This window comes from Peromyscus eremicus, chromosome 2 (assembly GCF_949786415.1).
Source record: "Peromyscus eremicus chromosome 2, PerEre_H2_v1, whole genome shotgun sequence".
Lineage (NCBI taxonomy): Eukaryota > Metazoa > Chordata > Mammalia > Rodentia > Cricetidae > Peromyscus > Peromyscus eremicus.
Window position 1 is genome coordinate 152854324 of NC_081417.1, and position 114581 is coordinate 152968904.

The 114581-nt window shown below is 51.3% G+C and overlaps 4 protein-coding genes and 2 long non-coding RNA genes across 11 annotated transcripts; 2 read left to right on the plus strand and 4 right to left on the minus strand.

Annotated features, from left to right (window-relative positions):
- The first annotated feature begins 960 nt into the window (after positions 1-960).
- LOC131905279 (uncharacterized) lies at positions 961-2760 on the plus strand. Its single transcript, XR_009377873.1, has 2 exons — positions 961-1106; positions 1701-2760. It is a non-coding gene; the product is annotated as an uncharacterized LOC131905279 (long non-coding RNA).
- A 5921-nt stretch (positions 2761-8681) lies between these two features.
- Fblim1 (filamin binding LIM protein 1) lies at positions 8682-34627 on the minus strand. Its single transcript, XM_059255325.1, has 9 exons — positions 34567-34627; positions 30410-30461; positions 29739-30000; positions 20605-20789; positions 19601-19718; positions 15643-15812; positions 14543-14721; positions 12976-13093; positions 8682-10600 (listed from the first exon to the last, which is right to left on the minus strand). Exons 3-9 carry the CDS (start codon positions 29980-29982, stop codon positions 10487-10489), a joined length of 1128 nt encoding a protein of 375 aa, XP_059111308.1. The 5' UTR covers positions 29983-30000; positions 30410-30461; positions 34567-34627; the 3' UTR covers positions 8682-10486.
- Positions 34628-46730: 12103 nt separating this feature from the next.
- Positions 46731-50643, minus strand: Tmem82 (transmembrane protein 82). Its single transcript, XM_059255327.1, has 6 exons — positions 50485-50643; positions 50211-50283; positions 49870-50044; positions 48757-49174; positions 47445-47635; positions 46731-47196 (listed from the first exon to the last, which is right to left on the minus strand). Exons 1-6 carry the CDS (start codon positions 50570-50572, stop codon positions 47071-47073), a joined length of 1071 nt encoding a protein of 356 aa, XP_059111310.1. The 5' UTR covers positions 50573-50643; the 3' UTR covers positions 46731-47070.
- On the plus strand, positions 46793-52355 carry LOC131904263 (uncharacterized). Of its 4 annotated transcripts, none has more exons than XR_009377714.1 (6): positions 46793-47173; positions 47458-49196; positions 49756-49991; positions 50143-50304; positions 50848-50936; positions 51558-52355. It is a non-coding gene; the product is annotated as an uncharacterized LOC131904263 (long non-coding RNA). The 4 variants fall into 4 exon arrangements; XR_009377713.1 differs by having other exon boundaries at positions 49756-49977; XR_009377715.1 differs by having other exon boundaries at positions 49756-49963.
- Slc25a34 (solute carrier family 25 member 34) lies at positions 51295-56615 on the minus strand. Its single transcript, XM_059255326.1, has 5 exons — positions 56066-56615; positions 54754-54819; positions 54514-54666; positions 53672-53806; positions 51295-53175 (listed from the first exon to the last, which is right to left on the minus strand). Exons 1-5 carry the CDS (start codon positions 56495-56497, stop codon positions 52993-52995), a joined length of 969 nt encoding a protein of 322 aa, XP_059111309.1. The 5' UTR covers positions 56498-56615; the 3' UTR covers positions 51295-52992.
- A 2251-nt stretch (positions 56616-58866) lies between these two features.
- Positions 58867-102245, minus strand: Plekhm2 (pleckstrin homology and RUN domain containing M2). Of its 3 annotated transcripts, none has more exons than XM_059255328.1 (20): positions 102141-102245; positions 77432-77538; positions 77095-77204; positions 76561-76660; positions 75924-76011; positions 73510-73696; positions 71884-71943; positions 68348-68576; positions 64621-65472; positions 64436-64505; positions 64215-64305; positions 63876-63940; positions 63458-63546; positions 62748-62880; positions 62318-62508; positions 61931-61996; positions 61105-61264; positions 60675-60854; positions 60480-60596; positions 58867-59821 (listed from the first exon to the last, which is right to left on the minus strand). In XM_059255328.1, exons 1-20 carry the CDS (start codon positions 102198-102200, stop codon positions 59684-59686), a joined length of 3093 nt encoding a protein of 1030 aa, XP_059111311.1. In that variant the 5' UTR covers positions 102201-102245; the 3' UTR covers positions 58867-59683. The 3 variants fall into 3 exon arrangements, with proteins under 3 accessions (XP_059111311.1, XP_059111312.1, XP_059111313.1); XM_059255329.1 differs by lacking the exon at positions 102141-102245 and adding an exon at positions 95962-96035; XM_059255330.1 differs by lacking the exon at positions 71884-71943.
- Positions 102246-114581: the final 12336 nt, after the last annotated feature.

Sequence of the window (114581 nt, forward strand, 5' to 3'; positions counted from 1 at the left end):
TAAAAAAGAAAATAAGAAGTCGGGAGGGCTGGGAATGTAGCTGTTGCATAGGTCCATCAGGAACGCCTCACGTGACTGAGCATGGTGACACCCACAGTGGCACATGGGAGGTGGCTGACAGAGGCCTGTCAGTTGTACATAGTGAATTCCAGGCCAGCCCAGGGCTGCAAAAGGAGACAGACCACAGTAGGGTTGTCCAGATGACTCATGGGTAAAAGGACTCGCCACACCTGCCTGACACCCTAAATTCTCTCCATGGAACCCACGTAAAGGTTGGAGGAGAGAAGTGACATCACCAAATTGTCCTCTGACCTTCATATGCATGCATATCAACATATATCACACACACAAATATGTATATATGATAGATGTGTGTTTATATACATATCATATAATTTGGGGGTCTGAAGCTGTGGCTCAGTTGTAAACTTGCCTAGCATGCAAGGGGCCCTGGATTTGATCCTCATCAGCACTAAATAAATAAAATAAAATATAGGGTTTTGTTTATTTTTTTTTGTTTGTTTGTTTTTAGTGTTGTTTTTCATTTTTTTGAGACAGGCTTTTTCTGTGTCCTGGAACTTGATCTGTAGAACAGGCTGGCCTTGAACTCAGAGATCTGCCTGTCTCTGCCTCCCAAGTGCTGAGATTAGAGGTGTAAGCTACCACCACTGGTTTTAAGTTTATTATAAAAGTATCGTGTGTCTATTCTAAGGAATTGAGGTAATAAAGAAGTACAGAAAGGGGTACCATAGGACCTAGCAATTCCACTGGTGGTGTATACTCAGGAGGTAGGAAAACATTTATCCACACACAAAACCTGCATGGGAATGTCCACAGTGGCTCTCTTTTTAATCGCTACCTGTGAGAACAGGCCTTGTCTGTCAGCTGAGGGGTGGATAGGCAGAAAGGGTATGTTGTCACAATGGGGTATTACTTCACAATAGAAAGGGGTGACTGTGCTACAGAGCTACTACATAGATAGTTCTCTCTCTCTTTCAAGATGGGGTCTAGACATGTAATCCTGGCTTACCTGAAACCCTGAAACTGACCTTGAACATGGAGTGATCCTCTTGCCTCCTCTGCCTCCTGGAATGCTGTGGTTAAAGGTGTGCATCGCCACATCTGGCTTTTCTGGAACTTTCTTTTTTCAATGTTTATGGGTGTTTTGTCTGCATGTGTGTCTAAGAGAATATCTGATCCCCTTGAACTGGAGTTGCAGACAGGCACGATCTGCCACGTGGGTGCTGGGAATTGAACCCAGGTCCTCTGGAAGAGCAGCCAGTGCTTTTAGCTGCTCAGCCCCCTCTCGCACTCTTACAGACATGAGACCTGGTCTGGAAGAAGATGACAGGAATTTCTAGGAGGTCAATAGGCCGTAACATTTCCACATGACTCTCTTGGTTGAAACTGTTAAGTCACCTCTGTCCAAATTCCCAAGTAGCTCTGCATTCCTTCCCCAAATATTTACTAAGGGCCTGCCCTGTGCAGGCGGCAGCGTGTGCGGACAACTGAGGAAAACAGGTCACATGGTCGGGGCGGTAGCTAAGGTTCAGGACCTGTGACCAGAGACCACCCCTCCCCCAGGCCTTCCACAGTAGACCTCAGCCCAGCACCTTCCCTTCCACCCTTCCCTTCCCTGCAGCAGTCCACTCCTTTCCCCGGCCCCACCCCATTCCTTCTTGGTTGTTTCATACCCTCAGGCTATCTCATCGGAGAAAATCTGGCCTCTGCTCACTTTCCCACCTGGCCTCAGAAGAGCTCACCTGTCTGTCTATCTTCACATGAAGCCTGATGGCCCTTCGTGGACAGCATGCTCATGTGCACTCCGTATTCGTCTCTAACACAAGGACATAACTCACTTTCCTAGGACTGTCTGCCATCTTCCTGCCTGGTACCTGCTAGGTCTTTTATCCGTGATCGCCACCTGGTTGCTGATTCCTAGGCTCCTTGGTCCGGGAGTTCCCTGGTCAGTTTGGTCTCTGGGGAGCCCTGCCCTACAGCAATTTTTTGTTACAGTGTTTGATGAACCATGTTCTCTGCCATTTCTGATCAGCCCCTGGGGAGAGAAGCATCCAGTCAGAGCAGGGAGGCTGGCATTGCTCAGGCCCGGGAGAAGGAAGCTTCACTACTGCCTGCAGCCTGCTCCAGGTGGCCGGTCAAGCCTGACTCAGACTGTGGAGGAGCCACAGTGGAAACTTACCAGCCTCAGATGGAGGGTGTGGGGGTGCTGAGAGGGCAGGCAGACGTGGCCTCCCAGTCGTGCCCAAAGGGCAGAGCAAGGAGAGGAGGCCAGCTGGTGCCCCTCCCGAGCAAGCTCCGCCCTCCCTCTCCCCCAGGAATCCAGGTCGGATCCAGAGCTGGGATCAAACAAAGCACTTAAGGAGGAAGTGTGAACTTTGGACTCGGTGACACACTTCATCTGGGGCAAATCAACTGCCACCCCTGGAGGCCCTTGTCCTTCCCAGGACAGGACTGCCCGGCCCTGGTCGTCTAGTCCTCACACTGACCCCAATTCATCTGCACAGCCACATTCCTCTACCCTCCCTCCTCCAGCCAGATGCTGTCTCTAAGTGGGTGTCGGAAGGCAATAGACTGGGGAGGGGTAGGCAGAGCCCTGTTGTGGAAGTCAGGGGACCTGGGGTGTGGCTACTACCAGCTGGTGAGGGACTCCCACCCACTCTGAACTCTGTCTCCTGGCAGCTGGGCTCCATATCCTTGGGGTTTCTCACCTATAGAGGTTTTTTTTTTTTTTTTTTTTTTAATTTCAAGAAAGGGGTTCCCTTTGTAGTCCAAGGCTAGACTGAAAACACACTGTGTAGACCAGGTTTGCCTCAGCGGTAATCCCTTTGCCCCTGTATCCCGAGTGCTGGGATTATAGGCATATGCCACCATGCCTACCTAGCTTCCGTCTCTAAAACTCTACCAGGCTTGTGGCTGCTCCATCTTTTAGATTTGGGGGATTGTCTGACTGTCCTGTAACTGCCCACTCCCCCAGGACAGTCAGCTGGGTCCTGAATACACTCGCTAGGTACCTTGCCCTGCTGTCCCCCTAGTACTCCATGCACACCCCGTCTCCTGCCTCCCTCTTCTGGATACCAGTGGAACCGATGCCCAGCACGCAGTTCCTCTTGTTTCTACCCCAGGAGACTGAGCTCTCTGCCCAGCACTGCCCTACAGTTTAGAAGGAGTCTGTAGGGGATGGGAAAGCCAGACAAAGTACCCAGACCTGTAATCCCAGCACCTGTGAGGAAGAAGGATCAGGGGTTCAAGGTCATCCTGGCCTACACAGCTGGAGTTGGAGGCCAGCCTGGGCTACATTAGACGGGATGGAGACACGGGAGGACCCAGCGGTGGGAGTCCACAGTGGCCAAGTCCTCCAGTGCTGTCATCCGGAGCCTCCACCTCCGTGTGCAAACGACAGGAACAGATAGTCACCTTCTGGAGGCCAAGATTCAATGCCTTCCAAAATGTGGTTGCTCCTGTTGGCAAGACTTCACGCATCATCAGCTGTCTGTGTCACCTGACTAAGAACCGGACAGACCCTGAGTCTATCTCTAACCCCAGGGGAACATGGCTGCCTTTCTCCTGGCGTCCAGCCTCACCCCAAACTGAAACACAGGGAACGTGACAATTATCCTCCTCCTTTGGTCCTCTCAAAGCTTAAAGGGAGCCTGGCGGTGGTGGTGCACACCACTAATCCCAGCATTCACTCGGGAGGCAGAGGCAGGCGGATCTCAGTGAGTTCGAGGCCAGTTTGGTCTACAAAGCGAGTTCCAGGACAGCCAGAGCTGTTACAGAGAAATCCTGTCTCGAAAAACAAAACAAACAAACAGAAAAGCTTAAAGGGACAGAAAAGGTCAAGGACCACAGCCAACAGGAACTTGACCTAGTCCCTCCCACTGGAGTCCAGCCCTCCCTCACCTTCCGTGCCTCACTCCTCTCTCATCCTTTCCTCTCGGCTCTTTCCCAGGCTGCCCTGCGGCAGCTGCCTCCTGCTGGTAAATTTTAACTGTGTTACCCTACTTTCTGTAAGGGACCCTCTAAAGAAGTCATCCATAAACACCTGGTAAAGGAAGTGTTAAGTGAGGTTTTTCCAGGTTAGCTCGTAGGTAGAACCTAGAATCTTCTAAGATCCTGGTTCCAATCCCAGCACAGGAACAACAAAAATAAGTTAAAGGGTTCCCACTCGTTGTGAGGGAGGGAGCTGGATGGGAGTGGCCACCAACTCAAAGAACAGCCACAGGATACTTTTTAGGTCAGGCTTAGTGAAATTATGTGCAAGCAGGTACCTTCTCCACAAGGGGGAGGTTGTTGGGAGACCGCTACCAGATAGGACAGAATTTTCACCCACCTGCAATTTTCAGAGCTATAAAAGAGCCCACGGACAAGAGGAAAAGGCTCAGGAAGGGTGTGCCGTGCAGACTGCTCATTGCTTCCGACCAAGGCCCAGGCATTTTCCACACAAGGCAGGTCATGAAAGGGTTCAGTCCACAGTCCAGCCTCTGAGAAGTGGTGTGATTCACACACACCGGATGCCAGGCCCCTTCTTGGGGAGCAGAGGACATTACAGAACACTTGCTAAAGTGCATGGTCTGAGCTCAGCTCCCTTAGGAACTGAGCACACCCAAGACTTTTTTTTTTTTTCCAAGTCTGGGAATGTATATAGTTTAGTAATCTCTAGCTGCAGTAGCAGCTACAGCCACCCCACACACACAAACATACACGCACACATACACACATACACACACACACACACACACACATACACACACACACACACACACACACACACACACACACACACACACACACACACCAAGGGATAAGCTGTGGCATGCAGGTGACTCTCCATAGAAATAAATGTAAAAATGTCTTTGTGTATTTATTTTCATGTGTATGTGTGTTGTTAGGGTTTGTGCAGTAGGAGTACTTTGGTGGGTCAGGGCCAAGGTATGCTGCAAAGATCACACCATGCAACAGATCTCACGAGAAAGATTTATTTGTGGGGGAGGTTGCCTCTGAGGGAGGGTGGAGGGGGACAGAGACAGAAAGACCAGGAGAGAGTGGGCTATGATGGTGAGGACCTTTTAAAGGGCAGGAGTGTCACATTGGAGGCTGGTGGTGATGTGGCTGCTGGCACTGAGTCGCTGAAGGCGGGCTAGGACTAACATGTGTGCTTGTGTGTGAGCTCATGCATACCATGTGTGCAGCAGCCCTCAGAGGCCAGAAGAAGGTGTCAGACCCCGTGGCACTGGAGTGGTAGGCAGAGGCTTTGTGGGTGCTAGGAACCGAACCCAGGTCCTCTGCAAGGGTGGCATATATTCTTAACTGCTGAACCATCTCTCCAGCCCTAAAAATTAAAACAAGAAGAACCGAGGTAAGAGCTGCAGGAGAAAAACGAAAGGAGGGGATGGAGGGATGGCTCAGCGGTTAAGAGCAGGCTAAGACCGTTCTTCCGGAGGACCCAGGTACAATCCCCGGCACCCACTTGGTGGCTCACAATGTCTGCAACTCTGGATCCAGAGGATCTGATGCCCTTTTCTGGTCTTTCAAAGCACCAGGTGCACAGACATGCATGCAGGTAAAACACCCATACAGGTAAAATAAAAGAAAAATTAATTTAAAATAGCATAAAGCAACCTTCAGGTTTTTTGTCTGTTTATTTATTTGGTTTGGTGTTTGGAAATATGGTCATATGTGTCCCAGGCTGGCCTCAAAATCTCTACAATGAGCTTGAACTTCTTCCTGCCTGTATCTCCCAAGTGCACCACCACCCCTGGTTTACAGTTTATGTGGTCCTGGGGATCAACCCAAGGCTTAGGTTGATGCATGCTAGGCAAATACACTGATAACTGAGCCACATAACCAGCTAAAGTGACCTTCTAAAAAAAGACTTTTCAGTTGAACTTGGACATCTATGCTGCGTGCATGATGGTTTCTGGAATACTCCATGGCATGGATGTTTCTGAGGTGTGTCTTTCAAGGAGTCCTTGGAGATGTCACTGGACATCTCTGACCCTGACCCCTGTGTAGCCTTGGGGAGTCTTTATTCTACCTCTTAGGGGATGCTTCCTTGTTGATGAACTAGGGGCATTAACAGTAGTACAACTCTGAGGATCTCACACCCTCCCCCAACCCTCATGTTCTCCATTTATTCCCCATCTCCACCTTCTTGTTATGGTGAATAATTAGATGTATTTATGTATGTGGATCCACACATCCCATATCTTGCAAGCAGAGGACAGAGGACAACTTCCAGGAGTCAATTATCTTATCATTAGGGATTTGAACTCTGGTTGTCAGGCATTGTAGCAAGAGCTTTTGCCCACTGAGCCAGCTTGCAGGCCTGAGGAACCTGCCTGACTCCATTTTGAAGGCAGGAGCCATTATGCTGTATTTTTTAAAAACAAGTTTCTATTTATCATGAGAGTTGAGTTGCTGTTTCCTGGAACCTGGCCTTCCCCAAACCTTGATTTGTGTTTGAGAATACCCCCCCACACCCCTCCCTTCAAAAAATGGTGGGTGACCACATTTTTTTAAACTTTTTGTTTGTATTCCCTCATTGCCCCATTGTCTCCCTTCTGTAGAACTACTTGTGATCTTACTCCATAAAAGGGACCCAAGAGAAACTCAAGAGAGGCTGGAGAGATGGCGCAGCAGTTGGCATTGGCAGCTCTTCCAGGGGTCCTGAGTTCAATTCCCAGCAACCACATGGTGACTCACAACCATCTGTAATGAGATCTGGCGCCCTCTTCTGGCCTTCAGGCATGCATGCAGAACACTGTATACATAATAAATTGAAAAGAAAAAAAAAGGGGGGGGGGGCAAGAGATGGATTCGGGGCTGCTCTCTTTCCCCTGACTTAGGAGGCAGTTGCTGGCCCAGCTCATGGGTGCACCCCAATAAAAATCAAACTTGTTACAAATTTTGCTCAAATGTGGTAGTGGTCTTATTCTGGCTGTTGGGATTAACAGGTCCTTGTTTGTTTTGGGAACGTGTTCTTTCTGCATATTTCAGGATGGACTTGTACGCCTTCCCCTTCCCTCTGACTTCTGGAATTTCAGGCATGTACCACAGACACTGCCCCTCTTTACACCCTTTGAAAGTAGCTCTGGCAGACCTGGAATTTACTACGTTCTCAAAGATGACCTTGAACAGGCTGGGGAGATGGCTCAGTGATTAGGAGCACTGCCTGCTGTTCCAGAGGCCTCGGGTTCAATTCTCACCCATGTGGCAGCTCACAGCTGTCTGTAACTCCAGTTCCAGGGAATCCGACACATTCACACACACGTAGGCAAAACACCAATGTACATAAAATAAAGTTAAAAAAAGAAAAGAGAGAAGACCTCGAACTCTAGGTCCTCCTGCCTCCGCTTCCGGGATTTCTGGTATGCAGAGGCTTGCTTCCCCATCAGCTGATCCCTTCTGATGGGGCAGGCACATGCTAGTGAGGTCATACTCCAAGTACCTGGGTGTGGCCTCAGGTGAGAGGGACCCTGGAACAGGACTATGGGAAAGTTCAGGGCGCCAAATCAACTCCTGCTCATGCTTTGCTCCGGGTTCAGGTTCCTAGGTCTCACTCTGGGGTTTACTGGTGCCTCCCGCCCCCAGCAGGTGAGAGTCTGGGCCAGCGAGGGGCTTAATCTCCAGCTGTAGGTCTCCTTTCAAGAGAACGCATTCCTGGGACAGGTGGAAAAGTTTCACGGCTACGTCACTCTTCTGCGATGTTTTCTCTCTCCGCCTTTCTGCGGGCGGATGTGCCTGAGGAGCGTCCTGCCCGCCCCACGCGCAGAGAAGCTGGTGAGACGCCCGAGCACCTTGGCACCCGGGTACCACAGCCAGTTCGTTGGCCCATGCTGCCCCCTCGTGGCTGTGAGCCGCATCTGCCTTGGTAGAGCCCAGGGCCCACAGCGGCAAACTGCAGGCCAGGCTCCCAGGACCCCCAAGCAAGAGAATTCATGTCCTTCGAAGGAGTCCCGGAGCAAGTCACCAGTCTACCAGCTCCTCTCTCTGTTTGTGGGTACCAGCTTTAATTCACATACATTTCGTTTTGGTGCTGGGGCTGGAAGCCAGGGTCTCAAGTACATGCTTAATGTACTCAACCCACTGTGGTACACCTCCAGCCACCTATATTTAAGACAGGGGCTCGTGTAGCTCTGGGTTCGATCCCTGGAAACACAACCCCAGAATACAGGCGGTGGAGACAGGGGGAGTGGAAGTCAAGGTAATCCTGGACTACATAGGTAGTTCACAGCCAGCCTGGGATACACAAGACCGTACTTCACACAAACTAAACCCAAAAGGAAAACACCCCCTCCCCAACAAAAACAAAATGCAAGGAAAGAAAACATTTAATTTGTTCTATGTGATTCTTAGAAGTTACAAAGCACAAAGTGATTTCCCCCCTTTTACATTACTATTACTTGTGGACTGTATGCATGTGTGCGCAAATGTGTATCCGTGGCATGCATGTGTAAACCAGAGGACAACTTATGGGAAATGGTTCTCTCCTTCCCTGTGGGTCCCAGGGATAGAACTCAGGTCATCAGGCTTGGTGGCAAGCACCTTCACCAGCGAGCCATCTCGGCAGCCTTAAAGTGAATTTCCTTAAAAGGAAGAATGCTCTGGGTGTGGCCTCACGGAGGCAGTGGTCATGGGCAGCCGGGCTGCAGGGCCTGACGTCTGAGAGGTACAAATGGGAGGCCAAAGGGAGATGCCTTTCCCTGACCTCATCCAAGAGAGAGAGAGAGAGAGAGAGAGAGAGAGAGAGAGAGAGAGAGAGAGAGAGACTTGTGAAGGCTGTAGGAAGGAGGCTCAGCCCCACTTTTGTTCTCTAGCAAATCAAAGGCACTTAATCCCTGTCTGTGGACCACTCACAAAAGCCCACAGCAGGGCCAGGAAGCAGGTGGAGGCTGCTGGCCACCCTCCTGCTCCTCCTGACCCCATCTCTACTCCAGCATCTGCTCCAGAGGTAGGAAGGCTGGGTGGTCACTACTTCATGTTCCTATGCATCTGTGATTTTTTTCTTGGAGACACAGTCTCTGAATGCAGCCAAGGCTACATTCTATGAATTCTATGAAGACCTGGCAGGCCTCAAGTTTCTGGTAGTTCTCTAAAGCACTAGGATCATTGATGTGGACTGCCAAACCCAAGCTACTTAAAAAAAAAATACAGCATTTCACTGTGTAGCCCTGGCTGCCTTCAAATGCAGAGATCCACCTGCCTCTGCCTCCCAAGTACTGGGATTAAAGGCGTGTGCTGCCACACCTGGCTAAACGTTTTTTTTTTCCATGTGTATGTGTTTGTGCTTGAGTATATGTGCATCTCATGCATGCAGGTGCCTGAAGAGACCAGTAGAGGGCACCAGATCTCCAGGAATTGGAGTTACAGGTCAAGTACTTATGAGCCTCATGTGGGTGCTGGGAAATGAACTCTGGTCCTTCACAAGAGCAGCAAGTACTCTTAACCACCGAGCCATCTCTCCAGCCTCCGAGTTGCATTCTTTTTTGGTTTTTCAAGACAGAGTTTTGTTATGTAGCCCTGGCTGTCCTGGAACTAACCTTGTAGATCAGGCTAGCCTCAAACTCTGAGATCCTCCTGCCTCTGCCTCCCAGGTGCTGGGATTAAAGGCGTGCAACTGCTGCCCGGCTCCGAGTTGCATTCTTAAACATTTATGAACCAAGGGAAGATATTTACTGATTTCACTCCACCAAAAAAGAAAAAAATTGAAGAAAAATTAAAAGATTTCCTTTCTCCAAATCCAAAGAATGTTTTTCATCATTTAAACTGAACTCACTCTGTATATCAGGCTGGCCTGGAAGTCATAGAGATCCACCTGCCTCTGCTTCTGAAGTGCTGGGATTAAAATTGTATGCCATCATGCCCAACATGAATTTCTCTTTTCCCTTCCTTCCTTCCTTCCTTCCTTCCTTCCTTCCTTTCTTTGTTTCTTTCTTTTTTTCAAGACGGGGTGTCTCTGTATATCCCTGGCTGTCTTGGAACTTGCTCTGTAGACCAGGCTGGCATAGAACTTAGAGATCCACCTGCCTCTGTTCCCAGCCCCAGCATAAATTTCTAAATTTTTAAAATACACTTTCTACGGTAACTGGGCAGGCACACTTGGAACAGCTCAGCTCAACACGCTAAGCTGGTCTCAGCACCTTCTGCTAGGCAGCTAAGCATCATGGTCGGAGATATGGGCATCATCCTGAGACCTGTCCCCACAAATAGGTCAGGGCTAGCACTAGAGAGGAACCAGGGTCCCAATCTCCTGGTGAGGGGCCTTCTGGTTGTCGGAGTCGGAGGAGTTGAAAGTCTGGGTGGGGGGAGCTGTGTACCAGGAGGCCAAGCCCCAGGGTCTCAGGCTCTTGTGTCTAGACGCTGTGGGCCGAGCAGTGTGCTGGTGCCCAGTGAGGCTCATAAGGAAAGTATGCAAGGAAGGCTGAGTGAGGAAACCATGTCAGGGAGGGGCCTGGCATCGGGGTTCTTAGCAGCACCCAGCAGCACTCCGCTTCATGTGGCAGGGCTTGCAGAAGAGATGGTTGTTCAGCGGGTAGCAGCCTTGGTCGGTGGGCTCCACAGACAGGAGGACGCTGCAGTCCTGGGGAGACAGAAACATGCGGCTCCATTCCCGCACAGAACCTGCCCAGGTGACATTTGGCTCTTCCTCAATCTCTCTCTCTTTCTCTTTTTTATGGTTTTTCCGAGACAGGGTTTCTCTAGTAGCCCTGGCTGTCCTGGAACTGCCTTTGTAGACAAGGCTGGCCTTGAACTCACAGAGATCCACCTTCCTCTGCCTCCTGAGTCTGGGATTAAGGTGTGCATCACCACCGCCCAGCTCCTCTTCATTTTGAGACAGGATGTTAAAGCTGACGCCAGCATCAAACCATGTAGCCGAGGATGACTTTGAACTCCCAATCCTACACCCAGCTTGGCTTTGTTTGATTGTATCCCAGGCTGTCCTGGAACTCTGTGTACCCCAGGCTGTCCTGGAACTTTGTGTACCCCAGGCTGTCCTGGAACTTTGTGTACCCCAGGCTGGCCCCTTCCCGCCTCAGCCTCCCAGTCCTGGGAAGGACAGGTGTCTGCCACCATGCCCAGCTTCAGTTTTCTCGACTTAAATGGGAACAATAAGCCATCTCCCAAGACTGTCATTAGGATCTAATAAGGTGATGCATATGACAGTCTTTTATAATTAAAAAGCACTTTCCACTCATAAAGATGTTGCCACCCTTCCAATAACGGCAATGAAAGACGTGGTCCAGAGAGTCAGCAGGAATGGTGAAGGATGCCATGGGCAGTACATGTAGACACGTCCCTTCTGCCAGAGTCAGAGCCCAGTTCTGGTCCAGGCTGCTGTGGTTTGAGTTTTCCATATATGGGGTTTTTCATTTGTTTTTAGGGGTCAGTTTAAGATAGGGTTTGATTTAGCTGGGCAGTGGTGGCAGAGGCAGGTGGATCTCTGTGAGTTCAAGGCCACCCTGGTCTACAGAGCAAGATCCAGGACAGTCAGGGCTACAAAGAAAAATGCTGTCTCAAAAAAACAAAACAAAACAAAAAACAAAAAAAACAAAAAAAAAACAAGGAAAAAAACCCAAACATATATATGGGTTAATTCAGCCCAGGCTTGAGCCACCAAGCCTGGCTGGGCCTTACCTATTGACACGTAACTTCCTGGAGTCCAAATCCTGACTCATAGGCAACTTCGGTCAAAGTGCCCGTGGACAGGAAGTAGGGTTATTTGCTCAGCCAAGCTTTTAGAAATGCCTGGTCCTGGGGGACTCTTATCAGGGCTCTGGGACTAATAACAGCACTTCATCTTCCTCATGGGTCTTTCAAGGTACAGTATCAGCTGCACAGACCTTGAACTCTAATTGACAAAGTCAGATTATGTATGAAGCAACCAGCTTCTCTGCCAGTGTCCTCTGGGCTCTCCATTATCTTTTAAAATAAATACAAGTGAATAAAAGCTTGGAATTAGTCATGGGCTGATTGAGAGATCCTGTTCTGGGACTCTCCATGAAGGTGGAGCACATAGAAACCACCACCGTTGTCTTCCTCACCAGAGGACAGAAAGCTCAGCGCTACAGGGACGCAGTGGGAAGACTAGGTCCAATTCCCAGCGCCCGTATGACAGTCAACAACTGTCACTCCAGTTCCCAAATACCCAGTGACGGAAATACCTCTTCTGTCATCCGCCAGTATGTACGCACAGAGTGAACAGACAAAACATCTCATACACATAACATTTTTTTTTCCCCAAAGAGGTCTTTGGCCAAGGTGGTGGCGCACGCCTTTAATTCCAGCACCTAGGAGGCAGAGGCAGATGGATCTCTGAGTCTGAGGCCAGCCTGGTCTACAGAGCAAGTTCCAGGACAGCCAAGGCTACAAAAGGAAACTCTGTCTTGAAAAACCAAAAAAAGAAAGAAAAAAAAAAAAAAAAAAAAAAAAAGATGAGGTCTTGGTTGGAGAGGTGGTTCAGGAGTTTAGGGGACATATTGCTCTTGCAGAGGACCCAGGTTTGATTCCCAGCTCCCACATGGTGGCTCACGAATCTTTTTCTCAAGCAATTAGCTTTCAATTATGGCATTTATCATAGCAACAGACAATGACCCATGCCAGGCCAACCAGGAACCTTCTTGGGACAGTATGCCCCTCCTACAGTGGGGTCCTACTCTCGTTCTCTTGGGGCTTCTAATGATATAAACCTGAACTATCTGTGCCCATATGCTGTGCCAGCCCTCAGAAAAGAAAGTAAAAGAAGGACCAGGAGGTAGAATGGTGGCCTCGGGGTACCATCTGCTGACCCCACCATGAACACAGTCTCTTTCCATAGTCAGTGATGTGAGCTCACACTGAACTCTAACGGAGCCTGGTGTGCCCTTACCTCCACTTTTCCTGGCCCCTGCTGAGGGCAGTGAGCGAGGGAAGGCTGCCCATGGCCACAGCCCTTCAAACCTCCTCAGCTCCACTCACCTCACAACGGTAACAGTTTTCATGGAAGTTCCTTCCCATGCACTCAATCTTGAAGGCATCCTTTCCGTCGCGGGGGATGATGGGATTCTCACAGATGCTGCACATGGGGGCAAATTTCCTAGAGGGAGGGGGAGCACCGGGAATGTCAGCTGCTCACGCTGACAACAAAATCGGCTGGTGGAAACGGGGTGGCCCCAGTTCACCTCCCAGAGTGCCTCCACCCCCCCCTGCCCGGGTTGCTAGGTGACAGAATCTGCAGAGACAGCCACAGATGTCTACCCTTCCTGGCAGAGGCGGGAGGAGGGATCAGTGCAATGAATCTAGCTTCCCAGAGTGCAATTAGCCAAGGCAGTACTTTGTCAGGAATGAGAGGAGTGTTATGTTAGTGGGTCCAGCCACCCACTATCTCGTACTTTGTTTAATTTAAAAATTTTTAGCATATTTATTCAGTTGTATGGGGAGGTTCAAGGACAACATGCAGGAGTCAGTTCTCTCCTTCTACTTTGTGGGTCCCAGGGACTGAACTCAGGTTATCAGGCTTGGCGGCAAGCTCCTTTATCCACTGAGCCATCTTGACAGGCTTATTTGCTTATTTTTTGTTCACTTATTTTCAAGACAGGGTCTTACTGTATAGCCCTGGTTGGCCTGGAGCTTGCTATGTATGTAGACCAGGCTGGCCTGGAGCTTGCTATGTATGTAGACCAGGCTGGCCTGGAGCTTGCTGTGTATGTAGACCAGGCTGGCCTGGAACTTGCTATGTATGTAGACCAGGCTGGCCTTTTGAGATAGGGCCTTATTCTACATTTTCAGGCTGACCTCAGATGGGCAGCACTAATCCTCCTGCCTCCGTCTTCACAGGCATGAACCACCATGCTCCATCTCTTTCTTTTCAAACAAGGGGACAAAGTGTGAGTCTCCCTTACGTCTGTATCCCCAGTCCCTCCCTCCAGTTCCCAGGGGAGGGGACACAGCCTAGGGTCTGAAATCCAGGCCCCAAGTCAAGTCCTTTTTACTTTCTTAGGTTGTCATATAGACCAGGCTGACCTTGAATTTGCTAGGATAGCCAAGGATGACCTTAAGTTTCTGACTCTCTTCACCTCTACAGTGCTGGGATTACAGATGTGTGTCACCATGGTGTGTTTCTGTGGTGCTAGGAATCAAACCCAGGGCTTTGTGCACGCTAGGCAGGTACTCAGTTAACTGAGCTACACCCCCAGCACCCAAATCAAGTCCTAGATGGAAGCTTCATTGACCCTTGGTTACTGTGTGCCTCGGTTTCCACTTCTGGTAAAGTGCACTCTTTCTTTGTCCTCCCTGGCTGTACACTCTGAGGACTGCATGGGGAACGTCAGATGATGAGCCTGACGGAGTGCAGGGACTCAAAGGGAGTCGCCTCCAGCAGATGCCCCATGAGTTACGTGGAGAACCTGAGAGGAAGATGGCTTCTCTGGGCACAGAAGCTGTAGGAAGTATTGGCCTGGGCCCCAGCCCTGATGCGGGGGCCAGCGTCCTGCCCCGAGCCCTGCCCCACCTCTCGCAGTCCCCCAGCCCCAGGCTCCTTTCCCACCTGTAGAAATCAGTCACGCAGTACACCTGGTTCTGGCTGTCCAGTGCAAAGCTCTCATCCCCGATGCACCGGGCGCAGGTCACACACGTGAAGCAGGGTGGGTGGAAGGCCTTGCCCAGGGCCCGGATGACGTGGTCTCGGACCACCTCTCCGCACTTGCCACACTTCTCCAGCGTGTCCTGGGTCAGAGAGCCGCTGTTTGAGCCAACCCACAGACATGCCTACCCTGAGCCATGAGGTGTGTCCAGCCCCTCCGTGTCTTTGTCTCTCCCTCCCTCCCTCCTCTTCCCACCTTCCCTTCCTTGTTTCTTTCCTTCTTCAGTACTAGGGATTGAATTCAGGGCCTTGTGTGTGCCGGGTAAGCACTCTGCCACTGAACTACACTCAGCCTGAGAAACTACCTTCTTAACAGCTTTTCAGAAAGTCCCCCCCCCCCTTTTTTTCTTTTTTGCTAGTTTTGAGACTGGGTGTCATGTCGTTATGTAGCTAAGGATGACCTTGAACTCTTGAACCTCACACCGTCTTGAAACAAACAAACCTAACTCTGAAAAGAACCTGGAAAAGGTAAGGAACTGCCTCCTCCCCCAGAGCCTGCAGAACTAGAGAAGGAGGCACCTCGATTGGATCCAATGACCCCCATAACTAAAAGAGAGAAATGGGCGTAGCTTGAAGCCACCGAACCGTGGTTCAGTTGTATACTGAATGCTCCCCAACAGCCCATCAGGCCCGGGCTCCAGGGGGCGCTGTGAGGAGGGGGCGGAGCCTTTAGGAGGCGGGGCCTAATGCAGGGCTGTGTAACTGGGGTGTGGCGTGGTCCCGTCCTCCTGTTTGCTGGCCGCGAGGGGAGCCAGTTTGTCTTTCCAGAGGCTCCCGCCAGGACGCACGGCCTCACCACAGGCTCACATTGGCAAGGCCATCTTGCTACGAACTGGCACCTCTCAGCCCTATCTTTTTGTCGCTGCGGGGACGCTGACCCACAGAGCAGCTACAGGACCCGAGTCCTGCTCCAGCTTTCTCCTTTCTGACTCTCAGCTGCCTTCGCAGTGCCCCTCCTCCGAGGAGCTCCCAAAGGATCTGGGGACTACAGGCAGGGGTACCACCTCGTAGCAGGGTTCGCACAGGGGGCGCCCATCCTTCTGGTAGAATCTCTGCCCAGCGAGCTGGCGGCGGCAGGTGCGGCAGGTGAAGCACAGGGCATGGTACTGCCTCTTCATGGCCTCCACAGCCAGCTCTCGAGGGGACACGGGCTTGTGACAGAAGCCGCAGACATCTGAGGAAGGGAAGACACAGGCTGTCACCGGCCCAGGACGGCAGTACCCAATCACCACCCAGAATATGATGCCCAGTGTGCCCAGGGCCCGGCCTCAAAGCCTTCCTCAACTGATAAACATAGAGGGTCCTGATAAGTACCAGGAAGGAAGGTGAATAGCACCTGGGGGGCTGTGGTGATACCAACACCCAGATGATCCTGATTCAGGATCTATATGTAAAAACTGACGTCACAAGAGTTCTAAGAGAGGAGCTGTTAAGAATACACACTGCTCTATAGAGGACCTTTCATCCCCCCACACACACATTAGTCAGCGCATAACTATCCATCACTCCAGGGATCCAGTGCCCTCTTCTGGACTCCCAGGGTAATGCATGCATGTATACATATGATAGTACACAGGACACACACTCATACACATAATCAAAAACGGCCGGGCGGTGGTGGCGCACGCCTTTAATCCCAGCACTCGGGAGGCAGAGCCAGGCGGATCTCTGTGAGTTCGAGGCCAGCCTGCTCTACAGAGTGAGTTCCAGGAAAGGCGCAAAGCTACACAGAGAAACCCTGTCTCGAAAAACCAAAAAAACAAAACAAAACAAAACAAAAAAAAAAAACGATAGGAACAGTAGGGCTTTGTGGCGCATACTTCATGGTGCACATCCCAGCTCTTGGGAGGGCAGAGCAGGCAAATCTCTGAGTTCAGAGCCAGCCTGGTCTATAGAGTTCCAGGAAAGCCAAGGCTACACAGAGAAACCCTGTCTTGAAAAGCCAATAACAACATATTGCTCTGGAGACCAGGGTGTTTTGAAACTCAGAGATTCTACCTCTGCTTCTTCTTCTTCTTTTTTTTTTTTTTTTAAAGATTTTTATTTATTATTTATACAATGTTCTGCCTGCATGTATGCTTGCAAGCCCAGATCTCATTACAGATGGTTGTGAGCCACCATGTGGGTGCTGGGAATTGAACTCAGGACCTCTGGAAGAGCAGCCAGTGCTCTTAACCTCTGAGCCATCTCTCCAGCCCTACCTCTGCTTCTTGAGTGCTGAGATTAAAGGCGTGCACCACCATGCCTGGCTGAAATCAATCTTTTTTTTTAATTTATCTTTATTTTATGTGCATTGGTGGTTTTGCCTGCATGTATATCCATATGAAGGTGTTGGATGCCCTGGAACTGGAGTTACAGACAGTTGTGAGCTGCCATGTGGGCACTGGGAATTGAACCTGGATCCTCTGGAAGAGCAGCCAGTGCTCTTAACAACTAAGCCATATCCCCAGCCCCCCTAAAATAAAGCTTAAGAAAAAACAATACTAAGAGATTCCGGTGTCGGGTGTGGTGGCTCACACCTGAACTCCCAGCATTCTGAAGGCTGATGAAGGTGAACAGAGTTCCAGGCTAGCCTGGGTTATACTGTAAGACTGTACCTTTTTGAAAAAAAAAAAATAATTTTTATGTCAAAATCTAGTGTAAGTCAAAAGACAAATGACGAACTTAAAAAAACATTTGCCCTTGTGTCTTGCTGTGTGGCCCAGGAAAGAGGACACTACGTTAGACATAACTGTGTCCTCAGTGACTGGGGCAGGACCTGAGTAAGCACGTCACAGCTCAATTAAACAAGGCACACGGTACTGTAGAGGCTTCTAGAAAACAACTCCGCCCTGCTGGTGGGCGCATGTAGGCTGGGATGACTAAGGAAGGCGATTTGTGACAAAAATACGAAACTCAAGAACACCAACCTTTTTATAGGGCACTTCCTCTTCTAGGAATTTACCCCAGAAAACCCCGCACATGGTGGAATGGCCCAGTAAGGTGAGTCAGCTCAGTGCAGTTACGGCAAGAAACCACCTACAAATCCATCAGGAGGCGGCTGTGTAACCCACCACACCTACGTTCTTAAGGGGGCTGCCACACAGCTTTACAAAAAGGGAGAGGAGCTGCTGCGCATTCTGATGAGAAACCCACTCAGAGATGCCCTGGGAGAGCCAGCAAGGAGGAATATCGCTGTGGCTGCTACAGACAGGACCCCCAGTCCTTTGGGGCAAAATTAGAAATGTGTGTGTGTGTGTGTGTGTGTGTGTGTGTGAGGTGGGATGGGGTATGGAGAAACAAGGTCTCACTATGTAACCCTAGCTACACTTGCTGTGTAGACCAGGCTGGCCTCAAACTCAGACGTCTTTCTATCTTTGCTTCATAAGTGCAGGGAATAAAGGTGTGCATCACCATGCCTGGTTGGCTTTTTTTTTTCCTGTAACCCAGGGTAGCCCCCAACTTACTATGTAGCTAAGATGACCTTAAACTTTTTTTAAAATATATTTTATTATTTTATATGTATATGTATTTGCCTGCATGTATATCCATGCATAACATGAATGTCTGGCCACAGAAGAGGGCACCAGATCCCCTAGAACTGGAGTTATAAACAGTCATGAGCTGCCATGTGGGTACTGGGAATTGAACCACGGTCATTTAGAAGAGCAGCCAGTGTTCTTAACCTCTGAGCCGTCTCTCCAGCCCCAACCTTAACTTCTAATCCTCCTGCACCATACACACAGGCATGAAATAAACAAGTGAAAAAAGGACTGAAAAACCTTAATTTTTACTTATTGATTGGTTGTACATACATGTATACTGCATGCCCACTTTGTGTGGCGATCAGGGAACAACCTGAGAGTCTGATTCACCACGTGGGCCCCAGGATAGAAATGAAGTCATCAGGCTTGGTGACAAGCCATTTTGCTATGCATCTCCCACAACGAAAAAAGAACTAAGAACAGAAAGCTGGGCACGGTAGCTCACATCTGTAATCCCAGCATTGAGGCTGAGGCAGGAGGATTGCCACAACCTTGAAGCCAGCCTGACTTCACAGTGAGATCCAAGCCAACTAGTGCCAGCTACAGAGTGTCATCCCATCTCAAAAAAACAGAGAAAAAGATTTTTTTGTTTTGTTTTGTTTTTTTTTTTGTTTTTTGTTTTTTTCGAGACAGGGTTTCTCTGTGTAGCTTTGTGCCTTTCCTGGAACTCACTTGGTAGCCCAGGCTGGCCTCGAACTCGCAGAGATCCGCCTGCCTCTGCCTCCCGAGTGCTGGGATTAAAGGCATGCGCCACCACAGCCCGGTGAGAAAAAGATTTTTTAAAGTTGCCTGTAATCTTGACACTCAGGAGGCTGAGGCAGGAGGATCTTAATTAAGTCCAAGGCCAGATTTGGCTAGAAAGAGACCTTGTCTCAACACGGACGAAGGTTGGGGATGTCGCGCAGGCATAGAGAGTGTGCTTTTCACGGAGGAAGCATTGGCTTCTCTCTGCAGTGCCACAGAAGCCAGACACAGCAGCACACTGTGATCCTAGCACTCAAAAGACGAGGCAGGCCGGGCGGTGGTGGCGCACGCCTTTAATCCCAGCACTCGGGAGGCAGAGCCAGGCGGATCTCTGTGAGTTCGAGGCCAGCCTGGTCTCCAAAGCGAGTTCCAGGAAAGGCGCAAAACTACACAGAGAAACCCTGTCTTGAAAAACCAAAAAAAAAAAAAAAAAAAAAAAAAAAAGACGAGGCAGGTGGAACACGAGAAGGACATCCTCGGCTACATATCGTATGCAACGCTAGCCTGGACTACGTGAGACCCTATCTAAAAACCATCAACAAACCAGAGGCAAGCACATGGCAGCAATGGACATTCAGTGGCTGCACACTGTACGGGCAGTCCCTGTCACGTGAGCAGGGGTGCCTGCTCCCCACTTCCCGTGAGAAGCCCATTCTGGCCGCAGGAGACCCGGAGACCAGGCCCGTGGCCATACCTGTGGATGCCTCTCTCTCTGGAAACGTGACAGGCTCTTCTGGAGGAGGAGGCAGCTCCTCTTCCGAGGGTCTGAGGTGACTGGGCTGAGGCCGGACGGAGGATCCCTTTGGTAGAGCCTGTGGGGGCACAGATTGAGGAGATAGGAGAGGGGTCAGCTGGTGGGGACCCCACCAGACCCTCCCAGCTTGGCTCTTTGTCTGGGTGGCTCTAAGTACAATTAGTCCCATTGTACAGATGAGGAAACTGAGGCTGGAGAAGCAAGTGTCTTGCCTCTATAGCATAGCAAGAAGGTTACCATGGCAGCAAGAGTCAGGACCTCTCTGCTCCCTGACTAGGGCTCCCTCCACCAAAGTGACTCTCTCATGCTTGCTAAGTAAACACTCTACCACTGAACTAACTATATCTCCAACCTTTTTTCTAACTTTTAGTTCAGACAGGGTCTCACTAAGTTACCCAGGCTGGCCTTGAACTCACTTTGTAGGCCAGGCTAGGCCTTATGATCAATCTGCCTCAGCCTCCTCAGTGTCTGGGATTATGGTCCCACAACCATCAGACCCAGCTTGACTCCTGTTTCTGAGAACATCTGGAGGATGATGTGTCCTTCCCATCAACACTGAGCTGGAGGTGACATAGACCTTGACCCAGGACACCACTCACATTGACAGCCCTCTCTATGAAGGGCAGAGGATTAATTGGCTTCTTACGCAATGTGGAGATTTGGGTCAGAACCAGCACATGTCTTGGAGCAGAGTGGGTAACTAAGGAACAAAGTAGGCGGGGGTGGGGGAGTGGGGGTGAGGGTGGGGGGGGACACGACACGTGTCTCTCTAGGGACTTTGAAAATCCCAAACAGTTCCTACCAGCTTTGGGATTTGGAAGAGCTTTGAAGACCAACTGCCTTGAAGCAGAAGGGACCAAACCACACCCATCTTGATAACGATGGGAATGCCCAGGTCCCCACCCACCCAGGGGGCCTAGGAGGCTGGGGGACACTAGCAGTACCTGTGGTAGGGGCGGAGGTGGGGGCGGGGGCAGGTGTAGTTGTTCCAAGTCAGAAATGAGTGATGTCCCCGTCAGGGCAGGAGGCTCCTCTTCTGGGAGAGGCAGGTAGGCCGAAGGCGGTGGTGGAGGAGGTGGGAGGAGGTCAAGGTCCTCATCATTCAGGGAAGGAGGTGGGGGAGAGCATCCTACAGCGGAAGAGGAGATGGGTTGCCCAGAACCCCCACAGGGCACAAGGTCTACTCACCCAGAAGGCCAAGCAGCAGTGTGTAGAGGCTCAGTCTGGCTCCAGACTTGGTTCCACCCTGGGCTGCTGCCACTGGCTTGCTGGGGGTCCTTAGGCAAGAGCGTCAGCTGTTTGGGTCTTAAATTGTTCCTCTGGAAAGTGCGCAAAGCCAGGTGATGGTGCACACCTTTAATCCCAGCACTCGGGAGGCAGAAGCAGGAGGATCTCTGAGTTCGAGGCCAGCCCGGTCTACAGAGTGAGTTCCAGGACAGCCAGGGCTACACAGAGAAGCCCTGTCAGGGTGGGGGTAGTGCAGGGTAAAGAAAAGAAGAAGAAAGCTGGGCACGGTGGTACTACACTTGGAAACTGAGGCAGGAGAGGTTGGCTTGGGCTCCATGGCCCCTGTCTATAACCCCAGCATTGGGTGGAGAGGCGGAAGGATCAGGAAAAGAAGGAACAGATTAAATCTTGATGACCAGTTGAAACTGGATCTGGAGAGGTAGGCTCTTCCTACTTCCATGTAGGTTCCTTGTGTGTGTGTGTGTGTGTGTGTGTGTGTGTGTGTGTGTGTGTGTGTGTGTAAGCTAAGCAAGCACTCTACCAACCCAGCTACATCTCCATGAGATGTCGGGTCAGACATGGCACAGGACCGTCCCACTACCAGCACAGGTAGCGTGGGCTCCCCTGAGTGAACTCTGTGGTGGAGGCTGGAGCGGGAGAGTTAGGGCCTTGGATCCTAAAGACTGGTTGTTGGGCAATGGCTTCTGTGTCGCTGGGGGATAGAGGAGGGGCAGGCTTGGCCACCACCGCCATAGCCCATCATCTTCCTCTGTTCACGAACCACCATCACCACCAAGATCACAGACTACAACCAGTAGAGTGCCAGCTCCCTTCATGAAGGTGACAAGGTACGGGTGGGGCCAGGGTAAGAGGGGTCTCAGGAAGGAACTGTGAAGGCTACTGTCACTGTGAGGTACAGGACAAGCACTGTTAATAGTGGCCCAGTGAGGCCGGCATGGTGGCACAGGTCTTTAATCCCCAGGGCATGGGAGGCAGAGGCGGATGGATCTCTGTGAGCTCCAGGCCAGCTTGGTCTATATATTAAGAACATATACCACAAGAAAACTCACAGCACCAACTAACCTGGGCTCACAGGGCCTCATAGAGACTGAACCAACAACCAGGAAGTCTGCATGGGTCAGTACCTAGGCCCTCTGAATATGTGCTAAATGATGTAACTTGGTCTCCTTGTAAGACTCTTAAGTAGGAGCAGGGGCTGTCTCTGACTCTGTTGCCTGCTTTGGGGACCCATTCCTCCTACCAGATTGTCTCATTCAGCCTTTTTTTTTTTTTTTTTTTTTTTTTTTTTTTTTTTTTTTTTTTTTTTTTTTTTGGTTTTTCGAGACAGGGTTTCTCTGTGTAGCTTTGCGCCTTTCCTGGAACTCACTTGGTAGCCCAGGCTGGCCTCGAACTCACAGAGATCCGCCTGGCTCTGCCTCCCGAGTGCTGGGATTAAAGGCGTGCGCCACCACCGCCCGGCTCAGCCTTTTTTTAAAAAAATACATTTATTTATTATGTATACAGTGTTCTGTCTGCATGTGTCCCTGTAGGCCAGGCGAGAGCACCAGATCTCATTACAGATGATTATGAGCCACGATGTGGTTGCTGGGAATTGAACTCAGGACCTCTGGAAGAGCAGCCAGTGTTCTTAACCTCTGAGCCATCTCTCCTGCCCCTCATCCAGCCTTAATAGAAGAGGAGGTGCCTAGTCTCGTTGCAGCTTGATATACCATGGCTGGCTGATATCCATGGGAGCCCACCAGTATCTGAAGAGAATCAGTGGAGGAGGGCTGGGGTGGGGAAGGGGAGAAGGAGGTGGAGAGGAGGGAGGGGAAACTTTGGTTGGGATGTAAAAACAAAAAACAAATAAATAAACAAAAACAAAACAAAACAAGAATATGTTTTAAACAAACAAAACCAACTAATAACCAACCAACCAACCAAAGAAAAACAAACAGAAAAGGAAGAGGAGGCAGGGGATGGGCCATCGAGGTGGCTTGCTACAAAGCCTGAGAACCTGACCTGAATTCTTCAGTCCTTAGGACCCAGAGGATGGACGAGAACAGTCCTCCAAGTTGCCCTCTTACCTGTGGCATACACATATACACATACACATATACATAATACATATATATACATACATACACAGATACATACACATACACATACATACATGTGCTGTGGGATGTTCTGTATGGCAAATGTGTTGCTAATTAGTTAATAAATAAAACACTGATTGGCCATTGGCTAGGCAGGAAGTGTAGGCGGGACAAGGAGGAGAATAAAGCTGGGAAGATGGAAGGCTGAGTCAGAGAGACACTGCCAGCTGCCACCATGACAAACAGCATGTGAAGATGCCAGTAAGCCACGAGCCATGTGGCAAGGTATAGATTAACGGAAATGGATTAATTTAAGCTATAAGAACAGTTAGCAAGAAGCCTGCCACGGTCATACAGTTTGTAACCAATATAAGTCTCTGTGTTTACTTGGTTGGGTCTGAGTGGCTGTGGGACTGGCAGGTGATAGAGACTTGTCCTGACTGTGGGCCAGGCAGGAAAACTCAAGCTACAAATGGTGTCCAACGTGGGGCAAGAGTTTCCACCTAAAAACTGAGAAAAAAGATTCTAAAACGGAGCTAAAACCAGCTTCCTAATTGTCTCTCTCAAATGAGCGGCAGCTTCCTAACTGTCTCTCTCAAATGAGCAGCAGCTGCCAGTTTGAGCTACTGGTGGATTTCTAGTGTGCATGCTTGACCTGCAGTATGGTGAGAATGAGGCCTCTGCAAGTGGCACATTAAGCTGCGTGGTGGATTTAGCCTTTGCTAATACAAAACAAAAAAAGAGATTTTTTGGGCTACACGCTGCTTGGATAAAAGCATAGACACACGATAGCTCCCAGAGCTGGTGGTAAACGCAGCCATGTTGGGAAGCTGAGGTGGGCAGAGCCAGCGCCACAGCTGCTGCAGTTTAAAGCAATAGATTCACAATAAGACAGATTCAGATGTAATAGTTTACAATGTGTGTAAAATATATGTAGGCTTGAAAGAGACAAAAAAGGTGATATATACAGTTATAGAAACAAATACATAGTTTTAAAAAATAAAGTCTTTAAGGAGACAGTAAAATTAATATAAAAAATAAGCCACATGAAGATGAATATTACACAGAGAATCTGGATTGTGTTGTCTTTGGGATTCTTTTTTTTTTTTTTTTTTTTTTTTTTCCTTCGGTTTTTCGAGACAGGGTTTCTCTGTGTAGCTTTGCGCCTTTCCTGGGACTCACTTGGTAGCCCAGGCTGGCCTCGAACTCACAGAGATCCGCCTGGCTCTGCCTCCCGAGTGCTGGGATTAAAGGCGTGCGCCACCACCGCCCGGCTTGTCTTTGGATTTGATTGTAAAGGAAGCTGAGTTAAACCAATATGCATATTTTAAAGATATCTTGACTTCAAAATTTGGATATAAGGATATGTTGCTTTGGAAAGGAGACTCTGCTTTTGTTTCCACAGAAAGCCAGAGGCTATGGATTTGTTCCAGATTAAGATACATCAGGTTTGACCAGCCAAGACCACCTGAAAGGTCTCCGATGACACCATGGCCCAGATGATCCAACATCCAGAATGGTTTCAAGGCAACTGGCTCAGACGATACAGCCTCACGGACTACTCCATGATCCTAAAATTTTCTTTGTGCCCCCATAAGATACAGCGCCCCCCTCCAGCAGGAAGTAGTAAGAGAAGCTACACCCAAATTCCCAAATTATATGTAATTTTACTTTGTTAAGGTTAAAACCTTCCTTTTTGAAAAAAAAAAGGGGGGGGAAGTGCTGTGGGATGTTCTGTATGGCAAATGTGTTGCTAATTAGTCAATAAATAAAACACTGATTGGCCATTGGCTAGGCAGGAAATGTAGGCGGGACAAGGAGGAGAATAAAGCTGGGAAGTGGAAGGCTGAGTCAGAGAGACACTGCCAGCCGCCACCATGACAAACAGCATGTGAAGATGCCGGTAAGCCACGAGCCATGTGGCAAGGTATAGATTAATGGAAATGGATTAATTTAAGCTATAAGAACAGTTAGCAAGAAGCCTGCCATGGCCATACAGTTTGTAACCAATATAAGTCTCTGTGTTTACTTGGTTGGGTCTGAGTGGCTGTGGGACTGGCAGGTGATAGAGACTTGTCCTGACTGTGGGCCAGGCAGGAAAACTCTAGCTACATACATGGATACACACATACACATACATACATACACAGATACACATACATACATACACACAGATACACATATATATATACATACACACGTACACATACATACATACAAATGTACACATACATACATACCCATATACACATATACATACATACACATATACACATACATACATACACATACAAACATACACAGATACACAGATACATACATACATACATACATACATACACAAATACACATAAATAAAGGTGGAGGAAGACGATGAGCATGGAGGGACAAAAGCCAAGTGCAGAAAGCTCTAGACTTCCGGAGCCTGAAGCCCTGGGCTCTAGCACCAGGCCCATGCCCAGCTAATTCCCACAGTCACTTCTCTGGGGTCAGGCTTCCTAGCCCACCCCACCCCTCCCCAGGGCTGAAGGGACTGGGGCCCCAAATAAGCAGCAGACTGGCAGCATCATGGGGTGGGGTGTTGGGTGCCTGTTTAAACACAGATGGCTGGGGGCAGCCACCTCCAGCTCCTGGTCTAGGGCCGGACTTAGATCACTGCTGCAGGACGGAAGTCTCACCTCCCGACCACAGCAAGTGTCCTCTACTCATTCAGAGCATTGGCAGGTTCGGGGTGAGGCTGGGTGGAAGGAAAGCTCAGCTCTCCTCCTTTCTCCCCCTTTCCTGTCCCAATCCTCCTTCCTCAGCCCCCCAAGAGCTGGGATTTCAGGCCTGTGCCTCCACACCGGGAGGGAGAAAAGCTCCCACTGCGCTTGGCAACAGTCAATCGTACATTTCAAAATAGCTAACAGGACTCTGAATGTTCCCGCCACAAAAAAATTGAGGCAACGGATATGCTAATTACCTTAACTTGATGATAACATGCTGTCTACAAGCTGTAAAACATGATACAGTACCCCATAAACATGGACAATTACCACAGGTCAGTGAAAGTGTATTTTGTGGGACAGTGCCATTGGTCAGTGGGCAAAGGTGCTTGCTGCCAAGCCTGCAGACCTGAGTTCCATTCCCAGGGCTTACAAGGTGGAGGGAGAGAATGGACTCCTACAAGTTGTTCTCTGAGCTCACATACAAATGCCATGGCACACATACGATAAATAAATGTAATTTAAAATGAATAAAAAAAGGGGACTGGAGAACTGAAGAGATAGCTCAGCAGTTAACCCATGTACTGCTTTTTTTTTTTTTCCAAGACAGGGTTTCTCTGTGTAGCTTTGCGCCTTTCCTGGAACTCGCTTTGGAGACCAGGCTAGCTTTGAACTCACAGAGATCCGCCTGGCTCTGCCTCCAGAGTGCTGGGATTAAAAGCGTGCGTCACCACCGCCCGGCCCATGTACTGCTCTTACAGAGGATTGGAGTTCAAGTCCCAGAACCACATCAGGCAGCTCATAGCCACCTGTAGCTCCAGTTCCAGGGGATCCTACACCCTCTTCTGGACTCTGTTAGTACTGTACTCATGTGCACAACACACACACACACACACACACACACACACACACACACACACACACACACAATGGAACAGATCTGGGGTTGGTGGGCTGGCTTAGAGGTTAAGAGCACTGGCTGCTCTTTCAGCGGACTGGAGTTCAGTTTCCAGCCCCCACATGGTGGCTCACACCGGTCTGTAACTCCAGTCCCAGGGCATTCAGCCTTCTCTTCCAGCACAGGCAAACACACTCATGTACATAAAATAAATAAATTAAAAAATAAACAAATGTTTTTGTTTTTAATGAGGACTGGAGGGGTGGCTCCATGGTTAAGAGGGAGCTCTGCCATTTCAGGGGACCCAAGTTTGGTTTCCCAGCACCCACATCAAGAGGCTCCCAACTGCAGTTCTAGGGATCTGACACCCTTTTCTGGCCTTCACAAAGACTACATGCACATAGTGCACATATAGAAAAGCAGACAGGCGCTCAGGAAACAGATGCAGGTGGACCTCTGTGAGTTGGAGGTCAGCCTGGTCTACAGAGTGAGTTCCAGGACAGCCAGCATTGTTTCACAGAAACACTTTGTTTAAAAAAAAAAAGCAAATGTTTTTTTAAAAAAATTAATTAGCTGGGTATGATGATGTATGCCTTTAATCCCAGCACTTGGGAGGCAGAGACAAGCTGATCTCTGTGAGTTCAAGGCCAGCCTGGTCTACAGAGGGAGTTCCAGGACAGACTGGGCTGCACAGAGAAACCCTGTCTTGAAAAACCAAAAATAAACAAGTAAATAAAAATAAAGATTCACAAAGTGTAATAACCACCCAGAAACGCAGAAAAATGCAAACTAAAGCCTCAGCTCCAGCTTTGCGGTGGGGCCCAGCTGTGTTGGAACAAGCCCAGAGGTGACCAGGTGTGACTGACCCGCTGGAAGTGTGGGAACCTGGGAGCCACGCTCCATGCAAGCTTGTGAGTCAGGATCCAGCTTTCTCAGAGGCACCACAAGGCTGTGTCCTCTCCTAGCTAGGACTCACTTCTGTCTGGGACAGTGAGCTGAGGAAGATCAGTAATCAGGAAGAAGTGTGAGGTGGCTCAGCCCATAAAGTACTTAACGCCCAGTGTGACAGCTGGAGTTCAATCCCTGGGATCCTCTCCTGCTTCTTTTCTCCCACTGCTCAGGTTTTCCTCTCACCTCCGCATGTCACACACACACACACACACACACACACACACACACACACACCACACACACCCACCACACACACACACACACAACACACACACACACACCACACACCACACACACACACACCACACACACACCACACACACACACACACCACACACACACACACACACACCACACACACACACACACCACACACACACACACACACCACACACACACACACACACACACACCACACACACACACACACACCACACACACACACACACACACACACCACACACCATACAAACACACACACCACACACACACACACCACACACACACCACACACACACACACACCACACACACACACACACACACACCACACACACACACCACACACACACACACACACCACACACACACACACCACACACACACACACACACCACACACACACACACACACACACCACACCATACAAACACACACAACACACACACACACACACCACACACCATACACACACACACACACACACCACACACACACCACGCACACCACACACACACCACACACGCACACACACACACCACACACACACACCACACACACACACACACACCACACACACACCACACACACACACACACACACGCACACACACACCACACACACACACCACACACACACACACACACACACACCACACACACACACCACACACACACACACTCACACACACACACACACACCCCACACACACACACACCCCACACACACACACACACTCACACACACACACACACCACACACCATACACACACAATTAAAAATAAATCACAGGGCTAGTGAAATGGCCCAGCAGGAAAAGACACTTGCGACCAAGCCTGATGACCTGAGCTCAATCCCAGGACCCATCTGGGGATTGAAAGAAGAGAACCACACCCACAAGCTGTCCACTGATGCCGTCACACGTACGTGCACCAGCACACAGAAGGAAAGAAATTGCGTAGCAGGTAAGCAGCAATGTCCAAGAACAGAGTGAGGACATCTTTCAGACCCTCCCAGCTCATCTCTGTCTCGTGGCCTCCATACCTGTTTCCACTTCCCCCATCTGGCAAGAGGCCTCGGAGAAGCTTCCTCAGAGGAGCCGCAGAAAGAGTTACCTCTTCTGGATGGCACCAGGCTCCACGGCAACGTCGCTCTTTTGACATTCAGTAATTTTCAATTATTAACCTTACTTAGTGTGCTTGTGTGTCCATGTGTATGTGCATGTGTGTGCCCATGTGTATGTGCATGTGTGTGCACATGTGTATGTGCTTGTGTGTCCATGTGTATGTGCATGTGTGTGTCCATGTGTATGTGCATGTGTGTCCATGTGTATGTGCATGTGTGTGCACATGTGTATGTGCATGTGTGTGCACATGTGTATGTGCTTGTGTGTCCATGTGTATGTGCATGTGTGTGTCCATGTATATGTGCATGTGTGTGCACATGTGTATGTGCTTGTGTGTCCATGTGTATGTGCATGTGTGTGCACATGTGTATGTGCTTGTGTGTGTCCATGTGTGTGCACATGTGTGTGTCCATGTGTATGTGCATGTGTGTGTCCATGTGTATGTGCTTGTGTGTGCACATGTGTGTGTCCATGTGTGTGCATATGTGGAGGTCAGAGGACAATTTGCAGAAGCTAATCTATGTTTCCACCTTTGCGTAGGTTCTGGGAATTGAACTCAGGTCCTTAGGCTTGCCCAGCGAGCATGTTTACCTGCTGAGCCACCTTGCTGGTCCTGTGTTAATGCTCTTAGTCCTCACAACTATACTGTGAAGTGTTTGACACTGAGCCACAGAGAGGCTAAGTGACCTGCAACATCACAAAGCTCAGAGGAGCCAGGCCTCAGGTGCAGGTAAGTGGGTCCACAGCAGGCCTGGCACACAGTAGGCAACTGAACGGATGAGTAGCCCGGAGCCTGCCTTTTCCTCCCTGCCTTGGTTCTGTCTCTGTCCTGGTCCCCTTAGGGCCACTCTTACCTCCATTGGAGAGCCGGGGTGGGGCTGCAGGGAGCGAGGCAGTGGTTCTGCCAGAGGGTGTCCAGGTATTGGGGTTCCTGCTCAAGCCGGCCCCAGGGGTCTTCATGGGAGTCTCCCAGGGCCGGGCATGTCGAGCTTCACAAGCTGCCTGGCCCACTGCCTCAGTCACAGCCACGTCACGGCGTGGGGGTGCCAGGGTGATGAACACAGAGGAGGCCACCCTCTTCTCAGGCTTGGAGGCCATGATCGGCTCCTGCTGGGGCTGGGGGCACAGGGGTTCAGGTTGACACGGTACCCCGCTGGCCACAGAACTTTCTCAGAACCTCCATTCTCTCAAGAGAAACCTCGCTGGACTGGTGGGCCCAGCCCAACACCCAACTCCACCAGAGACAGGACTGAGGCGGGAGAACAATGAGTTCTAGGCCAGCCGGGGTTGCACAGTGAGAAGGGAAGGGAGGTAGGAGGGGCAGGGGACAGCCTTCAGAGAGGCCAGGTGGCCACCAGGTGGCCAGGTCACAGGGGCCCACATATCCGGCAGGCCCCTCCCCGTGCCTATGGACAACCCTGCAGCGACTCAGAGGTCACCTTCCCTGGCCACCTCCTCCAGAGCCCAGCCCAGGCAGCTGACAGACTCTGCAGGCTCTGACACCTGGCAACTGCCCCTCCCTCACCTGAGACACCGATTCTGTTGGAAGGCAAGGTCCAAGGTTCAGGCCAGCTCCACTGAAGAAAACAGGGAAATAAGAGGGACGAGATTTAAAAAAAAAAAAAAAAAGTGACCAGATGAATAAAAGACACAGGACCCACTCTGTTCCCATGCTGCCCCAAGCACCCAACAACACCCCGTTATCACCCAATCTTGTGGGTGAGAAAACTAAGACTCAGAGACGTCAAGTCCCTTGTCCAGGGTCACACAGCACTGGAGTTGGCATTTTAGCCCAGAGCCATGCACTTGACTGCTCAGTTCTCTTCTGCCCTCTCCATTCGGTCCCCAAACCAGCACATCCTTGGCTCTGCCTCATGGTAGAATTTTTACTCTGCCCCATTTCCAAAACCATGCCTGCTTCAGGACCCCGTGTGTGTGTGTGTGTGTGTGTGTGTGTGTGTGTGTGTGTGTGTATGTGTGTGCATGAGTCGGTAGATGGCTGATCTCCTACCCACCTCCTAACCCTAATCTTTCTAGAACATAAATCTGATTGCTTCTCTTCTGCTTAAAAGCTTTTTTGAAGCTGGGCAGTAGTGACACATGCCTTTAATCACAGCACTCAGAAGACAGAGACAGGGGATCTCTCTGAGTTCAGGGCCAGACTGGTCTACAGAATGAGTTCCAGGACAGCTAGGGCTGTTACAAAGAGAAACCCTGTCTCGAAAAAACCAAAAGACAAAAAAGGGAAAAAAAATTTTTTTTTGAGACAGGGTTTCTCTGTGTAGCCCTAGCTGTCCTGGAACTCACTATATAGGCCAGGCTGGCCAAGAACTTAGAGCTCCACCTGCTTCTGCCTCCCAAGTGCTGGGATTAAAGGCGTGTGCCACCACCCTCAGAAGGATAACAAAAAAAAAGTCTGAGCTTCCGTGGCTTCAAGCTCCCCCAATCCTGCCCATCTCTCGGATGTTGGGGAGGGCCTTGGGACCTTGTTCATATAAGGTACATACTCTACCACTGAGCCAAACCCCAACCCACCTCAAGTTATTATTATTTTATTATTTATTTTTGGTTTTTCAAGACAAGGTTTCTCTTTGTAGACCAGCTGGCCTTGAACTCAAGAGATCTACCTGCCTCTGCCTCCTTGGGATGAAAGGCATGCACCACCATGCCTGGCCCCTCTAATTATTTTTAACCACTTAGCCCTTCCTTCCCCGAGACTGTTTTTCTCTGTTGGAGGATCCAGTCAGCTTTCCCCTTTCTGTTTCTACAGAGTTAATTTCAGCTCTCTGAGACCCAGTTCAAACCTCACCTCCTCCATGAAGCCTCCCCTGACTCCCACCCTGGGGCGATCTGTGGCTTCCTTGGGGTGAGGACAGCTTGTCCGAGGACCTGCTGGCTCACTATGCACGTGTCTGAGACCCTCAGGTAACCTTGCCTGCCTTCAGCTGTCCGCATCAAGAGTCAGAAAGCAGTTCACAGAGCCGGCGTGGAAGCACAGATCTGGGCAGAGGAGGCACCTTCATGCTGGGAAGGGCAGGCGGTTCCTGAAGAGAGTGGCCTCCGGGACCAAGGTCTAGGTGGGTCACTGTGGGTGAACTGGCCACAGAAGTCCTCCTTGGCACCCAACCATAGTTCCCATGGCTAAAAATGTGTCCTTTATCTCCCTTCCTCTTTCTGTGTGGGCCACCACGATACGACTGAAGCCCGGTCGTATCGGGAAGGAGTATGATTAGTCTCCAGCAGTGGGGCTGGACAGTGGGGGAGGGGGCGGGAAGCCCCAAGAGACGCTAACAGCTGATGTGGACCCCACATGGTCGCATACAGGTTCCCCTCTGATTCTCAAGGGGCATCAGCCTCCATGGACTCTCCTGCTGGCTGACAGAGAGGGGGAAAAAAGCCCGTAAAATGGCTCTGGGGGCACCAGGCGTGATAGTGCATGCTTTTAATCCTAGCGCTCCAAAGGCAGAGGCAGGGGGATCTCTGTAAGTATGAGGCCAGCCTGGTCTACATAATGAGTTCCAAGATAGCCTGGGCTACACAGAGAGACATATATATATGTTTTCGAGACAGGGTTTCTCTGTGTAGCTTTGGAGCCTGTCCTGGATCTCACTCTGTAGCCCAGGCTGTCCTCGAACTCACAGAGATCTGCCTGGCTCTGCCTGCCGAGTGCTGGGATTAAAGGCATGCGCCACCACCGCCCGGCCAAAAAATATTTTGAAGCCAGGAATGAAAATACACACCTGTAATCTCAACACTCAGGGGGCTGAGGCAGGAGGATTTCCATGAGTTTAACCCAAGCCTGGGGCTACATAGTTAGACCCTGTCTCAACCCAGCCCCATAAATAGAACTTATTTTGTAAGTGGTCTTCAGAATTAAAACAGAAACCCTGACAGTGACCTTTATAAAGCCGAGAGCGCAGACCTCAGACCTCAAACCTCGGCTGTAGAGAGGCTCTGTCACAGGGTCCCAACAAGAAGCTAAGTGCGTTTCCCTGGCCCTCCAGCAGGCTTGGAATCCTATCACAGAATCCTGCAACCTGGAAGTCCATGGGCATCCTTAGACTTTTTCTTCCCTGGACCGTACAAGCCTCCTCCCCCACCCCAAGCTCCTCCCCTTCCCCCAAATGACCCAATCCAGATCAGTTTCTTGCAGTCAACACATTCTAGGCGGGTCCCCTGGGACAGGCTGTGGCTCTTCGGGAACCCTCCCCACCTCCTTCCCCCCCCCTAGTCTGACCCCCACTCCATTCTGCCTGCTTTCTCTGAAACATCCAGCATGGAGGCCAGATGTTCACAGCTGGGCAGCCATACCCGCCCCTATCGTTGTCAAGCAGCGGTGGGGACCTCGGGCCTGTGGATGGAGCAGCGCTGGGGATTTCAAAGCCCTGTCAGGTCCCATAAGGAAAGCCTGCTTGCGCTTCCCTCTGGTCCCATTGCCCCTGAGTTCACCCTGGATGGGGGGAGGCGCTGTATGACAACTTCCCAGCCGACCCTCCACCCCCATCCTTCCTCCCCGGAGGGCAAATCAGACACCCAGATCCAGTTGGGTAAGCGGAGAAAGTAGGAACAAAGGGAAGGAAAGTCATTTCCTGTCAAGAGGAAGGAAGGAGGCTGAGAGCCGGCCAACCAGCCAGCCAGGGCCGGCTTGAGGCTACAACCCCTGGCAAGGGATGTGCTGGCTGCCTGGAGTAGTCCCCTCGTTCCTAACCCTTTGCCCACACTTCTAAAGCCACCTCGGAGTCACTTCTAAGCATCACCCTTTCACACAGCAATCTAAGTTTGGGGCCAGAATTAAACTTTGCTGGAGGAGAAAGGGAGAGTCTATGTCCCCACTCACTCCCACAAGACACCTTGCAGTCTCAAAAGGGTAGGGGTCTCACCTTCTTTCCTACTCTAGAGAAGGAAGAGGCACAGAGCTGGGTTCTCCCCCGCCATGGCTCCTACTGGGTGACCTTGATGCAGTCACTCAACCTCTCTGGGCCCGGTTTTTCAGTCATCAAGTAAAGAGAAATCTGCCCTGGAGGGTGGCTGCGAGGAGACCAGCTGGACATTCAGCCCAGGAGGGCAGGCGGAGCCCTGGGGCTGGAGGACAGTGGTCTCCATTGTTGAGAGCAGGAATCTGGGCGCTGCCCAGCCTGTCCCTTGGGACCTCAGGTCTGGGCTAGAGAAGAGGGAGTAACTGCACACACCTTGGGGATCGTCCATTCCCACACCGTGCCAGGCCGGGCGAGGAGACCCCAGGACCCTCCTTCCCCTCTCCTGACTGGAGCTGGGAACAGAGCTCCAGGGCCATGGGAGCTCGGGAACCCCCCACACCCCTCGCGCACGCCCTGGAAGAGCAGCGGAGCGGGGCAGCTGGCCGGGTCACTGCGGCAATTATAATTCAATCCATGTGCGGAACGCTGTCCTTTGTGCAGGAGCTTCCGCCCTGCTCGCCCCGTCCCACTTCAGAGCAGGGACATGACCCCACTGCGCCGGACCTGCACTCAATCTCCTGGAGTCCCCCAAAGCTGAAATCCTGGGACTCCCAGGGACAAGAGAACACAGGGATAGTACCCGCCCCGAGCCCCCTAGCAGCGCCAGGCTGGGTCCAGCGCGGTGGCCGAGAGTTGCCCATGCGGCCACCTGTGGGTGACCCTGCCTGGGGCGCACGGCTGGGACCCCCACGCCGCATCCGCTTACCTGCTGCGCGCCCCATGCCCCGGCCTCCGACAGCGCTGCGCCTCCGCCCCTCGCTCCCGCCCCGGCCTCCCTCCGCCCCGCCGCCCCGCGCGCCTTACCATAAAAGGTGACGCTCGGGGAGGGGGCGCGGGCTCGTCCTACCTGCCCCCCCACCTGCGGCCGCGCCCCCTCCTTTTGTTCCCGCCACTCCTCCCCCTTCCCGTGGCTCCTCCTCCTCCGTTGCCCACCCCCACCGTGCACCGGGAAGATCCTTAGCCACCGTCCCCCTAAGTCACCTGGATGAGCGGCTCCACCTGCCCCATCTGGTGGGGAGGGGTACTTACACCCAGTTGGCTCTGAGATCCTTCAGGGTTCTGAGTGAGGCTAGACACACGACCTGGGGCTGTTACCCCATCTCCCTAAACCTCAGGTTCTTTCATCCCTAAAGGGGGTCCCCACTGCCCACCTCTGCAACTTGGCCAGGAGTTAAAGCCATAATACTAAGAGAATCAGGAGCTAACATAGGCTGAGGGTATGGGGGCTTTTTCAAGGAATGCCTGGGGTAGGGGTCCCCAGAGACCCCAGTGAGGCAAGTCACCTGGGTCTGTTGTCCTGGGCTGTCAGTGCCTGCTTGAGCCTATTAATCCTGGATCTCAGGTCCTACAGTGGGAGGAGGCCCCAACAGGAGACCAGGGGGAGACAATCATGTCACCTGTTTGCTTCCTGGCCCTGTTACTGGCCCCTGGAGAAGTGGATCCCTGCACTCTGAGCCCTGAGCACTGGGGCCTAGGTTGGGGCTGGGCCGGGCTGCCCAGGTCCCCAGAGGCCTTAGGACATTGCTGGGGAAAGGAATCTGGGTCTGATTCCCAGGCGAGCGAGCAGATTGTTCTTTTGATTAAAGCCACAATGGGGGAGCGGGGCAGGGGAGAGTCATCTGGGGGGCAGCCAGGCAGGATCGGGTCCCCTTCTGTAGCCCACAGCCAACCACTCCTCAAAGTGGTCCTGGGATTGCTGCTGAAGGGACCACCACCCCGGGAGGTCAGAGTGGGGGGGTGCCTTGGTGCTCAGCTCCATCCTCCCCCTCCCCACCGAGCCCCACACCCCCATAACAGCCTGTTTGTCACCAGCTTTTTGCATCTGGTTCTTGCCGCCAGTGTGGAGGAACACAGATAGTCCTACAGTAGGGCCATTTCTAGAAGCTTCCCTTGTGCCCCTTTCAAACCTTCATTTAACCCTTCTGGACTCAACTCCAGGACTGATAGGTCTCACCCCACAGACCAGACGCTGAAGCTGGTGGGGATCAAGGGTTGTGCAAGGGGCAAGGGGCAAGGCTGGATTCAGGCCAGACCAGAGGGCGCCCCTCAGGCCCACGGATCTGCCAGTCCCAGAGGCTGGACCGCTGCCACCGTCCCCAGATAAGAGCCAACGATGGAGCCCGGTACTACATGGAGGCTACCTGTGCCCAAGGGCCCCTGAGGGACGTTCCCAACCTGGCATCGCGACCTCTGTAACAGATGTGAAGACTCTTACAGCCTCTGTTGAAAAGGAGGGTGCCACATGCAGGGGTTCAGACACTTCTAGCTGCAGAACCTCAAAACCCTGGTAAGTCAAATGGAACCAGCCCGTTCTCCATACTTCCACCCTATTCCCCAGTCTACCCGTCTACCCCACCGCTCCATCCAGTGGGTCAATGAGGCCCCGAGGGGTTGACTTAGGGTCTTACCCAAGGTCAAAGGGACTAAATCTAGGACCCCAGCTTCCCTGTATGCACTCTATGCTTGGGAGACAGTATGGGGGGATCCAGCTGCTACCACTCACCAGCTGTCCTGCACCTCTGGCCTCTGTTCCACCTCCTCCTGCTGGTCCCAGTTGGGGGACTGTCCTGGCTAAAACTCGCCTGCACCAGCCTTGGTATCAGTGGCACCGATAGGCAGGTGCCAAACTTCCTGCAATGGAAACCCAGGAAGTGTGCTGGCGGAGGAACACACGCCCTCTGTCTGCCAGCTCATAGGCTTTGCTCCCCTCCTCCCTCCCTGCCAGGCTCAGACCAGCTCTCTTCTCTCCTCAGAAGTCCCAGCAGGCAAGGGACACAGTCTTCTACTAGGGCCATGACAGCTGAGTTGTAGGGGCAGAAGGAGAAGGGCTTAGGGACAAGATCCAGGCAGTGGGTGATATTTGCTCCTGTTTGGACTCATCTTTGGGAAGCATAGCTCGCTTGCTATCCATATTGGTGGGATTGAGGCCCCATAAACATGGGCTGGGCACTGTCTAAGGGATAAGGAGAGTCAGAAGCCAATAGGAATCAAGCCTGGCTATTCATCTTCGTCCCTAGATGGGGAGAGTATCAATAGGAGAGAAGAAGGAGCAGACACAAAGGGGTGTGAGTGCAGACAAACTAACAACAGTTACCTGTAGTGGGGTGTGCTAGGACGGAAAGCCAAGGGATGGAAATGGAGAGGTGGCAGATGGGAAGGCCGCTCTGAGGTCACAGGCAAGCTGGACTGAGGGACCACAGAGGCGTGGAGAAAAACAAACTCTTAATTGTCTGATGCTAGCTGACCTTGAACAAGCACTCCCCCTCCCCATTTTTATTTTAGACAAGGTCTAGGGTCTCCCTAGTCCTTGGCTAGACCAAATCCAGGCTGGCTTTGAACTCACAGAGATCCATTTGCCTCTGCCTCCTGCGTGCTGGGATTAAAGGTGTCTGTTGCCACACAGCACAGGAAGGAAGAGACTTCCCTTAGCAGAATGTCAGAGCCACAGACACTGAGGGTCTGCTCTACCGTTGGCACCCTCCTACAGGTCTAGGAACTCCTGAATCACTCCGCCTACTTTCTGGAGCATTCTGCCCACAGCAGTTACAGTCCAGCAAGATCCAAGAACCAGGACCAAGTGATTGGTGGGCAAGGAGGAGTGTGCTCCTCTCTGGGAATATGGCCACATTGCTCCCAGGCTTCCTGAAGGCATGCACCCTGGGCCAGGGAACTCTGGAGGGAAGTGTCCTTCAGCTGCCTCTCCTTGGTGAGCTTGCTGGGCCAAGCCAGAACCAACTTCCTGGCCTCAGGTTGGTGATGTCTACATGCTCACCTGCCTGAAGTGTGGGGGGTCTAGTCCTTGGCACACAGTGCCGGGAGGGCCCTGGTCTCCCCAGCTCCTTCCCCCAGCTTCCAGCTTATGTGCTTAGACTGAAGTTGAAGGAGGCTGGATTTTCTGAGCACAGCTTCACAAGTGCCCTCATGGGCGTGGGTGGGGCTGCAGTAGGTGGGGCCTTGTGAGGTCCCAGATGGTGACAGGGATGGACCGAAGAACAGCCCTGCCCAGTATCGCTAGCTGTGAGTGGCCCTGTGACCTAGGCACATGGCTTCTCGAGACCCCACTCTCCTCTCTTGCAACCCATGCCTATGACCTTCTTGTTAGTGATTGGAAAATTGAAACGATTATGCTACATGATTTTCTTTTCTTTTCTTTTTTCTTTTTCTTTCTTTCTTTCTTTCTTTCTTTCTTTCTTTTTCTTTTCTTTTCTTTTCTTTTTTTTTTTTTTTTTTTTTTTTTTTTTTTTTTTTTTTTTTGGCTTTTTGAGACAGAGTTTCTCTGTGTCGTTTTGGTGCCTGTCCTGGATCTCGCTTTGTAGACCAGGCTGCCCTTGAACTCACAGAGATCCACCTACCTCTGCCTCCAGAGTGCTGGGATTAAAGGCATGAGCTTGTGCTGGCTAGTTTTATGTCACCTTGACACACGTAAAACTCATCCCAGAGGAGGAAACCTCCACAAGATCAGGCTGTACACAAGTCTATAGAGCATTTTCTTAATTAGTGATTGATGAGGGAAGACCCGGCCCATAGTGGGTGGTACCATCCCTAGGCTGGTGGTCCTGGGCTCTATAAGAAAAGCAGGCAGAGCAAGCCATGGGGAGCAAGTCAGTAAGCAGCATCCCTCCATGGCCTTTGCATCAGCTCCTGCCTCCAGATTCCTGTCCTGCTTGATTTCCTGTCCTGACTTCCTTCAGTAATGGAAGTGTATGCTAAATAAACCCTTTCCTCTTCAACTTGATTTTGGTCATGGTGTAATAGTAACCATATAATAGTAACCCTAACTAAGACAAAAATGCCTGAGACCTAGGAGGCTGTGACCCATGGATGTAGAGGACAGAGGTTTGGGAATATTGTCCTGAGAGGGACAAAGTGCTAAGGTAGGGGTCTGGGGTCCTAGGAGACCCTGGGGGTAGGTCCAGCTTTGCCTTCCCTAATGCTGCCTTCTTCTGGGGGGATCCTTCCCTTCTACTCTCAGTGTCTGGGGTTCCAGCATGATTGCCACAACCCTCCTATGTATACACGGCCCAGGTTTAGCCAATCATGGTGGCTGTTAAATCCAAAATGAGTTCTGGAGCTACCCCTGCCCTGTGGCTGGGACGATCTGGAAATAGGCAGTATTTTCCTCAAGGGTTTATTGGCTGGCAGGATGCAAGCCCCCAAACACTCTTTACCTCCTCTTGGACCAATGCAGAGGGTAGCAGAGCAAAATGAGATTGACAGATAACTGATGTCATCACTTAGGCTGGATCTAGCCATGCTTGAGATCCACATTAGGAGGGCTAGGCTCGGGCCAATGCATTCTTTTTTATTGTTGTTGTCCTGAGGCAGGGTCTCAAGTATCCCAAACCGGCCTCCATCTTACTTTGTAGCTAAAGATGACCTTGAACTTGTGATCCCTGCCCCGGGAATTGAACCCAGAACCACAAACACAATAAGCAAGCACTCTGCGAGCTGAGCCACACTCCCAGCCTCTCGAAGAATTTTTAAAAAATTTTACTTTCCCCACAAACCAATTAAAATTATATTTCTTTGCCAAGTATGATAGCACATGTCTGTGATCCCAGGACTTGGGAGGTTGAGACAGGAAGACTACCATGAGTTCAGGGCTAGCCTGGTCTACATAGTCACACTATTGAGTTTCCAGTCAGCCCGAATCATAAAGTAAGATCCTGTATTAAACAAAAGCAAGTGTGGTGGCACGTACCTACAATCCCAGCACTTAGGGGTAGAGGCAGGAGGATTAAGCATTTAAGGATAGCTTTGGCTACATAGTAAGTTTGAGGCCAACCTGGACTACATGACACTTTGTCTCAAAACAAACACCCAAAGGGCTGAAAAGATGGCTCAGTGGTGAAGAGCAGTAGCTGAGGACCCAGGTTCAATTCCCAGCACCCACACGGTGGCTTGCAACTGTCTTTAACTCTAGTTTCAGGGAATCTGGTGCCCTCTTCTGGCCTCTGTGGGCACTGCACACACATGGTGCACAAACATACACGTAGGTAAAACAAAATAAGGAGAAAATATTTTAAAGAGAGAGGGAAAGGAGGAGTAGGGACAGGGAAGGAGGGGAGGGAGGGAAGGGTGGGAAAGAAGGAGGGGGGTAGAATCAACCCAACCATTTGCAGCCTGTGAGTGACCCTGGCAGCCTGTGACCTTGGGTAAACTGCTTCTCGAGACCCCACTCTCCTCTCTTGCAACCCATGTCTATGGCCTTCTTGTCAGTGAGGGGGAATTGTAGATAAAAATGCCTGGGATGTAGGAGGCATTCAGCTGTGACCCATGCATGAAGTCCTACTGTCCGTCCATAAGCTGGTGTCCATCTGCCTCACCAGGCGGACGGTGAAAACAAACACAGGCTGCTAACCTGGGGGCCAGAACTGATTCTGCCCAAGCCTGACTGAGCCAGGGAGAAGGCTAGACCTGAGGGTGAGGAGTGGGGAACGGGCCAGAGGGTCCTTGAGCCTTGAGCAGTCGGGAAGGTCTCTCTGGCCCTAGGTCTTGCAGTCAGAGCCCCTCCGCCAACAGCAGGGAGGCTATCCTGGCCTCACTTTCTTGAAGGGGTCCCTGAATCTAGCCCAAGTCCTCGGCTGTTTTTTAAGACTAGGTCCCTTCACTCAAGGCAGCCCCTCTCTTACTGAGAATTACCCCTTCCGACCTGGCACACCAACCCAATTGCTCCCAGTTCTGTAGCCTGTACCCTACATGGCCCCGCTGGCCCCCCCAGCTCTCTGAGCCCCAGGTAAGATCAGTGTGAAGGTAAGTAAGTCCATGTCAGGCTACACTGGCTAGGGTGAGAACCCCGAGGGGCTAGGAGTTGCATGGAGGTTAAGGAGGATTGCAGACAGAGAAGGGCAGCCAGGTTACAGGCAGGAAACACTGCCAGGAAACATTCCTGGCCCACTGCCCAGCAAGATGTCAGACGAATGGACCCCAGCACCATGTCTCCAATGATGAAATGTGCTTTCTCTAAACAAACATTCCCCTTTTGTAAGAAGTTCATATTCTTCTCCCCAAAGGTGTGTGTGCATGTGTGGGTTTATGCGCATGTGTGTAAACGTATGTGGAGGTTAACCTGGAGAGTCATTCCTTAGGCACAGTTTTTTGTTTGTTTGTTTGTTTTTTGTTTTTTTACTCTTTGCTCTTTGGGGGGCCCTCCATCAAACTCTCAAATAAATACGCTGAGGCTTATTCTTTCTTATGAATGCCTGGCCTTATTCTGGTTTCTTTCTAACCAGATTTTCTTATCTTGAATTGTCCTGTCTACCTTTAGCCTCTGGGCTTTTCCCTTTCTCTATTTCTGTTTATCTTTTCTTTCCTTCTTGTTCCCTGTCTGGCTATGTAGCTGAGTGGCTGGCCCCCGATGTCCTCCCTCTTTTCTCGTTCCTAGATCTTTTCTCTCCCCAGGTTTCTCCTCTGGTTATTCTCTCTGCCTGCCAACCTTGCCCATCCTTTCTCCTGCCTTGCTATTGGCCGTTCAGTTCTTTATTAGACCATCAGGTGTTTTAGACAGGCAAAGTAACACAGCTTCACAGAGTTTTTAAAACCGCAACATAAAAGAATGCAACACATCTTTGCGTCATTAAACAAATGTTCCTCAGGATAAACAACGTAACCCATCTTTTTTTTTTTTTTTTTTTTTTGGTTTTTCGAGACAGGATTTCTCTGTGTAGCTTTGCGCCTTTTCCTGGAACTCACTTGGTAGCCCAGGCTGGCCTCGAACTCACAGAAATCCGCCTGCCTCTGCCTCCCGAGTGCTGGGATTAAAGGCGTGCGCCACCACCGCCCGGCAATGTAACCCATCTTAAAATAATGTTCCACAACAAGGCACCATTTATCTCTTTGTTGTTGATCTTGCTTTTGTCTTTTTTGAGACAGGGTTTCTCTGTGTAGCCCAGGCTGTCCTGCAACTCACTCTGTAGACCAGGCTGGCCTCAGACTCAGAGATCTACCCGCCTCTGCCTCCCGAGTGCTGGGACTAAAGGTGTGCCATGTTGGTGGTGAAGGGGGTTGTTATACAGCCACAGCTGACAGCTATACAGATCTTCTCTACAGAGTTCCAGTACAGCCCGGGCTAAACAGAGAAACCTGATGAAACACCATGACCAAAAGCAAGTTGGGGAGGAAAGGGTTTATTTGGCTTACACTTCCACATCCACAGTCAATCACTGAAGGAAGCCAGGACAGGAACTCAAAAAGAGCAGGAATCTGGAGCTAAGGCCTTGGAGGAAAATTGCTTACTAGCTTGCTTCCCATGGCTTGCTCAGCCTGCTTTCTTATAGAACTCAGGACCACCAGTCCAGAGATGGCTCCATCCACAATGGGCTGGGCCCTCCCACATCAATCACTAATTAAAAAAAATGCTCTACCGGCTTGTACAGCCTGACCTTATGGAAGGATATTCTCAATTGAGGCTCCCTCCTCTCAGATGAGTTACACTGTGTCAAGCTGACATAAAACTAGCCAGCACAAAACCAAAACAAAAAAGAAAGAAAAGCCAGGAGGGGAGGCGGCTTACTTCGGTCCTAGCTACAGCCAGTCATCTGGGCTCCAGGCAGACACTGTGGACCTGGGTTTGCACTTCTTTTCCTGTATCTGTTTGTGTGTTTATTTATTATTGCAATTGTGGGTCTCCGGGTAGGACCCAGGGCCTAGTACTGCTCGCTCTCGCTCTCTCTCTCTCTCTCTCTCTCTCTCTCTCTCTCTCTCTCTCTCTCTCTCTCTTTCCTTTTTTGAGACAGAGTCTCATCTCATGTATCCCAGTCTGGCCTTGGACTTACTGAACTCACTATGTACCTAGAGAAGGACCTTGAACTTCGGATCCTGTCTCCATCTCCCAAATCCTGAGATGATAGACATGCAAACCTATGCCTAGTTTATACAGTGCTGGGAATTGAACCCAGGACCTGCCGTGTGATAGGCAAATAGTCTATCAACTTAGTCACATCCTCAGCCCATCTTATTTTTTTTGAATAGGGGCTCATACATTAGAGGCAAGCAATACCCCACTGAGCCCCACCCCCAAGCCTGGGTAACCACATTTGTAATACTCTTGCCAGATACAAAAATTTCCAGAAAAATAATTTGGTAAGACAAGAAATCTCTCCCAGCCCACATGTCCCAATTTTTGTTTGGACAATGGTCCCTGTGCCCATAAAAAGGAAAGGACAGCTGAGTCCTGTTCTCTCCCAGATGTCGCCAGTGGGTTCCCAGCCAGGCTGCAGGCTGAGACTGGAATGCCTTCCAGCACAAACAGTGGGTTCTGTCGGAACCCAGAGCCAGTCTGGGTCTGGCGGATGCTGGCCTTTTGCCCACCAGATGAGTCGTTTCCTCCAGACAGGGCAAGTTGAGGGATGGAAGCCAACTCTCACAGCAGGGGCATTGGTATTGTGCTGGGCAGCACTTCCACCCCTGAGCTGTACCTGACACCACCAGGCTAGCCTTGCTTTCCATATGCCTTGGTTGCAGACCTGCCTTGGTTAGGGAGGAGAGAACGAGAGACCAACAGTTCTTAGGTGGCTGTGGCGGTCTTTTTGTTTTGGTATTGGAGACAGGGGCTCAGGTACCCAGGCTGGCCATGAAGTTGGTATGGAACAGAGGATAACCTTGAGCTCTACTCCACAATGACTGGGACTGCAGATGTTACAGCATCAAGCCTGGCTCATGCAGTGCTGGGGACTGAACCCAGGGCTTCATGCAAACCCTCCTCCAACTAAGTCACATGCCCACCGCACTCAGCCCATGATGGTATTCGGAGAGAGGAAGGACCTCAACGGAGTCTGGGGTCCTCAAAGCTCCTTCTCCAGGCCTCACCTCCTCCCTGTCACTCCCTCACAGGCAGGCTCTCTGGCCCAAGAGGCCTCTTTGTAGTTGGGTTTTTTGCTTGTTTGTTTTGTTTTTTATTCTTTTGGCTCTTACTCTTTGGGGCCCCGCCACCCAGCTCCCAAATAAGTATGCAGAGGCTTATTCTTTCTTACGAATGCCCGGCTTTAGCTTGGCTTCTTTCTAGCCAGCTTTTTCTTTTTTTTTTTTTTTTTTTTTTTTTGGTTTTTCGAGACAGGGTTTCTCTGTGTAGCTTTGTGCCTTTCCTGGGACTCACTTGGTAGTCCAGGCTGGCCTCGAACTCACAGAGATCCGCCTGGCTCTGCCTCCCGAGTGCTGGGATTAAAGGCGTGCGCCACCACCGCCCGGCCTCAGCTTTTCTTAAATTATTCCATCTACCTTTTGCCTGTGGGCTTTCCCTTTCTCTATTTCTGTTTATCTTTTCTTTCCTTTTTACCCCGTGTTTGCCTGTGTGGCTGGGTGTCTGGCTCATTCTTTTCTCAGCTTCCATCTTCTCCTCCCAGATTTATCCTATTTATTCTCTCTGCCTGCCAGCCCCGCCTATCCTTTCTCCTGCCTACCTATTGGCCGTTCAGCTCTTTATTAGACCAATCAGATGTTTTAGACAAGCACAGTAACACAGCTTCACAGACTTAAACAAGTGCAACATAAAAGAATGCAACACATGGACTGGAGAGATGGCTCAGAGGTTAAGAGCACTGGTTGTTCTTCCAGAGGTCCCATGTTCAATTCCTGTCAACCACATTGGCTCACAACCATCTATAATGAGATCTGGTGCCCTCTTCTGGCGTGTGTTTACATAATAAATAAAGAAGTCTTTAAAAATGCAACACATCTTTGCATCACTAAACAAATGTTCCACAGCATAAACAAATGTAACACATCTTCAACTAATATTCCACAACACCTCTTAGCAGATTGGGCACTTCTGCCCTGTGGGCCTCCTCTAGTGAAATCCCCACAGATCCAAACTGCTGGGCTCCTGGCCTAGAACAGACCTGATGGGCACCTTTGGCTGCTTGAGCCATATGGTGGCCAGACCCACATTCCAGAGCCACCTGGGATGGATCTGCCTACTTCTCATATGCAGCCCTCTTAGTCCCCTGGACCTAACCTTCAGCCAGAAAAGGAGAGCAAGGAGCATGCAAAATATGAGTTCTGGGGTGGGATGGGATGGCGTGCAGGCTGCCAGCGCTCAGATCCTGCCTGAGCTGGAAGGATGACTCATTGGTCCAGAGTAATTGCTGCTCCAGCAGGGGACTGCAGTCTGGTTCCCAGCATCTGTGTGAATCAGCTCACAAATGCCTGTAACTCCTGCTCCAGGGGATCTGAGTCCCTCTTCTATCTGACTTCCTCTTCTGGCTTCTGAGGACTCTAGAATGTACAAGCACAAACACTCCCTCCCCCCTCCACACATACGAACCCAATTCTTCAAATTCTGTATGTCAAGCAAAGGACTTACCCTCCAGGATCAGGGTATAGTGGTACCTACCTATAATCCTAGCAATTAGGAGGTTGAGGCAAGAGGAGTTCATGGCCATGAGTTCAAGGCCAGCCTGGGCTACATATCCAGACCATTTCAGAAACATCAAACAGCTGGACATGGTGGCACATACCTTTAATTCTAATACTTAGGGGGTAGAGGCAGGCAGATCTCTGTGAATTTGAACCCAGCCTGGTCTACAGAGTGAGTTTCAGACCAGCCATAGTGAGACCCTGTGTCAAAAACAAAGCAGAGTATCAGAAAAGGAAGACAGAGGGTGGGTCAAAATAGGTCAGTAAATGGGTTACTGAGTGTTCAGTACCTGAATACTTGGTAAGCACCCAACATAGCGTGTTCATTTTTAATGGTTTTATATATATATTTTTTGACACAGTTTCTCTGTGTATCCCTGGCTGTCCTGGAACTCGCTCTGTAGACCTTGATGGCCTGAAACTCACAGAGATCTACCTGCCTTCTGAATGCTGGGATTAGTGCGCCCCCCCTCCGCCCTAGGTAGTAATTCTTTTGATGGACTCGGAGGGGGACAGTAGCTTGTTCATAGTCACACAGAAAGTAGGCGGAAGAGTGAGTCCCCAGCCCTTTCTGTCCCTGATCTTGGCCCTGAACAGGGCTGAGATGGGAAGGACCCTTATTACCTTGGACAGGTCAGGATGGGGAGCTGGGGACCCAAGAGCCATCCCAGCCTGGATGGGACAGGACAGGAGTGCTGAACATCTTAGCTGCAGGTGGGCACTAGGACTCTACCACCCTACTTCACCTCATTGGCCACCTCAGTAAGTATGGCACCTCATTCCTCTGTTTCCCGTCTTCTCTGTCCCCGTGTCCTCTCTCTCCCTGGAAACCCCGCCTATCCCTCGCCTGCCTAGCTATTGGCCATTCAGCTCTTTATTAAACCAATCAGAAGATACCTTGGCAGAGACACTTCTTCACAGTGTACAAAAAGATTATCCCACAACGTGTGTAGCCCTAGCTGTCCTGGAACTTGCTCTGTAGACCAGGCTGGCCTTGAACTCACAGAGATCCTTCTGCCTCTGCCCTCTGAGTGCTGGGGTTAAAGGTGTGCATCACCACCACATGGCTATGTTTCCTCTTTCTTACAAACTGTCTCTACTTTTTTATTTTTAATTCTGTGTATGTATATGTGTCTGTGAACATGACTACAGGTGCCCAAGGAGGCCAGAGGCATCATATCCCGTGGAACCTTCTCCAGGCAGTCGTGAGCTGCCTGAGATGGGATCTAGGGATTACACTCAGATCCTCAGTAAGAGCATTACACGCTTTAACCCTGAGCAATCTCCAGCTCCCAACCATCTTAATAACCTGGTGCAATTCTTTGTCCTGGGACCAAGAACCTGGGAACTTGCACCTGTGTCCTTTGACCCCTAGGAGGCTGGGGCAGGGGCAGGCTTGAGGCTCATATCCCCAAATCCTGCCAAAAGAGCTCTGGGCCTCAGGAAGCCTCTTTTTCTTTCTGTGTCTCTATAATCCTCAACACAGGTTGAGAAAAGTCAACTTTATTGTTTGTGGAAAGAGCAAGGTGGGGGAGGGGTGGCAAGGGGCAGGGGGCCATTCTGAGGTCACAGTCGTTGTCTGTCCTCCTGCCTGGCCAGGAAAGGCGGGTCTGATGAAGCTGTATCCATGGCCCATCTTCAAGACAGAGGGATTTACTCAGGGGCCTTCACGTCCCCACCTTCCCAGGTCCCCAGCTCTAGCTGTCCCCTTTCTCCAGGGGCCCCCATGGCCTGCCCAGAGCTGGTCTAGGTGGGGACCAGCTCTGCCACCCAGTCTCCAGGCCACATCTTGTGGTCAAGGCCTTGCTGGTCAGCCTGTGTAGGCCTGAGACTGACTTTGAGTCCTCCATAGGGCAGGTCAGGAGGGGGCCTCGCTTCTGGACAGGGCAGGTGTGGAAGGCCGGGGCTCGCATGGATCTGACACTGTTGATACCCTTCCTGGTGTTACTGCTGCTGTTACTGTAGGCCTCTGGGATGGAAAGCCCTGGGGGAGGGTCAGAGGGGACACATCCCCCAGTTAGTCTCAGGTCCATTATCATCAGGACCTTATTCCCCCTCTGGGGCCCCGGGGTGCCAGCTGGAACGATCCCTGGCACTATTGGGAGTGACCTAAGAGACACCTGGGTCTAATACTCTCCCCAGTCAACACAACCCTTGTCAAACTTGGGCCTCTGGAGGTGCTGGGAGCCCTGGGAGCAGGGTGGGAAGCTGGGGGTACATGGAGGTGCCTACCTGTATCTGGCAGAGGTCGATTAGGGTGCGAACACCTGCAAGGCACCAGAGCTCACCCAAAACCGAAACAAGGACACCAAGGAGGTCCAGCCACCGGCCCACAGTCATCAACAAAATGAAGAGGCCGCCCATGCGCACCAGCACCGTCTGGACCTGGCCCTGCAGGCTGAAGCGATGTTGCCTCTGCTCCTCTGCGGGAAGTGTCTGTCACTGCCTCAGCCGACGCCCTCCGGAGGTCAGCTGGGGCCAGCCTGTTCCACTTCTCAACTGCCTTCCCCAGGGACAGTATCACCTTCCCGGACCGCCTCTCTGCTTCCCGGCTTCCCTCCCGGGGCACCCACGAGACTTACTGCCCACCCTTCAGTCTCCCCCTGGTTGAGGACAGAGCCCTTGCCAGTCGGTGGCAAGAACCTAAGACTCTTCCCTTCACGCCGGTGGGCCTGATCATCCGCAGCCCAGTCCCCTTCTGCCTACCACATGCCCTGCTCTCTCTCGCCCCACCCAGGTCCCAGCCACCTTCCCCTCTTGCTGAAGCTAATTCATGGGGCTCTTGATTTCTGTTCTTGAGCAAGCTCTACTGACCAGCTAAAGTGACCTAAACGTGTCAATAAGATGACATCATTCCTCTGCTCAGAAGGCTCCCAGGACTTCCTATGGCTTTTAGAGTAGAATTCAATCAAAGCCTTGTCTGATGAGGTCAGGCTTGACTGGGCCCAAGCCCACTTCCCCATCCTCACCCCATCTCTGACCCATGCTCCCCTTTCTTACAGAGCCAGACATTCTGGCTTCCCATTTTGCATAAGCTTGCCCTAGCTTATTCCCACCTCAGGGTTTTCACACTTGTGGTTCCTACCACCTTTCCTTGCTCTGCCATGGCCAACCAATTCCCAGTCTGCAGCCGGGAGGCTCTTCCCAGAGGCCAGATCTGATCCCTCACTCTTTTCCACGCTCTCCTGCTTAGGACCCTGCCCCCCAGCCTGGCTGGCCGGGGCTCTGGACCAGGCCTTTCTGAAGTTGGCCAGCCTTGCCCTAATCCCTGTTGCCCTTGGAGTAACAACCCTGAACTACTCAGTGCTTCTGCATGGCCATGCCCTCACTCACTCTCTGCTTCGGCAGGTATTTCTCCTTCCCACAATCCCTTTCACCTTGCCACCAGCCCAGCCCAGGTACCAGCTCTTTAGGGCTCCTATGTCACATCGCTGCTTTGAACAGCCCACAGTAGAATACAAATCCTGTCCCTGGACTGGGTGGCTGGGACAACAAGGGGAGTGTGTGTGGCCAACAGAAGGGACCCCAGCCCCGGGGCTCTCACCCTGCATGTAGATGACCAGCAGCGTGTAGCAGATGGTGAGTGGCGTCCAGAAGCGCATGGCCTCTGATGTGCTCAGGAAGTCCTGGTTGATGAGGGCCACCGCTGCCAGGTCACTCACAGCAAAGGCCACCGCCAGAGCACGGCCCAGAAGCCTGGGCAGGCCATGCTGGCCAGCCAGCAGGCCCAGGCAGACCCCACAGTAACGCTGACTGCTGTGTAGCTCATAGAGGCTGCAGACGTGTTGGCGGAAGCGCCGGGCACCCACGCCAAACAGCGCAGCCAGCCCCAGGCTCAGCAGCAGGTTCAGGGTGCGATGTGGGGCGCCTTCCTGTAGGAAGCTCAGGCCACAGGTCAGCCCACAGCCCAGTGAGAACTGACAGACCAGGAAGAGCTGGAGTCGCTCCTTCTCCCCCGAGCCCTGCAGGGAAAGGGAGTCCAGGGTAAGCTGCACTGTGGGTGACTGGCATCTGAGGGGTGGTTTCTCTTGCCCATCCATGGCTGGAGGGTGATGGTTCAGGGCCTTCCTGATTTCACACCTCACTCCCTGACGACTGTTGGTCACAGACAAACCATGTGCTCCCTTGAGCCTCGGTTTCCCCACTTGTGGAGATCTAAGAAGACCCTTAATCATTACAGCTCTCAGGACAAAGTGTGTCAAACCCCTCAAGGTACCTAGCAAGGGCAATACAGGACTTTTTTTTTTTTTTTGAGACAAGATCTCATGTGTTCCAAATTGGCCTAAAACACAGCAGTTAGTCAAGGATCACCCTGAACTTCTCATCCTCCTGCCTCCGCCTCTTAGTGCTGGGATTACAGGAATGAGCCACCATGCCTGGGTTTACACAGTGCAGGGATCGAATCCAGGGCTTAGTGCGTGCTAGGCAAGCACTCTACCAACTGAACCACAATCCCAGCCCACAGAACTGACATTTACATGGAGGGGGTTAGAGATCCGTCTGTGCTGCCGTGGAGGTGTGACTTTGGCAATCAAAATTCCAGGTAACAAACTACAATCTCTGGTCTCCATCTGAAGGAAGCGCGGACCCCACGAAGCCCTACTTCCCAATCCAGAGGATGAAAGCGGCCCAGACTGGCCCCACCCCGCAGTCTCACCTTGCCCAGGGACAACACTGTGGACACAGCCCGGAGGGAGAACTCCAGTACCACCAGGGCGGCTACTCGGGCCCCTACCACCGTCAGGAACAGGGTCAGACCAGCCAGGTGCACTGTCTCCAGTGAGGCCCACTGTGCTCGCAGCCGCTGCTTATGGGTCTGCCGCTGGGGGTCACTGTGGGGGCAGAATGGGTGCGGGCTGGGAGGCGGGATCGCAGGGTCCGATCCTGGGAAGATGCCAGGGTCCCAGCCCCTCTCTCGGCTTTCTCCAAGAGAGACCAGATTCCGCGCAGTGACCAACTGCCCGGGCAGGGCTGGGTGGCACCGATGTGGGCACTCACTTGACACAGGCCACGAAGAAGTAAACTTTCAGGAGACTGTTGAGAACCGAGACTCCAAGGGCGGCGATCAGGCCTGAGCCGGACAAAGGGGAGGGTGAGGGTTAGGGTTAGGATCGTAGGGGAGGTGACAGGGTTAGCGCAGGGGTAGCCAGGTGCGGAGGCTCCCCTCCAACCCCCTCCTCGCTGCTCCACACACGTGGGTGGTGGGGCCCACCCTGCACTCCGCCCACCGGAGGGAGGGGCGGGGCCCAATGCGCATCCAGGAGGCGCTCACCTTGCAGGAGGCTGTCGAAGAGACTGGAACCCCAGTCAAAGGACGGGAGGCTGGGGAGCCAGGAGGAGAGGGAAGGGAGGGAGAACATGGCAGCCTCCAGGAATCCAGCCCCAGCCTCGGGCTGGGTCTGCGCTGGGACAGACTCAATGACATCACCGGTCAAAGGTGTCTCTAGAGGACAGGGGAGGGACTAGGAAGGGGTCAAAGGCCTGGGGGCGGGGCAGGAGGGCCAGAGGCCTTAGACGTCCAGGCTGCAGGGAGGGGGGTGGGGGGAGCGGCTCTGTTAGCCCGCTGCTGCTGGTGGCTTCTCATTTAGACCTCAAGGGCAAAGCAGTTAATTCTAGTGCCGTCTGCCCCCTCTAGACTTCAAGCTCACCATGCCTCCCTAAAGTCCGTCTGTCTGCTCACCTGGCCTTCCCAGACTCAGGTGTGGCCCGCACTCAACCTGAAGAGTGAGTCGGCCCTCTCCACTCAAGTTCCCAAAGCACAGGGTCTTCCCCACAGCACTAGGTCTCTTCAGGCTGTTGCCCCTTCTGAGATCTATCTAGTAGTCTAGCTTCTATAGGCCGCAGAGAAAGGGGGTTTGGAATCCCCTTAAGATTCAGGCTGAGCCGGGCAGCGGTGGCTCACGCCTTTAATCCCAGCACTCGGGAGGCAGAGCCAGGCGGATCTCCGTGAGTTCAAGGCCAGCCTGGTCTACAGAGCAAGATCCAGGACAGGCACCAAAAACTACACAGAGAAACCCTGTCTCAAAAAAAAAAAAAAAAAAAAAAAAAAAAAAGATTCAGGCTGAATGCAACCTGCCTCCGGTTCATACTGTTCCTCTTGGGTCCACTAGGTGGCAAGCCCCACCTGGGCAGTTGGCCGCTGGTTTCTGGGTTCTTCCTAGAAAAGGCTTGAGAGCAGAGGGTTTGGGGGTCAGGGTCAGGGAAGTAGAGGGGAGTCATGAAAGATACACAAAATAGAAAACTTTATTGGAGTGTTCATCCAGAGCAGTTTTTTGCACTTGGGGTGTGTTTGGGGAAGGTGGTTGGTTACTGGGTGCCTTACAAGCACACCTCGGTTCTCAACAGTCTCCCGGAGGGTGGCTGCAGTCTGGAGCAAAGGCCCAGAGGCTGTCGTTGGCCCTGCTCTGGCACTGCCCGGTGACTTGCGTGGGCAGGCGCCCTCTTACCTGGGCTCCCATCTCCTGAGCCCCTCTGGATGTTCACAAATGGGAAGCCCTCAATAAAGCCTGAACTCAGGGATGCTCCCAGACCCACGCTGAGGCCCTAACCCAAGTCCCTCAGGAGGTGTCTGTGGAGACAGTGGCAGCCATCTCTAATTTAACATGCGGTCCCTGTGCCGACCCTATCCAATAGAACTGAATTCCCGTCTCTTCTCCCTCTCCCTTCCCCTCCCCTCCCTCTGCCTATCCCTTTCTCTATCCATCTTTCTCCCCCCCTTCTCTGCTCTGCTCCTCTCTCCCCCCTCACCCCTCTGCCTCTCATGGAGTCCAGGCTGGCCTCAAACTCACTATGTAGCTGAAAATGAACTCCTGAGCCTCCTGGCTCCACCTCCGAAGTGCTGAGATTACAGGCCTGTGCCGTTGTGCCCAGTTTATTCGGTGGTGGGGATGGAACCCGGGGCCTCATGAGTCCCGGGCAGGCGTTCTGCTGACTGACCTGTCCCCAGTCTGGTAAAAGCTGATGTGGTTCCAACACACGGAGAAGATGGTAAGCGCTGGGAAGAAGCCTCTCAAGGAGAGAAGTCTCTGGAGAAGTCAGCCCTGGGCTGAGGGTGTAGGTCCCAGATCATGTGACTAACATGTCCAGACCCTGGTTCCACCACAGTACCACAAATAACAGAAATAAAAGGAGAGAGAGAGAGACACTAACACTGCCAATACCTTCTTGGGCTTCTGGGCTTCCGAAAGTAAGAAAATAGGTTTTTGGTGTTCAAGTTCTCAAGGTTTTAGAACTTTGATCCATAACTGGCCTTAGCTAGCCAGAGTCTGGGGACACCAAGGCTTCCCTCGTGGCCCAACCATAAGTCTCCTCACGTGCAGTGGCCTCTGAGGGATCCGCTGCCCAACAGTCCTGACAGTTCCCTTGCTGAGAGCATAGGACGGGGTAGGCAGAGTCAAACTGTACTCCTGGTTCTGTCACCAGAAAGCCATGTGACCCCCGCCAGAGTGATGTCTCCCTCAGTTTCCCTGTTCTGAGCAAGGCTTGTGTGGTCACACAGTGGGCAGAGGACTGAGACACCGATACCACTGAGTGGATTTGCTCACGGGACCCTTGTACGCAGGCGCTACTGTGACAATGCGCTAGGGCACGGTAACCCAGGGAGAGGAAGGGGGTGAGGGGCAGTGACTTGGGGTGAACTAGTCCTGGGACTGGTCCCCGGGTCACTCCCCTGACCTGTGGCAGGGCCTGACTCAAGCTGGCTCTGGGCAGGCAGTCCTACTGAAGCAGGCCATCACTTCCACCAATGCCAGGCTTGGCGGCGGCGGGGTGAGGGACAAGGCTAGGTGCCCTGGTGTTGGGCCCTTGCGGCCAGCTTCCGTAGCTCATCCCAGAAGAACATGCTAAGGATGGTGTGGGGGCCCAAGCGCAGGTAGGCAAGGCCTAGGCCCTTGTAGAGTGCCAGGGGTCCCTCGTGCTGACAGATCTTCACCAGGCAGTCGGTGAGGCCCCCGTACAGCTGGCCCTGGGGATAAACATGGGGTGAGGATCACCTTGAGAGGTGAGAGGTCCCAGATGACAGAAGCAGGTGTATCTAGAGTCCGGTTAGAAGGAGCACCTAGTCCCACCTGGCCCGGGAGGGTTATAGACTGTGATATTAACAAGGAGCCTCTTCCTTCAGGCAGATAGCCTCCTGCAGGGGTGCGGCTTGGATAGCGGCACTGGGACATCTTTGTCCTGACACTTCCTGTTGGGGTCACCACAGGAAGGCCATGATTCCAAACCTGCCTCTCCCATTGATCATCTGGGCAGCCTCGATCTCTGGTCACTTGATCTCTCTGAGCCGATTTCCTCACCAGGAAACAGAATAAAATCCAGTTGAAGGGTGTAGGACGTGCGTGTTAATGGGCTGTGAATATGGCACGTGTCCCCTGGTGTGTGTGTGTGTGTGTGTGTGTGTGTGTGTGTGTGTGTGTGTCTCCCATCTCCCCACACCCTACATTCCCCTGCCCCCTGCTCACCCTGCCGGCTCTGTCCACCGGTTGGTTGTATAGCCGAGTGCTGACCACGTCGAAGGGAGTCATGATGGCAGCCACAGCTATACTGCTGATCATGCCTCCAGCCAGGGTTACCAGCCAGCTGTCCTCCGAAAGCCACTGTGGGGATGGCTCAGGCTGTTGGCCCTGCCCACTGCCCTCTACCCACTCCTAGTGTGCTCTCCCTGCCCCAAGCCCAGGAGGGCTGGAAGGGAAGGGCTGGAGCAGGAGAGCAAATCAGACCTCTCCAGCCATTCCCAGCCCCAATACCAAGCCTGTGTTCCCCCATGGTTTCAGGGTTCACTGATGTCCAACGCCTGTTGGACAGAAGGGCTGGGTCACAGCTACAGTGACAGAGCCAACAACTATTTTCTTCTTCCCTTCCCCATCCTCCCTCCCTCCCTCCCTCTCTCTCTCTCTCTCTCTCTCTCTCTCTCTCTCTCTCTCTCTCTCTCTCTCTCTCTCAAATGTCTTGCTATACAGGTGAGAAACACCATCCTTCATTGCAGCTCCCCTCTCCTTCCTCTCTTCCTTTCGACCCTCCTTCCTTCTCTTCTTCCTCGCCCCCCATCTTCCTTTCTTCTCTTTTGACAGGGTCTCATGTAGGTAGCCTAGGCTGACTTGGAACCCTAGGTAGCTGAGGACCACCTTAAGCTTCTTGATCCCCCTGCCTCAGCATCCCAAGTGTTAGGAATGTAAGTAAGTGTGTCTCACCACGTTCAGCGAGACTTCAGGCTTTGTTTTGGACCCCATCTGTCCCCACCCCTGTGTGAAAGAGGCAGGGGCCCTCCCACTCCCTGTCTGTGCAGGAGTTCCCAGGCCCTTACCTGTCGCTCCTGTACCCAAGCCTTCGAGGAGGCGAAGGTGGCCAGCTGGGCAGCTGAGCCCACTGTGACTCGGAGCACAGCCCCACCCACACCCCGCCACAGCCCTAGTAGGCCCTGCTGGCGCCAGATGGTCTCCAAGGCACCCAGGACACTCTGCAGGGAAGAGAGGGTATGGGTCACTAGACAGCCCCAGTCCCTGCACAGCCGGGAGCCCCCAGGGTTCTGGGGAAGATGTTTTACCTGATGCTGGTGCTGGTACCCCACGGCCATAACAGCCACTGTCTGGGCCTGCAGCTGGGTCTTGACCTGGGGGTACAGGGCAGATGGGGGGCTTTAGGCTAGAGACTGGGAAATGAGCTGGGCATGTCTGAGCCCCTCTCCTGCACGGTATCCCTGACTCCACATCTGAAGCTTGGGGGCAGTCTCGGTTGGCTTGAGTTCATTTATTATTTATTTTTGGTCCTTTTTTTTTTTTTTAATTTTTATTTTGCAATACAATTAAGTTCTACATACAGGCACAGATTCCCTTGTTCTCCCCGCTCCCGGTCCTTTTTTTGAGACAGGGTTTTACTGTGTAGCCCTGGCTGTCCTGGAACTCACTCTGTAGACCAGGCTGGCCTTGAACTTACAGAGATCCACCTGCCTCTGACTCTGAGTGCTGGGAATAAAGGCGTGCGCCACCATCCACCATCTCCTGGCCACTTTTTTATTTTTAAATTTGAGACTGTGTCTCATGTAGTCCAGGCTGGCCTCAAATTAGTTATGTCACCATAACCTTAAGTCTGATTTTCCTGTCTCCCCCTCCCAAATGCTGGGATTATGGGTAGTTAGGTGGTGCCACACCTAGCTAAGGTGCTTGGGAACAGGAATTTATGGGTTGTCAGGTGGTGCCACACCTAGCTGAGGTGCTTGGGAACAAACCCAGGATTAGGCAAACAGTACCAAGTGAGCCACATCCTGAGCCTGCCTTTGTATCTTGGTAGGTCAAGGGTTTTTGTTTGTTTGGTTGGTTTGGTTTGGTTTGGTTTTGGTTTTTCAAGACAGGGAAGGTTTCTCTGTGTAGCCCTGGCTGTCCTGGAACTCACTCTCTAGAGCAGGCTGGCTTTGAACTCACAGAGGTCCACCTGTCTCTGCCTCCTGAGTGCTGGGATTAAAGGCATGTGCCATCACCAACGGCTTCAAGTTTCTTAAGTAGATCTTTGGACCTCTGTCCTGCCACTCACAAGGACAGAGCACTTCAGTGGCCAGACCAGGACACAGCAGCTCATAATCAGCTGCGGCTTTTACCCCCACCATATACCTGGCTATCCAGGAGTAACCACAGGCAAATGACAACAATAGTCTACCTACTTCATAACCTGCTCCCTCTCCTGGCTAAGACCAGTGGGCATGGACGCCAAAAGAGCAAGGGTCAGAGCAAGGGCAGATTCCAGATCTGAACCAGATATTCCCAGGGAACAGTCCCCTCCCAACCCGCCTCCCCCAACCCAGGGCCACAGAGTCTACTGGTCACGTTGGTCACGTTGGAGTGGTAAAGGAAGAAGACACTCACCAGGTAAGCAGGACTTCCCACAAAGGCTCCCAATGCCCCAGCCACAGCACCTGCGACCACAGTACCACCCGGTTGCTGGGTGAGGCCAACCTGGCATGCCAGGCTGTAGCAGTAGAAACGGACACCATTCATGAGGCCCTGGTAGAGAAGGCCAGCGGCCAGCCCCTTCTGCAGGCCCCACAGCCCATCTGCCCGGGCGATGGCTGCGACAGAAGACACAAAGCCCCGGTAGGGCCGTGGGTAGGTGCCTGGGGCCTGCAGTTCACCCTGTAGCTGTAGACGGGTCTTCACCACCTCCAGGGGATTGGTGAATACACAAGCCAGGCAGCAGGCTGAGGCACCCAGCACCAGGTCCACCGCCGGAGACACCACATCCCCTGCATCCACGGCAGGAGCCATCTGTGTCTGGATCTGGGCCACAGCACAGGCCATAGGTGGCCGGGTCTAGGCTGTCTGCACCCGTGCGTGGCCACGGGGCTGGGGACCATGGGGGCCCAGTGCCATGTCTAGAGGACAGATCTTGTCAGGGACTGGAGGCCCCTGGTCTGTCTTGGAACTCCACCTGCTGTTAGCAGACTGGGGCTGTGGAAGTCTGGACACACCTCCTCCAGCTCGGGCCAATCCCAGCTGCTGCTGGCCAGGCAGGCCTGGCCCCTGGGATCTGGAGGAAAGGTCACTTGGGACTAGAAGGAGAGTGGGGCAGGAAGAAAGAGCCTAACTAGGGGAGGGCGCTCCTCCTTGTCCTCTAGATTTCCTGTTCCGTCTCTAGTCCCGGTCTGGCACCAGCTAAAGCTCTGGGCATGTAGTGACTTGGCCCTAGGCACAGGCTACCTGGGCTGACTAGCAACTGTCCCATTTCTACATCTGCCACAGCCTGAGTGACTTCCTCCTCTTTCCTGGCCTCAGTCTTCCAATCTGGTTCCCTCAGATTATAGTTCCATTTTCTTTCTCTTTTCTCTGTTTCTTTCTCTTTCTTTCTTTCTTTCTTTCCTCCCTTTCTTTTTTTCTTTCTTTCTTTCTTTCTTTTTCTTTCTCTCTTTTTCTTTCTCCTTCCTTCCTTCTTTCTTTCCTTCTCTCTCTCTAAATTTCACTTAATTTTTGTTTTTTTTGAGACAAGATCTCTCTATGTAACCTTTGCTGGCTTGACACTAGTTATGTAGACCAGAGTGGGCTCAAAAATCACAGACATTCACCTGCCTTTGCCTCTGCCTCCTAGTGCTGGAATTAAAGGTGTGGACCACCATGCCCAGCTTTTTAGTCCCCCCCCCCCCCTTTTTGAGCCAGGATTTCTCCATGTAGCCCTGGCTGTCCTAGAACTTAATCTGCCTCTGCCTTCCAAGCGCTGGGATTAAAGATGTGCGCCACCACTGCCCGGCTTTTCTAGTTCCTTTTCAACAATGGGAGTGTGAAGGAGGACCCCAGAGCTCTATTAATGAGGTGATTTTGTTTCATGTGAGGCGCTGTCTCATTTCCAGACTGGCTGGGACTCAGTGTGCAGCCCAGGCCACCTTCAAACTCACGCCAATCTCCAGCTGCCTCTGCCCCCTGCATGCTGACAGTACAAGCATGCATGTCCATGCCTACTGTCATTTATTATTATTATATTTTTATGTATATGGGTGTTTGGCCTGCATGTATGTCTGTGTGTGCCTGGTGTCCATGGAAGCCAGAGAGAGTGTTGTACCCTCTGACTGGAGTTACACATGGTTGTGAGCTATCATGTGGGTGGGTGCTGGGAATCGAATCCAGATCCTCTGGAAGAGCTCTAACCAATGAACAATTTCTCCAACCCCTGGAACTATGTAGACCAGGCTGGCCAGGGACTCACAGAGATCCACCTGCCTCTGCCTCTTGAGTGCTGATGTTAAAGGTGTATGACACCATGCCCAGCTAACCCCATTAATGTCAATGCATATGTGTGTGTGTGTGTGTGTGTGTGTGTGTGTGTGTGTGTGTGTATTGGACAGCTTAGGCTATCCTGTACGTGTGCATGTGTATGTGTGTGTATACGGGGATACACATAGGACACAGATGTGTATAGAAGTCAGAGGACAACTTTGGGGGCCATTACTAAATAAAAAAGGGTAACTTGAATACAAATCCTGCTCCACCACAGTTGCTATAAAAACCAAGTGACTAATGGCGTACACGATACTGACACTCTGGACTATGGGATGAGTCACATCTGCCGGTCCGATTGCACACTACTCAAACCAATGCACATGTTTACAATTGTTTGTTTCCAGAACTTTCCCTTTCCTATTTTCACACTGCTATTGATTTTGGGGAACCGGACCGTGGAGAACGGTGCTGCTGGTGATGGGGAGAAGGGGCCACTCAGTCTGACTCCAGAAGGGCCTTTGGGAGATGGATGTGTGAAGAGCCTGCTTTGAACAGCGCTTCACACAGTAAAGGGTGGTCCACACCCCTCCTCAGCCCCCAACTTCTAGCCTCGCTCACCCCAAACTGCAGAGTCTGGGTGGGATGGAATGGAAAGCTAAGGGCCACCGGGACGAGTAACCTTTATGGTTCTAGCCATTTTCCTTAACAACTGGCCACCATTTTCCTTAACAACTGGACCACCAGGCTCCCACTCTTGGTGGCCATGCAGGAAACAGGAAGGCCCAGGGATTTCTCCTGGGCCTTCGTCCTCCAGGCAGTGGAGCAGACTGGAAGCAGCCGGGGCAGACATGGTTCTCGTTCTGTGCGGGGTGTGTTGGGCACAGTGGACAATGAAGATGTCACAGAAGAAGAGCCCTCCCCGCCCCCATCTCACGCTTAGAGAGGGCCAGTGACAAGTCTCAGCAATATAACGTCAATTTTATTTTTAAAAAAACAAAGCCCAATCCATCTGCCCCGTCTCCAGAGGGATCTAGCAAAGACCTCAGGAAGGGCCAGCTCCAGCCAAGCAGGGCTCAGTCAGGTGTCAAAGTAGCCACCAGGCCCATGGGCTCTGCTCTCTCAGCCCCTTTCCTTTGCTCCTGGCAAGAGGAGTCACCTGAACCTTGGCTCCTACAAACTCTGCTGCATCTGAGGGAGAGGAGAGGCAGGGCTGTGGACATGCAGGGCCTCCTGGCAGCCATAGAGGGCTGCTGTCTGGGCCCAGGCTGTGTGAGACAGGCCGCTGGGCATGGGCGGATGCGTGAGAAGGAGGCATGCACAGACACCTAATGTTCCCGTTTCCCTGTGCGGTGAGGACAGTGTTCAAAAACGAACAAGGGTGGCCGGGCACTCACGACCCCCAGGGGGCCCTGACCATCTGCCCAGGTCCCTGGCCCAGGAAAGGAAGATGGTATGCTCGCCCTCCTGGTCTCTTTGCTCCCCCTTAAACGGATGCTTTTATTCTCATGGCCACCCTGAGCAGGTGGTGAGGACTAAGATGTCTACAGAGCCCACAGGGCTCAGACCTTCTGCCCCAGTGACCTCTAGTCACTCCCAGTTGGGCAGGATGCCCAGAGCGCTAGGCACCCACTCTGATCCCTGTCTCGAGCCACACTAGGAGTGGGCCGTAGAGGCCCGTGGACACGTGGCTCCGAAACAGCATGGTGGCACACCACGGTGTTCATGCTGGTCAGCCTGCCTCCTTCTAGCCTGCCTGCAGTGCTGCCCAGCCACGCCTCAGCACCAGGGGTCCCGGGAGGCTCTGCCTCGGCAGAGACTGTCACTCCGCTGCCAGGCGCTGTGGATCAGGCTCAGGGCGTCTTCGAATTTCTGCTTGATGGAAGCTTCGTGGATCGCCTTGTGAGGGAGGTCTACCTGTGGCAGACAAGCAGGGAGCATAAAAGCTGCTGGGGGCTTTCCCAGGAGCCATGGAAGAGCTCGGGGCCCTGCACACCCCGTTGGGAGCATCGTCCATGTTGTGAGTTTCCCTTCTGCTCCTCATACAGACCCCAAACTCTCAGGTCTAGCTGGAATTCACTGGGCATGTATCTGTCTTTGACTGTTCTCCACCTCAGGCTCAGTTTAGAGCTCTCCCAGAACCACAGCAGGTAGGGAGCGCATGCGCAGAATAGTCCCTCTCCCCAGGTATGGTGGCAGAGCATGCCTTTCATCCCAGGAGCCAGAGGCAGGGGTTCCCTGTGAATTCCAGGCTAGCCAGAGTTGTATAATAAGACCTTGTCTCAAAAACAAACAAACAAACCAAAAACCAAAAAAACCCAACAACAACAAAACAAAAACCAAAAGCTACTACCTCTCGGGGCTCTGGGAAAGAGGAGGTCCTGTCTTGCTTGTGTCTTGCCAGGCCTAGCACGAGCCCCCCAGCTCCTGGTGGCATTTGTAGCCTTTGACAGACTAGCCGACCCTGGGACTTGTCCCTCTGGTTCTAAGTCTCTGGGTCTGTCTCAGGGTTGTTTGCAAATTGCTGCCCCTAGCACCCTGTGGGTGAGGCCAGGCCCCAAGAACGGCTAGGTACCTGGTAGATGGCTTTCCAGCCAGAGCTCAGGGCAGTCAGAAACCGGTCCAGTTCGGAAGTGCAACTCAGATAGATGACCCAGGGTTGAAGCAGCTGTGGGCTGTCCTGGGAGAATTCCTAGGGACAGCAGGTCCCTGGTAAGTATGCACAGATTTCCTCGGGCAGGGTCTGCGCCCTCATTCCCACCCAGCTCACCAGGACACAGTACTCCTTGCCCAGCTCTGTGGAGATGGCACTGATGTCAGCCAGCCTGGCCGTGCCCAGAGAGCGAAAGAAGCTGGTTTGGCAATCCTCGTGGCATGTGAAGAGGCGGTCCTCGGTGATTACCAGGCAGCAAGGGATACAGGGGCTGGGAGCCACCCCCTGGGGTATGACCTGGATATGGGCAGAAAGTGGGAGAGGCAAGCTGTTTCTCCCATTAGACTGTCTACCTTAGCAGTGTAGGGAGGGGAGGGGGAACGGTCCAAGTACAAAGTGCCCTGAATGTGCGTTCATTCCTGGGCTGTCCCCTAGGGTCTACCATCTTGGCCCTCCCAGGCTTCTCTGTGACTGGTGTGTTTGGGGGTTGGACCCTGGAGATCCGGACGGGCCAGGCTGGGCAGATGGCGGAAGCGGGGGCACTTACTCCTTTGGACACGGCCTGGCAGAGATGCTGCATCCAGTCAGCCATCTCAGCCTCGCTGTCAGCACTTAGCTCCAGGCAGGGCCGGTCAGCCAGAATGACCTGGAAGGCGTGGGGCCGATCTGTGGTGTTGGATCTCCGGCAGCCACCGCACTGCTCCCCCCTGGGCCAGAGGAGGAGGGTGAAACGGGAGTGAGTGGCTGGAGTGGGAGCGCCTGGGGTTGGCTGAGGTGTGCGGACACTGGGCCTCGCGCTCGGGCTCTAGGTACATTTACAGACGCTTGGCAACCTCTCATTTCTGTGTAACAGTTTTTTTGTTGTTTTATTTCTTTTGAGACAGGGTCTCATGTAGCCCAGGCTGGCCCGGAACTTGTTATGTAGCAGAGGATGGCCCGGAACTCCTGAGCCTCCTGCCTCTACTCTCCACATGGGATTAGAAGGTTGCACGACAATCTGTATCTCCAGAATGGCCAAGATCCCCGGGGGCACCCAAACATAGGTAGGTGAGAGGTCACAAAGCCACTCACTGCTCCTGCTCAGAACCAGTGCCCACTGACCCACTTCCTCTGCAGTCTGCCTCTCACTGGGTGGGGACTTGCTGGGAAGGGGCTCCCTTCTTTTGCCAGAGGGTGCCTCCTCATTCACCCTGCCTCCATGGCTCCTTACAGCTTGCAAACTCCAAGATGCTGGCCGGGGGTTGCTGGATAAGGTGCGGTGAGGGACAGACGGTCAGCAGTTCCTGGCCTCAGACTCAGCTAGAGCTGACCTCCAAGCAGGACACCTAGCCATGACACCTACCTGCCTAGTACCCTCTTCCTGGGACACTTACCCCATGTTCACCGACAGCAGGGGGATGACGTCAGTGCGGTCCGGATACTGGTAGAGGATCCCGTTGCTACAGGGTCACAATACAGTGAGGTGAGGCCTGGCTAAGAAGACCCCGGGGGGGGGGGGTCCCTCATAAACTGCCTGGGAACCAGGGACCTGCTTTCTATGGAGGGGGCAAGAAAGGAACCTGAGAGGGGCTGGGGAGAACACTGCCGCTTCCTGGGCACGGTTGAAGCTCTGTCACCAGGGCTGGCTCAGGCACCTGGGAATCCTGTGCCCTGAGAACTGACCGACCACCCAGCTCTGTGGGGAAGGGAGGCATCTGCCCTTGGGCCTCTCCTGCTAGGGACCTGACACACCCCCTGGGCCCACACCTCTGGGCTCCCACCTGAGCACCACGAAGCAGGTCTTCCAGTGTTCCTTGCCTAGATAGGAGGTGCCAGCCTTGTAGTGCAGCATGCCTTCTTTGGTGATGGTGCCTTCAGGGGGGGAGCAGTGGCAGGGGACAGGGCCCAGGGCCTCGTCCATGGGGTCCTCCCAGTGCACAAGCCCATAGAAATGCACAGTCACAGTGGATGGCTGGGGTTCAGACAACAGACGAGCAGTTAAGGCCTCGGCGGAGCCTCGGCTCACCCACGACCCAGCCCCAGGAGCCGTGACAAGGTAACCTCAGGCCACAGACAAGTGGGCAAGAGGACAGGGTCCAGAGGAGGAAAGTCCTTCCCACGAGGTGACTGAGGAACATGAGGGGCGCCATTTGTACCGTTTAGCCTTAATCCAAGGCACGCCACTGTTGGTGCGCCACCCCAGCCACTGACCTCACATTTGGATTCCTGGGCGACAAATTTAGCCAGTGCCAACTTCTCCATGGTGGCATCAGTCAGGATGCTCGGGTAGGGTGGTTCCCGGCAGCCTTTGATCATGGCTGACCTCAGAGACGCCAAGAAGAGCCTGGGCAGGGGTTGCGGTTTGCAGTCAGAGGCCTGGGGATAGGCCCTCCGTGGACAGGGCTCTGTCCTGAGCGCTCTGGGCCCAGCGGGCTAACAGAAACTAGGGCTGAGGATGCTGCGATCAGGGCAGCAGTGGGCGATGATGAGGTCAGAGCCCTGCATCACTGGACGGTGCCCAGAAAAGGCCTGACCATTCCTAGTGTCCAAAGGGCCTTGGATTCTCAAAGTGTTGGCCAGTAGGACTTGACTATTCCAATCAGTACAGATATGACCTCGTCACGTGTAATTCTCATGTCTATAGTCCTGGGGCATACCCAGGACAACAGTCTGGCTCTTGGGTCTCACCCGCTCATTGGACCTCACACCAGCTCCTTTCCTCTCCACGAGTCCTGAGGGGCTGAGGTCACCTGGGCTGACGTGAGTCAGTTGGTCAGTGACTGTCCACTTCCCTGCCTCTCTGAGCAGACCACAGGCTCTTAGGGGAAGAGATGGGTGTCTGCTTCTCCCCCCAGCCAGGGCCATGCCCATGGAAGTCGCTGATTCTCCTGTCCTACTGAGGGGTGGGGGCTGACACTCACTCAGCCAGGGCCACGTCAGCCGTATCCAGCAGAAGCTGCTTCCTGCGGTTGGTGCACACCAGCCTGACAGTCTGTTGGTCGAGGCCAACCTGCCAGAAACCACACAGGGCTTGGCCACTGCCCAGCACAAGGGGCATCATGGCCAGATTGAGGGTTGACTGGGATCCAGAAGGGAGGAACCACACATTTGGGGTCTGATCAAGATCTGGGGTCTGGCAGGAGTGAGGGAAGCTGGTCAGAGACCTGGTGCAGGAAGAGGCGTCTCTGCACTTGACTCCTGTCTCCAGCATGTGCACAGAGGCCTCTGTGGATGGCAGTGCCCATACCCAGGATGGACCTTGCTCTGCAGCTCTAAGCATGGGTGGCCTGAGAAGCCTCGTACCTAGGAGGGTACACCAACCACAGAGCCTGCACTCACCGACACATAGTCAAGTTCATTGTAAGAAACGGCCTCTTCCACCAGGTATGGCTTCTCTGTGGCCCCTGAGAGAGGAGACCACAAGACCTATTACCCTGGCTGGCCTTTTTCCCCTCCCGCAGCCTCATTTTCTAAGACCCAGCCCCCTTACGGAGAAGACCCCCTCCTTACCCTGCAACGTGAAGTGACAGTGTAGCAGACAGACAGACAGGGTGCTCAGCCCAGCTAGCAACACCTCCCGTGGGACACCTTGTCATTAGTGCGTGCTTTAGTGGGAGTGGGGGAGGGCTGGGGGAGGGGAGCTCAAGCCCACCCACTCTGGCCTGGGGCGGCAGGCACCTTTCCGAAGCAGGTAGACGTAGCAGTCCGTGAGCAGCACATACAGGAGCTGCAGGTTACCCTCCATGTGCCCGGTGCTCATCCGGATCATCTAGGAGCCGAAGCAAACGGGCGTCAGCTTGAGCTCCCGCTCTGCCGGACCTGCACGCACACTCAACAGTGTGGCTGTCCCGGCCCGCCTCCGCTGTACTGCTTGATCGTTCCCCAGTTCGGGGACTTACTTTGAACAACTGCTCTTCGTTTTCTCTAAAGACATGGATCATCAGCAGGAGTAAGTGATTGTTGTCTACTCTGTGACAGGGACAAGGGTAGGGAGGAGCAGGGGTCAGGCAGGAGGTGACCTGCCTTTCCACCTCCCATCCCTGCTGGACTGGCAGATCCTGCAGCAGGTGTAGACAGCCCTCACCTGAACTCTGAGGGGTGTGTCATCTCCGAAGGGCTCCCCTGGCCCTCGTCTACCCCGGAGTCCTCAGCGCTGCTCAGACACGGACTGGGCTGGTCTCGCTTGAGCTTGCAAAGGGCTTCCTGGGTTCCAAGTTCAGGCTGGGACACAGGTTCAGGCACAGGCTCCTCGCTGACCGGTGGCACCTGGGTGTCCTGCTCCTGAGGCTCCGGCTCCTGAGGCTCCCCTTGCATGTCCTCTAGGGGCTGAGATGCCTGCCCTTCTCCTCTTCCTCCCTCTTCTTGGAGAGCAGTCTCAGGGCGACCAGGAACATGCAGCGGTTGGCTAGGCCCTGCAGGGTCATGGTGGCCGCCACCTGGTGCAACAGTACTTGGACTCTCGACCGTAAAGCGGTAGAAGTCCATTGGGGCTGGAAGCCCCTCACTAAAGTCGCAAAATGGTGGTTTCTCCGGGGCCTCCCCGGGAGAGCCGGTCCGAAAGGACTGATCTGGGGGATCAGTGTGGGAGGACCATGTGCTGGGGTCCAGCTGTCCATGGAGCTTGTCAATGACCTTGCTCAGGGGCTGTCCCAGGCACTCCATGGAGGTGTCCTTCATCTCGGGGATCAGCAAGCCCATCTGGCTGAGCTCTGAGGGTTCACTGCTCTCAGCTGCACTACTGGACCCTTCCCCTTGCTCCTGCGGGGAGGTAAGTGTAGTATCTGGCAAGTCCTGCCCCAGGCTGGGCGTGCCCACAAGTCCGTCACCATCCCCCTGCCTAGGACATTTCTGGTGGCTAGAGGTGGGGTGCGGCGCGCTTGCCTCCTCGTCCAATTTGGTCTTTTTCTTCTTACCAATTTTCTTCTTCTTGGTGACCCTGCGATGGCAGTGACAGGGAGGGAGTTAATGCTTTAGTACCCGCTGGGCACAGGCTGGGTCAGAGAGGCAGTCCAGAGGGTATGTGTCCTGGGCAGTACAAGGTGAGAGACCTAAGGTGTCCTGCTGCTGGCAGAGATGGGTGGAAGGGACAGCCAAGAGAGGCATGCATGGCTCCCGAGCAGGCCTACAAACTCTAGCTGATGGGACTGAGGGAGCAGCCAGGCCTGTGGTGCAAACTTGCGGTCCCAGCACTTGCGATGCGGAGGCAGGAGGATTGTAAGTACAAGGGCAGCCTAGGCTCCACAGCTAGACCCATCTCAAAAAAAAAAAGAGGAAAAAAATAATCTGAGCTGGGCGGTGGTGGCGCACGCCTTTAATCCCAGCACTCGGGAGGCAGAGCCAGGTAAGGATCTCTGTGAGTTTGAGGCCAGCCTGGTCTACAGAGTGAGATTCAGGACAGGCACCAAAACTACACAGAGAAACCCTGTCTCAAAAAACAAAACAAAGCCGGGCGGTGGTGGCGCACGCCTTTAATCCCAGCACTCGGGAGGCAGAGCCAGGCGGATCTCTGTGAGTTCGAGGCCAGCCTGGTCTCCAAAGAAAGTTCCAGGAAAGGCGCAAAGCTACACAGAGAAACCCTGTCTCAAAAAAAAACCAAAAAAAAAAAAAAAAAAACCAAAAAAAAAAAAAAAAAACCAAAAAAACAAAAAAAACAAAAAAAAAAAACAAAAACAAACAAACAAAAACAAAAAACAAAAAAATCTGAGCTAGGGGCTGGAGAGATGGCTCAGCAGTTCTTCCAGGGGTCCTGAGTTCAATTCCCAGCAACCACATGGTGACTCACAACCATCTGTAATGAGATCTGGTGCCCTCTTCTGGCCTGCAGGGACACGTGCAGACATTATACATTATACATTATAAATAAACATTAAAAAAAAAAAAATCTGAGCTAAACCAGGCCTGGTAGCACAAACTTTTAATCCCAGCACTCGGCAGGCAGAGGCAGGAGGTCATTTGAGTCAAGCCTAGACTACATATTGAGTTCCAGGCTAACCAGGGCTACATAGTGAGACCTTGTCTCAGAAAACAAAACAAAAACCAAAACCAAACCAAACAACAACAAAAAAAATCAAAAGCAAAACAAATCTAACTGAGCTAGTTACGATTGTCAGGAAACAAACTTGGGCCACGGTTAGTTGGACCAACGACTCTCTACTCAGTGCTCCTCTTAGGAAATCAACAACAGATTTTTTCTATTAGGTATCATTGGGAATAAATGATATGCCCCCAAATGCCTCAGAGTTTCTGCGTTTGTCGTCTTGGCCCTACTCTTCGGTTCTAAGATGGCTGGGATGGGCCCGGCTAAGACATTTCAGGGCTAAGTCTCTAAAGCTCCTGTGAACTTTAACCAACATGAAAAAGTCTGTGTGAGCAGGTGTGTGTGTGTGAGAGAGAGAGAATGTGTGTGTGTCTCCCAAGCCCAGACCCTAGAGGGTAATGCTCCTGTCTCAGGCCAACAGATACGATGGGATATGGGGCTTCTTTCCTCATCTGGTGTGGAGAGTTCTCAGAGCAGGGCCCAAGGGAGGTCAGGGAGCTGAGATGGCTCTAGCCACGAGTCCCCCCCTCTCCCAGCACACCTCTGTCCATGTGTCAATGAGTCCCCCCCTCCCCCAGCACACCTCTGTCCATGTGTCAATGAGTCCCCCCCTCCCCCAGCACACCTCTGTCCATGTGTCAATGAGTCCCCCTTTCCCCAGCACACCTCTGTCCATGTGTCAAAAACATGACCCATGAAGTGGGCTCAGCTAGAACCCAAACTAGAGAGATCTCAGAATGTATGCTGACTCCCTGGCACCGCAAGGCTAGGGCAGGGGGATGGCAAGTTTGAGTCTAACCTGGGCTTCATGCACATATACTGAGGACCCTTCTCACAAAGCAAATACTGCTGGGAAGAGGTCTGACCTAAAGGTGGTTCCTGGCCCTGGATGGGCTAGACAAAATGCTCAGAAGCCAGCTATGGCTGCTGTCCAGGTCAGTCCCTCCAGGGCCTGGAACTTACTCCAAGATGGATGCTTGTGTCCCTCTCAATTCATGCATGGGAACCCTAACCCACGGTAATGGTACCAAAGGGGTGTTTCTGAGAGGTGCTAAGGTCATGGGACCGTGGCCCTTACAAAAACAGCCCGAGAGGTTTCTCCACTCTGACATGTGAACACACACAAGGTGGACTCGTGTAAACATGGAAAGGGTCCTCCTCTCAGGAACTGTGGGTGTGGTACCCTCACCTCAGCCTCCAAAATAAAGACCTGATGTGGCCTGGTGAGGTGGCGAATGTCTTTAATGCATGCTTTAATGCACCCAGGAGGCAGAGGCTGGAGGATCTCTGTGAGTCAAGGCCAGCCTGGTCTACAAAGGGAGTTCCAGGACAGCCAGGGCTTCATAGAGAGACCCTGTCTTAAACAAAAGAGGCCTGGCCAGGTGTAGTGGCACACACCTTTATTTCAAGCACTCAGGAGGCAGAGGCCAGAGGATCTGAGTTTGAGGCCAGCCTGGTCTACATAGTAAGTTCCAGAATGGCCAGGGCTGCACAGAGAAACCCTGTCTCAGACAAAAACAAAGTCTGCTCTTCTGCTGTTTGTCACCTGTCTCTGCCCTTGGTGACAGCAGCCTCCCTGGGACAGATCTTCTGATCCCTGTGGCCCAAAGAACTGTACAAGGTGTGAAGGGGCTGCTTCTTAAGTCTCAGTGATGTCCCCTGCCCTTGGGACAGTCCCCGTCTTCCCTGGACTACACGCTGAGCCCAGAGGTGGACACTGGGCACAAGGGGCTGACTCATCCACCTTCTCCCAGGCCCTTCCTTCCCTGCTGACCTGATGACTTCCAGCTCTGTACAGGCATCTGGCTGGTCTGGGGCTTGGGCCTCTTCCTTCTCCTGAGAGGTGGTGTGCACAGGGGTGGTGTCAGAAGATGACACAGCATCAGGCTGCTCCTCATTGAAGGGGTTATGGCGCTGGGTGGGGCTCTTGGTCGATGCCTTGCTACTGGTTAGGTCCGAGGCAGTGGAGCGGGGGCCGCTGATGGTATCTGTGAGGTCTCCATCTGCAAGGACAAGGAGACAGGACACAGACAGCCTGTCAGCCACCAACTGGGCCCCAGAGGATGCCTTATCTCAGGGGAGGTGGGCTAGTTCCTCCCAGGGAAGCCTGACCACGGTGGCCCTAGTTCAAGAGCAGAGGCCCCAACCCACAGGACATGCAATTAATGCTTTTGGAGCCAAATGATGGGGACACCCTCTTCTCTGTCACTGGGAGCCCTTAGTACTCACACTTAGCCAAGTTCAGTTAAGGGTCCACAATGTGAAACAGCTTCCAGCCTAAGCCCTGGGCAGGGTGACTGAGGCTTCCCAGGGTGGCTGGGACCCCAAGAGGAGACAGGTTGCATACCTCCTAGGATAACCTCAGAGCCCTCTGATGTAAGGATTGGGGGTGCCCAGAAGCCCCTCAACATCACTCCTGTGCAAAGTGATACCCAAAGTCCTCTGCAAGGCCCCTCCCCCACAGACAACAGGGAACATAGGAAGCAAGAAGAGCAGAAGAGAGAGACAAGGGAAATGAAAGCGTGGGCTGGGGAGCACTGGGAAGGGGGACACAGGACCCAGTACAACAGAGAACAGTGACAGATCAGGGACAAGAAGATGAGAGGCAGAGAGCAAGGGGTGTAAGGGGCTGCCCCCCAAGATACTTCGCAAACTCTTCAGAGGGTATTGACTTTTCTCCCCCAAATCCAACAGCACTCCTGGGGCTCTACAGAGCCAGGCACCCCTCTTAGGGTGAGCTGGAGGACGCTGCTGCCTTTCAGTGAGGAGCGGATCCAACTGGGCTCCTCCAAATCCCTGTCGTCTAAATCACTGGAATAGGCGGACGGGGAGCACCAGTGTGGTGAGTACAGGGGGCCATTTATCTGGCGGCAGATGGGAGCTACCCAGGCAGAGAGCTGGGACCTGGGACTGCCTGGGTGAGGGCTAATGGCCACTCATACTCTAGTAGTTGGCATGTGCACATCTTGCTGGCCATTAACCTCTGCAGAAGTGGGAGGAAGAACACGCTTCCCTAAGCACACCGGAAGGGTCTGCTGGCTGACACAGTACTTGGTTTCTCTTGTTTTAAGTGGCTGTCTTTTCTCATTTTTATCTTTTTGAGATGGGGGTCTCACTATGTAGCTCTGTCTGGCCTGGGGCAATCCGCAGTCCTCCTGCCTCAGGAAGGGTTAAAAGTTATTATGTCTCTGTCAGGAACATGCTAGGTATGCTCTTCCATTTTCCTGACTGGAGCCTAGCTCTCAGAAGGAAATTATGCTTTCAGACCCCACAGAGGGCTCCCACAGGGACAGAGGTTGCAACCTCTCTCTTCCCCTGAGCACCTGCAGCTGCTTGTGGAGGGGTCATGAGAGGTGAGTGAACAGACCTCAGGACATGGTAGGTGTTAAGCCTGGATGCCTAGCAATTTTATAAAGAAGCTTAAGACCATGGATCACCCTACCCAGCCCTGCTCAGGGCCCCAAATTTGGAGTTGCCTCTAAGTCCTTTCCTCCAAGCTCAAGGAGACAGTGGTGTCTTAGCTAGGTGAGCGGCCTCAGTGGGCCAGGGAATTCTTCAGTGCTGAGGAACTTCCAGAGTCACCTCTGCAATGAATATATAACCCTGCCTGAGCCTGGCCCAGCCTGCACAAGCTGGGCTATTAGCTCCTGGGCAAGATCTACAGGGCTGCGGAGGAAGGTCAGAGGTTATGGTCTGCCTGTCAAGTGACTAAAAAGTGTGTCAGGAAAGGGTTAGTGGTTAGAACCAGAGGGAAAAACCAACGCCGACATTATGCTTCAGAGGAGGCTGAGAGGAGAGAAGATGTTAAGGTGGAATTCCGGGTCTCACATTACCTGCACTCAAAGCCACCTTCTTGGCTGAGCAACACAATTTACCTCTCAGTGCTGGAGCCCGTGTCTCTCACAGCTAAGCTAGTTCACACTCACATCACATGGGAAACACCAGCTCTAGTCCACTGCTGAGAGGTCATCCTCGGGGGGAACCCCACCTCAGGCAAGAAAGGGGTGCCCGGGGCAGGAGCTCTTTGGGAAGGGAGTCTGAGACAGCCTCAGATTTAAGGAGCAAACATTTACTGCATCAAACAGAGAGCCTACTTGGAATCAGTACTGCCACCTGGGAGTTGCTGTGTGAATTTGTCCAAGCCTAGCTGTGGGGTCACAGGCAGAAAAAAATGCCCCCACAATGCTGATGTGCAGAACAGCATAAGAAGCTAAACTGCTTTAAAACTCCAAAGAGAATCTCCTTGTTGGAAGCTTTCACATTGACTTACTTATGGGGCAGGGCATACTTGTGTGTACATGGGGGTCAGAGGATGCTTGTGTGTACATGGGGGTCAGAGGATGCTGTGTGTACATAGGGGTCAGAGGATGATTGTGTGTACATAGGGGTCAGAGGGTGCTGTGTGTACACAGGGGTCAGAGGATGCTGTGTGTACACAGGGGTCAGAGGCTGCTGTGTGTACACAGGGGTCAGAGGATGCTGTGTGTACATAGGGGTCAGAGGATGCTGTGTGTGTACATAGGGATCAGAGGATGCTGTGTGTACACAGGGGTCAGAGGCTGCTGTGTGTACACAGGGGTCAGAGGATGCTGTGTGTACACAGGGGTCAGAGGATGCTGTGTGTAAACAGGGGTCAGAGGGTGCTGTGTGTACACAGGGGTCAGAGGATGCTGTGTGTGTACATAGGGGTCAGAGGCCATCTTGGGGATGTTAGTTCTCTCCTCCCACATGTGGCTTCCAGGGAAAGAATTCAAGTGGTCATGCTTGGTGGTGACAAGTACCTACACTTGCCAAACCATCTTGCTGACTCCTCCCTGTAGGGAGTTTTAGCTATGCCTGGGCGGTTTCCTCACTTAGATCTCAACCCATTAGGGACAGCCTGAAAGGATCAAGCCTCCATCTTTCTCCTGGATGCTCTTGTGATAAATAGGAGGTTACAATCCCTGTATCTCAAAGTATCACTTTTCTAGATCAGGTTTCCACTCCACTGAACCAAGTCTCTCACATACACCATTAGTGTAACGACTAGGACTGGAATCACAGGGTGGCTTGGTGTCTGGGCAGGGGTCACTCAGTGACTCCTGAGACCCCCGGGGAAAGGCAGAAATGCTCCCTGAGAGAAGGGCTCCTGGGCTAAGGGCCAAGTTCCCCTCCTGCAGAATTCCACCTACTCCAACACCAGCTGTGGCATCGTCATGCCCACGGGCATTGTTATAAGTAATAAGAAGTTGATTCTGAAACACATGCAGCAAGCTGGGCAGGGAAACGTTGCAAACCAGGAAAAGAGGGTCACAGAGGACTCTGTCCCACCTTCCCAGTCTGTGCTGGGTACAGACGGCACTGCTGGAAACACATCTCCAAAATCATAATCTATAAAAACGAGGGACAAAACTCAAGATTAGAAACGGGCGGTGGGAGGGGGTCGGGGCAACGGGTGGGAGACACGGGGAGAAGAGAGAGGGAGAAGAACGTTGTACACGTTCTCTAGCAGCCGACGGTCACCTCGGCTGTCCTGAGGGCCACTCCTTCCCAACCCAGAGCCTGTCCTGGCGCACAAGAATCTGAGTCTCCTTGCCCCTCCCCCTGTGGCCCTCGGGGTAATGAGGTCCTGTCCTTCTGGCTAGAGTTAGTATTAAGCTCCACCCATGGATGGCCTGGCCGCTTCTTCAAGGCCTGTCCCTCTGACTCCTCTTCCAGGGTATCCTATGAGGCCCACCCAAGGAGACTGGGTGGCTTCTTCACTTGTCCCATAAGCAAATATGTAGTGCAAATCTTTTTATTATTATTAGTTTCTTGAAACATATTTTCATGCAGCCCAGGTTGGTCTTGAACTTGTTACATAGTACAGAATGACCCAGAACGTCCGATCCTCCTGACTACCTTCTGAGTGCTGGGATTACAGGTATGCCCCATCAGGCCTGGTGTGCGTGTGCACGTGTGTGTGATGTGTAAACATGGGTTTGCGTGAGTGTGTGGAGATCAGAGGACAACCTTCAAAAGTCAGTTTTCTCCTTGTATGGTGGGTTGTCAGATTTGTGTGGTGTGGCAAGTGGTTTTTAGCCACTAGGCCATCTCACGGGCCACAAGCTTGGGTTTATGCAGGGCCGGGGATTGAGAGCCCAGGGCTTCATACATGATAGACCAGCGCTCTACCCACGGAGCTACACTGCTAACTCCTATGATGCAAATCTTGCTGAAACAAGTCTGAGAGTGGGACATATGACCCATGCACAAACAGAACAATGAGGAAGGTCAGGTCACAGGGGAGGCGACCAGGGAGCTGAGGGAGTCCGCGGAGCCTGCCTCCCAGGAGGCGAGGTTGGGTGAATGAGGTCAGATCAAGGAAGGCTAGATCTCACTGCAGTGGGGTCAACAGCCAGTTTCATGAATGCCAACACCTAAGGTTTGAGGAAAGCCAGGGTTTTCTAGCCACGATCTGAGTTAAAAGGATCCACTTATGGTTTGCCAGTCTCAGGGGACAGGTACAGCCATCTCTGACCCATGGAGGGGCACTAAGAGGGATTGACCAAGAAACCATGGGGGTTCCCGCCCCTCAGGCTGCCTGCCGGTCTCTCCTGGGGTTGCTCAGCCTCTGCACAGAACCTGCTGCAGGACAACCGTCCCCAGGCAGCTGATGCTCAGCCCTGACTCGGGCAAGATTCCCAGGGCATATTGCTGTGACTCTCTCCTTGCTCAGAAGACTGCCCCTGGGCATAAGGCTAGAAACTTCTAGGAAAGTTAGTAAGGTTCATAGGGCCTGATTTTTCCTTTTTTTTTTTTTAAGCTACCACAGAAATGAAGATCTGGGAAATGATCAGCTCTGTTCAACTGCAAATCCCAAACACCAGAGAGACATTGTCACTCAGCAAGGCTTGGGAGGCTCCAGAGGTCACTTCAGGACACAGGCCTAGTTCCTTTTTCCCAGGGGCCACTTACCCTCACTAGATGGGGCAATGGCGCTGTCATCCCATTCCAGGTTGGTGGAGGTGACAGAGTTGAAGGAGTTGAGGGACAGGCTATCTGAGCCATGGACTGAGCTGGGAAGGCGGTCTTCGAAGTCCAGCAGGTACTGAGGCTTATAGTAGTCGGGCATGTAGGGGGCCAGGTCCAAGTAAGGGGCATCCTGGGGAGACAGAAGAGGGGAAGGAACATTGGAGAGGAACCTCAGGACAGCCAGCAAACAAGGCTTGGCAAGCAGTCACCAGAATCAGGATGGGAAGGAAGATGGGGATCTCACACACACACCACATGATACCACACAGACACAGACACACAGACACAGACACACACACACACTACATGATACCACACAGACACAGACACACACACAGACACAGACACACAGACACACATACACAACATACACACACACACACCATGCTCTCTTAGGGAAATCAGTGTGCTTCAGGAGTTAACCAGGAAGTAATTGCCCCAAGGAGTAGGACACAGTTCTAAAGCTTTGGATGTGATGAGTGTTGGCACAGTAATGCTTGCCTGAATGCATGCACAGCTGGGTTCCATCATCAGTGCCACAAAAAAGGAAGGAAAAAGATTCATCAGAATCCAGCCAGAGCAGCTAACATTGCCTTGATAGCTCTCAGCATTAGAATCTCTCACTGTCTCTGGTTTCTACCACTGCCGAGTCCCTTCAGCAGGTACACGGGGCTTGTCCAGCTCAGGTCTATGAGACGCTCTGGCCTCTTTGGGGTCGGTATTGTCCTCGTCCAGGCACATCCTCAGACATGCAGTTTTGTTGTCTATGGCTTGTTACTGTAGTCTGGAAATATTAAGTGAAAACTTCCAGAAATAAACAAGAGATAAGTCTTCAAAATTTTTTGGAGCTAGACATGTGGTGCATGCCTTTAATCCCAGCACTTGGGAAGCAGAGGCAGGTGGATCTCTGTGAGTTCCAGGCCAGCCAGGGATACTTAGTGAGAACCTGTCTCAATAAAGAATTATTCATATTTTATTATTTTGTGTGCACGACGTATGTGTGATGGTGGTTGGGGGAACACAGACATGCCACAGGACTTGTGTGGAGGTCAGAGGTCAATGTTGTGCTTGCTCCTTCGCTTTTATGTAGGTTCTGGGTATTGAACTCGGCTGGACAGGTTTGTGTGGCAAGTGTTTCATTCACCCCCTGAGCCAAATCACTGGCCCTGTTTTTGTTGCTGTTGTTATTGTATTTCCAATAGGATTTCATGAATCTCAAGCTGGGCTTGATTTTGCTATACAGCTGAGGATGGCTTTGAACCTTTGGATCCTCCTGACTCCTACACAACTCATACATGTTTTTTTTTTTTTTAAAAAGCAAAAACTCTTAAATTGTTATAATTGTCCTGCTTTGCTACTATTGTTGTTATCTCTTACAGAGGATAGCTTTTTAGTTTAATTTTATCCATTTATTTATTTGTTTGTTTGTTTTCAGGATGGGTTTTTCAGTGTAGCCCTGGCTGTCCTGGAACTCACTCTGTACACCAGATTGGCCTCAAACTCAAAGATCCTCCTGCTTCTGCCTTCCAAGTGCTGGGATTAAAGGCCACTATCCAGTTTAAGATTTTATAGTTAAGTAAGTGTTTATATGTGTCTGTGTCAGGGTATGCGCACTTGTGAGTGCAATACCCTCAGGCGCCAGAAGTGGAAGTCAGATCCCCTTGGCACTGAGGTTACAGGTGGTTGTGAGCTGCCTGTCACACAAAGGTGCTGTCAACTAAAACCAGGTCCTCTGCAAGAGCAGTACATGCTCTTAACCACTGAGCCATCCCTCCAGTCCCTGTGCCTGATTTACAAATTAAACTTTAATACATACATATGTGTGTGTGTATGAAAAAACACAGCACATACAGAGTTTGGTACCATCTGTGATTTTAGGCATCTGGGGGGTAGAGTCTTAAAAAGTGATCCCTGTGGACATGGGAAGGTCTATCCAGTGTCCAGTGCGTGGTCATGAAGGAAGCTTGAGAATTTGAAGAGGGGTTGAGAGCTCCTGTGGAGAAGCATGGAGCCAAGGACGCTTGTCAGGATTGCAGGAATTTGTCTTGTACCTCTCAGACACTCATGTCTTAAACACAAAGGTGAGTCCTTCTGAGCTATGACACTTGGGGCCATGTGGCTTTTCCCCAGGTGTGTAGAGAGACAGGAAGACACTGAAGCAGGAATCCTGGCCATGAGTAAGCCGAGAGAGTAAGCCCTTCCAGCCAATCCCACTGGCCCTAAAGGTGTCCTTTATCTGAACAAACAGGCGTTGCCAAGGTCAGCCACACACAACAAACTCTAGATGGACTAGAAAAATGAAGTCCTTCCCAACCCCCTCTCATCTTCCTCCAGTATCAAGAACCAAGGTGTCTCACCAGATCCAGGTCGAACCGAATAAACTCCAGCCCGGACACCAAGGTCAGGAAAAGAGTCAGGTGATCATGACTGCAGACCAGGGCGTTCCTGCCAGACACAAAAAACAACCCGGGGATCTCTGAGTCTGGTCACCAGCCTGGCTCGGCCTCACCAGAAAGCCTACAGTGTTGAAACTGGACGGGTGACAGCCCACCCCTGGAGGACACCCAGCTCGTTCGGCCATACCCCCCCCCCCCTCCAGTTTCTCTTGTTCATATTGGCTGTGAAGCTGACGAAGTGTCAGAGATGGGCCTGGAGCATAAGGATTATCAGGCTCTCAGTGGCTGCTCCGAACACTCTGTCCCTGAAGTGTCCCCAGCAAAGGGGAAGGCAAAAGTTGGGCAATTGGTCAGCCTGAGTTCAGGGTAGACACCAGACTGTTTATAGAGCCCAGCTGTCTTCTGGAGGAAGACTCTGAGTACTTCTGGAGGACGTACTACAGACGGCCAGCAAGACTCCAAGACTCTCTGCCATCACTGACAGGCCCTTAGTGTGTGATACCAAGCTAGGCCTCTGTCTCTATGTGACAGGAGGCTTTGGGTTGGGGTTTAGGGAGCTGGGGGCCCAGCAAGAAACAAGGGTGTTCCAGACACTCACCTGACGTAGTACTTCTGCAGTAGACCCAGGTTCTCTTGGAACAGCCGCAGGTAGCTCTCCAAGGAATTCTCATTGAGAGCCAGGTAGAGCCAGGCGCGGCCTGCAGAGAAGGCAGGAGTAACTAGGCAGCCCAAGAGCCTTCAGGTCAGGCCTTAGCTTGTGGTCAGCGAGGAAAGTCAGCCAGAGCACAGAAGGCACGGTGGTGGTGATCGGGGGTCGGTGCTTTTTTGAGATATTCACGGACGCTGCCCGACCCTGCAGGCTAACACACTTCTATCTTATGCGCTTGGTCTGGGATTCCAAAGGAATCCAGTGTTCTTGTGGCTCATGTTCCCCTTCACTTCATCAGTGACACACCCACAAACTGTCACATGCACAGGGGAAAAATGAGGCTTTGTGGGAGGCGCTGGCATTTGAACCCCCACTGCCACTGGACAGGACAAGGCAGACAGCTGCCTCAGGCTGACCTGGACTGGACCTGAGCCCCAAGCTCCCCACAGGGAGAGCACAGCAAATGCCCAATGTTCTACTCACTGCGCCCCAAGTTGGTGGCCACATGCTGTAGCACCTCGATCTGCTTGATGGCCTCTCTGCGGGTGAAATGGACCACGAGCACCCAGTAGCCAGATGAGAGGTCTTGCAATCTGTAAGGACAGGACAGCAGCTGGGCCCAGGTAGGGCTGCTTCAGGCAACCAGGTGCTCTCATTCCGTCCCCACCCCAGGAGCTTTCCTGCAGCTTGTCTGAGCCATACAAGTCTCCTCTGGTAAGATGACAAAGGACAGAGGCAGACAAGAACAGGAATGTCTCTCTGGGGGGCATCGGGGTCTCCACACCTGGCTCCATCAGCCCCAAGAGCAGCCTGCACTCACCCATACAGCAGAGCGTGGTCCAGGTGCTCACACAGACGTTGCAGGACCTTGTCATGGTTCCGGATAGCAGGGGTCTCATCCTCACATGCTGCGAAGTAGCTCTGCAGCTGAAAGAAAGAGAATAATGCTGATGGGGAGAACTCCAGGCCTATGGCATCCTGCGATGGCCAGCTGAGTTGACTTCCACTGCCCTGCTGAGCGCTGATCTTGCCCAGGAGGTTCCAGAGGGCAAAGGCTCTCAGGAGGGACTTCATATAGACAGCCTCGTGCTGGTGAGGGATGTCCAGCTCGCACAAGTGTTGGGTGGTACTAAGCTTTGGGGCAGGGCCATAGGCTTCACTTGCTGCCTGAGTACCACACACCACACACAGTGGTATCTGTATAAGTCAACCATGCACAGGTACATACATACATACATCACACATACACACACACACACACACACAGAGCTATTTGGTAATGCCTGAAGGCATTTCAAAGAGACTCCTAATCAGCTTTTTTTTTTTTTTTTAAATCATTTATTTAATGTGTAGGCCTGCTTGGAGCTGTCCTCTGTACACACTGAGGTCGAACAGACCAGATCACCTGCTCTGATGGCCTTCCTGCCAAGGCTGACATGAGCATTGAATTTGCCTGAGGAACCTGGCCAGATCTAGGTGTGTGCCAGATTCATGTCAAGCCCTATGCCAAGAAAGACACTGTTCCCAGGGCTGGAAAGACAGACAGAAAAAGGGGAGAGGAAAGAAAGGGAGAGAGACAGAAAGAGAGAGGAAGGGGAGAAGACTGAGCTCACAGATGAGGTGCCCTGAAGCATCCCCAGCCCACCAGGCTGATGCGGGCCGAAGAGATTAGCCAAATGGGAGGGGGCGAGAAAGCTTGGATCCTCAGGCTGAGTTCTATGCCACCAGATCAGGACCCTCCGTTCCTGTCGCCTTTCCACTGGCCCAGATGGAAAGTGCAAGAAAAGAGCCCAGACCCCGAGTACTGGGGCAGGGTAAGTTCCCGGGACAACCATATTCTCAAGTGCTCTCTGGAAGCAGCGAAGGAGGAGGTGGCTACAGCAGCCGAGAGGGACCAGCCACACCAGGGAGCATGTGCTCCTGGAGGGAGGCCAACCATTCAACTCCCACAACAGAAATAGTCTCTCTTCTCTCCGACCCAGAGCAAGGCCAGCAGCCTGGCTGACCGGGGACAGAATTCAGTCCCGAAGGGTCTGCCCACCTGTCATGCAGGCAGAAGGAGCAGAGGCAGGAAAGCCTTCCAGAGCAGTCAGATGGACTAAATCCACAATGCAGCTGCCTGCCGGCAATGGCTGAAAGTGTTTTGGGTTTTTGTTTTAAATGATCCCCAATTGGCTATTTAAAATTTTGTGTTATTTATTTACTGTATACGACTGTTTTATCTACATGTATGTCTGTGCACCACATGCATGTCTGGCGCCCAAGGTGGCCAGAAGAGGGCATCAGATGCCCTGAAATGCAGTTACAGATGGCTGTGAGCTGCTATGTGGGTGCTGGGAATTGAACCTGGGTCCTCTGCAAGAGCAGCCAATGCTCTTAACCCCTTAGCTATCTCCCCAGTCCCTGAGGGCATTCTTGCACACTTTAGTGTTACGTCACACTGTCACACCAGTGCCAAGTTGTGTTCTCTCCCTCTCTGACGAGGTCTCACTCTGTAGTTCAGGCTGGCCTCAAATTCATGGTCCTCCTGCCTCAGTCTCCCAAGTGCTGGGATTCCAGATGTGTGCCACCACACCTGGTCTGCTTGTCTTTAAAATTATCATCATCATCATCATCATCATCATCATCATCATCATCATCATTGACAGAGACTTAAGGTGTAGCCCTGGCTGTCCTGGAACTCGCTCTGTAGACCAGGCTGTCTTGAACTCACAGAGATCCGCCTGCCTCTGGCTTCGGGTGCTGGGATTAAATGCGTGTGTCACCACCACCCAGCTTTTTGACTGATTTCTTACAATTCTTTATTGTTATTTACTGTTTGTTGTCTCTGGTGTCTTTTTTCCCTATTACAGTCAAATTTGTCAATAATTCCCTTTAAAGGTTCTCGAGTCCCCCCACTCTGTTATAAAAATGTCCTTATCTTTTATATCTTTAGGGTTTTATTTTACTTTGTTTGTGTATGGATGCGTCACATATGTGTGGTATATGTAGTCACATACTTGTGTGCCTATGCTCTTGCACAGAGGCCAGAGAAAAGTGTTGTGTGTCCTCCTCTCCCACCCTCCACCCTGTTCCTCTCAGGCAGGGCCCCTCCCTGAACCCTGACCTCATGTTTTCAGGCTGGCAGCCAGCCAGCCCCAGCCATCCTCCTGCCTCCAATCCCAAGAGCAGTGGTGTTACAGGTGGGTGTGAGCCGTGCCCAGCTTTGTTAAGTGGGTACTAGGATCTGAAGCCAGGTCTTGTGGCTGCTCAGCTAGGTTCTCTTTCCAGCCCGCCCCCCATTACCTTATTTATTTAGAGGTGCTAACAACTGGGTCCGCGCTAAGCAAGGCACAGCTTCTGGAGATGCTCGGTCGCTGACCTCCCCTCTCCTTCCCTTCGCCTTCTGGGTTCACTCTTTGAGCATGAAGCTAAGGATCACCTGTATTAGTTCTGGATGGGTGACCCATTTTCTCATGGCCCAGCCTCTTTCCATGTAATCCACAAGTCAATGTGCCCTTTTTAGACTGTTCTGCATTGTTAGTCTGCTGACTGTTCCTGTATCAGTCCCCATTTTAACTATTTCCACTTTACTCAGCACTTGGATATGGGCAGAAGAAGTCTACCTAGCCCCTCCCCTGCTACTCTTTTCCAAAATTATTAGTCCAGCCCCTTTTACACTTCATTTATTTATTGGGGGCATGCACGCACATGTCACGTGCCCATGGGGAGGACAGAGGACAACTTGCAGGAGTCGGTTCTCTCACCTAATGGATCCAATCTGGTGATCAAACTCGGGTCATCGGGTTTGGTGACAAGCACTTTTACACGCTCAGCCACTTTGCTGACCCCAAGCCATTCCTTTACAATCCAAGTTCATCACCATTACATTTTGGTTTTTGTTGTTTGTTGTTGTTGTTTAGTCATTTTATGCTGGGCGAAAGAGGCAAAAGCCTTTAATCCCAGCACTTGGGAGGGGAGGCAGAAGTAGGAGGATCTCTGAGTTCGAGGCCAGCCTGGTCTACAGAGTGAGTTCCAGGACAGCTAGAGTTATACAGAGAAACCCTGTCTCAAAAAATCGAAAAAAAAAAATGTATGTGTATGGGTGTTTTGCCTGCATATATGTCAATTGAACAGACTTTTGTGAGCCACCACATGAGTGCTAGGAATTGAACCCAGGTCTCTGGAAGAGCAGCCAGTGCTCTTAACTGCTGAGCCATCTCTCCAGCCATGCTCCCCCCCTCCAATCTTGGATTTATAATAGAATCATGCTGAACGCAGAGACTGTTCACACCGAGAGATGGTGTCTCACAATATCTAGTCTCCCTTCCCAGGAACACAGGCTCCACTCCCATTTGCTCTTCTTTATACCCTCGGGACTCTGACAGCTGTCTTTAGGTATGTCTTGTACATGTCAAGGTGAGTTGTAAATCTACACATGATATCATGACTCAGAACAATCTGCAACCCTTTAAAAAAAAGCACCACGGCCAGCGAGATGGTTCAGCATCAACAGTGCTTGCTACCAAGCCTGATGACCTGATTTCAATCCTTGGAACCCACAAGGTAGGCAGAGAGAACTGACTCTCATAAACTGTCCTCTGAACTCCAGACATGTGCCACAGCATGTGAACTCACACTCACACACATGCAAAATAAATAAAAATGTAACAGAAAGGCCGGGCGGTGGTGGCGCACGCCTTTAATCCCAGCATTCGGGAGGCAGAGCCAGGCGGATCTCTGTGAGTTCGAGGCCAGCCTGGTCTACAGAGTGAGATCCAGGAGAGGCGCAAAGCTACACAGAGAAACCCTGTCTTGAAAAAAAAAAAAGAAAACTTCTAGGAAAGCATACTGCGATGGTGCAGAGGGCTGAGGCAGGAAGCAAGAGTGTTCAGCCAGGCACTGGGCACAGCAACACCTCAGAAAGTTCCTTCACTCTCCTACTCATTTTTTCTCCCTTTTAAAATGAACTAAAGGGACTTTTTTTTTTTGTTGTTTTTTTTTTGTTTTTTTTTGTTTTTCGAGACAGGGTTTCTCTGTGTAGCTTTGCACCTTTCCTGGAACTCACTCTGTAGACCAGGCTGGCCTCGAACTCACAAAGATCCACCTGCCTCTGCCTCCCGAGTGCTGGGATTAAAGGCGTGCGCCACCACCGCCCGGCCTAAAGGGACTTTTTAAAGCCGAACTGTCCGGCACAGTACCTGCCAGCCTTATGTGGTTGCATGAAGTTAAATGAAGTCTAGGGGCTGCAATGTGGCTGTACTTAGCATGCACACAGCCTGAGCTCCATCCCCAGCACCAGACATAAGGCACAATGTAAAAAGAAAACAAAATTTAAACTAACTTAAATGAAACAGAAAGCAGCACCAGCCATATTTCAAGCGCTCAGCAGTCACCCGGGGCAAGCAGCTCTGGCCTGGACAGTTCAGACGCACGGCACTGCCACCATGGCAGCCTGTCCTGCTGGCTGCTGCTGCTGGTTTAGGGGATCAGGGAGTAAACAGCACCCAAGAGGCTCAGCATAGCTGGTGAGCAGCAAGCGGCAAACGAACATTAGCTGAGATGACGAGCGACCACGAACCCGGATTCTCAGTCACACCAAAGGCGTCGCATCCGACAAAACACACACTTCTGCGTGTGCACGCACCCTGCTTTCATTTCTGCTGCTGTGATAATTACCCTGACAAAAGTCAGCTTAGAAGAAAGCATTTATCTTAGCTCACAATTCCAGGTGACAGACCTTCATGGTGGGGGAAACCAAGGCAGCAGGACTTGACACATCACATTCATAGACACAAGCAGAGAGAAATGAATGTGTGCGAGTTAGTGTGAGCTTAGTCCCCTCTTTACGCTTATATAGCTCAGGCCCCTGATTAAGGAATGGTGCCGCCCACAGTGGGCTGGCTCTTCCCACATCAATTAACGTTATCGAGACAATCCTCCAGATGTGCCCACAGGCCAGCCTTGATCTAGAAAATCCCTTGTTGACACTCATTCTGGGTCGTTCCAGATTGTGTCACGCTGACAGTTAAAACAAACCATCACAGCATGTGTATGCATGCTGTATGTATGTGTATGCATATTTGTGTGTGTGCACGGGGAGAAAGGCAGAGATTGACAGTGAGGATCTTCCTTAATTACTTCTCTACACTTAAAAAAAAAAAATCTTTCTTGTTTTGAAACAGGGTCTTGCTATGTAGCCCTGACTGTCCTGGAACTTGCTATGTAGACCAGGCTGACCTCGTGAACTCAGATCCACCTGTCTGACTCCCATGTGCTGGGATTAAAGGCGTGCACCACTCTGCCAGGCTACCTGCCTTATTTTTTTTTAAGACAAAGTCTCTGAACCAATAGCTCACCAAGTGGCTAAGCTACTTGGCCAGTGGCTCCAGAGATCTGCCTGACTCCGCTCCACTAGCTCTGTAGTTACGATGGGAACTACCATGTGCAGCTTTTATGTGGGTCCTGGAATCGGCACCTGGGTCCTCAGGCTTGCACGGTAGGGCCTTTACCAGCTGAGCCATCTCCTTAGCTCCCTTTAGGCTGGTTTAGAATTTCTGTTATCTGAAGGGGGACGGTCTGGTGCCATGCTCCGGCCAGGCATAGATCTTGAAAAGAGCGGGAAGAAGAATGCCCATGGGTTGATGACGCAAGAGCTCAAGGAGCTTAGTCAACAGCTCGAGCTCCTAGCGGGGAGCTGGTCAGCACAGCAGGCACAAAGGTAAACAAACAGCGCAGGAGCTCTCGGTGAGCCACAGAGAGGTCGCTGGCAACCAGCTCCCACAGCGGCAGGCCTGGGAGAGCAAACAGTGAATGAGGACTCCAGAGGGATGGGACCGGCCGACAGGACACAATGATCAGCCTGGAAGTGCAGTTGGCGTCTTTTATGCCAAATGACTCTCTGGTTGCAATCCATATCTGCCGATGTGCTAATACCAGCTATAATCAGATCCGTCACATATTGAGCACTCGTTATGAGCATCAGGAAGGCAGCAGAGTGCGTAAGAGTGTGGGTCCTGGGATCAGATGTGGGTTAGATGCTGACTCTGTTCTCACTGGGTGAGCATGGGCAAGTTACCCAGCTGCTCCAACCTCGGTTTCCTAAAGGCTTCCAGGAGGCTTCAGACAACAGCAACACCTCGTTTATCACAGGGCCAGCCAGGCAGTGGTGGCGCATCCCCTTCATCCCAGCACTGGAGGCAGAGGCAGCAGGATCTTGCGAGTTCGAGGCCAGCCTGGGCTACATAGTGAGTTCCAGGCCAGCCAGGACTATACAGAGAAACCCTGTCTCAAAAAATCAAAAATCAAAGGGCCTCATAACCCAGCATTTGGGAGGCAGAGACAGGCAGATCTCTGTAAGTTCAAGGCCAACCTCATCTACATAGTGAGTTCCAGGCCAGCCAGGACTACACAGAGAAGAACCCCCCCCCCCCCAACGCACAAAAAGGCCTTGTAAACACTTTACAAGTGTGGGCAGCGTGATGTGGATGAGAGTAATGCCACTCAGAGACACTGTTTCATCACGGCAGCCACACCATAGCTGACGTCACACAGACAGTAGTCATCGCGCTTGGCTTCAAAATCCCTGAAGGAATGTCAGAGTTAGCAGGTGTGGTGGCACATGCCTATCATCCCAGCATTCTGGAGGCTGAGACAGGATTGAGATTTTGAGGCTAGCCTAGGCTACAGAGACAACCCTTACCTCAAAAACCAGCACAAAGCAAACAAAAGTTAAGACTCTGTTTAAATTCCTTTCTGATGTATTTTTAGGAGAGCCCAAGAAAGAGAAACTCAGCGCCTCTCAACCAGAACTGAAACATTCACCGCAGGACAATGTCTGGAGAGACAGCTCAGGGGTTAAGAGCACTGACTGATCTTACAGAGGACCTGGGCTCAGTTCCCAGCACTCACTCAGCGGCTCACTATGGGGGGGTCTGTAACTCTAGTTCCAGGGGGCCCAGCATCCACTTCTGGCCTTCATGAGCACCTGGCGCACACATGGTGTGCATACATACATATGGGCAAAACATTCACACACACAAAATAAAAATAAGTAAATCTTTAAAAGCCTGTAGATTTGAGCCTGTTTCTTGGATGATGGTCAGAGAACAGTTGGAAACCATGAGCCTGTGACTCTCACTCTTTGTGTCTCCTGAGTCTCACAGAGCAGCGCCTCACTTCTGGGGAGAACTCACCCTGCTGATTAGAGGGTGTCCTCTCAGCCAAGGCAGTCTGTTTCAGAGTTGGCAGAACGCACCATTCTGCTTGTGTTATCTATGTTGCCTTGGTGCCACAGTGCCAGAATTAAGCAGATATAACAGGTTAAATGGCCTGGAAGGCCTATGTAGCTCTGGGTAGAAAATGGTGCTTGCCCACGGCCTAAGGTCTTGACAGAGGTGGCAAGCAGCATACACTGTGACCGCTGGGCTGTGACAGGAGCGGTGTCGCCTAAGGTCAGTTCAGCAGAGGCCAGAATCGAGTGGCTTGAGTCTTTAGGAGTCATATAGCACAATAAATACTACAACTACCTAGTATGCATAGATATGAAATCCCCCCGAGCCCAACATAGCAGTCTGGGGCTCAAAACCATTGTCCCGTGCATGCTAAACAGTCAGACTACACTGAATCCATCCCCAGCTTCAGATGCCATTCTTCACAGACATCTACAAAGTCCTGGCGCTTGTAACACTTACATTCCTGTGCTAAAGATAAGCTTTATGCAACTATATGTTTGATACGGCATCAGAGATGATAAATATTTTAAAGCCAAGAAGGGCATGAGCCTGCTGTCCGTTCTGGGCCAGGGATGATTCCTCCAAGGATGATCACTGAGGTTTCTAGGGGTTGAGTGCTCGTGTTTCAGCCCAGGTGCAACGGTCCTGAGGCAGGAGCAACCGTGAGGCTGATATGGCTGAACTCAGGGAATGAGGATGGGAGATGAGGCCACGAAGGCCACTGAGGGCCAAATCATGGACAGGCCACGTAAGGGCTTCATACTTCATTTCCAGTTTGATGCGAAGCTGCTAAAGGCTTGAGCACCAGAAGATAACTTGGTCAGATGAGTGTCACAGGCTACTGTGTGACATGTCCAGACTGCAGAACCCAAGCTGGAGGCAGAGAGCTTGGTTGGGAGGGGGAACCAGGGCAATGGCACCAGGGTCACTCACCGTGGTGGTGGAGGAAGTGAGAAGGGGTCAGACTGAGGATCTGAAAGTGGTGTCCAGGAGTTCATCAATGGATGAGACGCTATGGATGAGGAAAAGGAAGTGAAGGCAAGTCTAGGTTTTCTAGTCCCAGCCACAGAATGGTCCCATTTATAGGTCAGGTGGCACTCTGCCATGAGACTTGAAAGGGGAGCTGTCCAGGAGGTGGTGGGGAAATGGGCTGAGATGCACAGATAGCAATCCTGGATGCCGAGGTCAGGGAAAGGCTCTCTGAATGCTTCCCAGGGGGTGCCATCCTTTGCCGAGGGGGCTCCCCAGCAGTACTCGGAGAACTTGAGAAATACAACAATGCCCAGGCCCCTTCCTGGACCAACACAGCAGATTCCGGGCCAGACACTACCTTTCTTTCAGAATCTCCAGGAAGTCCCATGCATGGCTAGCTTGCTAGGGGAGCAGCAGGTGCAAGGACCCGAGGCAGGGCCACCCCTCAGCAATCTGACAGGGCTGCAGCCCGGTGGCTGAGGGGGCAGGGTGACACAGGATGAGGTCGGCGAGGGCAGCTGAGGGTCAGATCATATAGTATATGCTGCAGAAGCCATGTGAAAGAATTTCCAGTGAGAGGGCACCATGGGTTACCAGGGTCACAGTGGACAAGGACCTAAAAGGATGTGATAGGAAGGAACCTCAGTGAATGGCCCTGGGGTGAGGGGCAGGGAAGTTCCATTGAATATGCTTTGCATAAACAAGGCATTTTTTTTTTTAAAGGATTGCAATAATTGTAACTTGAAACTCAGCAGATTCTTGATCTTTCTGTTTTGAGTCAAGGTCTCTCGTAGGCCAGGCTGGCCTTGAACTTGCTGTGTAGCCCAGGATGACCTTAAATTTCTGATCCCCCTGCCTCCAACGCCCAGGTGCTGAGATCACAGGTGTTGTTATGTCTGGTTTATGCAGTGCTGGGGATGGAACCCAGGACTTCACGTGTGTTAACTATGCTCTTTACCAACGGAGCTGCAACCGAGCCCTGATGACATTAAGGAAATGTATCACTGTTTTTTTCCCCCCAAGATCTGTGTAGCCTAGCTGCCCTGGATCTCACTCTGTAGACCAGGCTGTCCTCGAACTCACAGACATCCACCTGCCTCTGCTTCCCAAGTGCTGGGATCAAAGGCGTGCGCCACCACCCCAGCTATTATCATGGATTTTTAAAGGAGGTAATGGTGGTATCAGGTCCTGTGGGACGAAGAATTGTCTATAAGCAACGTACACTGAAGTTGCTACAGATGACTAGAACATGTTCAAAATAATAGGAAATTAAGACAGCAGGAGAAATGGCAGAGAGGGAGGGAGGGACCAAAGGGCGGGAGACAACAAATACCAAAAACTCCTTTGACGAGTTTTGCTAAAATGATGGCGGAAAAACGGGTGGAACAAGAGAGGCGGGCTCCATGGGAGCGCAGGGCGGCCTCCTGGGACAGACACAGGTGGGCTGGTATGCTTGATTACGGGAGGATGGGAAAGTTCCCATCAGAAGAAATTTAAGAGCATCAAGATAAGGGTTTGGAGAGATGGCTCAGTGGCTAAGAGCACTGGCTGCTCCTCCAGAGGTCCTGGGTTCAATTCCCAGCACCCACATCAGGTGACTCACAATTGTCTGTAACTCCAACCCCAGGGGAGTCAACCTCTCTATTCTGGCCTTTGCAGGTACCTGCACACACATGGCATACTCACATAGACACATACACATAAATAAAACAATACCAAAAAAAGCAAGATCAGCCGGACCAAAGAGGGACTGAATATCACACTATTCTGTGAAGCTGACCTTTTAAAAGGCTGCCTCTTTCCAGACCACACCCTGGACTGGCTAAGCTACTCTGTCCTCCATTTTGAGGGTTGTGCTCAGGCACTAGGCCCAGGAAGAGCTTGTCTGGTTCATCCTAGACTCCCTTAAAGCCAGGAAGATGCACTCCTTGAGCGCCCTGGGGACACTGGCCATCACATGACTGCAGCAGCCTCATGACTTCAGGGAACCGTGGGTGGCACTCACCACCGAGCCAAGAGCTGTCTGACGCAGAGCATTCTGATCAGGCCGGTTCCACTCTCTGTTCTGAGACCTCTCCTATACACAAATGACTTAAGACAACACTGAATCCCATGACAGGCACCATGCAACCATTGCAGATTGGTCCCTAACAGGGAACTTAAAGGTGGCTGTGTAAGATCATAAGTGGTCCAGTGCAAAGACGGGGGCAGGTGACCTCTTTTCTTGTGTCCTGGTCAGTCAGGACTGAAAGAGACCACAAAGCTGTCCAGACCGACAGAGAGACCCAGATTCCAGCTCTGCCATGGGCTGAGGCTGTCCTGGGAGAAAGGCGGGCCATACTCCTGTCTTCACAGGGCAGGATAAACTCCTGCTTCCACAATATCAGGAGAGTGTGCAAGGCTGCACAAAGGCTGTCTGTACGGCCTGGCTGCTAAGAGGCTCCAGAGCAGGACATGCGCATTCCCACACCTGCCAGTCACAATGGTCCCTAAACCTGTGCTTGCCTCATCCTGCTCACTCGGGGAGGGTACAAACCTACAAATATAGAAGAAATAGCCTGGCAACATGGAAGGCGTGTTTCTCTTCTGTTGCTAGGGCTGGAGGTTACCCTGTAAACAGCAGTCTCCGGCTCGCCTCACAGAGAGCACGCATATTCTGATCGCCCACTGCTAAGGAAACTCTGGGGATTCCAGGTCCAGAAGCAAAAAGAAGCAAAGGAAGGAAAGACAGGTTGCTGCTTCACCTGAGTCACCCCTTAAATAACTAAGTCGACGGCAGCCACACTTAAATGAGCTCAAATGATCGTTGTAACAGACAGAGCAATCCTCCCGGGCACTAGGTCTACATGTGACGCTTCCCTCACTCAGGACTGCTGCAGGGTGTGAGAGCAATCATGTGTCCCAGAAGTGACAGGGCAGTGTCTGCGTGGCGGTTTGGATTCTACTCCAGGCACGGCCACTGACTGGACAGACTGCAGGACTCTTCCTGCCTCAGCCTGTCCAGTGCTGGGATTACTGTGTGTGCAACCACATCAGGCAAACCCTCTGGTCTTCACAGACACTTGCTCTTTCTGAGGCAGGTCCAAACCATTTACCATCTTGGGAATCAGGGTGTCCTCAAATTCTTATTCCTAAACTTCTCAAGAAGAGGCCAAAAGAGGACATGTCCAGGCCGGGCGGTGGTGGCGGCGCACGCCTTTAATCCCAGCACTCGGGAGGCAGAGCCAGGCGGATCTCTGTGAGTTCGAGGCCAGCCTGGACTACCAAGTGAGTTCCAGGAAAGGCGCAAAGCTACACAGAGAAACCCTGTCTCGAAAAACAAAACAAAACAAAAACAAACAAAAAAAAAAAAGAGGACATGTCCAACCAGTGACAGATGGAAAAGAGCCAGTGTGACTACGTCCCTTCAGGAGGGCCTCCATAAATCTGGTCCTTTTTAAACTTTTCATCTGGAGACACAGCCTTAATATGTGGCAGTGTGAACAAAAATGGCCCTCATAGGCTCATATATTTGAACGCTTGGTCACCAGGGAGTGGAACTATTTGAAAGGATTAGGAGATGTGGCCTTTTGGAGGAGGTGTGTCACTGGGGGTGGACTTTGAGGTTTCAAAAGCCCATGCCAGGCCCATGTCTCTCTCTCTGCTTATGGATCAGGATGTAGCTCTTAGCTACTTCTCCAGCACCATGCCTGCCTGCCAAGCTCCCCACCACAATGAAAATGGACTAAGACTCTGAAACTGTAAGCAAGCCCCCAGTGAAATGTTTTCCTTTACAAGAGTTGCCTTGGTCATTGTGTCTCTTCACAGCAATAGAACAGTGATTAATACAATAGATTACCCAGGCTGGCCTTGAACTTGAGATCCTCCTGCCTCAGTTTCCCAAAAAGATGGCATTACAAACTTTTGCAACTAGGCCCAGCTTAATACTGATCAGAAGTACTAGATCACCTTCAGGCACAGATGCCAGAGACTTGAAGGGAAAGGCTGGTAGCCATCATCTAGTCCCTCAAAAACAAACAGATATACAGGTGTATAGTAAAAACCCACAAGTAAGGCAACCAAGTCGGAGTTATCTACTGAAGCTTCTTTTAGGGGTGTGAGAGGGTGTCTCAAGTAGTCCAGGCTGGCTATGTAGCCAAGGGTGATCTTGATGATGATGATTCTCCTGCCTCAGCTTCCCAAGTGCTGAAGTTAGAGGTGTCCGTCATCATGCCTGGTTTTATACAGTGATGTATAAAACCTTGTATATGCTAGGCAGGCATTCTATCAACTGAGCTGCATCCCCAGTCCCACGAAACTCCTTAAGAACAATAATGCCTGTGTCACATGATCCAAGGAGCAGAACACCACTGCCAAGAGCATTTCTGGGGAGAACCCCTAGCAGGGTCTTAGTCAGGACCGGATGCTGGCCAGGGCGGAAGAACTCTGACATCCAAGGGTTTCTAAGACAACCACCCGGCCATCAGCAGTTTCCCACGGTCTCAGTAAGAATGCCCCATGCAGCCGGGCGGTGGTGGCGCACGCCTTTAATCCCAGCACTCGGGAGGCAGAGCCAGGCGGATCTCTGTGAGTTCGAGGCCAGCCTGGTCTCCAAAGCGAGTTCCAGGAAAGGCACAAAGCTACACAGAGAAACCCTGTCTCGAAAAACCAAAAAAAAAAAAAAAAGAATGCCCCATGCAGGATGGCATGTGAAGGGAGAGAGACCCAGAAAGTGGGGGCAGTGTGTGGCAGCTAGCTAACCACAAACACACTGGAAAATCAGAAAAATAACCACGGGACCAGAACCCTCATTTTATGGCTGAGGAAGGCAAAGGAACCTCCCGTACCACCTGGCCACATGTGCTGAGACTCCCCCTGCTTCCCTCCCACCTGAGATGAAGCACAGGTTTTGAGGGACTCAGTAACTGGGCCACGGTGCTGGGAATGTTCTAGTTGCTTCCTTCCTCGACAGCATCAGCTTACAGGCCTCAGCTGTCTGCAGCTCCATCTGCAGAGCTTCTGACTTGGTCTCCTAGTGTTACAGTCTCTACCCTAAGGTCCCACTCTACCTTACCCTGGAACAGATTCCCAGTGACAACCACTTACAGCGGTCCAGGAAGCTGGAGTGTGCAAACATCACTCTGCATGAGAACCAATGAGAGACCCTGAGATTCAACATGGTCAGTCCCATTTCCTTGTGGGCATGACAGTCCTGTCCTTGAGTTGATGTCTCTATGTGGCAGTCGTTCCCCGAGGTGTTCTAAAGGGTCTGTTTGCCATGGCCTGCACTGCCCTTGAATCAATGCTGGTAAAATCAGAGTTTCTTGAATGTCCAACAGTTGGATCCCACGGCTTTCCCACCACCTCCCAGATCACTACTCACACCCTGGAGAGCAGCATACACTATACTAGGCTGGCAGATCCACCGAGAAGCATCATGGGAAAAAGGAAAATGGGTTCTGGAGTTTCTTTGTGTGCCTTGTTTAGGCCGTAATGGTGGCTGAGGAAGACAAATCTTTTAGGTAAATTGACAGAATGTGGTTTCTAAAAGCCTGGGCTGGGGACGTGGCTCAATTGGTAGAGCACTTGTTAAGCATTCAAGAGGCCCTGAGTTCACTTCCCAATACCACACACATCAAAGAAGGCAGCACATGCCTGTGATCACAGTGGAGGCAGGAGGTCACAAGTTTGGTCAGCAGCACAGAGAATTTGAGGCCATCAGGGATAAATGGGACCCTGTCTCAAAAAGAAAGAAAGAAAGAACAGGAAGAAGAGGAGAAAAGAAAAATTAAGGACTAGAGAGTTGGGTCAGTGGTTAAGAGCAACAGCTGTGCCAGGCAGTGGTGGCACACGCCTTTAATCCCAGCACTTGGGAGGCAGGTGGATCTCTGTGAGTTCAAGACCAGCCTGGTCAACAGCGTGAGTTCCAGGACAGCTAGGGCTGTTACAGAGAAATCCTGTCTCAAAAAAAAACAAAATAAAACAAAAGAGCACTTTCTTCTCTTCCAGGACCTGGGTTAGGTTTCCAGCATCCACATGGTGACTCACAAATATCTGTAACTCTAGTTCCATGAGATCCCATGTTCTCTTCTGGCCTCTATGGGCACCAGGCATGTACATAGTGCACAGACATGTACGCAGGCAAAACACCCATACACATAAAATTAATTAAGGGCTTAGCACATGCTCCCAAACCCGATGACCTGAGTTCAATCTCTTGGACCCACACAGTATAAAGAGAGAACTGACTCTCAAAAGTTGGCCTCTGGCCTCCACATGTGCACAGTAGCGTGCTTGTCTCCCCACAAATAATTATATGTAATTGTGGTAGTTTGAACGTAATTGGTCCCCATAAGCTCATAGGGAGTGGCACTATGAGGAGGCGTGGCTTTGCTGGAGTAGGTGTGGACTTGCTGGAGGAAGTGTGTCACTGTGTGTGCGGGCTTTGAGTCTCCTATGCTCAAGCTATGCCCTGTGTCACAGTTCACTTCCTGTTGCCTGTGGATTGAGATGTAGGACTCTCAGTTCCTTCTCCAGCTCCATGTCTGCCTGCATGCTGCTTTGTCCCACCATGACGATAATGGACTGAACCTCTGAAACTGTTAAGAAAGCCCCAATGAAGTGTTTTCCTTTATAAGAGTTGCTGTCAGGGGTTTGGGGATTTAGCCCAGTGGAGGGGGGGTTGCTGCCAGGGATGGTGGCACATGCCTTTAATACTAGCACTTGGGAGGCAGAGACAGGTGGATCTCTGAGTTTGAGGCCAGCCTGGTCTACAATGTGAAATCCAGGAAAGTCAGGGCTCTGTTACACAGAGAAACCCTATCTTGGAAAAAAAAAAAAAAAAAGAGAATTTCCATGGTCATGGTGTCTCTTCACAGCAATAGAAACCCAAACTAAGACAATAATTTAAAAATTTTTACTCTTTTTTTTTGAAAAAAAATATGTATAAATTGTTTTACTGGCATCTGTGTATATAGCCATATCATGCCTAAAGCCTGCAGAAGCCAGAAGAGGGCATGGGATCCCCTAGAACTGGAGTTACAGATGGTTGTGAGCCACCACGTGCCTGCTGGGAACCAAACCTGAGTCATCCTCAAGAACAGCCCGTTAAGAGCCATCTCTCCAGCCCTAAGAACATTTTTCAAAGTGGTTAAATACTTCTCCTTCCAGGAAGGAGATTGCCCAAACCTCCAAGTCCTCTTCTACCTTGGGAACCAAGGCTGCCTTTCAGAATGGGGGGAAAACATTGCCAAGAGTCCCTGGGCAAACCCCGGAGGCCCAGAAGGCAGGCACTGCCGGAAAGAACACACTGTGCAGGGTTCTGCTCCATTCTTCTCGGCTGGCGCTGGCTGGCGCTGGCAGAAGCCCGCCTGCTTTCTCAGAGGCACCAGCCGTGTGCCATGCTGATGTGGGGGAGGGGTTCTCCAAGCCTCCTTTAGCCCAGGCTTCCCGGCTGCACCTCCTTTGCCCCTGTGCTTTCGGTTCCCCTTTCCCTCTCTCCGCTGTGCCTACACGACCTCATGCGTGCTTCCCCCACCCAAGCAGCGTGCCACCAAAGGAAAATGGCCACCAAGGTCACTGCCTAAATACAGTGTGAGTCTGGAGGACATGGTGGAGACCCATGCCTCCAGTCCAAGGCGCAGGCCACGCCATGGTCTAGTCAGATATACTGCAGGCTGAAAACACAGACACAGGGGTGAGGAAGCCTACCGGGAACATACTGGCTTACAAATCATAAGATACAAGAGAAGGCTTGAGGCACACATCCATTCACTGCAATTCTTACTTTTTTACATGGCCAGGTGGTGGTAGCACATGCTTTTAATCCCAGCGCTCAGGAGGCAGAGGCCAGCCTGGTCTACAGAAGGAGCTCCAGAACAGCCAAGACTACACAGAGAAATCCTGTCTCAAAACAAACCACACAAAAGGCTTAATTTTTACGCTTTGTGTGGTGAGGCATGCAGAGGTCAGGGGACCACCTCTAATGTCCATTCCTCAGGAACACTGTCCACCTTGGGTTTTTTTGAGATAAGGTCTCACACTTGGATGGGCTAGGCTGGCTAGCCATCAAGCCCAGCAATCAATCCTGCTGTCACAGCCTCACCAGTGTGCAAACATGGTCCGCTAGGGGTGGCTTTGTTTTTTTTTTTAGTTTTTCAAGACAGGGTTTCTCTGTGTAGTTTTGGTGCCTGTCCTGGAACTCACTCTGTAGACCAGGCTGGCCTCGAACTCACAGAGATCCGCCTGCCTCTGCCTCCTGAGTGCTGGGATTAAAGATGTGTGCCACCGGGGCTGGAGAGATGGCTCAGAGGTTAAGAGCACTGACTACTCGTCCAGAGATCCTGAGTTCAATTCCCAGCAACCACATGGTGGCTCGCAACCATCTGTAATGAGATCTGGCACCCTCTTCTATATACATAATAAATAAATAATTCTTTAAAAAAAAAAAAGATGTGTGCCACCACCGCCTGACTTAATAGGCGGCTTTTTAAAGTGGGTTCTGGTAATCAAATGCTGGTCCTTGTGCACCTTACTGACTGATCCACCTCCACAGACACCACCCCCACCACACACACACACACTGCCCCCTGCCTCATGTTTGTCTCTAGAACGCAATCCTGTTTCCCAGGATTTGCTCACAAGAGCACTCAGCACACAGCGGTCATTCAGCAAATACATAAAGCACGGAGAGTTTATAGAGGAGCAGCCCACAGGCTAACCCATGGGACGGGGAGTAGAGGAATATAATAGGGGACACACAGGAGCAGAGCATAATGCACATGTATGAGTGTCGTGACGAAACCCATTGGCATATGCATTAGAAAGACCAACCTAGAGAGACACACGGTTAGCATCTTAAGGCGGACATCATGGAGAAATGGGCAGGAGCCAGAAAAATGGTTCAAAGGTTAACCCTGCTCTTTCTGAGATTAATGGCTTCGGACGCACTGCCTCCCAGGGCCTCCCCTCCCTACGTTAGGCAGACAGTAAAGGCTGTCCTGCCACTGTGTGGTGTTACTGATGGGAAAGGTGTGGAGACAGGGGCTGGCTCTGAGTAGACTGAATGTGGGGAGCCCAGGTACGTGATTCCCTCTTCCTCTCAGTGGGTTTGGTAGCTCCAAGCCTCAGCAGCCTCCGGACACCCAAAACAAAGAGCTTGCATGAGGCTGAGGGATGTGTGGTTCAGTGGGTAGGGAGTTTGCCTTGCGTGCACAAAGCCTAGGCTTCCACCCCTAGAACACATAAAGCTGGGTGAGGTGTTCCATGTGGAGACAGAGGGATCAGAAGTTCAAAGACATCCTTGGCTATGTAGTGAGTTCAAGGCCAACATGGGCTTCATGAGACCATCAAAGAAAAAAAGCAGAGAACTTGTGCTAAAACTGACCAGTGACCCATGGCTTCCAAATACTAAGGTGGGGATCTCGTGGATTTCAAATGTGGGGATCTCGTGGATTTCAAATGTGGGGATCTCGTGGATTTCAAATGTGGGGATCTTGTGGATTTCAAATGTGGAGACCTTGTGGATTTCAAATGTGGGGATCTTGTGGATTTCAAATGTGCACAGTCTCTTCCTTGTTTTCCCTTGCCCGTGGGTTACTTCGATTTTCTTCGTTCCCACCAGTAAACAGCTGTCTGGGGAGGAGAACAGACTACAGGAAACAAATACGTTCTTCCCTGTGTGTTTCTGCAATGTTTAACACTTACAAGCAAGGGGAGAAGACGAATCACAGATACATAAGATAGAGAAACCTGAAGCAGGGTCACCTGGCTAGAGGACAGGGGATGCGCTCAGGTCCCTAGGTGAAACCAACAGACCAGTGAACTTCCACCCTAGGCTGGAGCAGGATGCCAGTTCCAGGCAAGGGCTGTTCCATCTGCACTGCAGGGCGGGTTCCAAATGCCACGCCGGGGAGCCCCTTTGCCACCAGAGAGGCCACCTGGGAGAACCATGCAGCAGACTGGAGGGGCCCAGTGTTTCCTGTGGATACGGAGAACCGTCAGCTCTGACAGCAACATGCCAGGGACGAATCGTGAGGTGGAGACAAGCACTCCAGCAGGACAAACGGTCTGCCCGGGAGATGAGCTACCTAGAAAAGCCAGACTTCCCTCCCGTAACATTCACACTCAGCTCCCATCTCAGCGTCTCGACCCCTGCCCCCTCGCTCAGTACGCTGCTAGACCTCACCTTTGGCAGCTGACAGCCGATTTTCAGTTTTCCCATGACCTTCTTTCACACCAGGCTCCACATACATGAGTTCTGAGGGAGATAACAGGATCACCACGAAGCCACCCAACTTTTGAGCCTTGGTCTACCATGGAGCCCCGCTATTGCCAGCAGGGGGCGGTTTCTCTAAACCCAGGACCTGGCCCTTCAATATGAAAGGCTCTAAGCTAGAGCCAACCCCAGGATGGACAAGGCCTCGGGTGTTCTGTGATGGGGTGGAAAGGACCACAATGTCACGCGGCTTCAAATAGAAACCTGATGTCAGAGAAGCGTCGCATAAAAAGAGAAGTATATTGTAAGCCGAATAGGCAGGGCTCAGGAAAAGCGGGCACCACCTCTCCCACATCTGTTCCTGGTCCTCAGTGGGGTGACCTACAGGGTCAGAGCCTCCGCGCTCAACGTGGGATTCCTGCCTGGGGGTCCTTGGGTCCTTCAGAGTCTCTTCTGCAACCAAAGAAAAAAAGTCATGGCCAGAGCCACAATCCAGCAGAAGGAAAAGGGAAGCGCCTCACTTGGTAAAATGTGTGTGTGGCTATTTTATTTAGCTCTTCACCAGGGTGATTTGAGTCACTGGGGGTTTTTAGAACATTTTCCCTGGAAGCAGAGAGAACAAAATTATTGATCTAAAGCATCGGGCCAGGACTTTTACTAATTTTCAATGCACTAGCAAGGCGAAGCTATCTGAAGGAGTCGAAAAGTAGGGAATGCGCAGACGTGGCAGCATGTGCCTTTAATCCCAGCACTCAGGAGGCAGAGGCAAGGGGGAATCTTTGTGAGTTCAAGGCCAGCCTGGTCTACACAGAGAGTTCCAGGATAGCTAGTGATATGTAGAGAGACCCTGTCTCAAAAAACAAAAGAAAATCAGAGAAAAGCCCACTCCCAGGACAGCTGGGCTGGGTGACAGCAGCAGTCTGGTGGCCAGAGCTCCCTGGATCTAGACTCAATGGGGGGGGGGGGGGGGAAGCTGGCTCCAGCCAGTGGAGGCCTGGGAGAGAGGCCTACAGTCGATGGGAGCTGGGGGTGGGGGTGGGGGTGGGGGGAGGCCCATGTGGGGACCCATGTGCTGGAAACAGGCCCTCTCTGAGCCTCACTGAGCAGGCGGCAGTCTACCTCAACCAAGCAGGTGAAGAAGCTGGCCAGACAAGCAGCCTCTGTGCTACCACCAATGCCTTATGAATTCATTTGCCCTGTTTAAGGAGGGGAGACACAGGACGCTTACTTTTCATTGTACACTTGAGATCTCTGTGGCTTTATTATTATTAAAAATAATAATTATGATAATTTTGAAGGTAGGGTCTAGGCTAGCCTTAACTTCTTGGCAATCCTCCTACCCCAGCCTTCCCACAGCTGAGTATTTGTGTGTTTTTGTTGTTTAATTTTTTGGGTTTTTTTTTTTTCTTTCTTTTTTTTTTTTTTTGAGACAGGGTCTCGTCTAGCCCAGGCTGGCTTAGAACTCTCTATGTAGCCAAGAATGATCTTGAATTTTTGATCCTCCTGCTTTTACCTGCTAGTGCTAGGATTTCAGGTATGCACCCCCACACAGTGCTGGGGGTCCAGTCCAGGACTTTACACATGTTAAGGCAAACAGCCTACCACTGAGCTACACCTTGGGTCCATATTTGTGTTTTCAGGATGTGTGTGGTACATATGTGTGGTGCTGTGGGATGTATGGCAAATGTGTTGCTAATTAATCAATAAAACACTGATTGGCCGTTGGCTAGGCAGGAAGTATAGGCGGGGCAAGGAGGAGAATAAAGCTGGGAAGTGGAAGGCTGAGTCAGGGAGACACTGCCAGCCACCACGATGAGAAACAGCTTGTGAAGATGCCGGTAAGCCACGAGCCATGTGGCAAGGTATAGATTAAAGGAAATGGATTAATTTAAGCTATAAGAACAGTTAGCAAGAAGCCTGCCACGGCCATACAGTTTGAAAGCAACATAAGTCTCTGTGTTTACTTGGTCGGGTCTGAGTGGCTGGGGGACTGGCAGGTGAAAGAGATTTGTCCTGACTGTGGGCCAGGCAGGAAAACTCTAGCTACAGTGTGGTGTAGTGTGTGTGTGTGTGTGTGTGTGTGTGTGTGTGTGGTGTATGTGGTATGTGTGTGGTGTGGTGCACGTATGCAGCATGTGTGGTGTTATGTATGTGTTGCATATGTGTGTGGTGTGTGTGTGGTGCATGTGGTGTGTGTGTGTGTATGTAACATGGTGCATGTGTGTGGTGTGTGTGTGTGAGATGCATGTTTGTACAGTGTGTGTGGTATGTGTGGTGCATGTTTGTGTGTGTGTGTGTGTGTGTGTGTGATGTGTGTGTTTTCAGAACGTGTTGCTTAGCACAGTGTCACAGGCCTGTGATGGCAGAAAGGCACTGTTACAGGAGGCTGGTCCCCTGGGCTACAGTGAGTTTGAGGTCAGCTCAGGCTACAGAGTGACACCCTGCCTCTCTTCCTCACTCAAGAAAAGACTTGTTTTCTTGGAGTAATTCTTACTTTTCTCCTTCAGGAGCGAGCCGTGCTGAAGCTAACCTCCCGAGTCTTCACACTCTGTCTCAGGCCATGCAGCACTAGCTTGACTCTGAAATGGCCTTAGATAAGATCTGACTAAATATCCCTCATCTTCTACTATAATGTTGCTTCCAGGTGGATGGAGACCTTATCCCTGTCCCACGTGACCTTCCTAGAACTTAGGACAGTGGCTTTCAACCTTCTTTACGCTGTGACCCTTTAATACAGTGCCTCATGCTGTGGTGACCCCCAAGCATAAAATTATTTTCATTGCTACTTTATAACTGTAATTTTGCTACTGTTACAAATCCTAATGGAAATATCTGATAGGCAGGACATCTGATATGTGACCCACAGGTTGAGAGCAATGAGGACCATGGGAAGGTACTCATGAAACCGAAAATGCTCCATCACCATGTGATTCACGGTGCCCACGTTCACCCCGCAAACCTGATCTCACATAAAGATGCAGCCGCAATGCACACTGGGCTACTACAGGCCTGCTCACACTCAGTTCTCTGAAAATGCGCCCCAGCCCGCCTCGACAGGGACTTTTTTGGGTATACCCATGTGGTGTGTGTATATATATATATATATATATATATATATATATATATATATATATATATAAACTACTGCCTGTGGGCCAAATGTAGCCTACCTCCCTATTTTTATAAAGGTTTACTGGAATACAGCCTTTCCCATCAATTGGTTGCTTTGGAACAAAAAAGGAAAGAATTGGGTAATTTCAGTGAAGGCTATACAGCTTGAAAATATCCACCACCGATCCTTTAAAAAGTTTACAGGAAGCAGGTCATGGTGCCCCAGGTCTATAACTGTAGCTGTTTTGGGGGCTAAGGAAAGAGGACACAAGTTCAAGAGCAGCCTGGGCAATGTAGACCCTGTCTCAGAAAAGTGAAAAAGGAGCACTCAAGATGTAGCTCAGTGGGTGGAGCACGTGCCCAGCCTCCAAGAGGCCCTGGGTTCAATCCCCAGCGTCCCACAGAAGCAGGGTGTGGTGATGCCCGCCTGTAATCTAGCGCTTGGGAGGTGGAAGGGAAGGTCAAAAGTCATCAGGGGTCATTTGTGTCAGCCTGGGCTATCGAAAAAAATAAGATAAAATAACAAAATAAAGAAGGGCTGTGATCGTAGGTCATGGTAGAGAGCTTATAGAGTGTGCACAAGGCCCTGGGTTCCAGCCCCATCACAGGGAAAACACACAAGGAAACCCTGTAAGGTGCAATGGCGGCCTAAGAGTGTGGTAGGCATTGTGCTGAGCACTGCAGGTATATTATCTCATGGAACTGAATTCCCGTTATAACATCATGAGCAGAGTCTGACCTGTGAGGTCACAGAGGCTCCACTGTCTGCCAGGATCATTATGCCCAATGGTAAATCCGGAATCCAAAGCTGGGCCTGGGTCCGTGCGCCTCTGGCCTGTGTGCCAGGCTGTATGGCTTTTCCAGGGTGCACATTCTAGCCACATCTAGCAGAACCCTTGATACTTTTGAGGTTAGCCTGTCTCCTAGTCATCCTCAGAAGACGGCCTAGGGGGTCCTGTTCCTTCTAGCCTGAATATCTACTTTCTCTCTCTCTCTCTCTCTCTCTCTCTCTCTCTCTCTCTCTCTCTCTCTCTCTCTCTCTGAGAATTCTACCAGTTCATCAAGGCTTAGTTAAGGTCTCCCTCTCTCAACCAACACAGAGTCTCGGAGGGCTGCAGCTGCTGCTTAAAAGGTGTATTTTTATTGTTTTATTAACGTGTGTCTCTGTGTGTGGGTATGTGCACAGAGTGTGCAGGCGCCTGAGACAGACAGAAGAAGGGGTTCAGTCGCCTGGAGCTGGAGTTACAGACAGTAGTGAGCCACCCCATGTGGGTGGTGGAATCCCAACTTAGGTCCTCTGGGGAAGCTGCCGGTGCTCTTAGCCACTCGGCTCTCTCTACAGCCACCTTTTTTTAATTTACTCCTCTTTCTCTATCATGAGTCCTGGTGACGGAACCCAGGTCATCCAGGTTGCACACCCTCTCAGGCTCGCAAGCACTTCTACTCACTGTACCATCTCGCCAGGCCTGCCATGGCCGCCCTTTAAGCACAGATGGGTCTCTTCCTCGTTGTTTTGAGATAGACTATCACTGCATAGCTCCGGCTGCCTTCAAACTAAGCAGCCCTGACTAACGTCCTGCCTCGGAGTAAGTCTTATTAGATGCAGGAATCTTTTTCTTTTTCATTTGTTTATTTGTTTTTTCGAGATAGGATCTCACTATGTAGCTCTGGCTGTCCTGGAACTTACTATGCAGACCAGGCTGGCCTCAGAACTCACAGAAAGCGGCCTGCCTCTGTCTCTGCCTCCTGAGTGCTGGGCAAAGGCATGCACCACTATGCCCAGCTAGAAGCAGAAAGAACCTTAAAAAAGGCCAGGCATAGTGGTGTGTACCTTTAATGCCAGCACTTGGGAGGCAGAGTGTGAGGTCCAGCCTGGGCTACGTAGTGAGACTATTTAAAAAGAAAGAAAGAAAAGCAAGAGGAGGGCCAGAGAGATGGCTCAGTGGGTAAGGGCGCTTGCTACGGAGACTGACAACCTGAGTTTGATTCCTGGAACTCACATGGTAGTAGAGAACCAATTCTCAAAAGTCGTCCCCTGTTCTCCACTCTCCCACCCGGGCATGTGGGCACACATCTATACATACAGATACCTGCGTACACATACACAGAGTAAATAAAATATAACTTTTAAAAAAGAGCAGAAAAGGAAAGCTAGTTAATCTTTTCAAATCACACAAGGCAAGATATTAAAAAACAAAGTAGATAGAAATAAATGTATTCTTATTGCCCATGTAGGTTTTCAGTGGATATGAATTCTACCACCTAGCTTGGGATCCTTTTGTGATCCCTACTCCTACTTTTTGTTTTTGACGCGGAATCTCGCTGTGTAGTCCAGGCTAGCCTGGATCTCAGGATTCTTCTCTGGCCTCCTGAGTGCTGGGATGGCAGTCATACACTACCACACCCAACCTTTTGAGGCTGGCCTCAACTCACTCACGTGCATGCCCTTGACAGGTAGTCATTTCTACCAGGAATTGGGGCAATGACCAATACTAGCAAGCCCCAACGCAAAGTATCTTAGCGTCACTCTGTCCCACGACTCACTATCCAAAAATACAATCCTAGGCGCTTCAGGTCCTCAATCAGAACTCTGCAATTAGCTTTTTCTAAACTGCCATCCTGGAGTAGGATGACTTGCGGACTCGCCAGGACGCCAAGCAAAGTCGCGGGGCACAGCTGGGGTGACCAGCAAGTGCTGGTCCTCGGCCTTTGCCCTGAGGAAGGATGGATGCAGTGAATTCCTTAGGGATGCTCTCTATGCCGGGTCCTCCCCGGAGCCTTCCCGAGGTGTCACGGGCCCCCCTCGGCAAGAAGGCAAGGCCGAGTCGGGCACCGGGGAGCTCCGAGGAAGGACGCTGACCTCAACTTTATTTTTTAAAAATAGCTCGGAGGCCGCGGCGCTCCCGGGAGCCGCCCGCTTCCCCTGCGGGGCTCGGGGTCGCCGGGAGGACGGTGGCCCGGGGTCCCAGTTACAGAGGCGACCCGGGAGGCGAGCGACAGGGACCGGGGAGGGGCCGGGGCCGAAGGAGGCCGCTCACCTTCTTCACCGACAGCGAGATGTTCTCCAGGATTCGGTCCTTCACCTCCCGCGGCTCCATGGCGCCGCCGCCGCCGCCCCGCCGCCGCTTCCCGCGCCGGGCGCCCGGGGCCGCCGCCAACCGCTGCCGCCGGCCGTGCGGGGGCTCCGTGGTGCCGGCCGCGGGCCCCGGCGCCCGCCGCCCTCGCCTCGCCTCGCCCGGGCCTCGCTCCGCCGCCGCCGGCGCCTCCCGAGCGGAGCCGGGAAGGAGACGCGGGCTGTGCGCGGCGGCAGGAACTGATGTCAGGCGGGGCGGCGCCAGCACCGGCCGGGAGGGACGGCTGCGACCGGGCGGGTCCGCCTCCTCCGAGACCCGGGGCGGCGGAGACCTGGGAGCTCCTAGACTCGGGGACTCAGAGATCCGGGGCCCGCGGAGACTCGGGGACCTGGAGACCCGGGGATTCGCACAGCCCGGACCACACAGACCAGGGACCTCATAAAGCCGGCGCCGTATAAACCCGAGGACTCACAGACCCGGCACCGCTGAGACTCGGACCTCAGACACCCTGGGACTCAGAGACACCCCCACCCCCACCCCCCACTCACTCCCGCACAACTCCTCAGAGACCTGGGACTTGAGATCTGGAACCTCACAGATCTTCAGGGACGCCCCGCTCAAAGACCCCGGGGACCTCCCAGGCCCAGGGCCCCCTCCCAAGTCTTCAGAGACACTGTGTTCTCCCACTCCACTCCTGCACCAGGGCCCTGCACAGGCCTGGAAACTCGCACAACTGCTTAGAGGTCGCCCACTCCCTCCTCGCTCCCATCCCCCTTCCCTGCACCATTCAAAGACCCTCCTCCCAGGATCTGCCCAACTCCTTGGAGACCCCCTCCCACTCACGACCAGCACAGACAGCGCCCCTCCCTCATTCCAAATGGCATTCCTCACCCTTGCCCACAGGGAATCCAGACATACCCGCATACTTGAGAGAATGGAGACAAGGCCTGGCCAGTCAGAGACACCTACCCATCTCTTTCCAACCCCTCCATGTATACCCCAGGGTTCAGTGGTTTGGACAGCTTAGAGACTCCAGCACCCAAACTTGGCCTGACTCCAGAGCTCCGTCCTCCATTCTCCCAGCACTGGAATTCATCATGCTCAAAGTCCATTCCTCAACTTCAGGCCATTGCAAATCCCTGGTGGCTCTCCTACCTCCAAAACCAACTCTTTCCCCAAGCAGCCTTCATACCTTCTGTCCTGGCCAGTTTTATGTCAACTCAACACAGGGACACAAGCTAGAGTCATCTGAAAGGAGGGATCCTCAATTAAGAAAATCTTCCATAAGATGGCTGTAGGAAAGCCCGTAGGGTACTTTCTTAATTAGTGATTGATGGGGAGGGCCATCCCTGGGCTGGTGGCCCTGGAATTCTGTAAGAAAGCAAGCTGAGCAAGTTATTAGAGAAGAAAGCTAGTAGCAGCATCCCCATGGCCTCAGCATCAGCTCCTGCCTCCAGGTTCGTGCCCTGTTTGAGTTCCTGCCTCGGCTTCTCTCGATGGACCATAATTCCGGATATGTAAGCCGAACAAACCCTCTCCTCTCCAAGTAGCTTTGGTCATGGTGTTTCATGTTTCATCACAACAGTAGAAAAGTAGCTAAGACACCTTCCTACACCCTATTCTACTAAGAGCTTCTCTCCCTCAGCCTGAGACAATTTAAGGGACATACACCCTGCCCCAAACTCACCAACTCTACGCTTGGGTGCTGTCTCCTACCCTGGGTTACTTATCTACGTTTGATCCCCAAATAAACATGCCCTCACAGAGCAGTAAGTCCATTCTTTAATTTGTAGACAGCAGAATTCTCACTCTGGCTCCCTAGTTTTCACTAGTTTGTGCTCAGGCTAATGTCACCCTTAGGGCACTAATTCCATAGCGTATGAACGGAGTAACCCACCCTTCCCTGACCTCCAAAGAGAGCCCAAAGATGGTGATAGTTTTAAAGGTTTGTTCCCTAGGAATGGATAAGGGGACATGATAAACTCTGGAGAAGGAATCTGGGGTCCCTGCATTCCTTACCACTTGGGGCTAGTGGCGGCAAGAGTTCTCAACACTAATCCTGTGGAAACAGTGTTAGCCAGGCAGCGCACACCTGTTATCACAACACTTGGGAAGCGGAGACAGGAGGATCAGGAGTTACAAGCCAGTCTCAGCTACACAGTGAGGTGAATTATAGGCCAGCCTGGGCTATATGAGACCCTTTCTCAAAACAAACAAAACAACAGCAACCCAAGCAAAAACATTAGTCCATTCCTATAATTCCAGTGCTGCTTTTGTTTTGTTTTATTTTAGGGTTGTTCGTTTGTTTGTTTGTTTTTTTGAGACAGGATTTCTCTGTGTAGTTTTGGTGCCTGTCCTGGATCTCACTCTGTAGACCAGGCTGGCCTCGAACTCACTGAGATCTGCCTGGCTCTGCCTCCTGAGTGCTGGGATCAAAGGCGTGTGCCGCCACCACCTGGCTTTATTTTAGTTTTTTGAGACAAGTCTCACTCTGTGGCTCTGGCTGGCCTGAACTCACTGTGTAGACCAGGTTGGACTTGAACTCACAGAGCTCTGACTTCCCCTGCTTTCCCAGTGCTACGATTGAGGATGTGTGTACGTCCACACCACTAGATCCAGTACTAGTTTTTGAGCCAGGGATCTCACCCTAGCCCTGCCTGGCCTTGAACGTGAGGTGATCCTCCTGCCTCAAACTCCCTGAGACAGGCACCTCCAGGATCAACTGGAAACAAGTGTTTCCCACAGAATCTAGACTAGGACTTCTAGACTAGGACTCCAGGAATCACTTGGATGTTTTTCTGAGCCCAGGACACATTTTGTGTTTTTGTAGATTATTCTAGCAGGCCACCCTAAGGACTTGGTCTAACCTTTAGGGAGAAAACTAGAGTCTCTATAGCAACTGAAGCCAGGGAGTTTTAAAATTTGTATTGAACTCAGCAAAGTGAGAGTCACCATGGAACTGGGTAGAGGACATATCAGTTGGGGACCAAGGTTGTATTTGTTGCCCAGATAAAGAAAAGCTTGAGCTGGGCAGTGGTGGCGCAGGCCTTTGATCCCAGCACTCGGAGACAGAGGCAGGCAGATCTCTGTGAGTTCAAGGCCAGCCTGGTCTACAGAGTGAGATCCAGGACAGGCACCAAAACTACACAGAAACCCTGTCTCAAAAAACAAAACAAAACAAAAAAGGCTGAGGGCAGTGGACACATTACATTAAATGACGAAAGAGAGAGACAGACACTTGAATGAATGACTCCCTCCCAGTCCCTCCTAGCCAGAGTGCCTACAGGGCCCAACCTGTGAGACACAGGCCCGGCTCTTGAGAACCGCTCGGACCAAAAGTGTGACCAATGAGCTCTGTCACTCTCTGCTGCTGAATGTGAAGTCACCTGCTCGGCACCATGGTCCAACAAATGCCTCTTCATGGTTTAGACTCAGGACAGATTCTGTGTGTGTGTGTGTGTGTGTGTGTGTGTGTGTGTGTGTGTGTGCGCGCGTGCGTGCGCGTGCGCGCGCCTCACCATGTTATGCTGAGGAACACTATTCACCTCCTTTGAGACAAGGTCTCTCATTGGTCTGGCACTCACCAGTTAGTCTAAATGGCTCCTGCCTTCCCAGCTATGGGGTTAGAATCACCTATCACAAGGTTTGGAGTTGGGGAAGGAGGCAGTGTCCTTACACAGGCCACCCCCAACTCCCCACCTCCTTTTGATGTTTGGAAACAGTATTTCATGTAGTCCAGGCTTTCCTCCAACTCCCTAAATACTTTAACTTCTGATGGTTCCAGGGGCTGGAATGGCAGGCTTGTACCGTCACATCTGATTTAAACGGCACTAGGTGTGAGTCAGGGCTTTGGGCTGGAGAGATGACTCCATAGTTAGCAATGTTTGCTTCGCTACATTATACATTATAGAGGACCTGGAGTTTCCTTCCCAGCACCCCTATTGGCTTACAGTGACCTGTGACTCCAGCTCCAGGAGGTCTGGTCTACACAGGGAGTTCTAGGCCATCCAGGACTACATAGTGAGACCTTGTCTTAAAAAAATAAAATAAAGTATAAATAAAAATAAAACACAAAAGAAAGCAAACCAGAGCTTTGACATTCTACCAACTGAGCAACATGTCTAGCTCAATAGATATTTTCATTCTTTGACTGTGTGCTGGGAGTGTCCACTTCCTCTGTTATGTGGAAGGTGGTGACATTTCTCCCAGGCTGCTGCATCTGCACCTGTTGGGGGACTATGGTCCCAAACAACTTTTTACAGCTTTTGGAGGAACATATGTTCTCTGCCTCCCAGCGTCCCAAGGTGTTCTGGGCTAAGTGTGTATCTAGGAGAATGTGTGTTCACAAGTAGGCCACTGCACCATGCTTTGAGTTTAAAAACAGGCTCTACCCTATCAAAAACAGAGTTTCTGGAGAGATGGCTCAGCACCAGCTACTCTTCTAGAGGACCTGGTTCGATTCCTAGCATCTGCCACAAACATCTATTAGCTTCAATTCCAGGGGACCTGACATCTTCTGGCCTCTAGGGGCACCAAGCACGCACGTGGTGCACAGACACACACAGAGGCAAAACATTCACACTCGTAAAAATAAAGATTGAAAAACAAATATAAAAAATAACGACTCTGGGAAGCGCAGGAGACCTGCCGCTGGGAGTTATGCAGCTGGAAATTGAAAACCAGTCCTTGGTTACACAACACTTCCCTGTCACGTGAGAAGCTCATGAGACTCTGAGTCAAAAGCATCAAAAATCAAAAGCCTGTGCTGATTCATGCCAGGGCCTCAGGCAAGACACTTGCCCTGGTTTCCAAATCAATGACACAGAAAAAAAGGATTTCAAAGCCAGGTGTAGTGGCACAAGCCTGTAATTCCAGCACTTGGGAAGCAGAGGTGGGAAGACCTGGTTCAAGGTCATTCTCAACCACATAGAGTGGGAGGCTCACCTGGGAGGTGGGAGACCCTGTCTCAAAAAGCCAAAAAAAGGAAGCTGAAGAGATGGCTCAGTGATTAAGAGCATGGGTTCAAGTTCCAGCACCCCCATGGAGGCTTACAACTATCGGTAACTCCAGCCTCAGGGCATCTGATGCCCTCAGGCCTCCTTGGGTACCAGGAATGCAGGTGATACAGATACACAGACATACATGCAGATAAAACACACACACACACACACACACACACACACACACACACACACACACACACAAAGTTAATAAAAAGAGAGAGAGGAATTCCTCCCTTTCTTCCTGACTCTAGATAATTATGTTTGTGCTTGGCAACAGGCTGGTGAAGCTGTTTGAGCCCCGTTGAAAGGTAACAATTGGACAAGCTGGTTCTATCTATCTACAGGACTCCAAGTCCCCCATTCTGCATGATAGTCTCCAGAAGTGGACTGGACAAGCTGAAGCAAGGCAGCTTTATCCAGGGCTTTGACTTTATGTTGAATAGTTCCTTCTTCGAACTTTAGTCAGTAAAATGGGTGGATAGAAACTGGGCTTTTTCCCAACCTCCTAGCTTAAAAAGCCTTCAGCAACTTCTTGCCATAGAACATTCCCGTGCATGAGTGTGTGTGTTTTGAACTTTTTCTTTTTTAAAGTTTTTTTTTTAAATAATTCTTATTTTATCTGTAAGGGCATTTTGTCTGCACGTCTGTCTGTGCACTACTTGTGTTTGTTTATGTCCGTGGAGGACAAAGAGGTGGAGGCCAGAAGAAGGAGTTCGATCTCCTGGAACTGAAATTACAGATGGTTGTGAGCTGCCCTATAGGTGCTACATGAAACCTTGAAACCTGGGTCCTCTGGAAGAGCAGCCAGTGACCTTAACTGCTACGCCATCTCTCTAGTTTGAGACCCTCCCTCCCCCGATTTTTTAGTTTTAATTTTTTATTTTGTTCTCTCTCTCTCTCTCTCTCTCTCTCTCTCTCTCTCTCTCTCTCTCTCTCTCTCTTTGTTTATTTGTTTTTCTGAGACAGGTTTTCTTTGTGTAGTCCTGGCTGTCCTAGAACTCACTCTGTAGATCAGGCTGGCATTGGACTCAGAGATCTGCCTGCCTCTTCCTCCTGAGTGTAAATGGACTTTTTATGTCCCAACTGCCCGGTACCAAATAACTGACTCAGAGGCTGAATATGAATTATAAATGCTCAGTCAATAGCTCAGGCTTGTTACTAGCTAAGTCTTACATTTAAATGAACCCATATTTCTATTTATGCTTTGCTACGAGGTTCATGGCTCATTTTTACATGTCCTGCTTGCTGGTCAGCAGGCTGGTATCTCTCCCCACTCCACCCTCCTTCTTCCCATCATTCTCAGTTTGGCTTTCCCACCTAATTTCCTGCCCAGCTATTGGCCTGTCAGCTTTTTATTAACCAATGGGAGTAATACATATTCATAGTGTAGAAAAGGATTGTTGCACATCACCTGAGTGCTGGGATTAAAGCGTGCACCACCACACCTGGCTAGCTTGTTCTCTTTGTGTGTTGTTGTTGCCTTGGACTCACAGAGACCCCTCTGGCTCTGCTTTCCAGTGCTCTGATTACAGATATGTGCCATCACACCTGGCACATATTTTTGTTTTTGTTTTTTTTAAAGATTTATTTATTTACTATGTATACAGTGTTCTGTCTGCATGTATGCCTGCAGGCCAGAAGAGGACACTAGATTTCATTATGGATGGTTTTGAGCCACCATGTGGTTGCTGGGAATTGAATTCAGGACCTCTGGAAGAACAGCCAGTTCTCTTAACCATTGAGCCATCTCTCCAATGAGGAAGCTGTGGCTTGTTCTGCTTCTCTGATCTTCCAGCATTCACCCCAATAACTGGCCTCAGGTTTGATTTTATTAATAAGAACTTTTTTTTTAACGTACTGGTTATTTAATTATTTATTTTTAAGATTTTTATTTATTTAGTATGTATACAGTGTTCTGCCTGCATATATGGCTGCAGGCCAGAAGAGGGCGCCAGATCTCATTACAGATGGTTGTGAGCCACCATGTGGTTGCTGGGAATTGAACTCAGGACCTTTGGAAGAGCAAGCAATGCTCTTAACCTCTGAGCCATCTCTCCAGCCCTATTAATAAGAACTTTTAAGATTCCTCCTACGTCTGGCGCCCAACGTTCGTGGTACGAATTCATGGAAAAGCCACTTGCCTGTGGCCTTTTAGGCCCCAGCTCAGGCCCGAGCTACATGTTGCCGGTTGTGGTGGTGCACGCCGGTAGCATTTGCTGAAGGAGGCAGAGGCAGGAGGATCCCGAGTTTGAGGCTGGCCTAGGAGGCTTGCTAAGGAGAAGCTGCAGCCGGGACCCAGTGACAAACGGTGGTGGGACCATGGAGGCAGCGGCTGCTGCTCTGAGTTGCTGGCTGCTTCTCATCATGTTGGTGACTACGGTGATGCTGCTACCTGGGACAAAGGGTTTACTGATGCTTATTCAGAGAAGAATTGCCTGGACCATCATGTTACAAGAAAGCATCGGCAAAGGACAGTTTGGAAAAATTTGGCAAGACAAATGGTGGGGAGAAATTGCTGTGAAGATTTTCTGTTCTAGGGAAGAATGTTCATGGTTCCGAGAGACAGACATTTATCAGGCTGTGATTGCTCCAAACCACAGAGGAGGCACAAAAAAAAAAAAAAAAAAAAAAAAAAAATCTAAAGGGAACCATGACCACGCCTAACAGTGACTTTGGAATCTTCAAAAGGATGACAGGATCCCACAACAATGATTCCACATGGACTATGGTAAAGCCATTAAGCTTATTAACACCACAGAAAGATTGACTTTGGACTACAAACTACTCAGGACAATTTTGAGATGGCTAGCTGAGATGATCCAGCCTGACAGACTACTCGAACAAGGACTTATGACAAGCCCTGAACTTTCCTATGCAGAGACTGGACAAATGATACAGGACTTGACAGTTAACCCCAAAATTTTCATTTCAGGATCCCCAAAAGATGTCTTCACCCCCAGAAAGCAGGAAGTAATTTTGAGAAAACGACACCAACATTCCTAAGAGGTGGGATGGGAGGTTTTGGTTATTTAATGAGTTATGGATATTGTCCTTGTTTATGACTGTTGGTTACAAGTTGTTAATTGTTAATGGTCAGGAAAAAAGGTGAACAAGGAGATTAGATTAAGAGTTTTTGTTTTTAAAAAAAAGGAAAAAGAAAGAAGAGAATATAGATATGAGGTAGAACATTGACTCTACTCTGAGAAAAAAGATAAAGAAATAATAGGATAAATGGGTAGATACTGGATTTACTCTAAAAAGAAAAAGGGGAAGATATAAAAATGACAAAAGGTAGATTATTGAATCTATTATGAAAAGAAAAAAGAGAGAATATGGATATGATAAGATAAAAAGGGAGATTATGGAATCTACTTTTAAAAAGGAGCTACTTGTTTTAAATAGGATCAGTAATGAAATTTTTTTGAGTTTATCAAATGTTACTGGACTGGACATTGTTATATATTAATGGAGTTTTTTGTCTGAATCTGTCAAATGTTAATGGACTAGACATCGTTAATGTAATCTTGACTGTGTATATTGTATATACTTATTGGATATAATTTTTCTTGTATTAGTTATAAGCTTTTTTAAATTTTAGACAAAATAAGGGGAAATGTGGTGGTATTGTGTTCCCCAAAATATTGTGCACCCTAATAAATTTATCTGGGATTAGAGACAGAACAGCCACTAGATACAAAGGCTAGAAAATGGTGGCATTCATACCTTTAATTCTAGCAATCCAGAGGTAGAAATCCCTCTGGATCTCTGTGAGTTCAAGGCCACATTGGAAACAGCCAGGCATGGTGACACATGCCTTTAATCCCAAGAAGTGAGCCTTTAATCCCAGTGAGTGATGGCAAAAACAGAAATATACATAAGGCGTGAAGACCAGAAACTAGAAGCATTTGGCTGGTTAAGCTTTTAGCTGGTTAAGGTTTCAGGCTTTGGAGCAGCAGTTCAGCTGAGATTCATTCTGGATGAGGACACAGAGGCTTCCAGTCTGAGGAAACAGGATCAGCTGAGGAACTGGCAAGGCGAAGTGGCTGTGGCTTGTTCTGCTTCTCTGATCTTCCAGCATTCACCCCAATAAGTGGCCTCAGGTTTGATTTTATTAATAAGAACTTTTAAGATTCCTGCTACAAAAAAAAAAAAAAAGAAGCCGGGCGGTGGTGGCACACGTCTTTAATCCCAGCACTCGGGAGGCAGAGCCAGGCAGATCTCTGTGAGTTCGAGGCCAGCCTGGACTACCAAGTGAGTCCCAGGAAAGGCGCAAAGCTACACAGAGAAACCCTGTCTTGAAAATTAAAAAAAAAAAAAAAAAAAAGATTCCTGCTACACTCCAGCCCTGCTTTTTTTTGTTTCTTGTTTTGTTTTTTTTCCGAGACCGGGTTTCTCTGTGTAGCCGTGACTATCCTGGAACTCGCCCTGTAGACCAGGCTGGCCTCGAACTCATAGAGATTTACAGAGATTTACTTGCCTCTGCCTCCCAGTGCTGGGATTAATGTGTGCACCACTATACCTGGCTCAAAGAGTTTTTAGTTCAAGTAAGATTTTTCTTTTATTTAAGCTGGCCATGAAATACATGCTCAGGAAGAAGGCGAACACCTGTGTGCTGAGGTGCTTCACACCTGATTTGGGCCTTTCCTTCTGTGAGCCAGTGGATACAGAGCTGCTGTTGAAGTTCACAGAACTGTTAGCAGAGCAGAGCTGCTCACCAGTGCTCTAAGTTAGTCCTGTAAGCAGGTGTGGTGAAAAGGACTTAACAGGGACGTCTGTGGACTCACTAAGCCTGACGATGCTGTCTGTCTGCTAGATTCCAAGTTAGCAGTCTCCTGGGGCAAACCTGATGCAAACCGAGCCTGGCATCTGGGTGGGTTTCAGACAGGCATAGTCTGCTACTACCTTGTCACCCCGTTTATGACACAACCCACCGGGGCCTCTGAGAGCAGGAAACGGAGGCGCTCTAACTGTGTTCATGAATTTACTCATTTGAAGCATGGCAGTCCAGGGCTGGGCTTACAGCTCACTTGGTTAGAGTGCTTGTCTATCACTAAGTCATGAGTTTGATTCCCAGCCCCCTATAAAACTGGGTGTGGTGGTGCATGCTTGTAATTCCAGCACTTGGGGAGGTAGAGGCAGAAAGACAGAGTTTAAGGTCGTCCTTAGCTACACAGTAAGTTTAAGGCTCTCTCTGGCTCCCTCCACAACCAAAGCTAAAACCTGAGTGCCACATTGTAGCATGAATCTTAAAAAGTTCTTATTAATAACATCAGACCCGAGCCAGGTATTGGGGTGAACTGGAAGATCAGAGAGACAGAACAAGCCACAGCTAACCTCACCTGGCCAACTTCTCAGCTGGTCTTGTTTCCTCAGACTGGAAGCTTCTGTGTCCTCATATGCAAATGGCTCTCAGCTGAACTGTGCTGCTAGAAGCCTGAAAGCTTAACCAGCCAAATGCTTAACCAGCCAAATGCTTCTAGTTCCTGGTCCTCACGCCTTATATACCTTTCTGCTTTCTACTACCACTCCCTGGGATTAAAGGCTCGCTCTCTGGGATTAAAGGCATGTGTCACCATGCCTGGCCATTTCCAATGTGGCCTTGAACTCACAGAGATCCAGAGGGATTTCTACCTCTGGAGTGCTAGGATTAAAGGTGTGAGTGCCACCATTTTCTAGCCTTTGTATCTAGTGGCTGTTCTGTCTCTGACCCCAGATAAGTTTATTAGGTTGCACAATATTTTGGAACACAATACCACCACACCACATTTATAGGCAGTGGGGCTATGGTGAAAAGGATGGTGTAGATGCTCCCTTTGGGGGCTTATGAACGGTCATGAGCAAGGGCCAAGCAGAGTGGCCTTTAACCCCAGCACAGAGCAAGCAGAGGCAGGGAGATCTCCTGTGACTTTGAGGTAAACCTGATCTACATGGCAAATTCTAGGACAATCAGGATTACACAGAGAGACCTTGTCTCAAAAAACAATAAAATAAAAATCTTAAGCAAGATACAGGAGTGAATTTTAGACTGAATGAGAAGCGGTCAGTCCTAGGGAGAAGAAAACGATTCGGGGAAAGGGAGGCAGCTATGTGTTGGTAAAGTAGCCACAGAAGGCCAAGGTGCCGTTTGTATAAAGATCTGAAAGAAATGAGTAAAGGCCAGGGAGGTCTGTGGGGTAAGTGCATTTCAGGCTGAGGAATGGCCTTGAAGGGAGAAGGGAGCATGCCTTATTCAGGAACATGGCAGCCAGCATGGCTTAGAGCTGGAGTTGGGGGCTGACAGCAGAGGAATGAACATTGGCCTGCACTGAGGGAGGGGTCTATTGGAGGCGTGGAGGAGGGCCATGCAGGCTGTAAGACAGACCTGAGCCATGATTGGACAAGGTGAGCTGGCTACAGGGTGTAAGGAGTCCAGGTACTGGAGGGAAGGTCCGTGCCACTTCCTCTCTAGGGTGCTTCCAGCTCAAGGACTTTATCATCGGGAATTGAAGAGTGAAAATATGAGCCTTTGGATCTTTTTGGGAGGGAGCAACTTCACAGATAAGGACAGGTATCTGGTTAATCCCATGAGCACATGAATGACTCTGAACAAGGTATTTGGGAAGCCATATCGCCCTCTTCTGAGAGATTTCTCTATCTTCTGCTTGCAACACCTTTTTTCTGTTTGGAGAGTCTCATGTAGCTGAGGTTGGCCTCGGATTTGCTGTGTAGCAGAGGATGGCTTTGAAATCCTGATTCTCCAGCCTCTACCTCCCTAGTGCTGGGAATGCAGGCATGCACCAGCATGGCCCATTTGATATGGTGCTCAGGACAAATTCTGGGCCTCATGCTCGCTAGTGGGCACTCCACCAACTAAGCTACAGCCCAGTCCACATTTAACACAAAGGGGTTTTTTTGTTTTTGTTTTTGTTTTTTTTTTAGTTTTCTGAGACAGGGTTTCTCTGGGTAGCCTTGGCTGTCCTGAAACTCACTCTTTAAACCAGGCTGGCCTCGAACTCACAAAGATCCACCTGCCTCTGCCTCCCGAGTGCTGGGATTAAAGGTGTGCGCAACCACCGCCCTGGCTCCAGGCACAAGTTTTCTAAAACTTAAAAAAAAAAAAAGATTTCATTGTATTCTTACTTAAATGAATGTCCTTCCCTTTCTCCCATTTCCCTCTCTCCAGTCGCAGAGGTAGGTTTTTCTTTCTTTCTTTTTTTTTTTATAAAGATTTATTTTTATTTTATGTGCACTGGTGTTTTGCCTGCATGTATGTCTGTGTGAGGGTGCCAGATTCCCTGGAACTGGGGTTACAGACAGTTGTAGGTGCTGGGACTTGAACCCAGGTCCTCTGGATGAGCAGCCAGTGCACTTAGCCTCTGAGCCACCTCTCCAGCCCTGTATATGTAGATTTCTGCTCTAGCCT

Bases quoted from the DNA above. Each gene is read 5' to 3' on its own strand.
- Slc25a34 (XM_059255326.1), bottom strand. From the start codon at position 56,497: ATGGCCTGTGCTGTGGCCCAGATCCAGACACAGATGGCTCCTGCCGTG. The intron at 54,667-54,753 runs GTAAAACATCTT...TCTTCCCTGCAG, and splicing joins GGTACCAGCACCAGCATCAG to AGTGTCCTGGGTGCCTTGGA. The intron at 53,176-53,671 runs GTGAGCAGGGGG...GTTTATCCCCAG, and splicing joins CGGTGGACAGAGCCGGCAGG to GGCCAGCTGTACGGGGGCCT.
- Plekhm2 (XM_059255328.1), bottom strand. From the start codon at position 102,200: ATGGAGCCGCGGGAGGTGAAGGACCGAATCCTGGAGAACATCTCGCTG. The intron at 77,205-77,431 runs GTGAGTGCAGGC...CTGTCCTTACAG, and splicing joins GACCACGCTCTGCTGTATGG to ATTGCAAGACCTCTCATCTG. The intron at 68,577-71,883 runs GTGGGACAGAGT...TTGTCCTTGCAG, and splicing joins ACCCAGCACAGACTGGGAAG to ATGGAGACCTCACAGATACC.
- Fblim1 (XM_059255325.1), bottom strand. From the start codon at position 29,982: ATGGCCTCCAAGCCTGAGAAGAGGGTGGCCTCCTCTGTGTTCATCACC. The intron at 13,094-14,542 runs GTGGGAAAGGAG...CCCTCCCTCTAG, and splicing joins TGCGTGACTGATTTCTACAG to GAAATTTGCCCCCATGTGCA. The intron at 10,601-12,975 runs GTGAGTGGAGCT...CTGTCTCCCCAG, and splicing joins AAAACTGTTACCGTTGTGAG to GACTGCAGCGTCCTCCTGTC.
- Tmem82 (XM_059255327.1), bottom strand. From the start codon at position 50,572: ATGTTCTCCCTCCCTTCCCTCTCCTCCTGGCTCCCCAGCCTCCCGTCC. The intron at 50,284-50,484 runs GTGAGCGCCTCC...TGTCCGGCTCAG, and splicing joins CTTCGACAGCCTCCTGCAAG to GCCTGATCGCCGCCCTTGGA. The intron at 50,045-50,210 runs GTGAGTGCCCAC...CTGCCCCCACAG, and splicing joins TTCTTCGTGGCCTGTGTCAA to TGACCCCCAGCGGCAGACCC.